Source organism: Ruditapes philippinarum, unplaced genomic scaffold (assembly GCF_026571515.1).
Source record: "Ruditapes philippinarum isolate M1 unplaced genomic scaffold, ASM2657151v2 ctg48_1_1_1_1, whole genome shotgun sequence".
NCBI lineage: Eukaryota > Metazoa > Mollusca > Bivalvia > Venerida > Veneridae > Ruditapes > Ruditapes philippinarum.
The window spans coordinates 5,751-149,929 of NW_026863368.1; the positions used below are offsets into that span (position 1 = coordinate 5,751).

Consider the following 144,179-nt stretch of genomic DNA (forward strand, 5'->3'; position numbering starts at 1 on the left):
TTTAGTGTGTATATTACCCGTCTGGCTCGGTAATATCAATTTCTTTCGGGTGATCAATACCCAATCAAAAAGGCGGAAAAAATCTGGAAGGGTAATAACAACGTATATTTGTTGCAAAGTTCTAAATGCGCAAATTTAGGTTAATTGCAAGAATAATTGTCATTAACATGCATTTATTTAGTATAATCCTATAATGTTATTGTAAAAGCATCAAAACTTGATATGAATCAAAGTCCGTACAATCTTGTGTCGAATGTAGAAATAATCTAAATTGCTTATAAATGAGCAGTTCCATGACAAAACCAACAATGGGTTTGCAACCAGCATGGATTCAGACCAGCCTGCGCATCCGCGCAGTCTGATCAGGATCCATGCTGTTCGCTTACCAACTCAACCCTATTACAAGTAGAGAAACTGATAGCGAACAGCATGGATCCTGATCAGACTGCGCGGATGGGCAGGTTGGTCTGGATCCATGCTAGTCGCAAACGCACTATGTTGGTTTTGTCGTGACGCGGCTAATTTATTGTCAATACATCTAATACTTTTAAGTTGAATTAGCAATGTACTCATTTTAAAATTTGTGAACTAGCATTAATTTTTCAAATTTCATTTTATTTTACTTGACATGACTGGTATATATAAATGTGATACATTTTTAAGAGATACTGCAATCCTGTTTGGACAACGCTAATGATTGGTGTTTATCTAAGCATTGTATCATAGTTTGGGGACCTTTCTGTTGAATAAGTGTCAGAGTTAAATGCGGTAACTGGAGTGCAGGATTCAGTTACCCGCACTCCACATCATGCCCGTTGATTGGCTCATTTTTGCTGGGGTTTACATATTGTGACGGCAGAGAAAGGGAAGGCGGCAGAAATATCATAGTCAGATGCTCGCTCATTGGTAACTTTTTCCCGGGGTTTAAAATTGTGACAACAGGGAACGTGTTTTTATGATACAAAAGAGAAAGAACACCAAAACACTCGGCAATCTGATTTATACTCGGGGGCTACGCCCCCTCGTACAAATCAGATAGCTCGTGTTTCGGTGCACTTTCTATTACTTCGTGCAAGTTTTGCAACTGGACATGAATATAACGTATTTGACATTCACATATTTATTCTAATTCCCTGTCTTCTTGTAATTGTTTAAACTCGTTTACAATATTTCTCCCTTGTAATGCTTTTTTCTTGGTAAGATGTGAACTACTACTTTCTGTCATACGTTGATGTACAACGTTTTCGTACCGTAAATACACTTAATGAGATTGCGTTGTCAACCAGAGGAAATCTAATAAGGTTAAACAGCTTTCCAATTAGCTATTACATTTCAAGTTTCCCTTTAAATATTTGTCTGAACATATGTGTTTTGTGCAAACTCATTGTGTTTTACGGTATTCCAAGTGTTGAAGCAAATGTGCACATGATTTACAGTTCAGACCTTCAATGAGTGTTGACTGAAATGCAAAAAAATCTAAGTGCAAAGGAAATATTGAAGACGTAGTTTGATGTAAATTTGCACAATTTTTAGCCAACAATTACTGCAGATATTGTGTTTATTGAAAACTATCTAATCGATGGTTTTATTATGATATGAAAATAGAAGACAAAAATGGAAATAAAGACAAAAATAAAAAAGACGAAAATAAAAAAAGACGGAAATGAAAATAATAGACTAAAATAAAAAAAACGAAAATGAAAATGACGGAAATGAAAATGACAGCAAAGAGTTAGAAAAAGCTAATGTTCTGTACGTTCATAATATAGTCATTACGTGCATATATAATATTATGACATTTGTAGGATAGAGTCGATAATACACCATCAAGTCTCCTACAGAGCTTTTCTAGACACTATAGAACGCAGTTGGAAAAATATTGCTTTGGCTCATATAAAGGATTGTGTTATGTAAAACACACAAATAATGATATTTATGCTAAAATTTGAATACTGTAATTCCTTCTTCACTTCATCTCAAATAGTTTCCACACAATAAGGTAAGTATTAATCAGTTGTAAGTTCAATATATCTAACCCACACTTTTTGTAAAGAAATTGTGTGTCAAATATTTTGTCAACTGAACAGGATCCTGAAATATTGATCCTTTAACATCGCTTTACACATTTAGATACATAAATAAATATGCCGTTTTCGAAGTTAACAATGAAGTAAATAATAGCAAACAATCACTTACCTTTCGCACAATCTGAGAATATTTTACATAGATCGAGCATGATGTTATGGCCTGTAATAAGGTTACAAATCCCAAATCGTAATTGAACTCAATCCAGAAAATTCAAGGGACAATAATAAATCAGAAATACTTTGTAAATTGGAATGCTATTTATTGTCTTGCGATATCAGTATCGTTTTTTCGAAATGGTTATCCTTGTGTTTCGTTATGTATAATATAAAATATAACTTCTATTGATTGAAATGCAAATATATGGTTCTTAAAAATTTTGATGGAAACATTTAACCAGTAAACCCTAACCTCTTGTTTAGGTATTTCCAGCTTCGGTTTATAGGACACCTGTTTGACATAACCACCATACTATAACAATCTACAACATTGCTTTTGACGGAAACCCATAAACTAAACACTGTTTTAAGTTAGTATAGTTTAAATATATTGCAATAAAACGTCTTCTTTGCGCAACAAGACATTTTTTCTGGATATTAGATTAAAAAATGAACTTTATAATGGTACAAAGAGCCTTAAACTTTGACATCACTGATCCATTTCTTAGATAATTGATATAAGGTATTAGATACCTAACCTTTTTCAAATTATGTATGTTTAATTTTGTTGTTTTGTTGTGTACATTATGTTATATGATTAATGTCACAATATGTTATAAGTGACAGTATACAGTTTAACATGGACAATATGTCTTTTTAAGAATTTCATAATCTGCTTATATATCAAATACAATCTATGTTACACGTCTTTTTTGTTATTACTATGTAACATACATTTACTGTAATATCTATTTTTGCGCTAACCCCGACATATTACTGGTAAAAATCAACCTAAAGATCCTGTATGTTTGAGGTAAAATACCACACTTGAGTGAAATTATATACATATGTATAATTATGCTTGTAAAACAATGTCCAAACATAGAAGAATATGTAAAATACACGGTGCATATCCATATCGGTACCCTCTTTGCGAAATCTGCTGAAACGGTACCCTCTCTGAACATGCACAGGTCATTCTCTGCTAAAAACAAACCAGCGATGGATACCAATCCAGTAAAATTTCACTGTAATAAGGAAAGGAGGTATGTCACGTAGAAAAGATGTATACCACGGAACACTAGGATGTTTTATTTATGTACTGATTTGTCATGTGCCCGATTTTCATGTACTGCAACTTCACAATAAGCTACAAAAAATCGACATATCTTGCTTCGCCAATCACCTCGACATATTTTTCGGGCTGAAATGAACCTGTGGCTTGATTATATATGCTTTATACATATGGGCGCCGTCATGACATTTTGTACCTTCGGACAAGTTTTTCAAACACCGGTTAAAAGTCCGCGAAATTGTTCGCAGTTTATGTCGGCCTTTCAAGCACCTTGTTGTCGCTAGATCATGAATTTTCACCATTTGTAGACGAAATTTAGACACAATGTCAGAGAAGAATGATTTTCAGGTATTTTTGTATCTTTTTATGTCTTTTTTTAAAAAGAAATACAAAGTTTTAATGTGCAAAACTAGAATTTTTATTTTTTAGGAAGTTGCGTCTGCTGTCAAATTTGACAGATGATTAGAGCGCTTCAGTTAAAAAAAAATGAGTTTATCTATGGTGAAATCATGTTTTTGACTTGTCAGTTTGCATCCTGCATGTAATATATAGAACAAAGTATTTGAAGTGTAAGTTTTAGCTACGAATTTTATCGAATAAACCTGGTTTTCAGTGGTTAAACTTCTTAGCAACAGTATATACAAAAGGAATTGTCTCCCTTCATAACATAGTTACAGTGCAAGAGTAGTCGTCCATGATATCGATCGATTTACTGTACTATAGAAATAATAAACCCTCAACATATACATATGCCTCTGTGGTGTAATTGGTAGAGTGAAAGTCTACCGACCGAGCGGTCCGAGGTTCAAAACCTCGTGTTACCTTTTTTTTTTTTATTTATTAAATATATATTTATATTCTGTGGTATATATATATATAAAACTGTTCCAAAGATGTTTTGTTGAGAAAGTGTTTTTTATAGGTAAAATATATTACCTGATTTACTATCTTAACTGATTTTATTATAACTGGGAAAAATATATTGTATTTTTTTTTTGTCCCAGATTTTAACTGGTATAACCTGAATCGATCATACAATATCTATAGATTATTAAAATTTATTTATTGACTTTATTTAAACGCAGGAATTAGATGAGTTATATGAGGAATTTGGCGTAGTTATTGTTAATGAGACTGTAGAGAAGGCGCCACATGTAACAGAGGACGAATTATATGAAGAGTGGGGAAACGATAATGACGACCAACAGGCAGAGTCAATCATAGGACGTGTCGTCGAGTTTGTCAACAATGCTGCAGAGGACATACCGGAAGGATCAGATGAGGAGAGGGGTGAGGGTGGTTCAGAATCAGATTCAGACAATAATGATGTACAATGTAAGTGTAAAATTAATTGTTTGGTGCAGTTTGATGCTGAACATATTCAAAGCCACATATTATCGCTCAGGGAAATGGCAAAAGACCAAAAGGAGATGTTTATTATGGGAAGTCTGTTGAAAATAGGTGCACAGGAAACCAGGAAAGGTAAAAGGAAAAGAATAAGATATAGATATACATTTGATGGCAAAACAGTGTGTAAATCTGTGTTCTGCCACATCAATGATATTGGACAGAGAACAGTTAAGTCGTTATTGCAACATTTAAATTCAAATGGACCGGTGCCGCGAATACATGGGAATACCGGAAGAAAGCCACACCATGCAGTTAAATACGAGGACGTGCGTTTCTGTGTTGATTTCCTGGTATTATATGCAGAAATCAACGGGTTATCAATGCCAGCAGCACCACGCGGAGCAGACGAGGCTGCACCTGTTCTGTTACCATGTAATACTACAAAAGTGGATTTACATTCAAAATACCAACATGCATGTATAGAAGCCGGCGTAAGAGTTCTTGGAGTAACTACATTTAAATGTGTGTGGAAGCAATGCGTTCCACACATTAAGATAATGACGGCAAAAGATGACGTTTGCCATAAGTGCGAAATGATAAGGAAAAGGGTTGCTGATGCTGTACATGAGGTGGAGAAACTAGAGGCAGCAAACGCTCTACGAGAACATATACAGGTAATATTTGTTATATCATGTTACTGACTTTCGTCTGCAGATACGTTTTACTAAAATTTAAAATCCGCTCATCATATATTATGACTAGATTTTAACACAAGTTACGCTTGACTTAATCAAACCAAGTATGCAATATTCATCACGTTCTGTTGTTATTAATGCTTTCAAGGACCACTCTTTTTCCAGATTTTTATTAGTAAGACCGATTTTTCCTTGCAAAGTTCTTGCGGTAATTATTTACTTTTGTAATGGAGCCATAAATTTGAAATTATTGACATATTACTTGAATTATTTTGCTATCAACATTTCAACATGTATTAAGATAATATTTACACTTTTACTCGCATTGCAGGTTTATAGATTAACCTTTTAGATATTCTATAGTAAAGTTAATTTTTATAGAGTTGGAGTGATTTGTTTTATTTATTTTTTTATTAATTTTGTTTGCTTATTATTTACCCAAACTATGTAGGACGCACAGAGAGAGCGACAGGTCTACAGACAGACAATAGAAGAGGCTCGGGAGGAAATGAGGCACACATCAGTCACAGTCAATCGACCTGCCCAGCCATGCACTAGTGATTTGAAAAAAGTGCACTATACATTTGACTATTCTCAAAATGTGACAATACCACACCACAGTCAACAAATGGGCCCTTTGTATTTTGTGACTGGTAGGAAAATACAAATTTTTGGCGTCCGTGTTGATTCTGTGTCACAACAACATAATTACCTAATAGACGAGGATGAATCGATTGGTATGTTAAGAATAAATAAATAAATAAATAAATAATCCCTGGTCACACAAAGTAATTAATGTTTTTAATATATGTTATATTTTATACTCGTATAATGCGAACTTATGTATTTTAGTTTATGACAGTCCTCTACATTACTTCTGGTCTGCACAAAACGAGCATTTGCTATTTTTTTTGTGTTTAAACATGTATGTGCTTGCACACCAGCGGGCATGTTTTATACATGCCATAGAGACAATCTGGCCATTAGATTAAAACTAAAACACTGTCGAACAAATCGATTATACTAGAACAAATCTACTTGCAATTATTTTGTTCCTATAGAAATAAAGAAAAAAATCAACATAAACTATAAATAAGCAGTTTTTGATATAGTTTTATTCGATTTTAGGTGTCTTGTGGACGGAGGATTTGGACATATCAAGAAGCTGTATAGGCGCACGGACTGCGACAGTATTTCGCAGGTGGCATCTGTCGTGAGAAAGTCTGCTTCAAGCAATTTCCCCGTGCTCTTCCGCAAGGAGGATGGATGTCAGAATTGGACTTGGTATTCTATTACAAATATTTGAATTTCTAAAATTTACACCCCATTTAAATAAGTTTGTACAATAAAACAACTAAACAAATTAATAGAGAGCTCAATTCGGCCTCGGCATAAATGCTGTCATATTACTTGTACGTGTATTAATAATTGCTTGTCATTGTAAAATATCAAGTAGTTTATGATTGACATAATATTAACTAGTCAACATATGTTACAGGTATGACTGGAAGACATTTTTGCCGCGTTTCTTCTTACCATTAAGGGGTATACAGCGGTATCACTATTTCCGTATTACGAAGGATGCTGTATACGTGAAAGAGCGCTCAACTGACGTAGAGCAGCAGGTCACAATCCTAAAGAGAAATGCTACAGTACCAGAAGATATTCTCCCTGCAGTTTTGCTACCGGGTGGACTTTCCCGCGCAAGGCAGCAATACCTGTACAAAAATGTACGACCTTTTGTACGTCAGGCGTACCGTGATGTGACGTGCCCACCGTTACGGGAAGAATGACAATTTAGATTTACATGTACAAATGTATACATGCATTATCTTTGTCTGTATGTTTAGTCCATAGATTTGTTATCAATAAACTAGATATTTATTTGATATAAGAATGATCTATATATTTCAAGATATAAAATTTTGTTAATCGTAAATTAACAAATATACTGGGCACATAAGTGCTGATCCGTTTATGTGATTTCTTCCGTTAGCTTTTTATATTCATGATTTTGAAGTTTGTAACTTCATAGGACTGTAAAATAAATTCACTTGGAGTTACTGTCTTTATTGGTTCTTACACAATCCATTCTTAACACAAGGCAATTCGGCAATAAACCACGACGTTCTTTAAAACGTTCAACGTTTAAACAAACGTCGTCGTCGACGTCGGAGCAACACATTGGTCTATGTACATAAAAAGATATATCTTTGACATTTTTCAAGTTATTTTCGTCAAATAAAAAGTAAAATCATCTGTAATAATTGGTTTCTATGAAAATTATGAAACCAAAAATTCGAAGAAAAATGCCCGAAGGGTCATTTTGTCATGACGTCGCCCATATTTAATATGTTCATATACATATCATCTTCGGACAAATGGCAGTATATTGTCAAAAATAAATGTAAAATTCATAAAAACACCCTACTTTCGGTTTTGCAGCGGCACGGGCTACCTCTCTTCATTTGAATTTTTATATCACAGGTAACCTCTCATTATTGAACACATATGTACCCTAAAAGCACGACATATGCTTTTATTTGCGCTAATCGTTAAGTGTGTATGTAATACTTTTTAATTTTATGTAAATATTATATACTTAACGATTAACGTACGCAAATAAAAGCATATGTCGTGCTTTGAGGGTACCTATGTGGTAAAAAATGAGAGGGTACCTGTGATATAAAAATTCAAATGAAGAGAGGTAGCCAGTGGTCCGCGTCCGTCATCCGCGTCCGCTACCGATTCGCTAATCAAAGAATACGTTGAATCTATTCCTTTTGTCCGTTTACCATCCGCTTCCGCGACGGCATCCGCGACGTTTCGCAGGATGAGCGATTTTTTACGGACGCGGACAGTCACTGACATGTCTCATCCCTACAAAATGCCTCGAACGAAATTAAATACTTTATCAATTTCGAAAGAAAATGCTAAAGAGCTCACCAAAATAGTGTAGGAGACCCTATAAGTTTATGATGCAGTAATGACAGATTAAAAATAACAACATCTGGTCTTCGGTTGCTCAAGAGATGTTATTTGAAAACCTAACTGATATTCAATTTTTGTTACATAATTCTTTGATGTTACAACTGTTTTTGGTATTAGAACGAAATTATATCAAATTCTACAAATAATTATCCTCTGTTCGCTATACTTCAATTAAAAGTATATAGAAAATAACGTACCTATGGAATAATACCCACGGACATGCCCGGACACGTATCACTGACGCGGGTCACGGATCACGTACTAATGGAATAGCGGCCTTATCCGGAGAGAAAACTGCTAACACCACCGCCACTTACCCGAGAACTCTTTGGCGAAAAGTTCAAAGATTTAGCGTAGGTGTAAATGACTTGTAGATGACCTCTATTGATTTCGAGGTCATTAGGTCAAAGCTCAAAGTTACCATGACCTTTTCCAAGGAAAGCTTGTACACCTAATAACAAAAAGGCACCCCAAAAAGAGTTATTGGTTCTCTGGCAGTTAAAGCAGTTACACGATATTACATTAGCATATATTTAATGGTATAACCTTATTGGACTGTTGTAAACTAGGCGGAATAAACTAATTAGTCTGTGACATTTTAGAAAAGGTATAAAAATGAAAGAATCTGTAATAAATATATCCGAGACGTAAACCAGTTACATAGCCATACTTTCTATTTCGAATCATGAAGAAAAATGTGACTAGCAACAGCAGCATCTGCACTTATAAAAAGACACACCTTCCATTAAGCAAAACTATATGAATCTACATGTATATAGTTTGAATAGCACTACATATCAGGTAAGACTTTAGTTTGTAAACATGGTACGTCAGATTGGCCTGCAATGCTGATATTGTAACGACATTGGTAGAATGTCATAATACTTATAATGAGCATTACAATATAAAAAAATAAAATATTTTGAATTATTTTTAAGTTTTCGCTTTTTCGCATTTTGAGGCGAAGAAGCGAAAATACGACATGGCGTAAATCATAGTTGTGTATGTCATTAAAATTGAAATAATTCCTCTCGCAACAATATTATCAAACATTAATATTTATTCAATAGATGTAAAAACTTTGGGTTAGAGTGATCAAATGACAATAATAATCATTTTGATGTTAAAACAAAATGAAAAAATACATTCATATAAAACACAAAGTATTCCACCTAAAATTATATTTTGTGATTTGTGAGTAAATTGTGTTTCTCATTTCGCTGAACTGACATTTTTATCTTTATAAATAGAATGAAATCATGGTTTGATGTTAATAAGTAGACAATAAAGTTTCTTTGATTGACAGTTAAGATATATGAACGTAAACAGTCATTTAAAACTTTGTCTAGTCGCCCACCACTTCTTGTGTGCAAATTTCAAATATAATTGAAATTGACGTTTAGATTAAGACATAACTTTTATATTACTGTGTCTTATTATGTATTTTACGACAAAAAGCTAGAATCGAACGATTTGATGATCACGTGCGTTGTCTCAAAAAACGCTTTGTGTCACTGAAAAATGTATGATAGGGTATTTTTATTGTGTCGTCCATTATGAGAAATGATCGTTAATTCAGAATTACTAATGCCTGAGTCAAGTTATGTGTCTGCATTCTTTCCGGCTGGCAATTACGTAATGATTTTATTAATCTGTTATATTTTTATGCTGTTTGTGATAAATTAGAACAAGATACTGAAAACCATATTGTCCAAATAATGTTTCTACTATTTTTAAAGTGACATTATGCTTATAAAAGTGAATGGTACAGTATGAATATACCAAATAATGAAAATGATTTAACGAAACAATTTTATACAGATCATATGTCTGAAAACACTTGCAATTTAGTCACTGTTTATGATATGAAATTTCTTTTGAATGAGTTAAGTCTGCGATTTACCACTTGATTTTCACTGCACTTTATTTCTATAATTTATTACAGTAAGCATTTGCAATGTAAAATCCTTGAACAATAAATATCTTATGTTTCCTTTTCCTTTTCTGAATTCAGCCAATTAAATTAACAACAAATTAACAACTTTAATGTATCAACTTTTGAGAGTACATCAAACAAAGGTGTAAAATAGCAGATAAATTTGGGTTTTATATTATGTTTGTTTTATGTTGTTTTGGCTTATTTTGCAACTTTACGAAACAATCATGGCAAATATTTTCCATTACTTTGATACATTTCATTAACATCTATACTTCGTGTGTTGAATTTTACGTTTAATCTGGGAAGGACATTCATTTTGCGTTGGATTTCATTTTGTAATAACACGCTATTAAATATTTGATGATAATTAAAAAATAAAAAAGAGATTGAATCACTGGAAAATATGCTGTATTATTCTAATGGTTGTCTAGGAAGAGTAAACATTATGCTACTTTATACTACTTATATGGATTGATTCATGGCGTAAAAAGAAAACTAAGGCAATCATTTTATTATTTAAGGATTGAAGACAAAGTTTCCGAAGAATGATATATTGTTTGTATATAAAATAGAACTCATTTAAATATGTGGATTGACATATTGTTAAAAAAGTTTAAACGTGATTTTGACAGTTATGGGCATATTATTGTATATAATGAAAATCCAAATTTAAGGTAATTCACCTGACGTGATCTACTAAAAATTACTGTCATTAAAAACATTTTCCCCGGTTTTGTTCTACATGTATGATACCATCTGGTGCCGTATTTCTCTGAGTGTGGGCGAAATATCAAACACTGAAAGTGAAGAGGTCACTGAGATGATACGATAAGAGTTTAGTTCAGTAGATCACTACAACATAAGATGTATGACAAATTAAATAATTACTAGAGTAAGCATAGGTAATTACAGCTGTATCAAATTGAAATATTACTGAAATAACTTTGAATTTATTCTTTTAATCTTACATTTATACTCCAGTAAACATGTTTTTTTCTTAAAGTTGCGATTACACGAGGATTTAAAAAAGGTAAAACATTCAAATACATTTCTAATATCTTGTAATTTACAATTTTCACGGGAAAGTCAAATGCATATTGAAAAAGATAATTTGCGTTTGTTAGTTTTGGTCGGTAATATGCCTTTTTGATAACAACAATCAACAAATTCGTGTGCAGTAGTGCAGACTGCAAAAAAGGAAAGTATATCATTCAAGAAATCAAGTAAATAACATTTCTACGTAGATGTAATGTTAATACATCAATAATATATATAGTTATTATGACAACGATGGTTCTATTGCAAATCATTATCAAGAACCGCTCCTCATTCAACGTAACTTCCGCTCAGTGGATGACTGTTCAAATTTACTAATTCCTTCGACAACATGTTTTTTAAAAGAAGAAAACATCATCTCTTTATTTTAGATTTACAAATGCGTTTGTTTAAAGTAACTCTATTAGGGTGAAAACGCCTGAAAAATTAAAGATTGAATTTCTTACATAGATATCTCGGGCACTTAAAACAGAAACTATGCAAATGATAGATTAAAAATCAATTTTGATTATTTTTCTTTTGTGCGTGTGTTTGGGTGTGGGGGTCATTTTTTTATAATATGAATAGTATATTCTGGAAAACGAGTTGAGCGAATTATTTGAAAATTTGCAAACAAGTTATTGGTTCAGACTTACACCAATTGGAACTTAAACCTCTAAAAGAATATTTTCCTGTCCCGTTGTGTCAAAACACCTTAGTAGAGTCCCGTTAAAATTCGCATCCTGTAATGAACATAGCATGTAACCTTAAATATAATATAATCGATTTTTTCTTATTGGTCGAATCCGAACATTTATTGTACTAGAAGAAGAACATTAATCGAAGCACAAGGTACAAATGAAAAAACAAATTAATGATCATTCTTTATAATTTTATACTTCCTTATCTATAAAATTCTTCTATAAAGCTATATCTTATGTAATAATTTTATAAAATTAAAAAACGGTAAAATAATGACGCTTTCATCACCTTATTGTCGATTATCGAAAAAGTTGTAATAAATTTATTTGTATTTAACACACATGATAACTGTGATAATCCAGAACAAAATATCATACTGCCAATTGAAGCGGGATTTAACCATTAAGTAATGGTTTCGTGCATGCACAATTCGCTTTAAAACTGAATTGGTTTGAATATATCAACAAAACAAACCAAAAGAGTTGTATGTATATTTAGCATATCGATTCCTTAATGTAAATCTTTTTTATAGAATTTGATATATAAATATATTGATATTGTAGAAAGAATGTTTAAAGACTTTTTATAGCTAAAATGTCTTACGGTTGCCTGCCAGAGTACCCTACCTTTATAGGGATTGTGCTCCGTGGACATTCCTTTCCCTTGTTTTAGCAGAAATAAGTTATTAATAACTGATACCTACAACCAGAGTGATGATTTTTAATCAATGCAGGAGGTCCGTGCTTTTCCTGTTTACGAGACAGTAGAAATCAAATATCCTGTATTACAATGTGAATAGTCTCAAAGTAACTTTTAAGCTATATGTTTTGACAAAATATTTATTTTCTCAATCTCATTTATACATTTATCTAAATGGTTGTTAAGGTTTCCTTTTAGACCATTTTTAGAAATAATTAAATTTGTAATATAGATCACACAAACATTTGCTCAAATCAGATGTGAAAGTCAAAATTAAAGGTAAGCTGATAAAATAATCCTACAAATTCAAACTTTACATACTCGTACATATGAAAGAAGTGACAGCCTTTTCTTTTAAAATTGTAATAAAGTTAAGACTTTTTTCATTAAAACACTGTAACGACTGCAGTTAGAATTATACTTGCAGCGTACTATGCGTTGCCATTATAGAATGAAAGAAATTGTAAATAAACTAAACAGCGAAGATAACAGAAGTATTTAAAAGGACTCCACTGAGTGTTTTTGACATGAAGGGACTGAAAATATTTTTATACTATTAACGCAGGTCTATACGCAAAATAGATAATCAAAATTGGAAATATGTTATTATTTAAAAAAAATTAAAAAAAAACCCATCATAGTCTATACAAATATGATACACCCGGTTTTATTCATATTCATACACTGATTTATCATTATCATTTGTTAGCCTTTTCCGTGTTTTATCGTATTTTTAATTAATAACACTTATCAAACTAGCAATTTCATTCTGAATATATATTTTATTAATATCTTTTTCACACTGCCATTTTTTGCAAAATTTGAGGTCATATGCATAATAACAAAAAGAGAAAATGGAAAGTTTTTTCTGATGGTATATACCAGGGTGTATTTTACGGCTGTAGTATACCACAAAGCTATTTTCAAGCAGGAATAACAAAGCTTCTACACAATGTCTTTTTTTTATATAAAATATGCCACAAATCAATTACAACAAGAATAAGACAACAATTATACAGTACTAAAAATTCGTAAAAAAAATGATTTTGAAATGTTATTTGGACGTGTTGTTTTTAATATCCTAGTCAAGCCACTCTGGTAACTTATGCATGTAACCATTTCTGCTTGGCTATCATGTACATATCTAGAGTCAGAAACAACAATTGATAATAATTTTGACAACTTATCTGAAATTGAGAAAATGAATACGTTTTTGTTAATCAATGTATGACTAATTTTACAACCAAAGCCTTCTTCAATATTTTAGAATATGGACGTCTTCTACTTTATTGTCAGTAACTCTTTTTTCAAGGTATTTTATGTCAGATAGTGTTGTGAATTTTATAGCTGAGAACTTATTTATTGGTCAGGGTTTTTTTTTTTTTTTTTTTTTTTTTTTTTTTTTTTTTTTTTTTTTTTTTTTTTTTTTTTTTTTTTTTTTTTTTTTTTTTTTTTTTTTTTTTTTTTTTTTTTTTTTTTTTTTTTTTTTTTTTTTTTTTTTTTTTTTTTTTTTTTTTTTTTTTTTTTTTTTTTTTTTTTTTTTTTTTTTTTTTTTTTTTTTTTTTTTTTTTTTTTTTTTTTTTTTGTTTTTTTGTATTATTGTATATTAGTATTTTTATTGTTAATTGGTTTAATTTTTTATTGTTTTTAAAGCATTTTTTATAGCGTTCTTGGTAATTTTCATTTCATGTAGAATTGAAATAGCATCATGCCAGTGAATCGCTTTATATAAAGTCTACGATACGAACATAAACTATTTGAAGTGAAGTTGCCAAAATGTTTTAAAACGAATACATGTTTTATATTATTAGTCCTTCATCAATGTAATTGACATAACATATTTAGTAGACGATAAGACAAATTATCCTTTTGCCTTGTTATCAAATAAAATTGGTTTTGAATTTCAAACATTTTATGGGACTTTTTTTTTGTTGGAAACTATTAATTTGAATATTTTGTTATGTAAAAGATTCAGCGATTATGCAGAGGATTGGTTCTTCATCGTGGCTTAAATAATGGACAGAGTCAAGCATGCAGCCTCCATATACATCAGTGCATTTGACATGTCACAATTAAGCATAAAATACTGTAAGTTACATTAACATAACACAAAATACTATTTAAAATAACCTTTCACAAATTCACTCTCTGCTTTTCTTATTTTCTACTTTGATAGATGATTCATTCAATAAAAAAGGAATCAAGTGATTTCCGTAAAACGTAGATAATAAGCATTATCCGTGTTAATGTGATAATGCAGTTTATCTAGACAATTCCTTTATTATAAGGGAGATAAGTCGTAAGGTCTTATTACACGCAGCTCAGATTATGTCTCCCCTTTAGTTGAAAGGTCACAGTTAATGCTAGCGCTTACGTCATCAGTCGTCTACGTCATATATTCCGGACATTAGTTGAAAGGTCACAGTTAATGCTAGCGCTTACGTCATCAGTCGTCTACTTCATATATTCCGGAGCACATGGTCCAGTCTCTTTTTTATGTGAATCGAAGTTGAATCGTATCCAAAAAGGAGGAATATTTACCAAACAACAGCTTTATCAGATAAGTAAATTTGTCACAATTATTAGATAATTAAATTTCATGTACAAAATTGATATTTGATTTATAATATCCGGATAAATATAGTATAGTAAATAAATTATAATCATACCACGAGGTGTGGCCGTGGGAGAAGGTGACATCGGATAGAACAGTAACTGTATAAAGTGAAACAAAGTTCTACTCTTTATATCAGTGAATTTATCATTAAACACTGTATTCACTATTAAATTATATTTCCTAGGATGCCTAAGGAAAAGGCGAAATCTAACAGACAGGGAAACCCCGTTTCGTTTCCACGCCATTCCTCAAGGTAATTGGCAAGAGGTCAATCGGCGCGGCCAAGAAAACAAACTTGCAAAGCAACACCAACAGCTGAACAAAATGTGGCTGTCAATGCGGAAGCACATGTTCCTACTGATACTGAGCATGGTAATGGCAATTTACCCACAGGCTGTCAGGTAGCCGGCAATCCCGGTTTCTCAAAGGCTGTCTCCTTCTGAAACCTCCAATATCCAAGGTGAGTGTGACCCTATTTTGGTAATACCTACTCATGACCTGGATATTCATATTTCAGATGCGTTACAGGAAAAAATATGGAATAATCAGTATGTCGATCTTGCACAATTGTTGCACACAAAATTTCCATATGCCAGTTCACAAGATGACATGCAAATTTCTTTCATAAATAATAAGTTTGTATTAAAATCTAATAAAAAAAACTAAAACAAATTGATAATATTGATTCTTGGACTGATGCTTTTGTAAACTTCATTTTAGTTTACATTAAAAAACACCCATTAAGAGCAGCGGAACTTTTGAAATACATGGCAATTGTTCGAGGTGCTTCCGCATCTAATAAATTCCAGAAGTGTTACCAATATGATATTCAATTTCGCCTTCGCATGTCTATTAACTCTAGTCGTCTGTGGTCCAATATTGATGGTCATTTGTGGCTTACATTGAAGGTTCCATGATAACCGCTGTGTGAACACATCTGCGGATGTTTCTAAATTCAAAATTTTACTATTTCATGTTTAAATGTTGAATTCTGCTTAAGCCGGTGCTAGTGGGCGTGGACGGTAACTTGCACTTTCCAGTACCGTCCATGAACAGGCTCAATCAAACCGAGCCTGCAACATTTTCAATTTTGCCGTGCTGGGCTTTCTTTAGGGATTCTGTATTTATCTATTTTACATGCGGGTTGCTAGGCGATAACCCTTCCACTAGTGACGAGGTAAACAGAAATGCCTCTGCAGGTGCTTGTTATGATTACAATTTCAAAGGCGGATGTTATAAGATGTTTTGTCAGTAAAGGCACACCTGTATTGTATGCAAATTACCTCATCCATCCAATACTTGTGTAAACGCTCAGAAGTCGATGAGATTTAATAGCAGTGCGTCAGGGGCACAATTTGTTCCTCGACCGCGCTTTGTTCCGCTTGGCAGCACAAATGTGCCGCTTAGCGGAACAAATAATGTGTTTCAAACCCGGCATGTAAATACATTCTAAAGGCCTAGGGGTTTTAGACCAATTCCCCCGTCATATTCTCAGTCTGCCTTTCGACCCCAATTTATGGGCCAAAGGTAAAACGCCAATAATAATGGATAAAATTTCACCATTTCTGGAAAAATATACAAACGCAAATGATGCAAAATTTCTAATTCACGGTTTTCAGCATGGTTTCCCTCTTGGTTATGCAGGTCCAAGAATTTATAGGGACAGCAAAAATTTAAAGTCAGTCATTGATAATATTGACATTGCAAAACAAAAAATTTATGACGAGATAGATGCTGGGCGTATGTCGGGCCCCGACGCCACAAGACCTATATCAAATCTTAGATGTTCCCCGATCGGGCTAGTTCCAAAGAAATCCGGCGGATTTAGGTTAATTACACACATGTCACATCCTGCAAGCGATAGTGTTAATGACTATATTGACCCAATGTTAACATCTGTCAAATATTCGGATTTTGATAATGCTGTAAAAATGATAAAAAGGCTAGGTAAAGGTACATTAATGGAAAAAATGGATTTGAAAAGTGCTTTCAGAATTTTACCATGCTATCCTGGAGATTTTGACCTGTTAGGAATCATGCTGGATGGTCAATATTATATTGACAAATGCATGCCAATAGGCTGTTCTATTAGCTGTTCTACTTTCGAAAAAATTTCATCTTTTCTAAATTGCGAAATAAAACGCCGAACTGGTTACAATGATATAGATCATTATCTGATGATGATTTTATTTTCATGTCTGTTACAAATTCTGATAAATGTAAATTGAGCATGTTAAAGTTCGAATCAATGTGTACTGAATTTGGTGTACCAATCGCTTGTGATAAAACTGTCGGCCCCGTGACATGCTTACTTTACCTTGGTTTAGAGCTTGATTCAATTTCAATGGAAATACGCGTACCTCGGGACAAAGTTATGAATTTATTACATCAAATTAATGATGCATTGTTATTACGAAAAATAACGTTGCAACAATTACAATCATTGACTGGGTCATTGGCCTTTTGCGCAAAAGCAATGCCCTCAGCACGTGCATTTATCCGCCGGCTTTACTCAGCTATGTCTCAAGCAAAAAAGCCGTACCACAAAATCCGCTTGTCAAATGGTCTAAAAAGCGATTTAAATATGTGGAAAACTTTCTTGACTAATTATAATGGCACTTCGGTAATGTTAGACACTGAATGGAAATCGAATTCAGACAAACAGTTGTTTACTGACAGCGCAGGGCAGTCAAATTTGGGCTGTGGTATTTATTTTAATGGTCGTTGGGCTTTTATGCAATGGCCTCAACAATGGAAAGATACAGATATTCTTAAAGATATTACCTTTTTGGAAATAATACCAATAGCATTGGCTTGTTTTTTATGGTCCGAACATTTTCGATCTATGCGTATTCAGTTTAGCTGCGACAATATGGCAGTAGTACATATACTTAATTCAAAATCTTCGAAATCTAATAGAGTAATGGCACTTGTTAGACAAATAGTGTTATGGTCTCTGAAATTTGATTTCCAATTAAATGCTGTACATATCAGTGGTGTAAACAATAACATTGTTGACTCAATTTCACGAATGCAGTGGAAGACGTTCCGTATGTTAGCACCGGAAGCGGAAGTTCACCCAACACCAATCCCGAGGGACTTCATGACGTACTTGCCGATGAAATAGCAGTTTTACTCAATTCCTCGGTTTCGGAAAAAACGAAACAAATTTATAACCAAGCTATAAATGCATTCAAGAACTTTCGCTGTTTGCATGAACTACCGGATGTGTGGCCCCCACCGGTGGATCATATGGTTAATTTTATAGGTTATCTCTCACTCAAAAAGTTCGCATTTGCTACAGTTAACTCCTATTTATCCGGCATTTCGTTTTTCTTAAAGATGAATGATATGCCGGATAATACACAATCATTTATAGTAAAAAAGATGTTATGTGGAATGCGACGCATCCGATCAAAAAAGGATTTGCGCGTTCCAATAACGTTACAGGTGCTTCTTCGCATCCCAATGGCTTTACAGAAAGTTGCATATTCAAACTATGAATCAAATTGTATACATAACGGCCTTTGTGCATTTTTTGGTTTTCTGCGGGTAGGCGAAATAGCCGTTGACACAAAGAAATCAGACACCAATAGAGTTGTTCAACTGGGAGACCTTAGATTTTCGGAGAACGAATGTTTTTTAACGATACGATTTTCCAAAACCGATCAGTTTGGGTCGTCGGTAACACTGACATTTTGTATATAACATTACCCTGAGATATGTCCCTATAGACTACTTCGCCATTACATTACTTTACGCCCTCAAATAGACGGTCCTCTATTTTGCCATTTCAGTGGGCAACCAATGACTAAATATCAGTTCCGTTTCATGCTTCGCAAATGTTTAAATTTCATCAACATTGACTCAAATATAAAAAGCCATTCATTTCGTATTGGCGCGGCTACCACAGCTTCTCAATTAAATATCTCTGACGATATTATAATGCAAATGGGTAGGTGGTCTTCGAAATCCAAGGCTTATAAGAGATACATTAGGTTAGATAAGATAATTCCATAATAATTTTATTTTGAGATAACGTTGGCCAGCCTTGTCAAAATATTTGGATCGTAGGGTCTTCAATCATTAAGAGAGCAGAGGCACATGCTTAAACGAGGCCGATGGGACGTCACCTTGGTCTTCAGCGACGCGGTGTTACTGTATTTTGGGCTGGCCATCCGGGCTTACATTATAGGCAACTTTACAATATTATTTACTCAATGTCTTTTTGTTTGCCACCACCAAGTTTTATTGTTTTACACTTTGGTGGCAATGATATAGGTCTAGAACCATGTGGTGTTTTAAGACACCATTTTAAAGAAGTTATTTCTCAGATAATGAGAATTTTGCCTAGGGCCTGTATTGTTTGGTCCTCTATATTATCTCGTTTTGTCTGGAGGTACTCCGAAAATAATAAAGCTATGGATGAAAATCGGAAAAGAATAAATAGAGCATTGATATATTTTCTAGCCCAGCTTGGTCATAAGTGTATAAAACATCCAGATTTTCAAGATAAAATGCCAGCATTATTTTCTGATGATGGTGTACATTTGTCTTATATTGGAAATGATATATTTTTAAACACAATTCAAGGTGCTATCGAAACATTTTTGACTAATAATGCAAACGTATATCCAATTGACGGAATAACTAAAAGCCTGACAGCGGCGAAAAATTAAATTTGGCGTGAGCACTGCGTACTCATTGGCAGAATTTTTCGACGCAGTGTTTTATTAACTAAAAATAATTCAATTTAAGTTAAAGAAAGATATAAAACATTGTGTTAAATACTGTTTGTGATTGAACCCCAACAGTTAGATCTAGCAGTAATCATTAATTCGGCGATTGGTCATTCAATCTCCCATTGGACTTGTTATGTACGAGTCGAACTTGAAATTGATGTGTTGATTTATGTATGATGAACTGAATGATAAACAATGACTTGTGAATGAAAAACAGTGATAAATGATGGTTTAATAATGATTATACAATCAATAACAAAGTGGCTTGGTCTATTCCCCAGCACTATTATTTTCCTTTGCATGTTTCAATTTTTTTTTCATGAATTCGATATCGTCGACTGTCAGGCAATTATTCCACCAATAAATTTTAATGATAATGTATTTTTGTTTTGATTTATTAGAATTTGTCATTGATAAATTACAAAATATCCCTTTTTTTTAATCGAATTGTTAATGCTTGTGACAAAAATAGTTTAATAAGTATGGTTGTAATCATCTTCCTCTTATGACTAAAACATCTTCGATGTTGACAGAAAAAAAAACTATATGATTTTATCCTATTTAACAATGAATCATAAGGCTAATTAACAACGGATCAATATATTACAGGGTTAAAGATTTTATTTTCACAAATGTTCATTGAATTGGATTATAATGGATATTAAGTAAACCAGTAAAATGAAGATATTTAAGTTACAAACAAGTATATGTAGAATGTGTTATGACTTCAAAATAGTTTTTTTTTGCTATTTTGTTATGCATATTCAGCGGAATGAAATGTAAACCGAATGAATTTTTTTATCTTTATGACAATTATTAATATTATAAATTAAATTGATCATAATGATAATTAGGGAAATAATTAGTCTCAAATATCTGAAGCTTATTGGGTACGCTACACGGACTTAAATTACTTGAATAAAAGTCCTCGCTTAATGTAAACACCCTACTTAAAAGCAGTACATGTATAATATTTGACCAATTTATTTATTTTATTCTGTTTGACCTGATATTGAACGCTTAAAGAGCAACAAAACAAGGCAAAGCATAGCGGCCTCGTTATTCCCCTCAATTGGCATTATCCATTTTAATAACTTTTTATTTCACAAACATGACGTTGACCATTTGGTTATTTAGTTACATTGCTTTATATCAAGATAATTTTGATGGGTATGTTGATTTAATAGTTGTCACAATAGTATTATTCTTACCGATTAATTTCGGTCCAAAAAAGATTTTCCACTTGCAACTGTTTATTAAAAAGAACACGGAAACGATTTATTATCATATTGTTTGACAAATATACTTAAAACTTCAATCAGAGCAACAGATAACGTGCGTATTTGCGTATTTATTCAATTAATTTTATAAAATACACAATTGATTTTTTAAGAATGCGTATCAAAACCCATAAAAAAATAAAATACGCAATTGACTTAAAAACCCGTGCGTATTGTCATTTTCATCACCGCAAAATTAATCTGTCGTACGCTCCTAGTTTTGGACAAGTTATATCGATATGCATGCTATCCGAATAATCAATATTCCCGAATAAATGCTTACTAATCAACGGTCTCCGGTCTTCGAGGGTCACGGTCTCCAAAGACCGACTTAGTCATATCAATAAAGCATGACACTGTCGATTTGTCTACTCAGGTCGACAGTCTTTACAGACGGGCAGAGACCGTTGATTTTGCGGAGACCGTTAATAAGTAGGCCCCATCTGTATCAAAGCAATATGGCGTCGTACAAAAAGGTATGATTTGAAACATAACAATCGTAAATAATCAAAAATCAGTCAGAAAACGAACTTGTTAAAAATATTATGAAATATAACATGAGCATTTTATATAAAAAATAAAACAATTGTGAAAAGTTCTAGTAAATTGTTAATCCTATTTTCTTTTTAAAACAGTTTAAATTTTATTGATATTGAAACCATAAAATTCATATCTTCATAATTGAATACCCAATTGATATTGAAATCATAGGGTATCTAGTTTTGGAATACCCAATTAAATGGAGCCAATACCCAATTACAAAGGAAATGATGGAGTAATACCCAATTCACTTTTAAAGCTTATCTGTTGCTCTGTTAAATTAATAGAAAGGGCATCGAATCACGAGGCTTTCTTATTTGTGCGAGAGGGCGTAGAATGCTTGTTGATTAAATGTTTTTTTTCTTGGGTTTTACTTATTGTGACGACAGAGGATAATCACAGAAAAGTCATATTAAGATGCTTGTACATTGGTTACTTTTGTATGGGGTTTCTGAGTGTGACGAAAGAGAACATGTTTTTTTTTTTGCCTATAATTCAAAAGAGAAAAGGCACCAAAACACGAGAAAATGTGATTTATACTCATCGCTCCGTGTTTCGATGCTCATTTCATTGCTAAGAATCAACAGCTAGTCTAAAGTTTTAAGATGGTGTACATACTGTCAAGAAAGCCCAAATGCTTAATCGTACGTTTAATTTGGAATGTAATCTTCATACAAATTGAAACATTTCTTCTTTTTAAAATATATACGATATGAATTAAAATGATGAACGTTTTAAATGAATATTTAGATATTTTTTGATTTCCAACCATATTTTCATATGACATCAGTTAGTTGGAAAGGGACGGTGGCTTAGTTTTCATATGTCTGTCTTCCAATAAGATCCTTACTTTAAATATCGTCTATACAAATAAACAAACACTAGTTTTTGAATTAATAATTAAAATACAGTAATCTTTATTTTGTAACACTTTTGAATGTCTTTGTAATAGATAAAGCAGTAATTTTCTCTGATTGACGTCTAGAACAAGGAAGAAATATATACTCCTTCTAAACTTTTGTCTAGTCGCCCACCATATTGGTTTAATATGTACAGTTTTAGTTTTAATAAGTAAACGAAAGCGGACTTCAAGAATTAAACATGATTAAAATTTTTCTTGATGATCCAACGTTTTTATATTGAGACCATAGACATTTGCATAACTGTTTTGTTTTCATTGCAGAACTGGTTGGATACAACACACTTTACACGAAGATAAAGTTGCGTTATTTGACTTCATAGGATTTGTACAACGAATAAAGTTACATAACTTATATATAATATGATAAACAAGATCAACAAGGATAGGCGACAGTCAATGAACGCAAGTCTTATGTACCACATTTTAGACAGAATAACTGATGTTATTTACATTTGCTTTTGATTGATATAGTTGTAAGTAAAAATCATTCTTTTACAATCTATAATGTTTAGACACATTTGCATTGGTACACTGAAACTTTAAACGTACTAATACTTTTTACTTTTTGTTACTCATTCCTTAAATTCCTTTATTTCTGCATTGACAAATAAGGTATTTAATTGTGGAAAAACTAATGATTGAAATATTATGATATAATTCATGTTTCTACCTGTCATTTCTTTAAATCCCTGAACATATAAATTCGTGTGAAAGATTCACCGACAATGTTATTTTTGTACTGACGGTGGGGGGGATGTATACAACCTTCCAAGACACACCGCTTTCAACACTTCTGCATCATCCCTCTCCCACACCTAGGATTCCGTCGATAAAAACATTTAAAGGATATTGTACTGATGTTTGGATGTTTGAGGGTATAGATTGTTAACATAACAAGTTGTGTTTGATTTTGAATAGTCATCACTAACAGTATCATACACTAATGGCTGCATGTTTTCATCGGTAAGTTTTGACATAATAAGATTAAAAAATCACAATGCGAGTTTTTACTTGCAACATTTGTATATTATAAAAAATGTAAAACTTATATGATTTAAAATATTTCTTTATTCAAATGTCCGAATTGTAACCTAGTAGTTTTGCGGTATATTCTTCATGGTAATTTAAACGGTTTTCAAGAATAAAAACATAAAACTTAAGGAACAAAAATAGGTAAGTTGCGGATTAATCAGATTTGGATACACGCTTCGGAAATTCTAAAATTAAACAACAACAAAGGACGTATTTGAAATCATGCATTTCTAATTAATGTCGTTGTAAATAACTTAAATACAATGAAGAAAAACAATTTGTTTATATGCAAGACAATCCCTAGAAAAAGATAAACAATTAACTTTTCTATCCTTTAAAAGTAAACAATTTAGCAACATTTATTCATAGCAACAGGATGGCAGGAAGACGCTGTGACTCATTGTCAGTGATTATCTATTTTAAATTTCGATGTTCATTCAGATGATTCATTCTTATTTCAACGATCTATCCATGATGCATTTTAGGAAAAATAATTATATCAGTAAATCTTTTCCCTATTATGTTCTCATATACTATACATACTCAAAATGTGATGCTTTTTTGGAGTATAAATTTCATCTTAAATAAACTTGAAAAATCAAAATGTAATTTCAATTAGATGATTTCGTATCAGAATATCCCACTTTAATTTAAGTAAAGACATGCAGGAAGCTGGTTACTAGAAAACTAGACACCTGATAGAGGTACAAAGATGTCTGTATATAGATCTAAGCAGGTATATTATTTTGATGACTTTCTTTTATATAGGGGCGACCTAGGCCGCCGAGTGGTTTAGGTCTCTCACTTCAACCACTTTCTCCTCACCGCTGTGGGTTTGAATTCCGACAAGGACTTTGGACTCTTTCATGTGAGGAAGCTATCCAGCTAGTTTACGGAACGTCGGTGGTTCTACCCAGGTGCCCGTTAGTGCCTGAAATAATGCACGGAACTTTTATATATCCTTGATTACAGGAAAGTCCATTAATTTTGTCAAATATAGTTGCTTGGTAAGTCGCCCTTCATTATTAAAATCAAACAAAAGAAATATTCCTGAAAATGATACATGTATACCTATTTTTGTTCCGTACGTATATGTTCTTTGATAACTTTGAGATAATCACGTCTGTGTATGTTTTTTTTCATTAAGTGGAATGATATCATCAAAATTATGCTTTAAAACGTTTTGTCAAAGAATTATTGTGTTTATTTAGCAACAAAGCAGAATGTATAAATATTAATAATTATTTGTAATATATAACATTATATCAATGATATGTACATGCGATTTTTAAAGTCAGTTAAGATGCATGGCAAATAAAATATGTAAGATTGAAAAAAAATGAAAACGGCCACCACTTTAGAAGATTAAATTTACATTTTGTTTTATTATTTGTTTTCTATTGTACCACTTGAATTGACCTAATAAATACTCATTAGGTGGAATAAGTTATAAATTAAATAGTGACAAGTTGACCTACGATGGGACGAGTTGACTCGTTCACGTCGAAATGATCAAACGTAGAGGACGAGTGAACCAAAAAGGTTATGACTTGACCATAGGACGAGTTGATCTTTTGAACTTCGTTGTAGTATTGTTAGGTCACCTGAGCATATGCTCATGGTGAGCTATTAGGATCACTCTTCGTCCGTCGTACGTCGTCCGTTGTCCGTTCACACTTTAAAAACGACATCTCCGCAGATCATAATGAAACTTCACAGGGATGTTCCTTGTGTGAAGCCTTAACAAAGTTGTTCAAAGAATTCCATTCCATGCAGAACTCTGGTTGCCATGGCAACCAAAAGAAAAAACTTTAAATATCTTCTTCTAAAAAACCAAAAGAGCTAGAGCTTAGATATTTGGCATGAAACATCTTCTAGTGAGTGTCTACCAAGTTTGTTCAAATAAAAGCCCTGGGGTCAAAATTGGCCCCGCCCCAGGGGGTCATTTATTTTCCCTATATGCATATAGTAAAAACTTAAAAAATCTTCTTTTAAAGAACCCAAAAAGCTAGAGCTAAGATATTTAGCATGAAACATCTTCTAATGAGTGTCTACCAAGTTTGTTCAAATAAAAGCCCTGGGGTCAAAATTGGCCCCGTCCCAGGGGGTCATTGATTTTCCCTTTATGCATATAGTAAAAACTTAAAAAAAATTCTTTTAAAGAATGCAAAGAGCTAGAGCTAAGATATTTAGCATGAAACATGTTCTAATGGATGTCTACCAAGTTCGTTCAAATAAGAGCCCTGGGGTCTAAATTGGCCCCGCCCCAGGGGTCATTCATTTTCCTTATATATTTATAACAAAAACTTAAAAGATCTTTTTTGAAAAAAAAACCCCAACAAATAGCTAGAGTTTAGATACTAAGCATGAAACATCTTCTAGTGAGTGTCTTCCAAGTTTGTTCAAATAAAAGCCCTGGGGTCAAAATTGGCCCCGCCCCGGGGGTCATTCATTTTCCTTATATTTGTATGACAAAAACTTACAAAATCTTCTTTGAAAAAACTCAAATAGCTAGAGTTTAGATATTAAGCACGAAGCATCTTCTAGTGAGTGTCTACAAATTTTTTCAAATAAAAGCCCAGGGGTCAAAATTGGCCCCGTCCCAGGGGACATTGATTTTCCTTATATGTGTATAGCAAAAACTTAAAAATCCTCTTTGAAAAAACCTGAATAGCTAGAGTTCAAATATTAAGCATGAAACATTGTCTAGTAAGTGTCTACAAAGATTGTTCAAATAAAAGCCCTTGGGTCAAAACTGGCTCTGCCTCAGGTGTGTCATTGTTTTTAACTATATGTGTAAAGAAAAAAACTTGAAAAAATCTTCTTTTAAAAAACCCAACAAGCTAGACCTTAGATGTTTAGCATGAAACATCTTCTAATGGGTGTCAACCAAGTTTGTTCAAATAAAAGCCCTGGGGTTTAAACTGGCCCCGCTCCGGGGGCCTATATACAGGTGAGCGACTTTAGGGCCATCATGGCCCTATTGTTTTTATAAATATAAACAATTGAATAAATAATGACAATTTGTGCATATTGATATTTTTATTTATTAATTTAACATCTGATTGTAAAATTTCAAAAGGTCGTTACTTGTATATTTGTATTTTTAGAGATTCATGTTAACGATTAAACTTAATATAGCATAATGTATGTAATGAACGCTGGTAGGCGGGTAGACATAATGTAGATGAAATGGATACATTTTATTGTTCTTAATGTCATTCACAATATTGAACTGTCTTGCTATAAATGTGTGACATTTAATCTTATTATTCATTAATATTGCTATCAATGAACAAATTTAAATATCAAGATAGTTAATTGTAGATTTTGGTAAAAAATCATATTAAAAGGTGAGCTCAGAAGTCATTCATAATTTTATATAGGACATCAAAAACTAGAATCATGTTGAAAAATAAAGATATTTTAAGGTATTAAATTTCGGATGTCCCGCATTCTATAAACCTATCTAACCTTGTTGATGTCTTAATGACGTCATAAAACTTTTTTTTCTGTAAGTCATATCCAGAGATAAAAATACCAAATATCTCGTGTTATTAAAAGTCTGAAATTAACATCAAAATATGTAAGTTATACCTCTACCGCTAAATTTATGTAATTTTAAAATACCTCTACCTCTTATTTGTGTAGTTTAATGCTTAATTCATGATATTAAATAATACCTCTACCTCTATTAATATTTATATTATCCTCCTGACAATATTGTGAAACCGGTAGCACGGGGGAGGAAGTGTTACACGAAGGATGGAGTTCTTATGATAACTTGTTCAGGAGTTCTTGTGATAACTGTCACGGAGTTCGTCGGAAAACATCTGTATATACTACAAAAACACTCGTTAAAAATGGTTATTTACATCGTTCAAAAATAAGTTTAGGTGTTAAATTAAACTTTAATGATTAAGCTTGTCTAACATCTTGCATTATGTGTCAAAAACTAATTCACAGGCCATTTTAATCGACTCTTGCTTCAAATCTGGTAGTTTTGAGTAAAATTTCCAAATTACTTGCCAATTCACAAGTATTGACCGGTTTATTTCTGGTCTTCATCCTTGCCATACATAATTACCTAATTATAATGCAAAATTGCCAACATTTAGCCCCGGCTAACAGATTTATACCCGGTTTTTCAAATGTCACGGAGTTCTTGTGATAAATCTAAAGATGTCACAGAGTTCTTATGATAACTTATGTTATTGCCAGTGTGTTTCTTGCGCTAAATCACGGCACGTTTTGACTTTTTTTTATCATTCAATGAGATTGTAAATCATAATGAAATGCAGTACGCTCATCCTTTGCACAAAAATGCGGACAAAACGTTGGTTTTAAGTGTCTGCAAAGGATAAATAGGTGATAGGATATCAGTTACAGTAAAGATTGAACCAGCGGCCACTGATATTCAGCAGTATAATGGCTTACACCACAAAACAAAAATGTCTCAAAACGTACACGTTGTTCTCAGTTCCACATGTTTTAAGCAACCACCTTTCTTCAGCAGACAATATATAGGCATGCTTCCCTTACCTAATGGCTAAGTAATTTGTATCATTTTATACCATAATAAATAAGTATATAACCAGGATAATTTCCACACCTATGTCTTAAAAAAGTACGATACATGATAAAAACTCAACTGCGGCGGGCTCTAACTACCGATCTCTCGAAAAAATTTGAACTGTCCCTCCAGGTTCCAGATTTACCTAGAATGGGATTTCAGTTATTGTGCATGGGCATTCAAACAAGAATTCTCCAGGTGTTGCTTGTAAGTGTCGCAAATTCTCTAATGTAACTTAAAACAACAGACAAAACTTTGAAACATATTAATCGCTGTACTTAGTACTATTATAACTGCTGTTTTACATAGAAAACAAATGTTTCTCTGATTGATGCCGTAATATAGATGCTTAACTGAGAAAAAATAGATTGTAAGTCTGGATGAAAATGATAAAGGGACAGAAAACTGCTAGGGGCCGGAAACTGCTAGGAAACCAGTACATAAATCCTTTTTCCAGTCTACGAAATCTGCGTCAAACAAAAAAATACCATGAAAAAGATACAGGGGTAAGAAATAATATCTCTTGAACTAAAATTCACTCAAAACCAACATTATATATCCTATTGTTTGCGCAAAGGATGAGCGAACTACATTTCATAATGATTTACAATCTCATTGAATAACAAAAAACGCTAAAACGTGTCGTGATTTAGCGCAAGAAACACACTGGCAATAACAAAAGTTATCATAAGAACTCTGTGACATCTTAAGAGTTATCACAAGAACTCCGGAACATTTGAAAAATCGGGTATAAATCTGTTAGCCGGTGCTTTATGTTTGCAATTTTGCATTATAATTAGGTAATTATGTATAGCAAGGATGAAGACCAGAAATAAACAGGTCAATACGTGTGAAATGGCAAGTAATTTGGAAATTTTACTGAAAACTACCAGATTTATAGCAAGATGCGATTAAAAATGGCATGTGAATTAGTTTTTGACACGATGTAAGACAAGCTTAATTATTGAAGTTTAATTTAGCACCTAAAACTCCTTTTGGAAAGATGAAAATAACCATTTTTAACGAGTGTTTTGTAGTATATACAGATGTTTTCCGACGAACTCCGTGACAGTTATCACCAGAACTCCTGAACAAGTTATCATAAGAACTCCATCCTTCGTGTAACACTTCCTCCCCCGTGGGTAGAGGTATTATTACATTACACAAATTAATAAAAATATATATATATATATATACAAAAAATATAATGTCCAGATTATAACTTAATATCTCGAACATAGACTTTGAGCAAACGGGAATAATAGATATATTTAATATTAATAATAATAACTTTAATTATTTCTAGTGATAAAAATATCAAGTAACAAATTGATTGGTTCAAGATCTGGACCAACGCTTTGAATATTTCTACGATTTAATTAAAGGAAGGACATATTTAAACTCACGTATTTTAAATTAGTGGACGAAAACAATTTACTTACGTGCAAGACAATCCTTAGGAAAAAATCCATAGAAAAACACACAATTTCACAAAAACAACAATAGAAAACAATTACCCCTTTTCTCTCCTTAAAAAGGCCAGCGATTAAACAAGATTTATTTTTAGAACTAAAAAGTAAACAATTATCTTTTCTATCTTTGATAGGCCAGCAATTGAATAAAAATTATTCTTTGAACTGAGGTCGGTGATCTTTATAAAAAGGTTTGGCACACCAGGAAGAAACAAACTGCCTGTCACCATTATCACTTTGTGTACAGTGGTGATTTATCCTATGCGTTGCATTCCAATATTAATTCATAAGGTTTAGTAAAAAACAATTTCAGTCTGAGTGGTGTTGATCGGATATATAACACCGGTTTGGAGTTGTGATGCGTATGAATTTATGGCCGTAGACAGACTAACGAGGAGTGTTAGACTAATAATATCTGTCATATGTTGCGGTTCGGACCGAAATATATCAGTCCCGAGGGACCCATTGGAAGGTAACGAGGCTTGCCGTATTCCCTGTCGTCAAAATATTAAACTCCAGATAAAAATAACCAATGTACGAGCATCTGAATATGGCTTTTCTATCGTTATCTTTTTCCCAGTCGTCAGAGTAAGTAAACCCCCAAAATGAGCCAATCAACGAGCATGCTCTAGATAGACATTGAGTTCGGGTAACTTATACCTGAAATGTTCTTCATAATATCAAATTAAGTTGGTAAAGCACGTTCATTTGGCTTGAAATATTAATTAAGTTGCAAGTTTGCCAAATCTTTCCGCAGTTTTCTTACTGATGAAGTTAGTTCCACACCTTTAAATAAGGTAAACCAGAAAGTCTCAATTAGAAATATACAAAGTACTAATTGCAGGAAGAAGACTACATCTAAGGAAACAGTTATAGATTATAGAAACTACATTTACAAAAAACTTAGTGTTGAATCGATGTAGTAAAATTATTTTCGTTCCCTATTGTTGTACGAAAGTACAATGTGTCTCTTGCAACATTATTTTTTAGAATCATAACAATAGATTTATGGTTGTGATTTCTTTTCTTCTATTTTAAATGTCAAAGACAAATATAAAATAATTGTCTGGTCTATCGATGTTATCTATGTGCGGTTATAACTGACTCGTTAGGTATTGAAGCAATAGTGCAAAATACAACATAAATTGAAGCCATAAAGCACTATTAAGTTTTAACAGTAAATTGATTTGATAACGAACGAAATAAAGTATTTCTTCAAAACGTACACAAATGCCCCGATTCGAATTCTTAGATATGTAAACGTTGAGGGAGACTTACATTATTAGTAAGCTAATAAAGTTGCAATATTTATCTGATTATGATCAAATCATTTTCGATGTTTACAGAAAAGATACAACGATATTTAGATTTAAAAAATGCACACAACTAATTTGCTGGTAGGAGGAGTATGTCTGTTTAATCAATATAAAAGATGAATTACTACAAAATCCAAGTTATGGGCATATAAAATATATCTTTGAAGGTACTCGCTGACTAGCTATAGAGAAAAGTCGTTGAGAAAACATCAATAAAAATAAATGGAAATGTGTTAAATATTATGATAACAAGAAACTGTTAATGTTATTGTTATTTTTTTGTCAGCATAGTCATTGTCATACTTACATAAAGTATGATCTACATATTTCAAAATGTAATAGAAATCGTAAAAATGTGCTTTGGTCATATTGTTAATTCAAATAATCGTTTTGTCTTTGTTTGTAATTTGACATGATTTGTACAAAACACTCATCACCAGTTTGCACAGAGATTAAGTAAAAGTTACATTAGAATGTAACACCACTGTACTCTTCAGTATACGCGAAGTTCTTGGCAATTATCAAAACAATATGCAACCTCTTAAGCTTCTATTGTTCTTAATGCTGTAATTAATTTCTTAAAATTACGTCGTCATTGCAAGCATGTCTTCAAAATCAACACAAAAATAATTTTGTTTCAGGGCATATACATTTTGTAGTTCGAGCTAAGTTGTTCATGGTAGCTGTGCTTTTCTGGAGTACTGGCTTTTAAACCATGTAAATCAAATTGATTTCTAAATTTTAAAGTAATCACCAATAGTTGTTTTCCATTAAAACGGCTTGTTATATGTTATAAATGAACGCGCTTTACCATAATTGTCAAAAAATACAACCACTTATAATGGTTGTGCAAGGTAATCTGTAAGCTTAATATATTTATGATGTTTTTGTAGTTAATAAAACTGTGTAAACAAAAGTAGTTAAATTCCTTCATGCTGGTGCTGCATTATTAAATCAAATGTTTGTATTATTCATAGATATATATGCATGTATTAAATACATTTTAATTTCGGGTAAATTATTTTATTGAATATATAGGTCTTAAGACATCTTAGGAGATAGGCGTTCACTTTGGTCTCCGTCCGTTTTACGACATTTGAAGCATATTTCAATAATTTTCAATTAGATTCAACCATCAACTTTGGAACTATTGTTATCAATGATCCAATTAACAGAATTTAAAATTATACATCGATGAAACTTTTTTTTTACAGATACAATATAACACCCCACATTGATCTTAAGAAATACGAAATGATGTCATATTTCATGGAAATTCTTATCATCATTAAAGATATTTATTCAGAACCAATTCAATTTAATGGGTAACAATAATAAATTATAAAACAAAACTCTATTATGTAGTGTTATTATATTTTACTTCGGGATCATTGTGTTCAGCACTTTTAAGTGTTGAGAATTGAGTTCCGCTCAAGCCGGTGCTAGGGCCGTGAGGGATGTTGCGCACTTTTCTTTATCCCTCGTGTACAGACTAATCAATCCGAGTCTGCAATTTTCATGCAATTTTGCTGTTTTTAATGCTTCCGATGGGTTACTTATTTCCAGATATTTCTATATAAAATTACTTTTCATTTTTATTTCATTCTTCTTAATTAGCCCTTTATCGTTTTTAATAGTACTATATTTGCAAGTATTATTGCAACATATAAAGATTCATTTTAAATATCATGCAAACCTTTTTATTAGCCAAAGATGTCGCAAAAATTGACAATTATCATATATTTACAATAAAATTTATAAAATAAAATCAGGCTTTTGTGTTTAATTTGATGCTTTTCTAGTCCAACTAAAATATCTAAAATGAAAACTGAAAGGACGCTGAAGACTCCAAGTTGGCAAAATTACAATTTACTAATGTTGTTTTCTTTGGGTTTTTTATTTACATATTTAAATTGATGAAGTTCAAGAAGTCATTTTGTTTGACAAATATTTAAAATACTTCAACATGAAAGATTTTACACAATTTGAAGTCCTAAATAATATAATTAATTAATTAATGTAATTAAATATTGCATATGTATGCATTTGGTATTGGATGTAAAGACCATCTTTATTGGAGATTTGTGAAATGAAATCAGCGCTTAAGAATACATCAGCATACAAAGGTTTAAACATGTTGTAAATGATAAAATATAATGTAGCCAAAATCTATTTGTATATTTTATAGCAGTAAAGAATTGGAATAAAGAAAAAATGTCCAAAATATTTGAAGACATTGAAACACTTTTTCAAATGGTGAATCAATTGTATTAGAATACATATAGGCTCTCATAAAATAAAGTATAAATACACGGACCAGAAGCTCGCTTTAAAATATTCCTTTTGACGTGTTTAGACTGACGTTTTATTTGGTGGTAGGTTATTTTAATGAATCGATTATTATCGGATGAATGACTTCAAATGACCGTTGATTAGCCGACGAATGTAGTTTATATTAGTCTGTGACATTTACTGTAGAGACAAATGGTGAGCATATATTTCCCCGATGTAAATCACAATTAACGCTTGTCAATTCTCAAGTTACTTTCAGATCCTGCGACGGTGTTAACGTTTGTATGTATTTATGAGATTGGAATTGCAGTACCATTACTAACAACTTTTCTCTTAAATAAAATTTATTTCGAATAAGAAATAATATATACTAAACATGATTTTATTGCTCAATAAAATTACTGTTTTGAGTTCGGATGCGAGTAATTATACCACGAAGCGTAGCCCGAGTGATATTATAATGCGCAACCAAACGACAAACAGTGATTTTATCAAGCGATAAAATCGCCGATTTGGATATATTATTTCGATTCTAACACGACATCAACAAATAAATGCTGCTGTACTGATATTTGTTTCCGCACTTATTTTCAGTGTGTCGCATTTAAGTTTGTCACGTGTATAATGATTTCATTAAATGTCTAAATATAGAACGTCAAACAGTGATTTTATTGCACAATAACACACACTTTCGGTCCTTCTATGTGCAATAGGCGAAAAAATTACCTTTAAAACGCGCTACCGATTGTATTATTTTAATTGTGTTCATGTCCAAACATTTCCTTTCTCTTTAAAATGCAAAAATAACGATAATTAATTGTAATTTATCTCTGAAGTATATGCATTCAGATACTGGCAAATTCTCCAAAACAATGTTGTTGAAATTTTGCAAGGTACTATGTTTTAAATATATTTTCTTATATAAATCAAACAACTTTGAATTAATCATTAAAATACTGCAAAGGGAAAGCAGTTATTTATCTTGATTGACATTTACAACAAAAAAGGATAAATACACCTTTTTAATGTTTGTCTAGACGCCCACCTTGTCTCGTTTAATATGTACAGTTTACAATTATTCAATAAAGCGGACTCTAAGAGTTAAAATATCTAAAATATATCTTGATTCCATTACATTTTTGAAATACGAACGTGGGCATTTTTTATTATATAATTGAAATAAAATTACTGGGTACCGGAAAGAAAACATTTTATTCAACGAATTTAACCAAACTACATAAAAAATATCCACTGATCAAAATTGTGATATTGAGATCATGCCAGCTGCATGACTGTTCTTAATGAAGTAGCTTACTTTTCTTAATTGTTTAAATTTCTTGACTTTTCATAGAATCAATATTTCTTCAAAGCAAACTGACTTTTTATATGTTATATTCACATGTTTCACAGACTGAAATATTTTTTATAAATGCACATAAAAAATATGTGCATCAAAATGTTTCTTTCATAATATCGATGACAATTGTTTTGCAAAACGAAAGGTCAGTTAATGATTTGTGTACAATCTCTTAAAAGTAATATATTTCCTTCTCTGAAATATGTTTCATAACGGTGATAAAAAGGGCATCTTTTGGCATGAAATCATTCAGCAGGAAGTCCTTGGTAACCTGACCGCACTAAGTAGTCTATATATCATATCATATTTCTACAGCTTTGACCTTTAAAATTCCAGGAGCTACATGATAACGGTTATATTGTGTAGAAACATAGTTTTCTAACTAAATTAGATGAACGCGTTTGACGGTTCTGTTATTAACATTCTTTCAATTTTGATATTGGTTTAATTCAAACGTTATTACTATTATTATGCATTTATATGTATTTTATAGTAAAAATTGTTCAATATATTCGAAGTTTGAAAGATAGCAAAAGGGAGTTACAATGAGATACAAGAGTGGCTAAACTGCTGTACATGAAATGCAACTGAGAACACCTGTACGTGTAGATAATAGCCATTGAAATGACGTTGCAAACACTCACTTTTTAATGTTTATATTAAGCTATTATTATTCATCATTAATATAAATTTTAATTATTCTGTCTTAAGCACAACGATAGCATTAAAACTTCACGTGTTTACTCTTAATTGTAACTTTCAATTTGTTCTTTTATACCAGTAATGTTTAAATGATTCGCTTTAAATTTTTACATCTTTGCCTATACCATCCGATCTCTGCATTTAATACATGAATAAAATATTTGCAATAAAAATGCACATAAGCATGATTATAAACTTTCGTACAATTATATCTTTTGTTGTTATTTATTTTTCTATTTTTTTTTTCAAGCAAGGCAATGGTACTTATTGCATATAAATTGCTTTACATATTCAAAATGAACTTCTTATTTAACTGATTCTGATGTAGTTTTTTGGTAATGCCAATTATCTATAATCAATAAATTGACTGGTGGTAACAAGGTGGAAATAATTTAAATACTCTTTTACATTATAAACAAAAGAACTAGGGATATTTGTAGTTTTCTTCACAGATATAGTTACAAGTACAAATCATTCTATTAGAAACAATAATGTTAAGACACATTTGTATTGGTACAGTAAGCAAGGAAAACGTTTTTTCTGTTATGTAGAAAATGCATTACGTAACGCGGCGAGAATCAGGACAAAAGACTTCAAAACATTGAAAAGCATGAATTATATAGAAAGTGTTTGTTTCGCATGTTAGAAAAAATTTCAATCATGAACACAAGCTGTTATATTTTACTCGTTGTCAAACAAAGAGAAATGTGTATCATTTAAAGAGCAATATGCACAACTTTTGACGTATTTTTTTGTTAAAGCCCTACCCTTTTTGGAAAGGCATAGATTTGGTCAAGAAAATTTTTAATATAATTTTATTTTACTGAGATCATTATCATTATTATCATTGGCCAACCAAGGCTGACCGGTGCGCAGGTGCATTGTCATGAAGTAATTTGATCCTGCACACCGGAAGATTGGGTTTTACATTATAAACAAGCAACACGGCAACACGGACCACTATTCCATCGTTGTGAAAAAATATAGCATACATACAATTGAACTCTTTAAACGCTCCTGCATAACCGTCTCCGTGGTCGAGGGGTTAGAGTCGATGACTTCTAATTCAGTTACCTCTCTGGCGTGGGTTCGATCCCCGGGAGATGCTTTGGTAGTTTAGCGCGGAGGAAGGTAGTCTAGTACTGGTGTAACTCTCCAGGAACGATGGTTAGGAAACTACCCGCCTATATGACTGAAATACTGTTGAAAAAGGCGTAAAATGGAACAAACAAACAAACAAACAAACTAAACGCTCCTGCTCCGTCGACTAGCAACTGGGCGATCACAGTTTTCACCTACCCACATTTTGTAACTGAGTTTATTGTCGGGCTAAAAATATTTATTTCCTGTGACAATTTCTCTATGGCTTCTAAGGTCTCGATCTTTGAACCTAGTCAATAGGGCCGAGGCTTTTTCTTGGCAGAAGTTAGCAAATGCGGGATCCAACTTTGACTTTTCCTTTAAGATGGAATACACAAATGACGCACTAAGGCCCGATATGTCACTTTCACGGTATATCTTGAATCTTCATCAACTATGGCTTTGACAGTTCTGATGTCTTTTAGCGCAAAACTTGGCTGTCCAGGGCGGGGATCATCCTTAATATTATATCTACCTTCCCTTAACATTGACACCTACCTGGCAATCGTCCAATATGGAAGGACATTTTCTCCATAAATTAAATGTGGATTCGTTTTTATATCTGACGCATATTTACCAAACAACCAGTTTACAAAAGCCCGTGCATTTAAATAACCTGCAAATATTTAATTGCACGTGCAAATCGTGGGAAAATACATGTAAACTGTTGTTCAGAGAAATCAATAATCTTTCGAACGGTATAGTATAACTGTACTTTCACGTGAAAATCATAGCTTAATTGAGTTGTTGCCACTAATTAAAATATGTCACTCGTATGATAATTTTTAAACTCCATATAAGTAAACATTATTAGTTATAATGTTTTTTTCTCCAGGTTAAATAGCTCTATATTGCGGCATGGGTTATATTACAAATAAACGTTTAATTATGGTCATATAACCTGTAAACGAATTTATAACAAAGCAAATTTATTTATTATAAATAAGCAATACAGAAAAATAAACTATTTCATAAAATGGCAGCAGCCGTGCGTAAAGTTTATATCAACTTCGAGAATATTCAATGAAAAACTACGTATTTAAAAATATATGATCAACTTTTGAACTTAGTTGTAGGTTTTTCAATATGTATGTAAAAGTAGGGGGAAATAATTCCGATTTAGTTATATGTTATTTGTCCTCACAGGAGATTGTTAATATCTAAGATTATATGGGAGAAGATTGATATTTGTTTTTCAGAGATTCATGTTAACGACCAAAGTTAATAAAGCATGTTGTTTGTAATGAACGCTGGTGGGCGGTTAGACATGATGTAGATTAAATGCATACATTTTGTTTCATAATATTGAACTGCCTTGATACGATCATGAGGCATTTTGCCTTATTGTTCATTAATATTGTCTATCTCAAACTGAACAAATTCAAATATCAAGATAGGTTAATTGTAGATTTTGGTATAAAATAATATTAAAAGATGACCTAAAGAAGTCATTCATAATTTTATATACATGTATGTAAAACACTGGTTTGATTGCATTGCTTAAATAGCTTTCTCGGGAAATTCGGATTATATACCGTGGTCATCAGATTGATATGGAAGATATAAGTAAATATGAATTCTAGTCAGATTGATGAAATAGGTTATATGAATAAAGTTTTGATTTTCTGTAACATTTTAATTTGATCACTGATCTGATCTGATAATTAATTTATTCATATACCTTGATTATAAAAAAAAGTTGTTCTATTATATTCCTTCCCAAAACAACAGAAACAGTCCAGAACATTAATAAAAACTGATTGTTATTTAGTACTATGATAGATAAGATCTATTATGTAATCATTAACGTGCAATACATCAAATCCTAAAAAGGAAAGAAAACGTTTACAGCGTAATGACATTTGGAAGCCGTTTAAAAACAGTAATTTAAATGACATCAATGCCTTAAAAATCAGTAAAAATATTGAGTTTGAATTCAATATTTCTGTTACTAATGCAGTTGGTGTCAAAATAATCGACACTCTCACGTTTCAATTTATGTACAATTTACATGTAGCTGTGTATTACCATAAATAGATTTGACTTTTATTATCGAATTCCAGACATAACTTGTAATGGCTCTTCAATTTTGATATAAAATGCAGTAATGTGTCAATGCAGACGATAATTATTTTTATTCATACAAAATATTTTTTTCCTGGCAGAAAAGATTAAATCAATGACAGACATGCAGGAATAAATTCATAACTTTAAACTAATCATTTTCATGAACGTTATTTTGATCTTCTGAAAGACAAAGTGTGCTCATAATGTCAATGGTCTCCTAAATACGTTCTTTTAGGAGATGTTAACTTTAATATGATTTTATCATTGACAATATAATCACTTATCAATTTATATATGTGTATATTGTTATTCATACGAAACAGTAAATATATAATTTAATTTATATAACTAGAAAGAATGATTAATTATTAAGGTATTTAAGGACCTTTTAGATATTTTAGATTTTTGTATAACATCTTTTATGAATAGATGAAAAAGATAAATGTAATGACGCAAAGTCTATAAAAGATATTGTTAGTTCATTTTAAAAGCTTCCTTGCTAATTTTAATGACTTATAATAATTTACGTTTCCAAATAAAACCCCTTTTCAATTTTCTTAAATAGATCAAGAAATGTAATGATACGCTATTTTAAAAGGAAGCCGTTTGAAAATTCTCTGAGCATTTATCAAATTAAAATCAATAATTTGAAAATCCGTAAAAATGTTTCGAGTGTTAAATAAATATTCGTTATCCTAAAGCAGTTTGTGGCAAAATTACCAATATCCTCACCATTAAGTTATATGTAACTTCATTCCCTATAATCGTACTTAATTAATTTAATTTTGAGGCTTTTTTAATATAAGGAGTACATTAGATGAAATAAAACATCAAGAGGTTTAAACATTTAACATATATTCCATTCATGTCATTGCAATTCCGATGGGTTTCAATTCTGCAGCTTTAATGACTAAAGAAGACCTCAAGTGCCCTTTCTTGCCTAACTTCAGTCCGGTGTAGAACAACCGTTGTTCCATAAGCTTGTTTGATAGTAAATAAATCTGGTCAAATGAAAAGCACCCCTTTCCGATAAAAATGACAGGCTTGCCATGTATATGTTTGTAACATGAAAGTATTTTTTCAAATTTTAAACGAAACGGTTATGTATATATTAGAGGTGTAAAAAATGTTGCACATTCTATTATCTTTCCTTGAACCAACTCAATATAACTGGGTCTGGAATTTTCAAATAAGTGAATTCATTTCGATTGTAATTATTTACTTTTAGCTGGAAACAAATACATACACGGCTAAATGTGTTATATAAAATCATGGTATAGATTAATGTAGATTAAAACTTTACCTTAAAAGCAATTATTAATCGCCTTAAACTGTTATAAATGATATATTCTTTTTATTTATCACAAGTTTCGGGGCTGGGGGAATATACTTATCATTTCATGTACGTCATTATTTTAGAAGACTATGATTTTAGTTAGTTAAACATTTTGCAAAATGTTTCATAAGTGTTTCTGGTATTTCATTATGTAACATTATAGTGCCCGCGATAAACATCCAACCCAAAATTTCATGGGTTTAAATGCAGATACGTCAGGCACTGCACTTCGCTTTCCGTCGTTTAACACTCTAAAAGGTATTACAGCATTAGAGATGACCATTATAATTATAATATAGGTTAAATGCCCGTTTACATTTACAAGAACCAATGAAGTATATTCGACAAAATTTAGGAAGTTAATTCAAGTACAATACATGTGTATAACCTATATTTACATCTGATAATGGTTACAATGATATGAGTCATTCAGTTACGCATACATCCTTTAAAAGTGTTTTGTGGTTGCCAAAGTAAATGAACCTCTGTTGGTAATGTCACTTGAATAAAATACTTCACTGATGTTTTCATTTACATCAACCAAAATCCATTCTAACAGAGGACAAAAATGTGTAAAATGTCCAATAAATTAAGGGCTATTATGCGCGGAAGCAAACTGTGAAAGGTTAAAACAGCTGCCAATTAGATTAAGACTAAAGGCTCATTATATTCATTTTAAAATACGTATACTATAAACTTGATATGGATTTTATCAACAAATGGCGATGATTTATAAAATAGACCAATCTGCACGTGTTGTCCGTAAGAGTGTCCAAGTCAATTGTTTCGTTTTGTTTCACGGCGCATCAACATAATCGGGAAATATGGCGTCGAAACAGGTAAGAGGTGCAAGAGTTTATTCAGTATAAACATAAGAAGACTAAGAATGGCTAACTTAGGGTGTTATCAAGCCACACCAGGGATCATAACCACCTGATCTGCTGGAGCTAATAGGTGCATAGGATCTAGTAATATGAACCCATTCAGACGCCTCTTACAACCACACATGGATAAAAGGTGACTTCAAATTTGATGCCGCAACCTTTGAAAGCACAAGGGGAAGTTGATTTATTTTAACAAATTAACTTTAATTACACGCACGCATTCTAAATGCCTAGCCCTTGTTTGTTTAAAAATAATGAACGTTCCTTTCCCTCTAAATTGGGATATATTTGGCTTGTTCAAAGAGTAATGTAGTAACAAACATAATTGTTTCGTTTAACGGTATTAAACTATACTTTAACCACAGAATCACCTGTTGTTACCTCACTGTAAGGGGCGTCCGTGGCCGAGTGGTTAAGGTCGTTGACTTCAAACCACTTGCCCCTCACCGCTGTGGGTTCGAATCCCGACAGGGACTTTCGATTCTTTCATGTGAGGAAGCTATCCAGCTAGCTTACGGAACGTCGGTGGTTCTACTCAGGTGCCCGTTTGTGATTGAAATAATGCACGGAAGGGCCTCACTGTAAATAGCTCCATAGCATGATAAAATTGAATGAGGTGAAATGACCACACACCACAATGTAGTATTTTATTATTGACAGGTAAAACAATATATAATTGTTGTAGTAGTTGACCATGGTGGTTGACCGGATGATACTGAAAGGTTAATTGTTGATTTAAGATGATTGAACTGGTGAACTGCTATACAAAGGCTCTTGAAACTCAAACTGCCACACGATATACAGCAGGTGTACACTCCATCAAATACTGGTTATTTAAAAAGTCCCGGCTAATTGTTATGATTCTATATAATTTAACTTAGATTTGCTCAAGACACACTTTTTGGAAAGAAATTAAATATAACAAGCGTTGTTTATGAATTATAGTATTCTTTCTTCAAGTATAATCACTTACATAGCGATGGATAACTTAATACATTCATTCACACTAAGATTGTATTATAAAATTAATTAACCTGGTGATATAGCAGTTGAATACATGTAGTTCTATTCTATTTCGTCTTATAAAATCAAGTAAATTAAATGACAAAGACAATTACATGTATTGCTATGTTTTTCATTTTACAGTATATATCGGAAATTTCCTTATAATTATATTACCATATACAATGACGGTTGATTAGAGTCATGCCATTTTTATCTAAAAGATTTATGGTATCTCTAATCGTATTAAATTACAAACAAACTCTTTTTGATACAACCCTCGGTCTTTCCATGATATCACATAATGTTTGACACTTTATTTTATATACTAACTTGAAGGCACGTATTGCTTAAGACAAGATTAAACTATTGTTTCTTCAAAAAGTTTTGATACGTCCAAATAATGTTTTTAGAGCATATAAATGCTTTTATCCCATAAACGTAGGACTGAAAATATTTGTCATACAAGTAGCAAAATGTTAACAAAGTAGTATTTTGACATTCATACAAAATACTCAATCACTATAGCCAAACTAAAACAACAACAGAAGTAAATGATTGTTCAGGTAATTGGCAAACAAGTAACGTTTTGAAAACTTAAGCAGGACTTCAAAAATAAAAATCTTTTGCAAAATAACAATAAAAGCATTTATGGAGCATAATGTGCCTTTAAGGAATGAATAATGTTTTCGTGAGTGGAAGAAAGAATAATAAAGCAAAATAGGTCAAAAGTTAGCACGTAAGTTAATCAGTTGTAATCACATGTTTGCTATGTATATGAAGAAAATGTCCCAACACTTGTATATACAAATATATACATTTTTTTATAATGTCCAGCAATTTTTCTTTTTCCACCGATTTAACTGTAGGTTAACAATGTCACTTTTTATTATTAAAACTATTGTTTAAAACATCTTTTAAAGTTGTTGTGACAAAATTTAAGAACAACGTAAACTCAACGGATTAAATAAAATTTCATTCACCTCTAAACTATCATATTTCACAATAAAACATTTTTACTGTTATTCTGTACACTACCGATAGGACCTTGGAGATAACGCTTAATGGAAGCAATTCTTAATATGTCCCTTTTGTCCTATACAATATTCTTAATCACATGTGTTCAATATCGTGAACTTTATGAAAGTACAACATGCTTGTGCAGCATGAGGACATTACACTTATGCTATATGTTTTGCAACATTACTGAAAACATTGTTTCCGCGAATTCTCTCTTATAGGATTTTGAAAACACGCGTATCTAGATAAAAAGACTACTATATTGTATTTAATAAAAAAGAAGAAACACTTTCTGAAACGTGCTAATGATTATTTCTTATAAGTATGGTTATTTTCATTTGCACATCTTTACGAGAATTACCATTACTGCGTTACATCAATTCATGATGGTTTGTATCACTTATCCTATTTACATAAAACATGAATAAATGCTATAACATGCATTTCATAACATTTTTATTATAAATGAAAAAAAAACAATGTCCATACGTTATCAATTAATTGCAGTTTTTTTTACATTTTAAAATGAACATAATAAAAATAAAAAAAATATGTAGCGACTATTGGCTGTAAAGAATAGTTATACTTTTCAACATGAAAGAATCCGGCCTATCACTTGTGACTTTTGTCTTATCATCATTTCTGCCCAGGATGTCTTCAGATCCTCTGATGTTACAACTAAGATATGAAAAAGATTAAATTATATGAGAAGAGATAAACTATGACAGGTACGCTATTCTTAATAACCCACACAACCTACATGTCATATGCCTTTTCTGTATTATTGTTATTTACATCAGAACTGAATTTACTGAAATTCATCGTATATCATTAATTAATAATGTCTTACTCCATAAAGTTCTATATATTTCAATAAGTTTTTCAATAAGAATGGCACGGAAGTGTCACATTGAAGGTTCCATGATAACCGCCATATGAACACATCTGCGGATGTTTCTAAATTCAAAATTTTACTATTTCACGTTTAAATGTTGAATTCTGCTTAAGCCGGTGCTAGAGGGCGTGGGCGGTAACTTGCACTTTCCAGGACCGTCTATGAACAGGCTCAATCAAACCGAGCCTGCAACATTTTCAATTTTGCCGTGTTGGGCTTTCTTTAGGGATTCTGTATTTATCTATTTTATGATCACATCCGTGTTATTTGTGCCGTGTGGCGGCTGTAAAAAGTCTCCCCGTACAATTAATCAATGGTGTTATATTTTCGATCCTTGAAGATCGTTCAGCACGACATTATTGTTGTGCTTGTGGTATTTTTAGTTTTAACTTTTCGGCATTTTCTAGTTGGGTGGTTCCAATATTCCTACTTGAATGATGTTGAATCACCCTTAGGATATGTTGCCTGCTTTTTAAATTTGTCTTTTGACGTCTTTTCTGTGATACGCAGGTATCATAACCTCTGATCCCCTTTCAAAATTTATTTTATTTAGTTCCGCCCATTGTTTTCTCGTTTAGGGCACACGCTTTTTATTACTTGGGGACCATACGCCGCTTTTCATGGAATGGCACGGAAGTGTCACATTGAAGGTTCCATGATAACCGCCGTATGAACACATCTGCGGATGTTTCTAAATTCAAAATTTTACTATTTCACGTTTAAATGTTGAATTCTGCTTAAGCCGGTGCTAGGGGGCGTGGACGGTAACTTGCACTTTCCAGTACCGACCATGAACAGGCTCAATCAAACCGAGCCTGCAACATTTTCAATTTTGCCGTGTTGGGCTTTCTTTAGGGATTCTGTATTTATCTATTTTTAACATATTTAATAGATTTCATATATGTTATCCGCATACATCTTCCAAAGACCCTACCCTATTTGTGTTTTTGAATTTGATCTTTCTCTTTTGTACATGTATTTTACTTATATTTTCTTCCCGTTCTTTGAATGCTTCTCTTTTTCTTTAGTAACGCATAACATATTAAGACAATCTTATTCAGACAAATTATCCGACATATACTGCGGTGGACGTTCTTTGGGGAATATATTTCTCTCTTATTTCATTATATCTTAGAATTGAAACATAAGCTAAGTTGACATTAATTAATTGAACGCCCCCCTAAACGTACCAGATACAAGATGATATGTCTACTTCATATTTCATGTACGTAAAACATGTCCTTTTCATAATACAAATGCGGAGAAACGAAACAATTAATTTTTCAATTAAATTGATGGTATCAAATTGTAAAAGATTCGTTTGATGCATCGTGTTTTATTAATTTAAAGATATTAGTATGATATAAATGAGTCTGTTATGATAATGGCGGATGCAATTACCACTCTATCCCTGCCCCTACACCGACCTCAACCCGTTAGCACAGGTTTTAGCCGTATAAGATCGAAAACGTTAATTGTTGCTTGATTCTGCAGGACCCACAATAGCACAGTATTTTTAATTAAAATTTCATTTTAAACTGTTTTCTAGGTAAGAAAAAATTATAAAACAGTGTTGTTCTCTACTATAAGAATCTTACACTGGCTGCAGGTACAGACCAGAATATCTAGCTAGAGGGTACCTGTTTACCCGGTAACGAGGCGCTGCCGAGTTTACACTAAACTGTTATCCGAGAGCTAGATATTCCCGTGTGTACCGACAGCCAGTGTTTGATTCTTTTTTCTTGCATATTACATATCAATTATTTCCAGAACAGAAATTATTAAAACTGATATTCTCATTACGCACTTTTTTCTTATAGTACCTTATGAAATTACAACTTCATTCATAACGGTAAGATGACGTCATCCTAAGCACGCAATTCATTCATAAAGGGCGCGCGGCAATGACGTCATTAAAAGCACGCGACTTGTCTTACATGGGGGTGAAAGACAGAGTTTTCTAGCACCGGTGTAAACGGTAGATAATCCTATCTGATATGCAAGAAATTATGTGTATTCTGTAAAACAAAAAAGGGGAAATGGATGTCATAGATGGAATAGAGGAAAATAAACTTTATATTCTAAACTAATTGAACGTTTTTTTGTTGTCAAACAATAAGGGCGCAATATTCTGAAAAAGAGACTTTAGACTGTTCGACAGAAAACCTATTGTCAACGATGTAATTTCACAGACAAGCTATGGAATACGTCATAATTTGTTCAACCACAAAGACCGCCCTAACAGTTTGTGGATTTCTAAGAAATATCTTAATTTCTGTCAGAACACGTGTTGAAATTATTGGATTATGAATAATTTATATTTTTACTTATGAAAAGAATGTCATAGTCACTTGGCGTGGGAGATATTCTATATTTTCTCGCGATGAAACAGCATCAATGCAATCATAAATATGTCAACTTTTGTACAGAAATGGGATAATGGTATAATATAAAAGCTATTTTTGTTGGAGTAGCATGTTAATGTCTTCATGCGACGTGAATCTATAGTAATTTTGTCATATAAAATTGATATTTTCAAACGTCTATATATTAAAGTGGATTTGTCCAAAATTGGCACGTATTTCAAATATTGATAAAAACGACATAAATGTATCATTTTGATATTCTTCTGTTCTTAAATAAAATATATTTTGAAAAGAACAAACAAACAAAAAACGTTTATTTTATTATAGGCTAAGGTTGTCAGAGATATATGTTTGCTATATATATGTAAGATAAATATGAGTAATGATATTTATCCTTACAGATTTTCTAGTGAAAACAAAATTTGAATAATACAAATTGCGTCACTGAATTAAAAAAACCACTAAAAAACTAAAACGTATTAACATTTTCTCCTTGTTATCGCTTTAATGCCTCAAGGAAAATCCTGTCAGTCGTGACTTTACGTTTGCCAAACGAAAATAGACGAAATCAATGAATTTTGTTTTAATACCAAATTCATTTAAATGACGTTTTTGTTTAGACTAAAATAAGTTAAAACATTTCTGGAAATAAGTTTTTTTTATTTATATCCGTTTAGTTCTCGGACAGTTAATTTTTGATGATTTCATTGTTTGACTACCTTTAAGGTTCCACTTTACTTAATTCTCAACTTAAGACTTCTTTGTAATTTTAATTTCATTAAGTTTAACACATTGTTATCACTTTAAAAATAAATCCTTTTTCTATTTTCAGGTATATACGCCGGATATCATAGAATGACTCGGAAGGGTCTCATTTAAACGCATTAAGTGTTTATTTTATATTTTGTTTTTCTGACATCGAAGAGATTAAATAACTAGCTCATAAGATGGCTAGAATATGTGAATATTTCTTTGATCATTATATGGAACTTATCTTTATTCTCATATTTTACGAATTAACGGATTTATATATATAATATATATATAATCCGTAATGTTTCCCAATAAAAATTCTAGAAATGTCTTTTTTATAACTTTTAATATGATGTACTGATAAAATTTCTAACATCAATGCAGGTTTAAACGTTTCAAATATAACCAAAGTTTTCATATTAATATTTCTTAATGTTAATATTTCTTTTAAAAGTGTTTTATTTGTCTGTTAGTCCTATTTAACTATAACAATAAAGTAGATGATCATCAATTAAATGCATTGATGAAATGTCTCAAAGCAACCGCCAAAATAATACGTCATTAGGACAGACATATAGAAAATATCTGCCTAATTTCAGATTCTTGAACAAATCTATTGTCGTAATAGCGTGTCGGAAAAAGACAGCTTGCATTTTATTATACACATATTTAAATGATCCGGTTGTTATGCAAGAAAGTAAAGTATACAACTTACCAACAAGACATTGTAATTCATTAATTTGTTGAATCAGTTTATGGTTAACTAAACCATTGTAATACAATCTAAGATATCATAGTTATCTTTATTTTGATGCCTCATTAAGTTTGTTTGTAATTAATGTTGAGGGAATTTGATAGGGCCGTCTGATACAAATGTCATTTTTTCCTGGTAAAGTTTCAGACGGCATCATTATGTAAGACTAATTAAAAGATCAGCGAAAAATGTGTTTGATCAAACAGATATACACTGTTGTAAACAGTCAGGCTATTTGTTAACATAATATAATCTTATAAAATCTTATAATGAGGGGCCGATGTAATGCATGAAAATTTTTAATCTTATTGTAAGTAGTTTCCAGTAAGATTCCAAGCAATTACCCCTTTCAGGATGCAGAGAAGAAGTTTCATTTTTGTAAATTAGCATTCGGTTTAATACTGATTCATAACTTTATATTCGATATTAAAAAACGAATTTTATAGATAACTGACTTACTTTATTTACGGATATTTTAGGACAAACAGTGTTGAAATATTAATGAAAACCTAAAGTGAAATTTATCATATCATATAAGATTATACGGGCATATTATTTTATCGTATACTTCACCTAGTTTCATGACCGAGATCTTTTTAACAGTCTTTGACTGCATTTCACATCTTTCTACTAGCCAATGTTATATCATAAAACTTCAGGAAATTTAGCTCAATTGAAACTTTAAATAGCGTTCAGTCAATACATTCGTCTATGAACAAGAGCTTTGGAATAATTTGTGTAAAGGTATAAAATATACGAAATTCAATTTGTTTCTTTTATTGAAGATTAATATCTGGTTAATGATATAATTATCAATGGTAAATCAAGTAAATCATCACTACCAATTACCTCCCACATCATTTGAAGTGATAAAACTGGTCAATGCAAAAAGCCTATAAATTATGGTGATGTTATAAACATAAAAACAATTTAAAAAGAAATTGTATTTTGATGACTGAAAAAATCAAAGATACGGACTGATGTAATTAAACCAGCCACAGCATAAATATATATTTTATATTTTGCTACTTACTTGTCAAAATTGACTATCAAAATGAAAAGATTTGTGTCAAAATCAGCTATTCTCTATCAGCAAAGTTTTGCCAAACTTAAAGTACACATGATAGAATGCATGTATTTTGTACGAATGGACTAATGACATTTTGAATATCCTTTATAACTGATTAATTTTAATCGTATGAAAGTTGTCATTTTATTGCACAATTTGATAATTGGAGTTCTCTTCGCTTTTTTGATTAATTAATTGAATAAAAATTATATACAAGCTATGTTGTGTGTTGACTGATCCGCTGTTCTACTGTCAATAAATAATTTTCAAAAGTAATCCTAAATTATACAAGTGTAATGCTCCTTGTGTCTTATTGAAACCATTTATAAAGTTTCCGGTTTCTCTTATTTTTATTAAATGATATTATAGTTCGTTCTTTAAGATTTAAGTGAAAATTACCTTAATCAAATTGATTAAATGTTTGTACTGTTTAAAAAACAAGAAACCTACATCAAAGTTTTGTGTTATAATTTAGCGGACAAGTTTTGGAAACGTTGGTAAACTTTGTTTCTATCCCTGGCTAGAATGGTTATTTACAAAAGTTTTGTTTAGCAAATAGATATGTTACTACTTTAAGATCACAATTGAATAAAAAAAAACTAAATATATTTTAAGAGCTTAATGGCGTTCCAGGTCATTCAAGCAAGTGCATTTAAATAGATTTAACTCTTTCATTGTCATTGACGTCATAAGGTAATAAAGGAATATTATCTCTACACTTTTCTAAACACTCCGTGTGGCCTTCTGTTTGTTTATAATAGATTTGTAGACAGAATGTGACTGAAAACTACATCTTTAATGAAAAATGAATTCATGTAATTACATAACACTAAAATTACAAACCGTTTTGGCTAATAATTTAAACCTACTTTCAAAATTTCGGCTGGCTCTTATGTGAAACGCTAAGAATTTATTGTTAATGAGACTGGACTTTGGTATATTTACAATATAATATCATTTTTTATCCTAACGACTACAAAATACTGCAATAGATCTATAATATGTCTTGATTGAATTCAAATCTTATTAAGAATAATCCCGGAGAACTATTTCATATATCACCTCTGGGCACATGCATATCACCCTCATTAAGTATATTCAAAGTTTGTTATTCGTACGTATAATAAAATATGTAATACGTATCGAGAGTATTCTAACTAATAACACTAATATTACTTATTCATGACATTGTTCTTGAAGGGTTGGGTTTATGGCTGAGGGATACGAATGACAGGCACCGTTTATCCCTGTATGATCGTAAGAGGCGACTTAATGGGTTCGAATAACTCGAGTTTATGAATCTCTTAGCTCCAGCAGGTGAGATGGTTTTGACCGCTGGTATTTTGCATTGGAGTCTGAAACATCCTAAGTTAGTCAACATCATCGTTCCTGTGTCAGCGAAATATGACCTATACTGTGTTGTTGCGCCGTGAAACCAAACAAACAAGTGACATTATACCAATTCATGCATTTATCACCATGACTTCATCAAATCATTTTTTTAAATCAAATTTAATAAAGTATCTAGTCGATGCAAACTTGTGATTTCCCAAAAATCTCTTTTAGACATTAGACTTTGTCAAGGTAAATTTGGTACTAAAGTCACGTGAAATATAATAATATAAAATATAACTTTGGCCGATTTTTTAATGTTAATTTTTTAATTAACTTTTGGACGAAGTATAAATGTTACATGTATAAATAATAAAAATCCACAAACAATTTATCACTGATAATATCTTGAAAATCATGAATTTTATTAAAGATTGGAATGTCTGCCGAATTTCCAACATGTATACGGATATCTGATCTGAACCGTAAACAAAAGTAAGCATATTTTCGTGCATAATCTATCATATTGAATAAGATTCTTTGAAATTAATGTCAATAAATACGTCACATATTTATTAGAATTGACTATAAATTTACATGTTCAGTCATAACGGCAAAATGACGTCATCTTAGGCACACGCGACTGCCCCTCCCTTAACACACACATGCCAGATGATTTCCAACAATGGTAAAAGTAACGGAAGCAACAGTCTGATATACAAGAATATCTAGTCATCTAGAACATCCTTCCCTTTGGGACCTTTAATATGTACAGTTTTCAATTATTAAATAAAGCGGACTCCAAGATTAAAAAATATCTAACATATATATTGATTCCATTACATTTTGAAATACGAACTTGGATATTTTTAATATATAATTGAAATAAAAGTACTCAGTACCGGAAAGAAAACATTTTATTCAATGAATTTAACAAAAATACATAAAAAATATCCGCTGATAAAAATTATTATATTGAGATTATGCCAGCTGCATGGCTGTTCTTAATGCAGTATAATTGTTTCACTTTCCTGACGTTTCATAAAATCAATATTTCTTCAAAGCAAACTGACTTTCTTGTTATATTCACACGTTTCAAAGACTGAAAAATTTTGTGAATGCACATGATGAAATATGCATCAAAGATGATTCTTTTATAGTATCAATGACATTTGTCCTGCAAAACCAAAGGTCAGTTTATGATTTGTGTACAATCTCTGTAAAGTATTCTTTTTTCTATCGCTGAAATATTTCTCCTAACGGTGATAAAATGAGCATCATTTGGCAAGAAATCATTTGACAGGAAGTCCTTGGTAACCTGACCGCACCAAGTAGTCTATATATCATATCATATTTCTACAGCTTTGACCTTTTCAATTCCGGGAGCTAGATGATAACAGTTATAGTGTATAAAAACATAGTTTTCTAACTAAATTTGATTAACGCGTTTGACGCCTATGTTATTAACATTCTTTCAATTTTGAAATTGCTTGATATTATGATAATGCATTTATATGTATTGTACTGTAAAGATTGTTTCATATATTCGAAGTTTGAAAGATAGCTAAAGGGAGTCACATGATAAGCAAGAGTGGCTAAACTGCTGTGCATGAAATGCGATTGAGAACCCTGGCACGTGTAGATAAAAGCCATTGAAATGACGTTGCAAACAATCACTTTTTTAATGTTTATATTCAGCTATTATTATTCATCATTATTATAACTATTGATTGTTCTGTCTTAAACACAAAGATAGCATTAAAACTTCACGTTTTTCCAATTAAATGTTTACTTTTAATTTTTATTTTCAATTTGTTATTGTATACAAGTAATGTTTAAATGATACACTTTATTTTTTTTTATCTATTACGTGTATATTTGCCTATACCATCCATTCTATGCATTTAATACATGAATTAAATGTTTTGCAATAAAAATGCACATAAGCATGATTATAATCTTTCGAACAATTATTTCTGTTGTTGTTATTTAATTTTCTTTTATTTTTTTCAAGCAAGGCAATCGTACCTATTGCATATACATTGCTTTATATATTCAAAATGCCCTACTTATTTAACTGATTCTAATGTAGTTCTTTGATAATGCCAATTATCTATAATCAATTAATTGTCTTGTGGTAACAAAGTGGAAAAAATGTAAATAAGTCTGTGACATTAAAGACAAAAAACTAGGTATATTTGTAGTTTTTCCTCACAGATATAGTTACAGATCATTCTTTTAGAAGCAATAATGTTATGACACATTTGTATTGGTACAAACGTCCTTTTTCTGTTTCACTTTTTTTCTTTCCTTAAAATTAAGCTTCAGCATATTATGGTGCATTAAAAAAGCTAAAGATTAAATTGTGGAAAAAAACTAACGATTTAAAGTTACCTCCGTTCACACCGTAGGACTTTGTGTACACATAAATTAAAAGCACAATGCCCTCCTGTTAAGAGTTTTAATGACATGTTTTGACTTGACTTTAATATTGTATTTAAGTGACATAATACAGTCAATGTCTATGGAATTTGACACAGTAACATTGACATTTTTATAGAAAATATATTTACGTGAACCTTTAGCAATATAGAACTAACAGGTATATATCAATACCATAGAAAATACTTAATATAAAGTAACATACCGGTATAAAGTTTATTACTTTTTAATCCTTATGTGACACCAGAGGTAAATGATTTGTATATTGTACATCTCATTTCATTGCCTGTTTACTCGCGTCGATCTTAAAAGGGACGTATATAACCAGGTCGGCCTAAACAAATATGTAAGAAAATTGCTGGTGCTAATTATCTACAGTGACATATCATCTTAATTTTCAGTTTGACGTCATGATTTGAGGGCGTCATGAAGAAAATGCATGACGTTAAGAGGCGAGAAACAGTATAGATGCTTCGCTGAGCAACAATTGGGCGATTCCTATCCACATTTTTATACTTTTATCATTGTCGGGATCAAAATTATAAAGCCACGTTCGCTTCATCCCCTGTGACAATTTCTCTCAGGCGTCTATGGTCTCGATCTTCGAACCTGGTAAATAATGTCGAGGCTTTTACAACCCTTTTCCTTTTCTGGTCAGAAATTAGCAAATGCGGATGGAAAACCCATATGACGCACTTAGACCCGATATGTCACATATCTCAAAAACGCTATATCTTGCCTCTTCATTAAGTGCTGATGTCTTTTTCAGAGGTAGCAGAAATTGGCTGCCAAGGGTGGGAATCATCCTTAACATTAGTTCTACCTTCCCTAAATATTGACAGCAACCTTGCAATCGTCAGATATGGACGAGCATTGTCTCCATAAATTGGAGAAAACTATAATAATATTCAATGAAAAGCGACGTTACACACGCGCAGTATCATTGTTTTATTTGATCAACTTTTAAACTTTGTTATAGTTTTTTTCATGTGTATGTAAAAAATAGGGGGAAATAATTACGTTTTAGTTATATTGTATTTGTCTTCATTGGAGATGTAAATATTCAAGATTATATGGCATAAGATTGATATTTGTTTTTGATGGATTTATATTAAGGACCAAAGTTAATAAAGCATGTTGTATGTAATGAACGCTGATGGGCGGGTAGACATGATGTAGATGAAATTGATACATTTTATTGTTCTTAATGTCATCAGCAATATTGAACTGTCTTACTATTAGCATGTGGCATATTATCCTATTGTTCATTAATATTGTCTTCATCTCAAACTGAACGAATTCAAATATCAAGATAGATTATTTGTAGATTTTGGAATAAAATCATGTTAAAAGATAAGCTTAAGAAATCATACATAATTTTATATAAAAAACCGGCTTGATTGCATGGCTTATATTTTCTCGGGACATCCGAATTATAAAGAAGGCGAAACAGTAACCGTGGTCATCAGATTTTCATGGAAGATGTAAAAGTCAGTAAATCTAAACTTTAGTCAGATTAATGAAATAGATTATACGAATAAATGTAGCATTTTTATTTGATCACTGATCTGATCTGATTATTTTGATTCATGTATCTTGATTACAAATAAAAGTTATTGTATTTCATTCCTTCACAAAAAAAACAGAAACAGTCTAGAATTTTCATAAAAATGATTGTTAATTTAGTTCTATGAAAGAGAAAGTCCATTATGTTATCATTAACGAGTAATACATCAAATCCTAGAAAGAAATAAAAAAATTAACAACGCCATTGCATTCGGAAGCTGTTTAAAAACCGTTATTTAAATGAAATGAATGCCTTAAAATATCAGTAAAAATATTGAGTGTGAAATAAATTTTTCTGTTACTAATGCAATTTGTGTCAAAATAATCGACACTTTCACGTTTCAACTCATGTCCAATTTAACTTTGTGTTACCATACATAGATTTGACTTTTATCATCCTGTCCGTTGTAATGGCTCTTCAGTTTTGAAATAAAATGCAATGATGTGTAAATACGATGATTATTTTTTTATTCATACAAAACCATTAAGAGAAATATGTAAAAGATTAAATCAATGTCAGACATGCAGGAATAAATTTATAACTTTAAACTAAACATTTTCATAAATGTTATCTTTATCTTTTGAAAGACAAAGTATGATCATAATGTCAATGGTCTCCTAAATACATTGTTTTTGGAGATGGTTACTTTAATATGATTTTATCATTGGCAATATAATCACTAGTTCCTTTTAAATGTGTATATTGTTATTCATACGAAACAGTAAATATATAATTGAATTTATATAACTAGAAAGAATGAATAATAATTAAAGTATTACAGGACCTTTTTCGATATTTTAGATTTTTTTTATTATACAGTTATTTCATACGTGATTTGGGAACAGTCAAACTGTTGGCCCGAGGTGGAGGGGATAGTGTTTTGAACTGTTGCGCAAGGCCGTAGGCAACAGTTCAAAACAATTTCCCCGACACAGAGGCAAAACTGGTTGACTGTTCCCAAATCACGTATGCAATAACTGTTTTATAACCTGATAAATTACTGTTTAACAGTACTTGCAGAAGAAAAAAGGAACGAGAAAATACTTTTTCAAATATGTTAATAATAAAACTTTCCGAATTTAACAATCTTTTAACTCTGTCACGTCACGTCTGGTTTATGACGCTCCAAGGGGAATCATCTACATGACGTCAGAGAAGGCGAGGGAAACAGTCAAAACTATTGACCGGTCAACAGCTCGCGAACGTGGACGTTTAAGAATTTCAGAAAACAGTAAAAAAAAACAAATGACATTTATATAAGGCATCAGGTAATAGAATAATATATTTAACTAATAAATGAAAAATACAGTTAAATGTAATGACGTGAAGTCTATAAATGATGTTGCTAGTTCATTTTAAAAGCTTCATTGCTAATTTTAATGACTCATAATAATTTGCATTTCCAAATAAAACCCTTTTCAATTTTCTTAAATAGATCATTTAATGAAATGGTACTTTATTTTAATAGGAAGCTGTTTGAAATCCTTTGAGCAGTTATCAAATTTTTATGAATGCTTAAAAAAATCCGTAATTTAAAACGGTTCGAGTGTGAAATAAATATTACTTGTCCTAAAGTAGTTTGTGTCAAAATTACCAACACCCACACCATTCAGTTATGTGCAACTTAATTCGGCATTATCGTAAACAATAATTTCGATTTTTTTAATGAGTACATTAACGACTCTTTAAAAGGTAAAATTACAGATTACATTACCGACTCTTCAAGCGGTGAAATAAAACATCATAAGGTTTCAACATTTAACATATATATTCCATTAAAGTCATTACAATTTCGATGCGATTCAATCGACACTATACTTATCATGTGGCGATTCTCCACTTTTGATGATTAAAGAACACCTCAAAAGCCCTTCAGTCCTGAGGAGAACAGCTTGTTTTATAGTAAATGAATCTGGCCAAATGAAAACCCCCATCCCCCCATAAAATAAAACGCTTGCATAAATGTTTGTTACATGAAACTAAGTTTTTTCAAGATGGACAGTAATGTTTCATATTTTGAAAATGTAATGTTTGTTTGTTTCATTTTACGCCTTTTTCCAAAAGTATTTCAGTCATATAGGCGGGTAGTTTCCTAACCATCGTTCCTGGAGAGTTACACCAGTACTAGACTACCTTCCTCCGCGCTAAACTACCAAAGCATCTCCCGGGGATCGAACCCACGCAAGAGAGGTAACTGGATTAGAAGTCATCGACTCTAACCCCTCGACCACGGAGGCGGTAAAATGAAATGGATATTAATTTTTTATTTATATCTGGAGGAATATACTTAACATTTCATGTAAGTCCCTATTTAAGAAAAATACAAAGCATATCTTGATGTTCATATAATTGAATGAATGAGTGAATGAATGAATGAATGAATGAATAAATATATGAACGAACGAACGAATGATGCAATATACGTATATGTTTAAACAAATTGTTGAGTGTCTGTCGAAAGTATATGAGTTGTATTATTCTAAAAATTACATATTATACATTCATTTTTCTACCTATGCATATCCTGTTGTTGTTGCTGTTGTTTTCTATTTCAGAAGGCCACATTGGAAATAAGATATATATGATTGTTATTGTATGTTCTTAATGTGTAACCTTCTTTAAATAAAGATATTATTATTATTATTATTATTATTATTATAAGAAGACTATAATTTAGGTAGTTAAACATCTTGCAAACTTTTTAGAAATTATTTTTGGTATTATATGATGTGACATTATGGTGGTCTCAGTACAGCTCGGACCCAAATTCCCTGGGCTGAAATGCATAAACGTCAAGCCCTACACACCGCTTTCTGTCGTTTTACACTCTTGAATGTAGTACTGTATTAGAGTTGACCATTATACATGGATTAAATACTCGTTTGCATTTACAAGAAGCAATAAAGTAACTATATTCGAGAAAGTTTAGGAAGTTAATTAAAGTACAATACATGTGTATAACCTATATTTACATCTGATAATGGTAACAATGATATGAGTCATTCAGTTACGTTAACATCCTTTAGAATTGTTTTGTGGTTGCCAGAGTAGATGGACCTCTGTTAATGATGTCACTTGAATAAATACTTTACTGATGTTTTCATTTACAATCAACCCAAATCCATTGTAACCGAGGATAAAAATGTGTAAAATGTCCCATTTATTGAGGGCTATTATGCGCGGAAGCGAATTGTAGAAGGTTAAAACAGCTGCCAATAAGATTAAGTGCTCATTATATTCATTTTAAAATACGAATACTAAAAACTTGATATGAATTTAAGTGACAAAAGGCGGTGATTCATATGTTTAGAGACCAATATGCACGTGTTGTTCGTTAAGAGTTGCCGAGTTGATTTTATGTTTGGTGTCACGGCGCATCAACATATTTTGGGTCATATCGCGCCGAAACAGGAACGATGATAATGTCTAGCCTCGGGTGTTTTAAAGCAACATCGAGGGTCAAAACCACCTGACTGCTGGAGCTAAGAAGTGCATAGACTCTAGTAATAGGAATCAATGAACTCCTCTCTTACGATCACACAGGGATATACGGTGGCTGCAATTCTAATGCCTTAACCTTTAAAGGCAATCCCTAAGCTACAAGGGAAAGTTGATTTTTTGAAAATAACTTTAATTACACTCACGCATTTTAAATGCCAACCCCCTATGTTTTAAGCAAATAAACATGCCTTTTTCTGTAAATTGTCACAAGTAATGAAAAAGGGTATTACTTGTTCAAGAGAAATGTAGAACAAACATGATAGTTTCGTTTACGAAATGATAAAAGCAGACTTTCACAAAACGAGGCAAAATTGTCTGTCGTTGAAATGTCTCAATAAATCAAGATATATACTCGTGATGCACTCTTTGTTATCAGTTTTAATATTATTGCCTTTTATGATTTTATATTTTTCTTGAATTAATAACATAGAAATGATTGCATTAAAACATACGTGCGCCACAGAATCACCTGTTGTTATCTCATTGTAAATAGCTCCATAGAAAGATAATTTTGAATGAAGTGAAATGACCAAGCATGAATCATAACAAAACAATTCAGAACTACTTAAAGATTGGTCGGTATAACAATACATAGTTATTGTAGTATTTGACCATAGTGGTTGACCGGATGATACTGAAAGGTATATTGTTGATATAAGATAATTGAACTGGTATACTGTTATACAAAAGCTCTTGAAACTCAAACTGCCACATGATACAACAGGTGTACACTACATCAAGTACTGGCTATTTAAAAAGTCCCGACTAATTATTATAATTCTATATCATTTAACTTAGATTTCCTCAGGACAAACTTTTTTGAAAGAAATTAAATATAACAAGCGTTGTTTATGAATTATGGTATTTTTTCTTCAAGAATAATCACTTACACAGCGATGGACAACTTAATAAATTCATTAAATTCATTTAAACTAGATTTAGATTGTATTATACCGGTAAAATTAATTAACCTGATGATATACATGTAGCTGTTGAATAGTTCTATTCTATTTTGTCTAATGAAATCAAGTAAATTAAATCACAAAGACAATTATTGCTTTTTCATTTTACAGTATATTTCGGCATTTTCTTATAATAATACTGTATACAATGACCGTTGATTAGATTCATGTCATTTTTATGTATCTTTAATCGTATTAAAATTACAAACAATCTCTTTTCGATACAAGCCTCGGTCTTTTCATGATATCACATGTTTGACACTTTATAATTAACAGACGTACTTGAAGGCACATTCTGCTCCGGAAAAGATTAAACTATTGTATCTTCAAAAAGTTTTGTAACGTCCAAATAATGTTTTTTAGAGCATGTAAATGCTTTTTATCCCATAAACGTAGGACTGAAAGTATTTGTCAAACAAGTAGCAAAATGTTAACAAAGTAGTATTTTGACATTCATACAAAATACTCAATCACTATAACCAAACTAAAATAACAACAGAAGTAAATGATTGTCCAGGTATTTGGCAAACAAGTAACGTTTTGGAAACTTTAGCAGGACTTTAAAAATAACAAGAGCTGTCGGTAGGACAGCAACGCTCGACTATTCTTAGTGCTTGACAGTAAAAAAGCCTTGATAATGTAAAATTTTCTAAGTAAAGAAAAGGGTAAAAATTTTCTTTAAATCCATATTACAGATATATGCCTTGGAGTGAGTCCTATTAAGCTCTCGAATAAAACTATTAAATTTCAACTTATTTCAAAGCTATATGTCAATGGACTTTGAAAATATTTGAGGTATTACTAAAACTTTAACGTAAATTCTAAGTCGAAAAAGTGGCATAATTCTGTCAAAATGCTTGATACAGTTACCTCCTCCTGTCTACAGATTGGGGTCATGATGGTGAACAATTGTGCAAAGTTTCAAAGCCATATGTCAATGAAAATATTTGAGGTATTACAAAAACTTTAACATAAGTGGTTACGCTGACGCGCACAATAGCTCTACTTATTCTTATCGAAAAGTCGAACTAAAAATCGTTTTGCAAAATTAAAATAAATGCATTTATGGGGCATAATGTGTCTTTAAGGAATGTGTTATGTTTTCGTGAGTGGAACGAAGAATAATAAAGCAAAAGATGACAAAAGTTAGCTCGTAAGTTAATCAGTTGTAATCACATGGTTGCTATGTATATGTAGAAAATGTCCCAACACTTGTATATTCAAAAATATACATTTTTATTATGTCCAGCAATTTTTCTTTTTAACTGTAGATTAACAATGTCACTTATTATTATTATTATTATTATTATTATTATAACTATTGTTTAAAATATCTTTTAAAGTTGTTGTGACAAAATTTAAGAACAACGTAAACTCAACGGATTAAATAAAATTGCATTCACCTCTTAACTATTATATTTCAAAATAATTTTTATCATGTTAAATATTTTACTGTTATTCTGTACAGTACCGATTGATAGAAGTGCATACATATAACAAGGCATGTTAAATAGTACCTTGGGGATAACGCTTAATAGAAGCAATTCTTAATATGTCCCTTTTGTCCTATGCAAGGATTCTTGATCACATGTCTGCAATATCGTGAACTTTATGAAAGTACAACATGCTTGTGCATAATGAGGACATTACACTTATGCTATATGTTTTGCAACATTACTGAAAAGATTGTTTCCGCGAATTCTCTATTGAAATCTTCCTCTCTTATAGGATTTTGAAAACACGCGTATCTAGATAAAACGACTTCTATATTGTATTTTATAAAATATAAAAGGTGAAACACTTTCTAGAACTTTCTAGAACGTGCTAATGAATATTTCTTATAAGTATGGTTATTTTCATTTGCACATCTTTACGAGAATTACCATTACTGCTTTACATCAATTCATATCACTTATCCTATTTACATAAATCATGATTAAATGCTATAAGATGCATTTCATGACATTTATTATTATGAATGAAAAAAGAATGTCGATATGTCATCAATCAATTGCAGTTCCTTACATTTTAAATTGAACATAATAAAAATAAAATAATATGTAGGGACTATTGGCTGTAAAGAATAACATGAAAGAATCCGGCCTATCACTTGTGACTTTTGTCTTATCATCATTTCTGCCCAGGATGTCTTCAGATCATCTGATGATATGAAAAAGATTAAATTATATGAGAACAGATAATCTACGACAGATGCGCTAGTCTTAATAACCCACAAAAGCTACATGTCATATGCCTTTTCTGTATTATTGTTATTTACATCAGTACTGAATTAACTGAAATTCATCGTATATCAACAATTAATAATGTCTTACTCCATAAAGTTCATTATATTTCAATAAGGTTTTTATTTTAACATATTTAATATTCTTCATATACGTTATCCGCCGACATCTTCCAAAGACCCTACTCTATTTGTGTTTTTGAATTTGATCTTTCTCTTTTGTATATGTATTTTACTTATATTTTCTTCCCGTTCATCGAATGTTTCTCTTTTCTTTAGTACCGCATAACATATTAAGATAGAACAATCTTATTCAGTACAGATAGATGAGACAAATTATCCGACATATGCTGCGGTGGACGTTCTTTGGGGAATATATTACTCTCTTATTTTATAATATTTGAAAATTGAAACATAAGCTAAAATGACGTTAATTAATTGGACGCCCCCCTATACGTACCAGATACAAGATAATATGTCTACTTCATATTTCACGTACGTAAATCATGTCCTTTTCATAATACAAATGCGGAAAAACGAAACAATTAATTTCTCAATTGAATTGATGGTATCAAATTGTAAAAGATTTGATGCATCGTGTTTCATTAATTTAAAGATATTAGTATGATATAAATGAGTCTGTTATGATAATGGCGGATGCAATAACAATGTACCACTCTATCCCCCCTACACCGACACCAACCCGTTAGCACAGGTTTTAGCCGTATAAGATCGAAAACGTTAATTGTTGATTGAATCAATGATTCAATGTTACACTATTTTTAATTGAAATTTCATTTTAAAGAAAGAAGTATAAAACAGTGTTGTTCTCTACATTATAAGTATTCTGCAAAACAAAAAAGGGGAAATGAATGTTATGTAAAAGAAATAAAATGTAATAGAGGAAAATAAACATAATATTCTTAACTAATTAAACGGTTTGTTTTTGTCAAACAATAAGGGTGCAATTTTCTGAAACAGACACTTCAAACTGTTTTCAAATTAAATAGAATTCAAGGACAGAAAACCTATTGTAAACAATTTAAGTTCATAGACAATTAATGGCATACGTCATAATGTGTCCAACCGCCTAACAGTTTGTGGATTTCTAAGAAATGCCCGATTTTCTGTCAGAACAACGTGTTGAAGATATTGAATTATGAATAATTTATATTTTTACTTATGAAAAGAATGTCATAGTCACTTGGCGTGGGAGATATTATATATTTTCTCGAGATGAAACAGCATCATTGTGATCATAAATATGTCAACTTTTGTACAGAAATAGGATGACACAAAGCTGTGTTTTGTTGGTGTAGCATGGAAACTTCTTCATCCGTCGTGATTCTAGATCAAAGTTGTCATATAAAATTGATATTTTTTAAACGTCTATATATCAAAGTAGATTGGTCAAAAATTGGCAAGTATTTCAAATATTAATAAAATCGGCATAAATGTATTATTGTAATACTCTTCTGTTCTGAAATATATTTTGAAAAAAAAGCAAACAAGCAAAAAAACCGTTTATTTATAATAGGAAAACATAATTTGAATACAAATTGTGTCACTGAATTTTCAAAAAACAAAACCACTAAAAAGTTGTATTATTTTCTCCTTCTTATCGCTTAAATGCCTCAAAGAAAATTCTGTCATTCGTGGTTTTAGTTTGCCAAACGAAAATTGACGAAATCAATGCATTTTGTTTTAATACCAATTTTATTTCAAGAACGTTGTTTGGTGTTGATTAAAATAAGCTGGAAACCTTTCCGGAAATGAAACAGTTGATTTATGTTTGTCCACGTCATCAGAATGTTACTTTTGAATGAATTTATGTGAACATTGTCAGTACACTCTTAAGTTAAAAAGTCATATTTCATAGTATCAATTGACACATGACTTTGTACTTTTGGGGAATGTTGAACGTTGTGTATTCCGTTGCCGTCAATAGAAGGTCCCAAACAAACCAAAAATGACAAGTTTTTAATACTGCCGTGTTTGGCGACTTTTAAGGTTTCCCACTTTAACTACTTCTTAACTTTAGACCTCTTTGTAATTTTTATTTTATTAAGTTTGACAAATTGTTATCACTTTTAGAAGAAATACGTTGTTTATTTTAGGCTATATACACCGAATATCTTAAATCATTAAATGTAACGAATAGTTGCTCTCCTGTGTCTATCTTTATTCTCATATTGTACTAATTTACTGATTTATATAGATATATATTTTTATGTTAGCCAATAAAATTTCTAGGAATGTTTTTTTTTATAATTTATTATATATTGTATTACTAAAATTCTAACGATGAGAAATATTCATTTTTTACATAAATGCAGGTTAGAACGTTTTAAATATAGCCAAAGTTTTCATAAATGTTACACTTATTTAACTATAACAATAAGCTAGATGATCATCAGTAAAATACAATGATTTAAGGTCTAAAATCAGCCGTCAAAATAATACGTCATTAAGACAGTCATAAAGAAAATGTCTGCCAAATTTCAGATCCTTGAACAAATCTATTTTCGGAAAAAGACAATTTGCATTATATCATACACATATCTAAATGCTCGAATCATTATGCAAATTGAAAGGTAAAGTATTCAACATACCAACAAGACATCGCAATTAACTACTTTGTCGAATTATTTTATGATAAACTTAACCATTGTTATACAATCTAAGATATCATAATCATTTTTATTTTTACGTTTCATAAAGTTTGTTTGTGACTGATGTTACAAGGGAATTTAAAAGTTCATTTTGATACAAACGTCATTTTCTTCCTGGTAAAGTTTCTGACGGCATCGTTATGTAAGACTAATTAAAAGATCAGTGATCTGAAAAATGTGTTTGATTGATCAGAAATATATACAGTGTAGTAAATATTAATATTATCTTATAAAACCTAATTAATGGTATCATTGACCCATGTAGCAAACCGATAAAAAGTTATTACCCGCTCAGTAAAATGCTTGAAATTTTTTAATCTTCTCAGAAGTTTACAGTCATATTCAGTCAAGACATTCGTCTATGAACACGAGTTTTTTGTAATAATTTGTGTAAATGTATTAAATATATGAAACTCGATTTGTTTCTTTTATTGAAGATCATTTCTGGTTAATAATACAATAATCAATGGTAAATGAGATAAATCATTATGTCAATATTACCACCCATATCATTTAAAGTGATAAAACTGGTCAATGTCAACGCAAAAAAGCCTATAAACTATGATGATGATATAAACATAAAAGCATCGCAATTAAAAAAATATTTGGATGACTGAAAAAAATTAAGATACGGACACATGTAATTTTGGCATCCACAGCTTGAACATGTTCGTGTTTTTACAGAATTTAATTAATTTGTTACTTGAATTGTTAAATGAAAATTATTTGTGTCAAAATCAGTTATTCTTTACACCCAGCAAACGTTTGCCTAACTTAAAGTTCACCACCAATGACTTTATGATAGTACACATGATTTTATACCAATAGACGAGTGACAATTTGATTATCCTTTATAACTGATTAATTTCAATCGTATGATAGTTGTCATTTTATTGAACGATTTTGGTAATTTGACTTCATTTTCTCCCCTCATTTTTGTAGAATTCATTGAATAAAAATTATATAAAATCTGTGTTGTTACAGTTTTAACAAATAATTTTCAAAAGTTATCCAGGTGTTATTTATCATACAATTGCCGACCACGTGTAATGTTCCTTGTGTCTTATTGAAACATTTTTTTAATTTATCCGGTTCCACTTATCTTTATTAAATGATATGATATGTTGTTCTTTAAGCTTTAAGTGAAAATTACATTGAGAGAATAGATTAAATCTTTGTCCTGTTTAAAACAAGAAAGCTCCTACGTCAAAGGCTGATACAAATTGCAAATATTGTTTTGTGCTATATTTCGGCGTGCAAGTTTCGGAAAAAAAGTAAACAAAAATCATTTCTATCCTTGACTGGAATGGTAATTTACAGAAGTTTAGTTTAGTAAATAGATATATTACTCCTTTTAGATCACAATTGAATAAAAAAAACTAAAAATATTTTAAGAGCTTAATGGCGTTCCAGTTCATTCAAGCAAGTACATTTAAGGTATGAGCCCTCTAATGGGCACTATAAGGAACTATAAAATTGACAACATTCAATTTGGTCAGTTATATACCTTAAAAGACACAAGAATGCAAAATTTAAACAAAGTTAACCGTATGGTTTACGAGTTATGAAGATTTTTCTAAAGTAAAACTTGGCTATTAGAAGGGCTCTTTTTCAGTAATGAGAAACTCTAATTATTCTATTACATAATAATTATGAAATAATGTTTTCCTATAAAATATATTTTCGAAACAAAAAATAGCATTCAGCTAACAAATGACCCAGCAAAATTATTGTTTCTACTCAAAATGTTTGAAATATGTATATAAATGTTACCCTACCCCACCCATTTTAAGTAGTTGTTTGATCATTTTTCTACTTGGAGGGCCTTATTCAAAATATCCCTAAAATTTACTCAAATAAGGGGCTGTTTTCAAAGTTTGCATAAATTTTCTTTAAAGTATATATTTGATGCGCTTGTCAAATATAAAATACTTTTACCGTCTAGTTTTTATTTTATTAGACTTTGAAAATATCAGGTACCATATTTGATAATAAATTTGGCACAATTTAGCCAAAATATATCAATAATAATTTCATAATTAAAATGAAACACTTTTTTCTTATCAAGAGTGATCTGAGAGACACAAATAATGTTCAAAGGAAAAAAATGAAAGAAAAAAAAGTTGCCTCTTCTGTGGCTTGATCCCGCGCCCCTCAGTTTCAATGCCGTTGACAGTAGTTCTAGTCTATTTGAGTACTCTTCAAAGTGGAGGTAATGCATTAGGTGGGTCATACCTTAAATAGATTTAACTCTTTTATTGTCATTGACGTCATACGGTAATAAAGGAATATTATCTCTACACTTTTCTAAACTCTTAGTGTAGCCTTCTGTTTGTTTATAATAGATTTGTAGACAGAATGTGACTGGAAACTACATCATTGTAAAAAATGAATGTAAATACATTACACTTATATAACCAACTTTTTTTTGTCTAACAATTTAAAACTACTTTAAATATTTCGGATGGCTCTTTTGTGGGACGCATAGCTTTTACTGTTAACGAGACTGGAAGATACTTTGGTATACATACAAAATATTGTTTTATTATCATTAAAACTACAAAATACTCGTGAATAAAATACTGCAATAGATCTATAATATGCCTCGATAGAATTCAACCCTCATTAAGAGCAATTCCGGAGAACTATTTCTTATATTATCTCTGGGCACATGAATATCCCCTTCATTCAGTATACTTACAGTTTGTCCGTTTAACAAAACCTGTAATACGTTCTTTTCTGGAAGAAGATATTACCAATATTCTAACTTGTGCTAATATTACTAATTCATGACAATTTTGGCTGAGGGGTTGCCTTTAATGGTTGAGGCATAAGTAATGCAGCCACCATTCATCACTATTTGATCGTAACAGGCGAGTTAATGGGTTAAAAAAAACTTGAGTCTATGAATCTCTTATCTCCACCAAGTGAGGTGGTTTTGATCCCTTGTGTTTTGTATTGAAGTTTGAAACACCATAGGTTAGCAAAATCATCTTTCCTGTTTCGGCGCCATATGACATATTCTGTTGGTGAGTTGTAAACCCAAGCAAACAAACAAACACAAATACAAATTCCTGCATTTATCATCATTGTATTAAGTTTCTTTTATATGGAGTAAAGGGTCTATCGAAGTCGTGTCATTACATTAATTCTAAAGCCCTTCATATAAAAAAGTTGACAAGATTCTAAAAATAAGCAAGTTATCAAAAAGTACGGAAGTGCTTGAAAACTAAGATAACACCATTTAATGGTGACAAAAATAAATGATTCAGCAAATAATCTAACGCCTTATATTATGTTCAGGAATGATTGAAATTGTTATTAAAACAATGCGGTTAACAACGCTTATAGTAATTAATTCTTTATGAGATGAATGTAATTGAACACACAGTATACGTTTGTTTTCAAATATAAATATACACGTTGATTTACACTACGATCAGGGTATCATAAACGAAATACAAGTACTTGATTGGTTATCGCTTTTGAAGACAGTTATCAATTTTTTCTAAATGAGTTTGGCTTGATTTTTGATCGGTACCAAACATTTACAAATTTGTAACTGAAACCTATGTCGTAAAAGTATTTTTTTGATAAGATATGAAGCTGTTGAGAATAAAGTATATTAAGAGAATTTAGAGTAGAAGAAGAGCATCAGGAGAAACATAAGAATAAGAAAGGTGTTATTTGATATATTAAATACATATTTCATGAATAATTATTATGGCATAATTCTTATATTCTAGAAAATTCTGGAAACAAAGTGATCCCTCGGAAGCATAAACAAAATAACATAAGAATTGCAGACTCGGTTTGATTGAGTCTGTACATGAGGGATAATGAATAGGTGCAACAAAAGACTCTTTTCAACATTGTACAATGTCAAAATTGGTGTCAGAATTTCGAAGGTCATCAAAGTATTCACGGTTGCATTCGTTATGTACGACACGTTAAGGTAGTGATTGGCCGTAACCGTTTTACCCCATTAATAAAGAGGTGTAGGTAATAATGTGTACAGAAAAAGTGTACATTATTGGATTAAACTTTACTAAATTAGCTTTGAAAGTAGCCAAGCCACATAACAATTTGTATTAAGTTTCTTTTATATGGAGTAAAGGGTCTATCGAAGTCGTGTCATTACATTAATTCTAAAGCCCTTCATATAAAAAAGTTGACAAGATTCTAAAAATAAGCAAGTTATCAAAAAGTACGGAAGTGCTTGAAAACTAAGATAACACCATTTAATGGTGACAAAAATAAATGATTCAGCAAATAATCTAACGCCTTATATTATGTTCAGGAATGATTGAAATTGTTATTAAAACAATGCGGTTAACAACGCTTATAGTAATTAATTCTTTATGAGATGAATGTAATTGAACACACAGTATACGTTTGTTTTCAAATATAAATATACACGTTGATTTACACTACGATCAGGGTATCATAAACGAAATACAAGTACTTGATTGGTTATCGCTTTTGAAGACAGTTATCAATTTTTTCTAAATGAGTTTGGCTTGATTTTTGATCGGTACCAAACATTTACAAATTTGTAACTGAAACCTATGTCGTAAAAGTATTTTTTTGATAAGATATGAAGCTGTTGAGAATAAAGTATATTAAGAGAATTTAGAGTAGAAGAAGAGCATCAGGAGAAACATAAGAATAAGAAAGGTGTTATTTGATATATTAAATACATATTTCATGAATAATTATTATGGCATAATTCTTATATTCTAGAAAATTCTGGAAACAAAGTGATCCCTCGGAAGCATAAACAAAATAACATAAGAATTGCAGACTCGGTTTGATTGAGTCTGTACATGAGGGATAATGAATAGGTGCAACAAAAGACTCTTTTCAACATTGTACAATGTCAAAATTGGTGTCAGAATTTCGAAAGTCATCAAAGTATTCACGGTTGCATTCGTTATGTACGACACGTTAAGGTAGTGATTGGCCGTAACCGTTTTACCCCATTAATAAAGAGGTGTAGGTAATAATGTGTACAGAAAAAGTGTACATTATTGGATTAAACTTTACTAAATTAGCTTTATGAAATGACAACTATCAGTCGATTAAGGACATATAATACAACCATTTATTTTAGGAAAGAAAACATGCCAATAGCCCCTCGAAAAGTTATCAACTTTATCTAAACATTTTAACCTAGATATTATCACATTGTGAACTTTTAAGTTTTCACAATTCATCATAAAGTAATAGATTATATGAACAACTAAAACCGGAAAAATGTCACATTTATTACATTAAATATATAACTGTTCAAATTATCGACTTTAATGTGATATAAATATGTAACCAAGCTATTTGTACATAGTTTTGAATATTAATCATTCATATTCGAACAGTGTCTACGAAATATGATGTTATTAAGTGGCAGAACGTTTAAAGATTTATAATCATAAATTGAAATGCAACTTTCATAATGTACATGTGTACCTGGAATGTCATCTGAAATACGTACGTGTTCTACAACAATAATGCATGCAATTCCACTTACATCAGATTTAAAACAAGCAAATGTACACACCTCTCTCCGTTTGAAAAGGAAAATAATCAGTCAAGATATCTACTAAAAACAACTATTATAAAGACATATGTGTCGAAACTTTTAAATGAGACATGAAAACTGTAATAAAATAAAAAAGTAGCATTAATTAAACAAATGCCAACGAACATTGACTTGCTAAATTTATTACTTTTCAATAATAACAGTTTTTAAAGGCTATGCAGATAATTCTCTTTCGCGAGCAATTGTTGTGTTAGATATATTTTATAACCTTTAAGAATATTTAATTAATATTAATTACATACATACCAGCGAAGTAATATAACAATAATAATGAAGGAAATGGTGCTGTGCTAAATTATCAATCATGTGTAACTTTTCAAACAGTAACCTGAAAAATACAAAAGTCCAAAAGTTCTAAGTTTATATTTTGACAATAGTTAATGTTGAATAATACGTTCGCCCGTGCTGGAATTGAAGACGTTCGCATGAATTAACATTTTGATAGTGTTCAAACTCACGTTGTGTTAATGAACAATACATTAAAAACACGGTAGTCAGGTCATCATTCTGAAAAATGATCTTAAAATTTGTGTAAACACTATCTTGTGGAGATATTTAATGAGGTTTAAAAGGGTAAAATCTTAGCAGCCGTATACGCTAGATTATTTCTTTCAATTTGATAAACTATGAAATAAATTGGTTAATTTAATTACCGCAGTGCTGGGTTCGACCTTATGTTTAAGCGATTCTGAGTTACTATTGTACTATACATGCGCTATATTCACTTTTCTGAGTAACTGGATATACTTGGGGTTAATAAGGCCACAAAGGAAAAACAAGCAAATGTTGTCCTCTTCTCTGGACTTGAATTACTTAACACATGTTTCTCTTTTGAATAACTGAAATATATGTTTGGGTGCACACTTGCTTAGCTACATTAACATATGTTTTGCCTTTAAATCTTTTTCTTTGTTTTCTTTTTATGGAAAAATACGTGAGATCAAAATTGATAATGTTCTGATGACCTTGATCACTTTAAACAGTCCAAATCATTGGGACAACACATTCCCAAAGAAATATTTTCTTTCGTCATAGAAAGGCCTTTAAGGTGACCTTAAAGGCATATGGACCATGACTTATAATGATTTGATTTTAATACTTTATGGAATTTGAAGGTTATGACATTGATAGAGATAACGGTGTATCACCTAATATATATGTAAACAAATAATATTGTACCTAAAGACCTTGTTAAGATAAGTATGTTAGTATGAAGAAAACAAGGTAACTTCTGTCTGGTATTACTGCCGATATTTACAGCAATTGATAAAATATTTGTCACAAAGTGGACAAAAGCAGGCGACAGCTAAACATTGTTTGCCATTTTTATTTTAAGAATTAATTAAAAAAATTCATTCATTCGTTAACATCAGTTTAATTGTAATTATGCATACGAATATCCAATATCTTCACGTTTTAATAGTTTATAACCCTTTCAAAATTACTGAAAAAATACTTAAAGCTTCTTAAACAAAGATCAACTATTCCATATTTGAACACCTGTCGTGAATAATAATTCATTTATGTATTACTTTTGTACATTTATTTTTAAATGGTTATAATTTATTGTTGTTTTTTGTTGTTTTTTTTTTCGTAAAAAAGTAAAAATTAAATTATGCTTTTATAAACAATAAACTAGAAATGTGTCCATAGAACACAGGAACCCCTACTCTCTACTGTATACTGATGTACAGCAGGTCACAGTATGACTGAGGGACATATAAAGGAAATTCTACATGATTTCACATACCCCTAAGTGGTTGGGGGCATCAAAACGACATGAAGTTTTTTCAATGTTGACATCTTGAATGTTTCCAAAAGCAGATGCATAACACATGCTTTCCAAAAGTCCTTTTAACTTTCATGACTCCAAATAAGATATTTTTGAGGTACTCATCAAGCAATTCAAATATTGCAAATTTATACTAAATCAAGGGCAAGAAGTCTATATAAACTGAATTAATCCACACACAAAACCCTGTGTGCTTAACTTTACATGCTGATCAACTACCCGTAAAGGTTGTTGACGCTAGCTCAAGCACTTTTAGAGACACAAATGACACAACAATTTGGAACAGCTTTTATTAAGTCAAGGGCACTAACTCTACAATTTCTTATTAAAGATAAAAAACGCAAAGTCCCAATTGCACAACTACACATGCTGACCAACATTTCTGTGAAGTTTCATGACTCAAGGTCAAATACGTTTTTTGCTTCGTGTGACACAAGTTGAAAATTGCAAATGTTTACTAACTGAAGGATAATTACTCTGACAAAACTAAACTGATTCACATGCGAAATCCCATATGCCCAACTTCATATGCCGATCAGTATTTCTGATGACTCTAAGATTCATGACTGTAGGTCAAATACATTTTTGGCTACGCGCGGCACAAGATAAAAATTCAAAATGTTAACTAAGTCAAGAGCAATAACTCTTTAAATACTGAATAAATGTACCAGTAAACACCAAATTGCACAACCTCACTTGCTGATCAACATTTCCGTAAAGTGCCATGATTCTAGATTAAATACTTTTTGGACTTCACGCGACGCAAGTTGAAAATTGCAATTTATAATAAAGTGAACAGCAATAAATACTGAGTACATTCTAACGCGAAACCCCAGGTGCACAACTTTTTTATATACTGATTAACATTTCCATAAAGTTTCATGACTCTATGTCAAATACCTTTTGGGCGACTACGCACGACACAAGTTGAAAAATGCAAATTTTACTAAGTCATGGGCAAAAACTTTGACAAAACTAAATAAAAACACAACCCAAACCACAAATACACAACTTCACATATTGTTCAACACTTCTGTTAAGTTTGTTGACTCTAGCCCATGAGAACAGAGGACGCGCGCACGCACGGGCGGACGGACGGAAAAGGGCAAAATCTAAATGCCTCAAGTAAGTGGGGGACACAAATATGAATTGTATACGATATGGCCTTTATAATTTTGTTGTTCTACTTTTGTTAATCAAATATTATCTGACATATATTCTGTCAACAAATTTTCCCATTTGGAATGTTGATATCTTTTAATTCACCTGTTAACCTTATGAAAATGATCTCATGGAAATTTACATTTGATTTTTACTGGTGATATGAATAAGATGTAAATAAACATACTGTCCCTAGCCTTGACCGCTTTAAACGAGAAATACCTTTTAAACAAACGAAATGTCATAAAAACGTCACATGTGGTAGTTTAATTGAAATAACTTACATTTTACCAGTAATTTATCATCATTTGGTATAAATTCGAGACACGTTGGATTGTTAAATTACTTATTCGACACAGGTAGCACAGATTTTCACCTTAAATTGGTTATCATATAGCAATGTACCGAGAGACTTTAGGTAATTTGGTAGTACAAATAAAACACGACATGCTGTTAAGCTTAACCCGTTTGGTTGAGGTTTAAATAATAAAATGATTGCACACTTACTACATTGTTGACAAAGAAAACAAAAAGATAATGCCTTTATATTCTCAGCTTTGAGCAAGCGTTAAATACTTAGGTTGACCGATAGGTAAAACGGATGCGCATAAATGTTATGCATTTATTTCACGGCGTTTTTACTGACCGATCTATCAAAATTTGGTAAAAATAGAAATCAAATGTGGACGATTCTGAATTTGCAATTACGCTATAATATATATCGCAACAAACTAAACAAAAACGCAACATTATTTGATCATTTAGAGATACAAATAGATAAGTGTTAACACGTTTTATACTTCAAGGAAGCTTTTTGTATATTTCAGGAATTGGTGCAAACATAGAAATCAAAAGTGAAGTATGCTATAAATATTTCCAATAAAGTAAGAAATTTCGCATGCTGTGTCGGTCGACATAACGGTTGTATTCAACAATTTACTCTTGTAGTTAGTATATGTTTTTGGTGAGTGTGAACATAATTGAATAAGGTTTGATTAGTATATGTTTTTGGTGAGTGTGAACATAATTGAATAAGGTTTGATTATACTATTTATTAGAATGTATAGCTCAGGTGAACTGTGGGTGCTTATTGATCAAAGTCAAACTTTTCAACTTGTTACGACGAGAAGAAATGATTGAATTGTTTAAATGTGAAATTCTCACTAAGCTTGTGTTGAGGGTTAGTGGCAGGTGGCCGGGAGGGCGGAGGCATGATTGAATTTATTGCATTTACCATAACTGCCTATCAAACCGACATTGTAGTCTTTATAATATTGCCGTTTTGGCGTTCTTTCTAGTTTCTTTTATGTTTCACGAATGATACTAAGTATCATTGCTGCATTTTGTTTTTTAATTTTGAAATAAAAAACATTTCCATCTTTTACATTTGATTTCTGTTTTAACCTGTTCCAGGGACCGTAGACTTAGCTTGCACGTAACTCTATCATAAATAAAACGAAACCGGATTTTCTTTTAATTTGCCGTATTGTGCAGCCTCAAAGATTTCTATTTTATTATTTTTATTAAATTATCTCCTGTTCATGATAATTGCATTTAATTTCTTTCATATCATGTGAAGCGGGGAAGTTCAAATGATTGAAATATCATTTCACAACTCTTGGTTCAATAAATGGAAACGTAGTTAGACAGATAAATAGCTGGCCATGATACATTAACAAGGTGCTTCAAAATAAAAACATTGCCATGAATGACAAAAATATAATTTTTTGCTAATATTCTTGACTTTAATTCACAATGTCATGAAAACTTCTTAATGCGAATACCACTTCAGCCGAAAGTTGGAACATATAAAAGTAACTTTTATTGTTATTACATTTGATTTGTGAAGGTCGTGCGATTTAATATTCATTTGATCAGTGTTTAATCTCAAGTGCTGTGTGGCAGCTGTAAAAGATGCCCCGCACTTCACTTTAGTGTTGTTATATTTTTCTGGTCCTTTGGGATAATTGTGTCCTGTAGTTTTAAGTGTTGAGAATTAAGTATTGCTCAAGTCGGTGCTAGGGGTTTGGATGATGTTGCACTTTCATTATGACTCATGTACAGACTCAATGAGCCGAATCTGCAATTTTTGTATAATTTTGCTGTTTTTAATGTTGTTTTTTATATATGTATACTGTAATATGTATTTCTCATTGTATTGGGAAAAAAAACCTTTTAAGTAACAGCACTCTTTAAGTGCAATACATGTACTAGTATTCAGTTCAACGTAAAACAAGAAATATTTCACCACCGATTTTCGCTGTAATATGTTGTGTTTGTTTCATAAATATCAAATCTTTATCAATATGCCTTGCTCAATATTAATAACTGAATGATTTATTGCCTACTAATGTTTCCCTTTATTGTTAAAAAACTTATTTGTTTATTGGCTGAAATTCATAAGAAACTATGGAGGAGGGCTTTGATTATTAGCTGTCTATCATTGCAGTTGATACAATATTATGAAAGACGTGCAAATCATATGTTGCTGTAATATGATAAAGGCAATGAGATAATATCCGCATTATTTGAATTGTTCGATTGATGGTCTACTCTTTAATAAAATCTGTTGATGTTGCTTTAGCTGCTGTTCATTCATTTGTTCATTGACATGCCATTTCCTTATAGTACAAAAACAATTAATCAAAATATTTAATTGTATATACATACATAATGATATCATATAATATTGAATATTTTATTTTATACAATATACGAAGACAAATCAAATGATAACCAAAATCATTCAAGATCTTTTTTATCATGTCACTTTACTAAATGCATTGATGAAGATAAAGATCAATGTTTAAATATATATAATGTTCGTTACCAAATCTTAAAAGAACTAAGAAATATCTTAAATTAAATGTATAATGTAACTTTTTAGATTATATACCTGATGATAATTTGTTTCATATTTTTGGTACTGTTGATTATGATGGTAGTTATTTTAACACTCCACGTCGCAGTAAAGATAGTATACGAGGAAATAACTATGGCAAGTTTTTAGTTAATCTATGTTGTTTATTTGATATTCATATATTGAATGGAAGGTTTGAAGGTGATATTGATGGCAATTTTACCTGCTTTTCTAATGATGGTGCTAGTTTGGTAGACTACATGATAGCCTCCTCAAATTTATTTTCTTACATTAGAAATTTCTGTGTCTTAGATAGAGATGATTCGGATCATTTCCCCCTATCATGTGAATTAGCATTGATTAAAAAGCCTGTGCTTAATATGCGTGGTAATGACGTTGAACCTTTAACTCCCATTAAAAGGTATAAATGGAATCAGTCTCACATGCTAAGTTTTATTGATAATTTTAAAAGTACTTTGCAAAATATATCTCATTCTTTGAGTAATACGGTTTGTAATGATGTTAACACAGGTGTTAAGGCAATTACTTCATTATACCACGAAGCTGGTCAGTGTATGTTAGTCAAAAATATGAGCGGACGTTTCTCTTCACAACCTCCATGGTGGAATTCTACTTGCGACAATCTTAAATATATTAAATATCGAGCGCTAAGGAAATTTAGAGAATCTAATTCACTGCTGGATCTCAGAATATTTAAAGATAAGCGCAATGAATTTAAGAACTATTGTCGGATTATGCTTTTGCAATACCAATTTTCAAATAGAAACATGTTACTTGCTAGTAGTAATGATCCAAGTTCTTTTTGGAAAATTCTTAAGAGAGGTAAAACTTCAAGAGCTCTAGATATTAGTATCTCCCCATCTGAGTGGTATCAATACTTTGCAGGACTTCTTTATGATGAAAATGCTGTTGCTATTGATCAACCTTCTGATAATTATATTGACCCTTCTGCAAGTGTTCTTAATGAACCATTTACTTTAGATGAGATACTCAGATCTATAGCAAACTTGTCTGTTGGTAAATGTAGTGGCATCGATGGTATTCCGGCTGAATTTTTTAAGACTACTATGGATGATATAGCTCCAATATTTTTAGCATTGTTTAATCATATATTTTTAACTGGTAATATTCCATTATCTTGGAGGTCGTCTGCTATAACTCCTGTTTACAAGTCTGGACCAAGTAACATTCCTGGAAATTACAGAGGCATATCTATTACAAATACTATGTATAAAATATTTTCGGGTGTCATTAATAAACGGTTATATGATTGGGCTGAAGAAAATAATAAGATTGATGAATCCCAGGCAGGCTTTCGGAAGGGTTATTCAGCTGTTGATAACATTTTCCGTTTACAATCAATGGTTCAGAAGTATCTATCTAAAAAGTGTGGTCGTTTTTATTGTATCTACGTCGATTTCCGCAAAGCTTTTGATAAAATTAACCATAATAGACTATTTGTTTCTTTAGAGAAGAAGGGAATTCACGGTCAATTTATGAATACTCTCAAGTCTCTTTATACCGATTTAAAATCATGTGTCAAACTCAATAACAATGTCACTGATTTCTTCTCGTGTAATATCGGCACCCGCCAAGGGGACAAAACAAGTTCGACAATTTTTGATCTCTTTATAGATGAGTTGTCTGTCCTTTTACGTGAAAATTGTGATAGTGGTATTTTTATCACAAATGATATTCCAGATATTTTTTGTTTGATGTTTGCAGATGATGTAGCAGGGTGTGCCGAAACTGCATTTAAGCTTTAGCAGCAAATAAATATTATTGACAACTTTTGTTGTGATACTGGGATGGAAATAAATATGGATAAGACTGAAATTACGGTTTTTCGAAATGGTGGTCCTCTTCGTCGATATGAGCACTGGTCGAATCGTGGGACACAAATCGATATTACCTCTCAGTATAAGTACATGGGTATCTTACTTTCATCAAGTTTGTCATGGTCAGCCGCTCATTCTAAGTTAGTATCTCAGGCGCAAAGAGCTCTCTTTGCCATAAATGCTTATCAAAGACCTTTTGGTTATTTTTCTGTTGTTGATTCTTTTAAGATTTTTGATTCCATGGTCAAACCGATACTTTGTTATGCATCTCAAATTTGGGGCTATGGATATGTAGATACAATAGAATCTATTCATAATAAATTTTGTAAACGTATTTTATATGTACGTAGAACTACTAATACATGTATGGTTCTTGGTGAATGTGGTAGATTGCCTTTATGTACTACATATTATATAAATTGTATTCGATATTGGTGTAATTTGTTAACCATGCCATCACATAGATATCCAAAGCAATGTTATAACATGTTGAAATCTCTAGATGATGCCGGTAGAAACTGCTGGGCAACCAAAGTTAGAACACTTTTGTATAAATATGGATTCAGTTTTATATGGATAAGTCAAGATGTTGGCGATGTCAATGCCTTTATTACCATGTTTAAACAAAGAGTTGTTAACTATTGTACACTAGACTGGCAAACAGCTCTTGAATCCTCTAGTAGATGTGATCATTATAATAACTTTAAAAGCCTACTTACTGTTGAAAAATATTTAACTATGGATATTCAGTTAAAATATAGAATTGCTATGTCAAAGTTTCGCCTTTCAAATCACAGGCTGAATATTGAATTAGGTAGATATAATAATGTTATAAAAGAAAATCGTATATGTAACTTTTGCCAACAGTTTAATAATGCTAATGTAATTGATTGTGAATACCATGCCTTTTTTAAATGTGTTAAATATGATACTATTAGACAAATGTATTTATTTAGCTGGTATATACATGGAACAGAACTTCAAGATTTCTATGCTCTTCTGTCTTCTCAAAACCCTGACATTGTTAAAAATATATCTATTTACATCTATCAACTTATGAATATAATTAATGATACTTAAGTTTCACAATATACAACTACTTGACATTTTATTATATGTTATACCTTATGATGTATTTTGGACCGGAGGCCTTTATTTACAAATAAATGATTTGAGTTGAGTTGAGTTTTAGTTGTAATAAATTATCAGTCTGAACTAAGAATATAATTCCGGAAATGCTGTTGAAAAATAATCTTCTAAATACAGTATGAACATTTAAAACATAAAATAAGCATATCAATAATTTAAATACGTTTTCAAATTCATTTTTATTTGTAAATACATGATCATATTCTGTTCAATATGACCTATTGTATTTGTTAAGCTTATGTTTCAGATTCTTAGAATTTAGATTTAATTAAAATATAAACGAAACTCTAAACATGTGCCGTAACAAAACAACTAGTATTTTGAGACGTCAAATCAAGGCCACATACATGTATAGTCTTATATTGTGTTATGTTCATGCAGAATGTATTTATCTTTTTTATCAGTTTACATACATGTTAATTATTAAGATGTGTGAAGTTGGCGGCCTAGCGGCCTAGCGGCCTGGCGGCGTGAAGTTGGCGGCCTAGCGGCCTAGCGGCCTGGCGGCGTGAAGTTGGCGGCCTAGCGGCCTGGCGGCCCAGCGGCGTGAAGTTGGCGGCCCAGCGGCCTGGCGGCCTAGCGGCGTGAAGTTGGCGGCCTAGCGGCCAAAAATTTTAATGTTGTAAAAATGTTTTTTTAACAATAAAACGGCATTTAATGAAGTTTTAAAGATAATTATTGTTATTTAAATGATATATGTAAAGAAAAAATCACTTTCAGAGATTTTTTTAATTTTGCCATTTTTGTGAAGTTGGCGGCCCAGCGGCCTAGCGGCCCAAAATTTTAATGTTGTAAAAATGTTTTTTTAACAATAAAACGGCATTTAATGAAGTTTTAAAGATAATTATTGTTATTTAAACGATATATCTAAAGAAAAAATCACTTTCAGAAATTATTTTAATTTTGTCATTTTTGTGAAGTTGGCGGCCCAGCGGCCTAGCGGCCCAAAATTTTTATGTTGTAAAAATGTTTTTTTTTTAACAATAAAACGGCATTTAATGAAGTTTTAAAGATAATTATTGTTATTTAAACGATATATCTAAAGAAAAAATCACTTTCAGAGATTTTTTTAATTTTGTCATTTTTGTGAAGTTGGCGGCCCAGCGGCCTAGCGGCCTAGCGGCCCAAAATTTTAATGTTGTAAAAATGTTTTTTTTAACAATAAAACGGCATTTAATGAAGTTTTAAAGATAATTATTGTTATTTAAACGATATATCTAAAGAAAAAATCACTTTCAGAAATTATTTTAATTTTGTCATTTTTGTGAAGTTGGCGGCCCAGCGGCCTGGCGGCCTAGCGGCCCAAAATTTTTATGTTGTAAAAATGTTTTTTTTTAACAATAAAACGGCATTTAATGAAGTTTTAAAGATAATTATTGTTATTTAAACGATATATCTAAAGAAAAAATCACTTTCAGAAATTATTTTAATTTGTCATTTTTGTGAAGTTGGCGGCCCAGCGGCCTGGCGGCCTAGCGGCCCAAAATTTAAATGTTGTAAAAATGTTTTTTTTTTACAATAAAACGGCATTTAATGAAGTTTTAAAGATAATTATTGTTATTTAAACGATATATCTAAAGAAAAAATCACTTTCAGAGATTTTTTTAATTTTGTCATTTTTGTGAAGTTGGCGGCCCAGCGGCCTAGCGGCCCAAAATTTTTATGTTGTAAAAATGTTTTTTTTTAACAATAAAACGGCATTTAATGAAGTTTTAAAGATAATTATTGTTATTTAAACGATATATCTAAAGAAAAAATCACTTTCAGAGATTTTTTTAATTTTGTCATTTTTGTGAAGTTGGCGGCCCAGCGGCCTAGCGGCCTAGCGGCCCAAAATTTTAATGTTGTAAAAATGTTTTTTTTAACAATAAAACGGCATTTAATGAAGTTTTAAAGATAATTATTGTTATTTAAACGATATATCTAAAGAAAAAATCAATTTCAGAGATTTTTTTAATTTTGTCATTTTTGTGAAGTTGGCGGCCCAGCGGCCTAGCGGCCCAAAATTTTAATGTTGTAAAAATGTTTTTTTTAACAATAAAACGGCATTTAATGAAGTTTTAAAGATAATTATTGTTATTTAAACGATATATCTAAAGAAAAAATCACTTTCAGAAATTATTTTAATTTTGTCATTTATGTGAAGTTGGCGGCCCAGCAGCCTGGTGGCCTAGAGGCCAAAAATTTTAATGTTGTAAAAATGTTTTTTTTAACAATAAAACGGCATTTAATGAAGTTTTAAAGATAATTATTGTTATTTAAACGATATATCTAAAGAAAAAATCACTTTCAGAAATTATTTTAATTTGTCATTTTTGTGAAGTTGGCGGCCCAGCGGCCTGGCGGCCTAGCGGCCAAAAATTTTAATGTTGTAAAAATGTTTTTTTTAACAATAAAACGCATTTAATGAAGTTTTAAAGATAATTATTGTTATTTAAACGATATATCTAAAGAAAAAATCACTTTCAGAGATTTTTTTAACTTTGTCATTTTTGTGAAGTTGGAGGCCCAGCGGCCTAGCGGCCTAGCGGCCCAAAATTTTAATGTTGTAAAAATGTTTTTTTTTAACAATAAAACGCATTTAATGAAGTTTTAAAGATAATTATTGTTATTTAAACGATATATCTAAAGAAAAAATCACTTTCAGAGATTTTTTTAATTTTGTCATTTTTGTGAAGTTGGCGGCCCAGCGGCCTAGCGGCCCAAAATTTTTATGTTGTAAAAATGTTTTTTTAACAATAAAACGGCATTTAATGAAGTTTTAAAGATAATTATTGTTATTTAAACGATATATCTAAAGAAAAAATCACTTTCAGAAATTTTTTTGATTTTGTCATTTTTGTGAAGTTGGCGGCCCAGCGTCCCGGCGGCCTGGTGGCCAAAAATGATTTTTTAACAATAAAACACATACGCGTTATTTCATACTTGTTCGTGTTTTTGATAATATCGATCAGCCGAACAGGACATAAGAGTGACAGACTGGATCGCAGGCTAATATATGGTGTACAATTTCTGTAACAAATATGAATTGTCCTTTATGAAGTTTTAAAACATTTTTTCTGGTCCCATCCAATTTATTATCCCCGTTCAATCCATGAGTATAAGTCATCCTTTACTGACTTTACAAAATAACTTTTGCTTACACATTTATTAACAATAACTCATGATTACAGATAGGGCTATGGTCATACCCTAAATGATTGCCTCCTTGTTATTGGATGTAACTGAAAAGTTGAATGGTTGGGATTCTGATTGCTAGCACAAGTTATTCGGGTGAAAAATGTATTGAATGTTTCCATGTTGTCATTTTAACGCTATTTTTTGTTTAAATTTTAAACCGTTAACTTTTAATTTTTAAACATTGATTTGTTTTAACATTTGTATATGTTGTATGTTGCTTGTAAAAGTATGTAGTTGTTTACATTATTATCATGAATCACATGTTTGTCAATATATCGTTTTGTTATTGCTGTACTTTAACACTTCATTCCTATGGTGTTGTATATATGGATATTACCAGAATAAATGTACAGTACCTTTGCTTTGTAAGGTTTTGCTCCCATTTTCCATCTGCATCGCATAATTGTTATACCTCAACACCGCATAAATTATGGTAAAAAATACATTTTGTTACAATGGTGCCAATATTTGGAATAGAATCTTATTTTATAACGGTTATATTATTCTTTAAAATCTTTTGAAAGTAAAAATAAAAACATAACTTGTACACGAAATAAATATCTTTATAACCATATCATTATGTTATAATACTAAATTATGCATGTATATAATAAATAAAGTATTGTTATTGCGAGTGGTTAGCGCGTCTAAATAGTCAACTATGTATCGCTCACCGTGTGGGCACAAACCAAGATAGGGGCAAGCCGTTATTTCTTGAGCAAGAATCTAAACACTAAATGAACAAAGGCTACCAGGTCACGAAACAACGGAACTACTATGGCGAGAGGTCGAAAGTACGATGACGATGATACGAGATTATGCAGAGTTTTCAACATCGTGGTTTCATTTGTTTTTGTTGTTGTTTTTTTTTTCTCTTTTTTTTCTTCTTTATTTGTTCGACTTTTAACCATCATAAATTCGTTTTAACGCTGTTTCGCGTTATATGTGTGTCGTGATGGCTGTAATGGGACATCGTGGAGATCCCTTAAGAGCAATATTCCAAAGCAAATATATATAGTTGACACTAGCAGTCTCTATTTTCTTTGGAGTCTATTATTGAGAGATAATAAATTATATTATACCTCATTTGCATACGGTCTTCTATATTCAATATGACGTCATCCGGTCCAAAAACCGCATACAGACCGGGGGCGGTCCATAATTCTTACAAGTAAAATGGTTTCCGGCGGGGAACATTTTAAATGATATAAGATATTTCATTTAACTATTTTCAACATTGTTTGGGGACAACATATAGTCGATCAATATAGAAGAAGGTCATTGGAAACTGGTGACCGTTGATGACCGGTGAAGGTCGAACATAAAACAATTATTTCTTTTTAAGAAAATGATTCAATAGGCCTACCATTTTATGAATAATTCCGAACAAAAAAATAAGTAAACACACAAGTTTACGCAGACAATATCTCTATTTATTATGGCATATGCCACTACGATCGAATATTTCAATTAGTATGTATCTCAAATTTTACAGACAATAAATTGTTTATATTAAAGAAACATTGATAATTTTCAAACACATTATTCAAGTTTTTCAACCTTAAACGGTAAAATATTTAAACAAAATTACAAATATCACGTAACAGTTATTTTGTTCTAATTAGATGTAATTCTGCCTAATTCCCCAGAGGTAAATCCGTCACGAACCGGCAAACGGTATTTAGCCAGGTTTTTGAAAGTTCAATTAACCAATCATGTAAGGTTTACATATCCCGTGCTCCTCCATGTACCGAAAACAGGTGACGTGCTCCTCCATGCCTCAAAAGTTAAACGCGTAACAATACCCTGCGGTCTCCAGACCGCAGGTTAAACGTAGCTTTCACGACGTGCGAATTTCACGACGACACAAACAGACGATAACTGTCAAAATGGATAGGCGATTTGTCTCTTTATCTGAGACATAAATGTACTACATGTTGATCAAAAGTCATGATTTTTCTTTAATTTAGTTAAAATATTTATTTATACTGTTCCTGAAATTCTTAAAGTCCGAGTTATTTTGCCTAGTAACATTAAATTAATATTAAATTTCATTAACAAAAATGGAATCACAACTCCTAAATCATCGGTAATCGGAATATTAAAAGAAGAGCATACACAAAATCCGTTTAGGGTTTGAGATATTTCACACACTGAACAAGTAAAATTATTATTTGAAAGCAAATAATAGTAAAAATGACAGCACAAAACAAGGGGATGAAAGGATTTAGATTCTGTATAATAGAACAAATAAAACATGGCCTTTCGTGGAAAATGCAAGTTTAGGGACTAGTTGTTCAGACTTCGGAAGGTATATGGACCTCAGATGCGCTTCGGGCCAGACCAACCAGTCCGTAAGCTTGCATTTTCCCCGAAAGGCCATTTTTTATTTCTTAAATAAACCCCATATATCATTTCCGATATAAGGCCTTTTCTGTTCTAATATGTTTGAAACCGGTTGTACCGTCCTCAAAACTGGATCCCGCGATAACGCAAAAAGTACTGAAAATATTTTTATGAAACTTGATATATGGATAGATGGCAGTATGGAGATTATGCACGTCTTTTTCTTTTCTTCCGATGTTGAAAGTTCTGGTTGCTATGGCAACAAATATTCTGAAAATATGGCAAATTTAATAAAAGTCAGATATCTATCTGTGATAACGTTTGTGTAGATGAGCTACGCAATTCGCTGGTCAGTGATTTCCAGCAAATATTACAAAAATTTTCAAACAACATTTTTTAATTATAATTAATTAGTAACATAATGGTCAAGTCTACTATAACGGTGTAAAACAGATATCATATTGTATTTATCATCTTTCAACTATGTAAATAAAAAAACTACTAATTTGCCAACTGTCAACTTAACGCAGTAGGTAAGACTGTCAGTTAAATTTTTATTTGAATATCAATGCAAGGCATGTTCGATTCGCAAAAATTATTTCTGTATGAAGAATATTTTTATTGTGTTGTGTTATTTTTTTTATTTACTTCTCATTTCACTTTTTCTTTTGTTTTCAATGTATACAAGAAAAAAAAATTATTATCTGTATATTAAAATTATTAGATATTGTAACAAAACTACCTTGATATCCCAATTCATTTGCATATATCATAAAATTGATAAAATAAGGAAAGAAAAATGTTAGACAATTTCTTAGGCTCGAACTCGTGGTAAAATTTTAAGTCGTATCGTATACCAACAACTTTACCAAATTTGCCATAAAGTTGTTTTAAATGGTACTTCTTATCTTGTATTATATTCTCTTCTTCAAAAAAGCTGTTTTACCTATTATCCCGAGGTGATAATTTGGTTCTAACGGTACTTGGGAAAGTCCATTAAAGGGTAAGTCTGCATATCATCGGAGATTGAAAGTGTCAACGACTATTATAGTATAATTTCTAGTATAATTTCTAATAAAAATGTGTACCATCGTAGTGGTTAAATTGGTAAATCAGGGTCACTGTAACCTCTTATGAAATGCACTCACAGGTTCGAAACCGACGCTCATACATGACATAGTGATGATGTTATTTTTCTTTCTTTTTCTTTTGTCTGTCTTTTGTATGATCGTTTGAAAATACTTTGTTCTTCCCAATTTCTTTTTCTATTTTTTTTGTTATTTGTTTCTTGTTCCCCTCGTTTTAAAGGACTCTGCTACATGTCAAGTGATTAATTAATTAATTAAATTTAGCAATTTAAAAATCAAACTATTTTAAACGCACTACGATTACGAAATATTTATATCTTGAATATATGGATCAATATATAACATACTTAACTTCATTATATTTTTACATTTATGATGATGTCTAACTGTACACAAGTGCATATCAAGCCGTGTCCAAAAAAACAACAACATTGAAGCATCAATGATGGAATTCGGTAGTTTCATATAATATAACCTGTTTATTTGTTATAAGTCGATATTACTAGTAATACATGTATCATACAAATACTGTACATCTTTTATGAATATGTCAACATAAATCGTTTACCATTTAAGTAGTAATTTTATATGATACCAGATCTTCAATATATGGATCCAAGTAAGTCATGTATGGAAACAGATGCTATTATATGAAACCGAGTTATCAATATATTAAATCAATTTTACAATATATGAAACCAGTTTATCAATATATGTAACCGAAGTAGCAATATAAAAGTTGATTTTCACATTATATGATACCAGTTCTTCAATATATGATACCAAAGTAGCAATATATTGAACCAAAATGTCATTATATTGACGGGACTTTTTTACAGGCTGTATTCTATCCTTGCACCGGTATTACAGTCCTTGTTTAAAGGACATCGTGCTTCACTAAATGCATACTGACTGCATACTATAATGTGACAATCAACTTATATATTGATACTTCGGCTCCATACATTGATAAAATCGTTCCATATATTGTTACTTTGGTTCCATATATTGAATAATTTGTATCATATATTGTAATAACCAACTCATACATTGATACTTTGGTTCCATACATTGATAAAATGGTTTCATATATTGTCCATACATTGATAAAATGAAAAATGAATAAATATATTGATAATTTGGTTTCATATAAGAACACCTTGTTCCATACGTTGTTACTTTGGTTCCACATATTGAATTATTGGAATCATATATTGTAATAACCAACTCATATATTGCTACTTTGGTTCCATACATTGATAAAATGGTTTCATATATTGTAAAAATGATTTACTATATTGATAATTTGGTTTCATAGAAGGACACCTGGTTTCATACATTGCTACTTTGGTTCCATATATTGAATAATTTTGTATAACCAACTCATATATTGCTACTTTGGTTCCATACATTGATAAAATGGTTTCATATTTTGTAAAAAATGAATTAAAAATATTGATAATTCGGTTTCATATCAGGACATCTGGTTCCATAACATGGCTACTATGGTTACATATATTGAAGAATTGGATCACATATTGAGAAAAACAACTTATATATTGCTAACTCGGTTTCATACACTGACAGTATGGTTTCATATATTGTTACTGTGGATTAATATAATGGATTCCGGTTAAAAAAGAAGGTGTTTTCAATTCATATATAGTCGAAGTGAACTCATATATTATCCAAATGGTTACATAAATTGAAAAAGAATAATATCAGACAGCCATGGGTTTCCATAAAATCTGCTTTTAAATTGATATTTATCGGCTGCTTTTAAATTGGTCAGATGTCACTGGGTCATTAAAGATGTTATCGCATGGTTTGGAATTTTTCATTTCTTCTCACTTACCCATTATCAATGAGCATTTGAAAACTGTATTGATGTATAACAGTACAATTTTACATTGCTTCAGATAGGAAAAAATCTCGAATGATATATAACAGTTGATTTTTTTTTGCGCACCGGTCTGTTATATAACAATGAATTTTCTTTTACAGAGGCTCCAATTGGGCAATGGTACCGAACATTCCCAGTGGCAAAAATAAAATAAAATAAATTAAAAAAGGTACATTCGCTGAAATAATTATTTCCACTGAAAAAAAAGCTCTTTAACACATTACTTCATGAGCATTTTGTGAAAGGGATACGGACAAAAGCACCCCGGACGAAAGCCTCTACCCCGTCTAAAAATGACAATGTGAACAAAAGCCCCCACCCCTTCACCCCCATGAAATTAACACATAGGACAAAAGCCCCCATAAAAAAAGTAAGGTAGGACAAAAGCCCCCCCCCATGGTCAATCAAATTTACATATAGTGTATTAAAGTTGTGTTTTTATGTGTTTAAAAGGAATGTCAGACATAATCCCCTTCGGACAAAATCCCCTTCACCTACCCGGACAAAATCCCCTTCATGGGTGGACATAATCCCCTTTATTTTTTACAAGGCTGGACAAAATCCCCTTCACTACCCGGAAAAAATCCCCTTGTTTCATAGGTTTCTAATGTATTATTATGCTCCAAAAAAATTGATGAATAATTTATATTATACTCCCTAAAAATTGATAAATAATGAACTTTTGTTTTTTTATTTAGGAAATAGATATCAATTCTGAGTGCATTGTTGTAGAATAATGCACGGTTTGAGTTCAAATGCGTAGTAATATAATCACGAAGGCCGATAGGCCTGAGTGATTAATTACAAAGCATTTGAACGAAAAACGTGCATTATTATACAATAATGCACGAAGAATTGATTTCTATTTCCATTCTAATACGTCAAGAAAAAATATAATTTTTATTATAACGTTGGACTTTATGTTTGGTGGTTGAATTTGTTTTCGCCTCAGAGTTTCCAATAGAAACGTTCTTTAGAGGCCGTTCCAGTGGGTTGAAAAAAAACTGTTAAATCTACCGTTTGTAGAAACATTTTGAAAATAACGAATTTTGAAAACGTTGATACAACTTTGTTTGTTTATTTATTTCAGTTTATAATTTTCCAAGCGAAATACAAATTATTAAAAGTGAAATAAATGTAAAACTAAACTCGTTTGCGACATTAAATAGCGAACTTGATTTGATTGTTTTGCACGTGCTGTTTGGCGCTACATTGTGACGTCACGTAAACAACACTTTAAACGTCTGTACAGCGTTAACGACTGAATTGAAGATATTGGTGTTCGGATTAATTTTCTTAGTTAGACCATTTTCTTTCATTCTAGATAGTTTTCACAACAAAATTCGAAAGTTGTTTTTTAATTTATCAGATTTTTTAAACAAAATGGCGCCTTCAATGTGAAAATACACAGGGAGATAATAAGAACGGCGAGTGCATTGTTGTAGAATAATGCACGCTTCCGGCCTTCTTTGTCTATATAGAAAAAATTCCGATAGTGTTAGAATTATAATTATGTATCAATAGTTACCTTTATTTAGTTTAGAAGTTTTCATTAAAATTATGGTATATTATCAACTGCATAACACGGAAGACGGACAAAACCAGTTAAAACCCCACCACTCAAAATTTTATAGAGTGGACAAAACCCCACCACTAAATTTTATAGAGTGGACAAAACCCCACCACTAAATTTTATAGAGTGGACAAAACCCCACCACTTACCAATTATTGGGCAAGATTTGATGAATTAAAATATATATAATATACAGTACACATCTTCACATTTTATTTTTTAATTTCAATTTTAAGAGATTATACAAATAATTTACAAACTGTTAAATCAACATCAAAGAGCAGTCATTTATTTGAGACTGTGCCACATTTATGACCTTGAATTATCCATTATTTTTAGTTTCTTCAAATTCATTTCTTCAATTTATTTATATAGAAAATAAACTACTTAATAATCAAGAATGAAGCACATTTTCATCAATTAATGATTAAAAAATAGCACATTTTTATAGCACTTTTTTTAATTTATTCAGTTCAGTCAATTTTCCTTCATTGTACTTCATTGTACTTAGTTTAAGTGGATACTGTGGCTGATAGCCTATAGAAACTCGGGTACGGTCATCTCCTTACTTATGAGTTGTTCACACATTCTTTTGAGTTTTGCTGATGCACAATTGTTAGTTTTTTAACATGTTTACAAGAAAGTTTTGTCCACTCTATAAAACTGAAGTGGTGGGGTTTTGTCCACTCTATAAAATTTATGTCCGGATATACAAAAATACATGATGGGGATTTTGTCCGAAGGGGATTATACCCGTACTCCGTTTAAAAGATATGTATGGACATCACATGTAGGTGGCATAAAGCAAAGGATATTAATTTGATCCCTTTACAAATTTACAAAAGTGATTAAACATTACTACTCTTCTGAACCTTGTTGTGTATATGAATAGCTATGAATTCAGTATGCATGAATTATTTCATCTGTTATCAAATACTTTGTTATCACTTCAACAAATATAAATAAACATTAAAACAAACTCTTTTCATTTTTATTTAAAAGTTTATGTGTAACGGCGTCGACATTTTTTTTAGCAGAAACATCCCTTGATGTCGCCCCAGCCAGTACTAACGAGTTTCATGTACTTACAGTATGTGTTACTGCATCGTGTCACCCCCTGTGGTGTGACTTTGGGGGTTATAACCGGTTATAAATAATTTAACGGATAACGTAGGGGTCTGAGAGAGAACAGCCGAATTATGACACTGTTTGATGCGCGTCAGACTAACTTAATTTGAGTCGGCATAACTTTCTTGATAAACAAGCATTTTACATGCAGTTTAAAGCACATGAAAGGAATTCAATTACGCTCAATCAGCGACTCAATAATCTTTAATTACGTTATATGCATGGTGAAAAAAGTCGCATAAGTTGTTCAACAAGACGTCGACAGTAATTTGTTTTTAGAAAAGATAAAAAAAATCTGAAACTGTGTCCACCAGATATTATAATTATGTTTATATTCCAAGAGTTTGAAAACAAAAAATAAAAAATGACTTTGATATAACGATTTAACATTATATATTTTTTTTTATCAAAATCAATAATTTACAAAGACATTTCCTTTGAAATACGATATTTTTATGAAGATCAAAGACATTTAATGCACAAAATTTAAATATTAAATTAAAGATTACAAAGGGGTGGCAGGAAAAGAACTATATACAAAAACACATTACATGGAAACAGGTCATTGAATATCATCGGGCCTGATAGTGTAGTGGTTATGTTACTTGTCTTGCATACGGAAGGTTTTGAGTTCAAATCCAACAAAGGGGTAATACTTTTTTTAGGCCCTTTGTATTTTTTTTAATTTCTTTTTTCAATTTATAATTTTTAAACATGTATATATAATTCTGGATACGGACAAAAGCCCCCTCACGCCCGTCTAAAAATGACAAGGTGGACAAGAGTCCCCCCCCCCCATGAATTTTCCACATAGGACAAAAGCCCCCTATAAAAATGTAAAAGTAGGACAAAAGCCCCCCATTCATAAAAAGTAAAGGTAGGACAAAAGACCAGTCAGTTTAAGTTTATTTATACTCGGCGCCGGTATAACCATCTGTCCGAGAATATAGCATCCTTGCCGGTCCACTAAGGTAGCCACATCGGGGACGTCTTTGTCAAGCTGAATCTTCCTGTAGCCTATTCTTCGTTCGTTGGTGGTAGAGGAGTACGACAATACTGGCCAGGCATCAAGTTCCATACTGACGAAAACAAAAGTACTTTCATAAGTTTTAGCCATTTTGATTGTGATGTATATGTTGTACACGTGATTAAACGAAAATGAACTATTTGAATTGAATTAACGAAGCTGTTCATTGTCACTAGAGGTTAAGTATCTGACAGACCTGCGATCAAATGAAAATAATGCAAAAGGAATGGGTATTTTCAATAATTATTTGTTATCTAATTTCATATAAATTGCCATAACTTATGTTTAGATAAATATTATAAACACTTAAAATCTAAAAGTGGTTACCAGGCTTCTGTATGGGGCTAAAATATAATGTGAATTGTATATCATAAAACATGTTGTTGTAACTTGTAATAGAATGGACATTTTTCGCGAAGAAAACTTTGTATAATTTATTTGGCAAAGATGTTGTTTCAGAAATATTATTAAGTGATAACGAAACGCAGTTTTAAAAACTTATAGGCAGACGCCTGTTTTATCATAACAAAACAGGAATGTTCATAAACATTTTTTAAGAATAGCAATCGCTTATGTTTACTATTGCATTAAAGACGATGACTTTGCTTTAAAAGTACCATGTTAAATATGCTTTGTCATAATTATGTTTTCTAGAAAGAAAATACGATACTGGCATCAGTGATAGCTGTATAAGCATCTTAAGTATATCACAAAAAATTTGTATAATGAAAATGTAAATACTTATGTACTCGTATAATCTATATCTATTTGAATGATAATTATTATTTTTAGTTTCCAAGTTTCCAAGTTTATTTGATTATCTCAATATGCATACAAATAGGGTTAACCCTAACCCTAACCCTTTTTACAACATTAAAATTTTTGGCCGCTAGGCCGGCAGGCCGCTGGGCCGCCAACTTCACAAAAATGACAAATTAAAATAATTTCTGAAAGTGATTTTTTCTTTAGATATATCGTTTAAATAACAATAATTATCTTTAAAACTTCATTAAATGCCGTTTTATTGTTAAAAAAAAACATTTTTACAACATTAAAATTTTTGGCCGCTAGGCCGCCAGGCCGCTGGGCCGCCAACTTCACAAAAATGACAAAATTAAAATAATTTCTGAAAGTGATTTTTTCTTTAGATATATCGTTTAAATAACAATAATTATCTTTAAAACTTCATTAAATGCCGTTTTATTGTTAAAAAAAACATTTTTAGAAGATTAAAATTTTAGGCCGCTAGGCCGTTAGGCCGCTGGGCCGCCAACTTCACAAAAATGTCAAAATTAAAAAAATCTCTGAAAGTGATTTTTTCTTTAGATATATCGTTTAAATAACAATAATTATCTTTAAAACTTCATTAAATGCCGTTTTATTGTTAAAAAAAACATTTTTACAACATAAAAATTTTGGGCCGCTAGGCTGCCAGGCCGCTGGGCCGCTAACTTCACAAAAATGACAAAATTAAAATAATTTCTGAAAGTGATTTTTTCTTTAGATATATCGTTTAAATAACAATAATTATCTTTAAAACTTCATTAAATGCCGTTTTATTGTAAAAAAAAACAACATTTTTACAACATTAAAATTTTGGGCCGCTAGGCCGCTAGGCCGCTGGGCCGCCAACTTCACAAAAATGACAAAATTAAAAAAATCTCTGAAAATGATTTTTTCTTTAGATATATCGTTTAAATAACAATAATTATCTTTAAAACTTCATTAAATGCCGTTTTATTGTAAAAAAAAACATTTTTACAACATAAAATTTTTGGGCCGCTAGGCCGCTGGGCCGCCAACTTCACAAAAATGACAAAATTAAAATAATTTCTGAAAGTGATTTTTTCTTTAGATATATCGTTTAAATAACAATAATTATCTTTAAAACTTCATTAAATGCCGTTTTATTGTTAAAAAAAACATTTTTACAACATTAAAATTTTGGGCCGCTAGGCCGCTAGGCCGCTGGGCCGCCAACTTCACAAAAATGACAAAATTAAAAAAATCTCTGAAAATGATTTTTTCTTTAGATATATCGTTTAAATAACAATAATTATCTTTAAAACTTCATTAAATGCCGTTTTATTGTTAAAAAAAAACATATTTACAACATAAAAATTTTGGGCCGCTAGGCCGCTAGGCCGCTGGGCCGCCAACTTCACAAAAATGACAAAATTAAAAAAATCTCTGAAAATGATTTTTTCTTTAGATATATCGTTTAAATAACAATAATTATCTTTAAAACTTCATTAAATGCCGTTTTATTGTAAAAAAAAAACATTTTTACAACATAAAATTTTTGGGCCGCTAGGCCGCTGGGCCGCCAACTTCACAAAAATGACAAAATTAAAATAATTTCTGAAAGTGATTTTTTCTTTAGATATATCGTTTAAATAACAATAATTATCTTTAAAACTTCATTAAATGCCGTTTTATTGTTAAAAAAAACATTTTTACAACATTAAAATTTTGGGCCGCTAGGCCGCTAGGCCGCTGGGCCGCCAACTTCACAAAAATGACAAAATTAAAAAAATCTCTGAAAATGATTTTTTCTTTAGATATATCGTTTAAATAACAATAATTATCTTTAAAACTTCATTAAATGCCGTTTTATTGTTAAAAAAAAACATATTTACAACATAAAAATTTTGGGCCGCTAGGCCGCTAGGCCGCTAGGCCGCTGGGCCGCCAACTTCACAAAAATGACAAAATTAAAAAAATCTCTGAAAATGATTTTTTCTTTAGATATATCGTTTAAATAACAATAATTATCTTTAAAACTTCATTAAATGCCGTTTTATTGTTAAAAAAAACATATTTACAACATAAAAATTTTGGGCCGCTAGGCCGCTAGGCCGCTGGGCGGCCAACTTCACAAAAATGACAAAATTAAAATAATTTCTGAAAGTGATTTTTTCTTTAGATATATCGTTTAAATAACAATAATTATCTTTAAAACTTCATTAAATGCCGTTTTATTGTTAAAAAAACATTTTTACAACATTAAAATTTTTGGCCGCTAGGCCGCCAACTTCACGCCGCTAGGCCGCCAACTTCACGCCGCTGGGCCGCCAGGCCGCTAGGCCGCCAACTTCACGCCGCCAGGCCGCTAGGCCGCTAGGCCGCCAACTTCACGCCGCCAGGCCGCCAGGCCGCTAGGCCGCCAACTTCACACATCTATGTTATTAAAGGTTCGCAATGCTTTATAGAGGGTGTCACTATGGTAATAAGAAACTTCCTTAACGATCAAATATCGTTATAGTCTCCTTATCAGTGAATTATCTTAGTTTGATTCCTTTTTATTAAAGCGTAAGTGTTATTGCTTTTATGCCTTTAAATCGAATTACCAACAATACAACGAAAAACTATTTTACTGCAAGCAGCTTCTATGTTAAGGCTCATATTACAGGGATTTTAAACCGCCTCCGTGGTCAAGGTGTTAGAGTCGATGACTTCTAATCCAGTAACCTCTCTGGCGAGGGTTCGATCCCCGGGAGATGCTTTGGTAGTTTAGCGCGGATGAAGGTAGTCTAGTACTGGTGTAACTCTCCAGGAACAATGGTTAGGAAACTACCTACCTATATGACTGAAATACTGTTTGGAAAAGGCGTAAAATGAAACAAACAAACAAACAAACAGGGATTTTATGTCAAAAAAAAACAAAAAAGAGAGGAATGGTTCAAATACTATAACTTTTTGTCCACTATTGGGGCGGGGGATGGCATTTAGATTTTCCTTGTCCGTTCGTCCGTCTCTCCGTCATGTTGTGTCACATGTAGCCCAAAAAGTGCTTGGGCTAGAGTTTAAAAAGATTACAGGCATGTTGATCAGCGTGTCGCGCGTAGCCCAAACAAATTGACCTACAGTCATGAAACTTTAGAAAAATGTTGGTCAGCATGTGAAGTTGTGTACCTAGGGATTTTCTTATAGATTTATTCGGTAATTGTAGAGTTATTGCCCTTGACTTAGAAAAATATGCAGTTTTCAACTTGTGTCGCGCGAAGCCAAAAAAGAGTTATACTTCGAGTCATGAAACTTTACAGAAATGTTGATCAGCATGTGAAGTTGAGCACCTGGGGGTTAGCTTGTGGAATTATTCATGAGCTGTAGATTTATTGCCCTTTATTTATCTAACATTTGCAATTTTCAACTTGTGTCGCGCGTACCCAAAACATATTTGACATAGAGTTATGACACTTTACAGAAATGTTTGTGTAGTGCATGAGTAGTTGTGCACCTGAGTTTTTGCTGGTATATTTATTCAGAACTTTAGAGTAATTGCCCTCTACTTAGTAAAAACCGTTGCAAAATGTTCTGTAATTTTTTCCTCTAAATGTGCTTAAGTTAGAATCTACAAACTTACAGGGGAATTAATCAACATGTGAAGCAGTGGACCCTGGGCTTTACTTTTAGATATTTTCAGTTTTGTTAGAGGTATTGCATTTGACTTAATATAAAATTGCAATTTTCAACTTGTTGGTGCGTAGCTTACAAAGTATTTCACCTGGAGTCCGGGAAGTTTTCAGGAATGTTGGTCAGCATGTATAGTTATGTACCTGCTCGTCAATATGTTAAAGAACGTTTTATTGATACCAGTTATTCCATATATCAAACAATTAGTAAATTCATAACACTGGTAAATGCTGATCTTTCCTTTCTTATTTAAGATGAAGTATAGGCATATGTAACTGATATAACGCTAATCTTACAACATATTGTGTATAATTATAAGTCAATGTTTAATTTGCTCTTGACCGAGTTTATGGCATTCACGTCTTATAAAAGAGAAGAAATAAACCAGATGAGTGAATGATTAATGTGCCACTGTTTAGAAACGTCATTGTTTTATCATCAAACGTGTGTTACATTTTCCTAACTGTCTAAAAATCAACATTCACCGCGTTGTACTTTAAATTATTTTGGATGAATTACCGCTTTACATAAAATTCACGGTATATTTGATTTTTCAAGAGTAAATCAAGTTATGCTCTTTTCCAAGCTTACACTGTGCCGTATTTTGAGGAGAGTGTGCATGTGTATAGGTCTAGACCTATATCAAATGGAACATTAAGGTATGACCCACCTAATTGGCACTATAAGAAACTGTAAAATTGACAACATAGGTCAGTTATATACCTTTGAGGACACCAGTATGCAATATTTAAACAAAGTTTACCGTATGATTTACGAGTAATGGAGATTTCTCTGACATAAAACTTGGCTATTAGAAGGGTTCTTTTACAGAAATGAGAAACTCTAAATAATCTTTTAAATCATCATTATGAAAAAATCATTTAAAAAAAAAACGAAGAAAAAAAACATTCAGCAAACAAATCACACAAGCAAAATCATTGTTTCTACTCAAAATGTTTGAAATGTATAAAAATGTTACCCTACCCCACCCATTTCAAATATGTTTTACCATTTTCCTATTTACTCGACCTCATTCAAAATACCACTAAAATTTGCTAAAATGAGGGGCTGCTTTTAAAGTTTGCTTAAATTTATTAATAATTATATTGGTTGATATTGTCAAATATCAAATACTTTTACCGTGAAGTTTTTATTTTATTAGACTTTGAAAATATCAGATATCGTATTTGATATTAAAGTTGGCATTATTTAGCCAATAAATACTGATTATAATTATTGCATTAAAATCAAACATCTTTTACTTTCCAAGAGTGATCCGAAAGACACATAAATAATGTTAAAAGAAAAAAAGTTGCCTCTTCTGGGGTTTGAACCCGCACCTTTCAATGCAGTTGACATGTGTTCTAGCAGGAGTTCTAGCCTATTTAATACTGGTAATGCATTAGGAGGCTCATACCTTAATCTCAAAAAAATATTTTTCAAATAAGTTTTCAGTCCCGTCATGTAAAATAACGTCAGTGAAGTACCTTTAAAGTCTGGTTGTTATCTTTTAAAATGCTGAGTGTAAATGAATATGTACGTCAAGTGAATATACTTGATGTTCGGACATATTTTATATACGTATATCATACATTGTTTTTATGCATTGGTATTTGAGAATAGCTATTTAAAGAATAGCTTATGACGCAAAATACAATTAACAAATAAAATACAAAAGTTCATTCAATTTACACTTGCTTAGGTTTAATTTACGTCTAAATATGCAGACTGGCGAAATATTTCTTTTAAATTATCTTTATACTTCTATTTGTTTTTTAAAGTATCAACTTGGATTCTGACAAACATAAAATGTACAACTAGATCTTATCAGAATGATATATTGATGTTCAAAAATAATAAGTTTTAAAAAGTGTTTGTTATGTGTTAATTATTTCCTCACAGTTTTAAAACAATTGTAATTCAATTTCAATAGATCTACTTTTTATCGTTTTTGGTTGGGAAAACATATCGTATATGTTCATTGTATGAATAATTTTCATTTAGCTGAATTATGTCATCAATTACACAGGTGAATGTGATCAGTCAGATAATAAATACAGATTAGTATTAGTAAATTAGTTTAGCATGATTATAACAGAAAAAAGACATGTTATACGTGTTTACTATGGCAACCTGCAATAGTTATGACATCAAAATATATAATAATTTTTATATATTACACCAATAATTATAAGTCATTGAACATGTTAGTCGAAAAAGTCTTTCAGTGTTACAGTGAAGGTATAAAACAACAAGCAAATAATAGCTTATTATTTACATGTAATGTGAAATTATAATTTTTAGATTCATTGTCTTACCGTTATCTTTATACTAATATAGTTTACGTACCGGTTACTTTTATATCTTTTTATTGACAGTTAATACTTGATACTATAGTAACTAATGTTTATATAATAAATTATTATTATATTTTTTTCAATAAAAAGAACTTAAAAATAAAGATAATAATGTAAAAAATAGTAACTGCAAAATAGTTAAATATTGAGAAAGGAAATGTGAAAATTCTTTTTTCCTATTATATAGTGCGTTACAACTTGCATAAAGTGATGCATAAAATAGCATTTTGGTCAATGTATTATTGAAGCCCCTAATTTTTTTCACAACACTTCTGTGGTATTTATTATAACTTGTTGATTTCGTTGAAAAAAACTCGATTGATCGTCTTACGCCCTAATAAACAGAACAGAACAGAACTAATAAAACGTGTTTAAACTCTGAAGCTTCATTGTCTCCAGACAGTTTAAAGTGAGAATGATCATGCCTTTGATGTCTCAAAACGAGAAGAAGCACTAATAACCGTAATTTGAAGCCTGAACCTTGGACCCTTATTCTACAAGACTTCCTCTCGTAACCCATCGCTATTGCAGTTTTTGCGATGATTACGTTTACTAAACTTAATTCATAAAAATGACAAAATTGTGAGTTATTAAAAATAATTGTCAAATTGATTTTTTTTCCAATACAAATGGGGACTTGAGAATTAAAAAGACGAATGTTTTATTTAATAATTCACTTCTCGCTTGAATTAATGACATTTTGGATGTTATTGTAAGCTATATTTCAAAGGTACCTATTATAACTTTGTATTGATGATATTAAGATGATATGTCCCCAACTTTACCACCAACAAGAAACCAATACTAACTTTTTATCATTTACCTACCGACATGAGCTAAAACAAGCATCAAGTTACAATTTCTTTATCTTTCTCATGCAAATTATCAGATTCCCATATATACATACTTTCAATGATTTATTAAGCAATACGTATAAACCATGCAAAGTGATAAGGACAACAGAAATATCACTGACTTTCATGTATACTAATGTGTTGCACATGTTAGTTCAGTTAAGGGTGACAGGTATTTATGTTTTCCTTTATTCCTTAAAAGATGTAAATGTCAGTGAAGCAGGGTGTCTTTCTTTCCGAGAATGTTTTTGAAAAAAATATAAGAAATCTTATACTTACGCTAATGTGTTTATTGTGGTTTGTTAGACAACAAAATACTTCACCAGTTGTTTTCAATAAGGTGATAAAATTTTGAGGATGTTGCTAAGATTTTCGTTTGCTCGTGTTTCATACATACATGTACTTCATGATATTGTGTAAGTTCGCGTTATGTATGTCACATGTTGCCAAGCATGATTCAATATTTGGCTTAAATGTTTCTTAGATGTTTAGATAATGTTCATACACACAGATCAAACAGCTCAAATGGACTAAGGTAATTTTGTGTTACCACTTATGTTTTCTTTAAACATGTTCTTGTCTTGCTTTTGTATTGAAAGGGATGCATTCAAATAATATTTAGAATTTGAATTTATTGTCTCATAAAGAAATTACTATTTTTCTTTTATTGGTTTCTGCACGAAATATCGTAAAAAAGATGTTGAAAATATCGTTCCCTTCAGTCAAATGATAAACATACATGTAGTATGTCAATGAGTTTTCATTTTATGGAAATATTCTCCACTAACAACATAACCATGCAGCAAGATCTGTAAAATAATACAGAAGAGATATTTGCATGTCTATCTATAATTGAACATACTTTTGCGCGAGTGGTCATGTTGAAACCATGATAAAAAGAGGATTATTGGATATGTAAGCGAAAGAACTAGTTTATGTTACGGCAGTATATGTTAAAGATATTACAATACTTTTTTATGTATGTTTTGAAGATTGAAAACAACAACTAACATTAATTTTTATCTAATTTATCAATATTTTTTTACCCTCTGACACACTGGCCACTAACGGAATTGTTACTTGCAACCTGGTTTCAATCTTTGAATATTCTTTTGTTCATCAACGATAATTATCTTCATCAAAGTTTGATAAATACGTCATTTCCTGTTACGCACTTGTCTAACAGCATACCAACATTAGTTGTAACAACAAAGGAATAAGGATAACCGAGTATCAAGGTCATTTAATGACTCAATGGAAATGATGAGCCATTGACCTTGAAAGTTTTGCAATTGAATAATAAATGATTCAGAGCTAATCATTGATGTGTTTAATCATAGGTTTATACTAAACTGTACGGATGAAAATAACAATTAACAAGTCGTACATACATGTATATATATTTGAAGGAAATTGTTTTGTTCGTGTCATTATAATGTTTTCGCTAATATATTTTGGTGACGTCATGTGCTGTTGAATCATGCAAACATGGAACAAAGTGAATAATGTATATCAGTACAAAATAATGTATTAATAACAAAAATAAAAATAACACGAAGGAAATAAAACATAAGACGTTTATTTAAACAAAAATGCTAAACGGAAAATTCGAGTCCTAAAAGGTGTCGTCTCTGTCTATATTTTTTCGTGTTTGCTGACCTTTAACATTCTTAATTTTGAATACATTGTTGTTTAAAAGACGGAAAAGGTGAACTATTAAAATTTAGTTTCATGCTTGACAAATCATGCGCACATTTCCGGATGCATACACATTATACAGCGGATAATACTTTTAAAAATGAGATATTTATATTCTTTATATATAATCAGCCATAACATAAACATTTATTCATATCAAAGAGGTTTTACAGTGTATTGACACTGCTAAATGTAAACAATATCTTTTTTTCTTTATCCTGTCTCTAAAATTAAGTTACTTGGCCTAATTTTCAGATTTAATCTTTGTTTCAATGCTAAAATCTATGATAAATAATTTGCTGTGGTTGACATATTGTTGCGTAAGACAAACATGCGTCACAAAAGACGGCTTTTTCATCTATTCAGTTTCAAAGAGAAACACGTACAAAGTTAAAACCAGACACATAGACGCAACTTATCAAGAGTTCGTTTATTATCTGAACGTGTTTGGATAAAACTGCTCGTATTGATATAATTTATATTTCAAAATTTTCAAGGTTGATTCTGTTTTGCTGAATGTAAATAGAAAATGACGTCTAGCAAATATACTTGTTTATTATGCACTGATAATTATAGAAAACAATAAGAACTTATGACGTAAACCGCAGATACACAATAGAAGCAAAAGGTCATTCAATTTAAACTTGCATTTAGTCTAATTTCCATTTAAATGCACAGAGTGAACTTTTGTTTTCTTTTCTTTTTGTACATCATCTGTTTATGTTTCAAGTGAGAAAGTTTTTTGCGGTTTAACATCAGAAATAGAACATCTAGAATAATATCAATCAATTGAAAAGTTATGTTTAAAAAATGAATTTAAAAATGTGTTATGAACTGAAATCTATGGTCAGACGCAAAATATTACACGTGTTTACAATCAGTATAGATATAAACAATTGTATTGATATTAAACTCATAACGATAAATTAGTGTCGGTTTCATGCCCCTTTAAATAAGAAGTTGCAGAGAATAGAAGCCACAATTTTAATTAATTATGCGAATGAATAAAAATCAACAAAATAACTTAGTTTCATGATTCATTTAGATTTTCTTCGCTCAATAACTTTAAACATATGCAAATGCACAAATGGTAAAAGGTTTAAAGAAAGCAAAGTAATGATCTTTCATTTTCTGTGAAATTCGGTCTTGCAAAATAGCAGTTTTGTAAATGTATGACATAAGCCAATATTTGTCGGATTGTGGCCTTTATTAAATGATCACATCAATAAGTCTATTTTAAAATAAAATGTGGCTAAAATGTGTATTACAATCGTCTCTTGACAGCTTAATGTGAGTATGATACATTTCTTTGATGTATCCTTACAAGCGTCATCTGGTTTATTTCATCTACTTTAGTAGCAGTAATAACCATAATTTGAAGAAAGAGCCGTGAAATAACCCTCATTCAATAAGACTCCCCCGCTTAACCTATAGCTTACAGCGGATTTTGAGATGTTAACCAACTTACTGGAAGACATCGGTTGATTAATGAAATAATTGTCAATTTGCTTATTTCTTGCAACAATTCAAAACGAGGGCCTAGATTGGATAAACGCATAGTAGTTTCGGTAGATATTGAATGTAAAAAATAATCCAAAGGAACTTGTTTGTAACTTGTTAATGTGTATGATGATATAGCAAAATCGTCTTTAAAAGGTATGTGTCCTGCATTACTTGCAACAATAACCCAATACTAACTTTTGAATGTCTACCTACCGATATATAATTAAACAAAAATCAATTTATGTGTTTACCGTTTTTATGCTTAACCATTAGTTCTATCTTAATCAATTTTTAGACTATTATTTTCTGTAATAATATTTTAAAATGTCGTAAGTTAAACTACAAATTTGTACTAATGATTTTGATGTTAGCTTATGTGTTGAATATGTAACTTGAGTAAATGACATATGTGCTGTTTAATTACGATGACAATTATTACACTATTACTGACTAGTGAGCCTTTGAATATGATGTGATATTTACCGGCAAAATGTCATATTGACCGATGCAATATCAAATCATATAAAATGGCTAAGAAGTCGATAATTGTATTGTGATATAGCATACCAAAGTATAACAAGAATAACCAAAAGTAAAGCCTTATAAGGAAAAACAACAGCGTTAAACGCTTACGCAAACGATGCGCCGACAAAAGTTATTCGTGAATACGTAATCGAGAATGTATGTCAATATTGCAAGGTGAAACTATAAAACGATGTAATTATATTTGAATCGAAACATATGCAATAAGCATCAAAATGCAACAATTAATTTTATCCGCAAGCGTACTTATTAGTCAATGTTGTATGGTCATTGAATATAAGTTTAATTCTACATTTAGATTGGGAAAACCCAAACCAGCAAGTGAATGTGTAAGATCACACAGTGACTTTGATTAACAACTTAATCTGTTAACTACTGTTTAAACCAATTAGATTGCTGTTAATTCAAAATCATATAATAATTTTTGTTATACTTTTACCTTAAATAATGCAAATGCGAATGGCAGAATACATGTAATTCTCTGAGAAAATCGTCTTTTTTACATTTGACGAAATCTAATATCAATGATTCTTTTTACAAAAATGTGGTTTGTATCACGTTTTAATTACAAAAATTTCAATAACGTGATCAATATCCTAGTAATCCTTCTTGTTTCACTATCAATACCTTATGTTATTTTATAAAATAGCTCTTGTTTGGGTTATGAAAGTCACATGTTGCTTAGCATGATATAATTAAAACATTTGTTTCTTTTGCTAAAATATTTTCTTCGAGTTTAAAATAATGTAGAAATAAATATAAAACATCTTAAATGACGAAAGCTTATTTGTATGGTATATATTATAATGTCCGAACATGTTTGTGTTTTTTATAAATCTTAAAAGATGCCTTCAAATGGCATTTAGAATGTTTAACCTCATAAAGGGAATATTATTATTACATTTCTCGTTTATTTGACCCTGTATAGTATAAAGTAACATAGAGATGTCAAAAATATCATTCAAAGTAAAATATCGTGCATAATATGCTGATATAAATAATATTATATTTTATGGAAATAATCTCCGCGAACATGATAATTATGTAGCATGATCTGTATGATAATAATTATTAAAGAGGCAATTCCATGTGCATCTATAACTAAACATACTAGTGCGTGAGCTGATCATATTAAAATCATTTTAAAAACAGGAGTATTGGTCTTGGAAGCGGAAGAACAAGTTTATGTGACAGTGTATAGTAAAGCAATAATAAGATATTTTTGTAAATAAGGTTTGAAAATAACGACCGATTACCATTACAAATTATTTGATTTATCAATGACACATTGGCCACTAACAGAATTGTTGCCTGCTATGTTGATTTACATCTTTTGATAAACTTTTGTTTGTCAACGGAAAATCATTTTGTTCAGGGGTATATAAATACGTCACTTCCTGTTAAACACGTGCTTATCAGCATATCATCACGAATTGAAACAACAAAGGAATACGAAGAACTGAGTGTTTAATGATTCAAATAATATTACGTAATGGAAAGGACGTAATTGAGTAATAAATGATTCAGAGCTAATCATAGACGACTATAATCATTTATATAAATTTACATTGAACTGTATGGATTAAAATGAAAATAAAGTTTCCTTTTAAAAGGAAATGCTTGCACAGTTGCGCCTTCATTCCAACACTTAAAAATTGTTGTTGTTTTTTTTGTTTAAATTTATTATCACAATTTTTTTTTTTGAATTACGGTATTTGTATATCATAAAGGGTATATTTAGTTGTTGTTTTTTTTTGTGTAAAAACGAATATTTTTTTTGTCAAAACGATTTGTAATCTATTCTCTATTGTATAAAACTAATAAAGAAAAAATCAATCGTAAAAATACTAACGTGGATATCTATCTCTCATACCGAAGGGAAACAAGTGTGCACATTTCATTTCGTTTTTTTTTTTTCGGAGAGAAATCATTCGTTTTGGCAGTTGCTAATTTCATTTATATAGCATCTTTATGGACAAGTAAATGCACTAAAATACTTCGTTACGTGGTAGGCCTACCAATTAATAAGCACGAATCAACTATGTTACACGACGCTATTCGTGGTAAGGTTAATGATATGCATAGGCTATTTTTAGATTACCTCACCAAGACATTAAATTGCATTCATTAGATCTAAATATAACTCGATCATGCACTAATATTCTGTGTGATTTGGTAAGCAGGACCACCCTTTGGAGACGGAATACTACTACAGTAACCATTCTCTCTTGTATAAAACTAATACATACAAAAACAATTATAAAAGAAACTAACTTTTGCGTCTTGAAAAAGTCAAGTAAAAATAGAAATCCTATTTATATAAACAAACTGGGATTACCAAAGTAACTAAAATAGCTTAGATTTCCGTAATATTACTTCGTCTGATACCGCAGTATGACGGAATCGCCCGAATTGTCACGATTGCAATCGGAACTACCTCGGCTATTATGATTAATCCAAAGAGTGACGGAAAGGGCCGAAAAGTTGCGATTGGCACGATTGCAGCTGGTTTCCCGTTCAATCATGCACTATCAAATGTAAGCAGGAAACCACCTAACCGGAACAACTTTTCCAAAACAAAGGCTTGCAGCCGTGGCTGCAAGCCAATAAACAAGATTCGAACGTTCTTTTTTACTTTTGAAGGAAAATGTTTTGATGACGTCATTTGCTGTTGTATCACGCAAACATTAAATAAAGTGAATAACATATCAGTACAAAATAATGTTTTAATAACTATACGTATACATATATGCATATGTAAGCAATAATTTAAAAGAAGAGAACAAAATTTCTATGATATTTAATAGAATTAACAAATGAAATTACCGAATCATTTTTAAAGTCTTTAATCTATAACCATTGCTAGAAAACTGGTAATAAATCATCAGAATTTCTCCAAATCTAAAATTTAACAAGAACAATGATACAGCAGGAATGAAAATGTACAAATTTAGTTATAATAATTGAAATAGAAATGTATATAGAATTAACATTATTTTAGCATAACTTGAGATATGTCCTATAACTATAGTATACTTTTTTTTGTTTGTTTGTTTGGGTTTTACGGTAACACTGACACATATCTTTTCATACCGCGCCAAACAATATAATAAAAAATAAGTTTGTACAAGTGAGTTACTTAAACCTTAGAATATAAATTTACTTCCTTTAAGTAATCGATCAGGGTGTAAGATGTAACCGAGGGAATCCCTTCTCTAAGCGAATTGACTCGATAAAATTTGTCAAGAACATGTGCAAGATCATAACATTCAAGAAGGAAATGTTTGACAGTAAAATAATTCATTACATGCTATACAAAAAGAAGTATCGTTAAAAGGTAAGAATGTGTAACTCTAGTATGTCCGATTCAACAACTTGCAACTGTCTTTTGATATCAATTTTATCAGGCGAGGATGATATGGGCTAGAAAGGGGCGAGGCTTTGACGTCACCACATTAAGTTGGCTTTTATCTATTCTTTATCTAATCTATTCCGAATTCGTAATTGAAATCGAAATCGAACTAATAAATACATAAATATCGCATCTTGATTCAAGACTTGTATGAGATAAAATTCTAGGATTCACATGCTGATAGAAATGAGAATATTAGCAATGGAAAAAACGTCCGTTAAATTAGGCGGAGCTTATTTTATATATCAGGTTACTGACCTGATATCAAAAATATTTTTAGGCAAGTGTTATCGGGCAGTTACCATAACAGTTGCATGATAAATCAAGACAATGGGTTGATGTCATGAAGTTGGTTGAATATAGCTTTGTCCCAATTTTATTTCCATCTAAATAAAATATAATTAGTAAGGGTTTAAAATCACTATTTATTAACAATAAATCTACTGGTTGAAAATTCAAATTACTTTACTTTTTTATTTCTTCGTATTCTCTTATTCCTACGTGTCTTGAGCCCAACATTTTTTTGATTGACTTAGCTTTCAAAATATCACGAAATCACAATTTTTTTTTAAAAACGAGTTTCTTAATCAAAATAAGATTCTTAACTGATAATCTTTTTTAAAGTCTATAATCTATAATGATTGCTAGGAAACTGGAAGTAAGTCATCAGAATTTCTCCAAATCTAAAATTTAACAAGAATAATGCTACAGCAAGAATGAAAATGTACAAATTTAATTATAATAATTGAAATTGAAATGTATATAGAAATAACATTATTTTAGGTTAACTTGAGATAAGTCCTATAAGTATACTTTTCTTTGTTTGTTCGTTTGGGTTTTACGGTAAAACTGACACATATCTTGTCATACCGCGCCAAACACTATAATAGAAAGCCTAAAATGAGTTTGTACAAGTGAGTTTGTTAAATCTTGTAATATCAATTTACTTCCGTTAAGCAATCGATCAGGGTGTAAGATGTAACTGAGGGAACCATTTCTCTAAGCGAATTGACTCGATAAAATCTGTCATGAACATGTGCAAGATCATGACATTCAAAAGGAAATGTTTGACAGTAAAATAATTCATTACATGTTATACAAAATGAAGTATCGTTAAAAGGTAAGAATGTGTAACTCTAGTATGTCCGATTCTACAAGTTGATCATAACGGTTAAAAAGAGAGATATATATATATATATATATCATAGTGATTTATCAAGACAATGGGTTGATGTCATGAAGTTGGTTAAATACAGCTTTGTTTGAATTTGTTTTCCATTTAAATGAAATATAATTAGTGAGGTGAGGGTTTCAAATCACTATTTAGTAACAATAAATATACCGGTTGAAAATTCAAATTATTTTACTTTTTATTATTTCGTATTATCGTATTCCTACGTGTCTTGGGTTCAACATAATTTTATTGACTGAGCTTTTAAAATATCATGAATACACAATTTTTTAAAGGAGTTTCTTAATAAGAATGTTTCAGACTTTCGAATCTTAACTGATAATGATACGGAGACTGAATCTGACAAAAAAACATTATGGACAATGCTTGATCAATGGCTTTCATTTCTGCGTTAAGCATAACTGCACACCAAAGTTGTCTTTCTCCGTATTTAAAATGATGTTCAAAGACCGGCTGCACCTACTTTGTAACCATCCTTTGAGCGTTCATGTTTATTTGGATTTAAGCTTCTTCTTTGAACTTTGAAAAATTTCTGGAGAATAGTATGACTTTTTACAATTGTAAAATTAAGGTTAACTACTGGCGATTTGTAAGTACACGGAAGAATGTCTTCTTCGACATTTTGAAGACAATATTTTGGGTTTATTTTAAAGTTCTTTACTATGTTTTCACATGAAGTCTTATGGTTAAATTTTCTTGGGTTTGTTTAAAAAATATCGCTTAAATTTAGTTTGAAGATAACTTTTCTAGCGAGATTTTTACAATTTGATAATACATGTAACTATACTCTAGCCGCATATATTGAAGTGAAAATCTTTTACGACGAAGATTAAATGAGGGTTCTCCTGCTTCAGCATTAAGACATTTTACTGTCGATGTCCGAAATGCGCCTAATGCCACACAAAGGCTTTGATGGTGTAAAGTATAGACGAACAGTAAACTATAGACCCATAATCTAATTTTGATCTGATGAGACTTTTACTAGTCTACAATTTAAATAAAATACAGGAATTAGATCACCAGTCCGTACAAGACAAAACCTGTAAATGTTTTAAAGTTTTGTTTAAATACTTATTGTTTAGCCTTTTTATATGTGGGATAATGGCGAGGTTGTTTTAATCAAACACAAGTCAAACAAAATTTGCTTAATAAACAACAGGAATTATGGAACCGAATATCTTAAATTCAGTGTTATTTTGATGTTTTAGTAATCTCCGTTATAGAAGAGTTTTTGACTTAGAAATTTAAAACAGTTTTCTGTTGCCTATTTGTATTTCATTTAAATTTTGTTGAACCTGACGTTCGTTTCATAAAATAGAAAGTTGAAATACAAATCGTCCCGAGGTATAAAAGGGTTCCCTTATTGTTTATGTATTAAGTTTCATTTTATACCTTAATTATTTTGGCTTGAACGTTATATGAAACGATTTATCTAAATAACAAATGCAACGTTTAGAGAAGCTAAAGGCCGCTTTAAGATATACGTTTAAAGCGTTGTACATAATTAGATTACTACATATAGTTAGTATTCATAAATCGGTATGGTATGATTTGCAGCCTACTATATATGTCAAGGAAACATAAGATGCTTGTTGAAACACTTGATAATACATGTAATAGGTTGCTTTTTCTCGTTAATTTGCCCAAAACATTAAATCTTTATCACGAAAGCAATTTGCTGTCTGACTATTATTTCCGCAAAGGTATAACAAAGTTATGTTATATATAGGAAATTCCTTGTATAAAATAACTGTCATGGAATTATAAATGATGATATTTATAGACATTTTATAACGAAATATTCATATGCAAGAATGCTTGATTTAACAATTGTTGTCGAGGACCTGTCGTTATTATTTATAGAAAGTTAGTAGAATAAAGTTTAATATGTTGGAATATTTGGGGGAGGTGATATAATTAAATTAAGGGAAACTACCATTCTTGGATGTTGTAATAAAGAATAAATGTCAGTGGTGATGTGAGAAAGTTATTGAAACTATCCGCATAGTCCATGCGTAGGTAGAATCATAGTCTGGGCCGCAGACTATTCATACTTTTTATTTTTTGTACTTCGATGTTGATTTGATAGAAACAAGGAAAAAACAATGTCACTCAAAATACATATTTCGAATCTAAAATTGACATTATGCTCAAAAGGCAAATAACAAAATAAACATATCGCAAATTCGTTTCAACTCATTGAAAGAAAATGAGCATGATGTCATGTTAACATGGCAATAACAAGAAAGTGAAATAAACATAGCCGTACTCATTGACACTTTTCTTATAAATATTACTGTTTATAGAGCTTGGTCCAAAATATCTCTCTCAATATCATGATAATGCAGGAGTATTTTTTCATTGAATTTTATTTTCACTGAATACTGAACAATACAATTAATTACCATTCAAAATCTATATTTTTAAGTATTGGTAAGAGATATTTTTTCTATCCTTTCAAAAAAGGATAAAATCTTCATCGGCCTTCTCTAAAAAAAAACAGATTTATAAAAGTTGAAGTTCAGTTTCCAGTATATATAAAATCATCCTGATATCAAGACGAGAAATGAGATATATCATGCATTTTGTGAATATTTTTATACCCGGTAGAATTCGACTCAATCATCTGTTACGAAGATTTATTGACATACAATGATACAAAATGTTTTATGAAGGACGTTGAAAAATTAGAATGTTTTCATTTTATTTTTCAGACATTACCAGCTAATTATTATCTCATTTATTACATCCTTTATGTTTTTTTGCTTGTGTTTCATAACTGACATGAAAAGGCACCTGTGATAAGAAAGACGTCATATGATTACATCATTCACAAAAATCTGAGTTAACGACATTAATCAGCTGCACTTAACACTTTTCAAAACGAAAATGGTCCTTAAATAAGAATTTTTAGGAATTAAGATGTCTGTTTATAGTGACAGTACTTCAGGGCGGTTAAAAAAAACCAATTGATATGTTTTGCTTTTAAAAATGTTACATTTCCGACCCTTGAAAATCGTTCAGTACGATAGTAATGTTGTGTGTGCAGGTTAGTGGTGATTTAAGTTCCTATTGTTTGATCTTTTTCTGGTTGGTTGGTTCCAGTATTACTACTTGAATTTTTTTTCTCTCCAAGAATTTGTTTCTGCTTTTTACATTTGGTTTTGGACGCTTTGTCTCTTAAACGCGGGCTTTATAACCTCTGCTCCCCTTTTAAAAATACATTTTATTTAGTTCTGCCCATTATTTTCACACTAAGGGTACACGCATTCTGTTACTTGGGAACTATACTCAGCTTTTCATTTAATGGCGCGAACGCGCCACATTGAAGGTTTCATGATAAACGTCGTATGATCACATCTTAGGATATTTTTTAATTCAAAATTTCACCTTTTTTCATGATTAAATGTTGTTTTCTGCGGAAGCCGGTGCCAGGGGCATTGATGGTATCTTGCATGTACTACTATAGCCCTGCATCATTTACAATTTTCCGTTTGAGCGTTCTTTAGGGACTCTATTTCATTATGGAACATTATGGTTAATTAATTTACAGATTATAACAGGAAATGAAATACTGAATGATAAACAAATGCGACACTACAGATCATTAGCAAGTAACAAGTCGGATTGCAACACAGACAAATGATGTCAAGTATGTCAATTGGAGCCTATAAAGAGTATATTAAATGATAAGCAATACTGGACAATCAATGTGTTTTTAAAACAACAAAAAATTAAACGCTGTTTCATTTTTATGTCATTTTGCACAAGAAAAAAATGATTGTTTTGGAAAAAAGGATTGAATTAATGATCAGATATTTTGTACACGATTTATTCATAAACCTCAAAATCGAACAAAAGTCTCAAAAATATATTTCCTCTCCTTTTTATGAACAAACTCAGTAATAGTTATGAACATATGATTAGCGTTATTTTGGCGCGATTCGCTCAAGTTGAAATACCTAAAAATCACAGAAATGTGTAACAAATAATAAAACTGTTTCAGTAGAATTATAAGTAATATTAAACGCATTTCATTTTACTGTATTCTTTTATAAATAAATAAGGTTAATTATGGATATTTATGAAATCGAAACAAACCATTTTGAAAATTAACAATAATTTTAATTTCAGACATAAGCAGTTATTAAGGTTTTTTTATTTTTGTTAGAAATGTGCATGCTTTACTAGATCTTTAACTATTGCTATAATGTGACACTACAAATGATAGTATCCCGGTACAACCAAACTTCGTCCACTTTACCACACTTCCGGTTTTAGGTTTTTAATTAAGAAAAATATATCTAATTTTAATGCATAATCTACAAAACATATTCAAACCTGTATTAACTGAAAAAGTATAGAATTCCTACCTGCACTGATGTTTACATTTCAAATAAAATAGAAGCTCCCTCACATGTGTTACTCGGACTTCATCCAACCGAACTTCGACCACTTCGACCTTGACCTTTTACTTGGTGTAATAGTATACTTCAGGAAAAAAGTTTGTGTCCCTATTAACTGTCATTTTAAAAACTTCATAAAAACTTTTTAAACAAACTGTTTTGAATTATAATTAACTGTCAACAAAACGTATTTACATAGTTATAGTTAGTCTACAGTTACATTTCACTACAGGAGGGACACAAAAAGTTGTCTCCCCGCCTGATGGCCTTGACAGAATGACAAAATGACAGGTGAATCCAACCTGAACATTTCTCACACTGTCCCCAATTAACAATTATCACATATGGCCGTTTACTTATGTCTGGGCTGAAATGTTTGTATACAATACACTTCTCATTTTCTTCAACATTTTCTTCATCTGAGCTTTCACAACAATTTTCAATAGGAGGATTTACTTTTCTTTTCTTTTTAACTGAAACTCCAGATGTTCCAGGTTTTGGTGATTTCTGATTTGAACTTTTAGCTTTGTTTTTGGTAATTTGTTTGCTTTTTTGCTTTGGGTCATATTTCTCATTATGGGCTAAGATTTGTTCAACAATGTTATCTTCAGTTATTGGTTATCCACCAACAATTTTACTGAGTATATTTCTCTTTGGTTTGGCCTTCTGCACATTTTCAAGAATGTTTCCTCCTCGTTTCTCCAGGAAATGCTCAGCATCAGACATATTACTAGACCTAACATTGCCACTTTCATCTTGACCAGATTGATCCCTATCAAATGTAGATGACGGTGCCAATTGTAAATCTGATACAGCATTTCTTTTAAATGGGAAAACACCACATCGCTTAAATGCTGATTGTATATTGCTTGGTGTCAAAGTAGATGCATAGATTTTACAAGCAAGACGGGCAACTTCATACCTGGTAACAATACTTCCACCAGATTCTCTCCTGTGACGATGACAGGCGGCATTCCATGCTATTTCACAAGGCCCAAAGCAGCTGACATCAAGAGGTTGAAGGAGGTGGCTGCAATGGGGAGGTAACACAAACAAGATGATATTTTCTGCCTTAGCTCACTGAATCAAATCTAAAGCAACATGGCTCTTATGTCCATCATATAATACTAGAACTGGTTCTTCAGGAGATCTTGGTGGTAAGTATTTCAACAGATGGTCTTTCATATATGTAGAGAATACTTCTGTATTTGACCAGCCAGACTGTGTAACAGTTGCACTAGACCCAGGTGTTGCCCCTTCCATTAGAGAATCTATCATTCATGCCCCAGGAAAGACAAAATAAGGTGATACCTGTTGCCCTACAGCATTAACACATCCTATTACTGTAACCGTTTTAGACCTGCCTGATGTTACTGCCTGAACTTTGTGGTGTTTTCCAGACACAATCTTTGGTGGCTTATGCTCTGAGTTCAGTCCCTTCTCATCCACATTATACATTAAATGCGGTTTAGCCACTAGATGGTACTTCACCATTATGTTGTTAAGTGCATCAAAATAACTGTCAATAGCTTCCCTTGTTGCACTTCTGGCTCTAGCCATGTCTAAACTCCTTGGCTTCTTCAGGCCACCTACGAATAAACTGATATAGCCACCTATCAGTTAAAGGATGATTTCTGTCCCTTAAGCTGACAGCAAAGTCAGATGCCAAATAAATTGTCTCTTGTCTGCTGTAGCCATAGCCTACCTCAGCCATAGTCTTTACATGCCTTGCTAACATTGCCTCTTGTTCTTGAGAAAATAATATTGGAGCCACTGTGGTTACACAGTCAACATGAACCTTACCACTTAGCCTGTCAATTAATGTAGTTTTGGGCGCACCATAAAGAACACTTGCTTTTCTTATGCTCATTGCATTTTCCTTGACAGCAATATATGCATCAGTTGACCTTTCAACATCATAGGACCTGTATTGACCCCTGACATCCACTTTGGGCTAAATAAAGAAAAATAAAAAGGGTCTGTATACATGAGTTTATGTATCAATTAAATTCTAATTAGCAAATTACAAAACATTGGTGTAAGGACAGTGATGCAATTTGTCACGCTATAAATTATTGGCAGTATACTACACACACGGTATGGAGGTGGTGTTTGGGCCCTGGTACAAGCATAATTTAGCAGACGCAAGTAGTATAAAGTTGTAGATAGAAATTTTATATGAAAATCTTATTTTTTTAATCGTTAATTTTGGGAATAGGTGAAAAACGATAAAATCTTCATATTTTAAACAAATTGGATAAAACAAACCTTTCTTATCTCCATATCGGCTGATTTTACATTGTAGACATTTCTGCTGTTACCGTAAACAAATATGTGCGCTGACTACCGGAAGCGATACGTAACTTCCTTGTTTTAATTATTTTCCGGGGCCGGTCGAACTTATGTTGTGGACGTAGTTCGGTTGTGGGAGGATATATTCATCTTTTTTTTTATCTGAGACACCTATGGCTTAACTTTAATATTATAATCATCACACGAAGAGGTGTTCCATTTAAACTTGACCCGAATCATAACAAAAGAATAACGCAGTTATAATTTCATGTGGGGAATATTTAAACCGTCTTTATAATTTGTTAGTTTTGAAGTTTGAAACTTCTTCTTTTTGATGACTATTTAAATATACAGATCTGATATAGTCAAAGGCATTCAAATAGGCGTGATTGGCCGTAAATGTAACCAAGTAGTCTATCAAACCTCTTTGTAATTTAAGTTGTTTATTTCAAAAGTACTGAAAATTGACCATTTATTGTCGTGAAATGTCTAACATTGGAGTTAACAAATTATATGTGATATAAAGATCTGATTTTTCTTCATTTATTTGAGATTACAGATTATTTGCGGATAGTATGTAAAACTTTCATTTTCGTTAATCACTTGTATCATCTTATGATATTTTTCTTCATTTGTTGGAGATTACAGGTTATACGCAGATGATATGAATATGCTAAAACTTTGCCCACAGTTCCAATAAACACAATAAACTTGTATCATCTTAACCATCTTTAAATGTCGCTCCGATTAATGCGGGGGAGTAAAACTAAATCAAGGCCGTTGCACACATCTTGATTCAATTCACAGTAATCGTTTAGCACAATGTGAATGTAATAAACCAGATATTGCTCGTTATATCACATTGAGGAAATGCCTGAAATAAATATTGAAGTGTCCCAGAGACGAAATAAAAATGAATGGGATCATTAAGTTGACCTGTCCCTACGTTTAATAACGATCTATTGAATTGAATTCATCCAAATACTGTAAAAACGAATACAATTGTCATACGGTGAGAAAAATATGCAGCCTGACCGGGACTCGAACCCGAGACCCTCGGAATACCGTACCGCGGCTCTACAGACTGAGCTATCCGGACGCTTACACATCGTCTCCCCTTAATAGTGAACAGTTCTGAACCGTGACATACTCCTCTGCTATATTGAAATTCGTCCTCGAATTCCACAGAGTTACAAAACTCTGAGCTATATGCAGCCATGGTCCCCCGTTGGGCGCCAAATGTCACAGGGTGAGAAAAATGTGCAGCCTGGCCGGGACTCGAATCCGGGACCCTCGGAATACCGTACCGCGGCTCTACCGATTGAGCTATCCGGACGCTTACACATCTTCTCCCCTAAATAGTGAACAGTTCTGAACCGTGACACAATGATCATCCTATATTTAGGAAGTGAGATGTTAAAAGTATACGTATTTATGCTTAAAGTACCAGTGAGCTTAGGATTCAATAAAGACATTTATACATATGCAACAAACTTAATCTAAAGCCCAAGGACCCGCAGGTTACGACAAATGTAGACTATGAACACGAGCTTTGTAATAATTTGTGTAAATGTATCAAATATATGAAACTCGATTTGTTCTGTCACAGGGTGAGAAAAATGTGCAGCCTGACCGTGACTCGAACCCGGGATCCTCGGAATACCGTTCCGCGGCTCTATCGACAGAGCTATCCGGCCGCTTACACATTTTCTCCCGTCATTAGTGAACAGTTCTGAACCGTGACATACTCCTCTGCTATATTAACATTCGTCCTTGAATTTCACAGAGTTACAGAGCACTGTAAATAAAACTCTATAGCTATATCAGTCACGGTCCCCCTTTGGGCGCCAAATGTCACAGGGTGAGAAAAATGTGCAGCCTGACCGGGACTCGAACTTGGGACCCACGAAATACCGTTCTGCGGCTTTACTGACTGACTGAGCTATCCGGACGCTTACACATCGTCTCCCATAATTAGTGAACATTTCTGAACCGTGACAGTTTCTTTCATTGAAGTTAATATCTGGTTTAATACAAAAATCAATGGTAAATGAGATAAATTAACACTTCAATATTACCACCCACATCATTTAAAGCGATAAAACTGGTCAATGTCAACGCAAAAAAGCCTATAAACTATGATGCTGTTATAAACATAAAAGCATCGCACTGAAAAAAAAATGGATGACTGGAAAAAATCAAAGATACGGACACATGTAATTTTGGCATCCACAGCTTGAGCATATTCGTTTTTATTACAAAATTGAATTTGTTTCTTTCATTGTTAAGTGAAAATTATTGTGTCAAACTCAGCAATGACTTCATGATAGTATACATGATATACGAATAGACGAGTGACAATTTGAATATCCTTTTTAACTGATTAATTTCAATCGTTTTTAGTTTTCATTTAATATAATTTTGGTTATATGAGTTTATTATTTTCACTTTTTTATTGAACTAATTGAATAAAAAATCTGTGTTGTGTATTTACTGATCCGCTGTTCAACTGTCAATAAATAATTTTCAAAATTTATCCAGGTGTTCTGAATTATACAAGTGTAATGCTGCTTGTGTCTTATTGAAACAATTTATAAAATTTCCCGGTTTTCCTTATTTTCATTAAATGATATAAGAATTTGTTTTTTGCTTTAAGTGAAAATTACCTTGATTAAATTGATTAAATGTGTGTCAGGTTTAAAATAAGAAAGCTCCTTCGTCAAAGGCTGATACAAATGGCAAATATTGTTTTGTGTTAACATTTTGGAAAAAGTTGGTAAAATTCGTTTCTGTCTTTGGCCAGAATGGTAATTTACAGAAGTTTAGTTTAGCAAATAGATATGTTACTACTTTTAGATTACAATTGAATAAAAAAACTAAATATATTTTAAGAGCTTAATGGCGTTCCAGGTCATTCAAACAAGTGCATTTAAATAGATTTAACTCTTACATTGTCATTGACGTCATTCAGTAATAAAGTAATATTATCTCTACACTTTACTTAACACTTAGTGTTGCCTTCTGTTTGTTTATAATAGATTTGTAGACAGAATGTGACTGGAAACTACATCTTTATTAAAAATGAATATAATTACATTACACTTATATAACCTACCTTTTTGGCAAACAATTTATAACTACTTAAGATAGTTCGGATTGATCTTTTGTGAGACGCTTAGCGTTCACTGTTAACGAGACTGGAAGATACCTTGGCATATATACAATATATTTTTTTATTTTCCTTAAAATATGATAAACAAGATCGAAAAGGAAAGGCGGCGTTCAATGAACGCAGCCCCCACCCGACCCAGCAACAAGCGCCAGCGGCAAGGAGCCCAGGAGGACCCCAAAAGACTACAAAATACCCATTAATGAAATACTGCAATAGATCTATTATATGCCTTGATAAAATTCAGCTTCATTAAGAGTATTTCCGGAGAACTATTTTTATCTCTGGCACATGAATATCTCCCTCATTATCTCTGTTTGATCGTAAGAAGCGACGTAATGGGTTCGAATAACTTGAGTCTATGAATCTCTTAGCTCCAGCAAGTGAGATGGTTTTGATCCCTGGTGTTTTGTATTTAAGTCTGAAACACTATAGGTTAGAAAAATCATCTTTCCTGTTTCTGCGCAATATGACCTATTCTGTTGGTGAGTCGTAAACCCAAACAAATAAACAAAAATAAAAATTCCTGCATTTATTATCATGACGACATAAAATCATGACGACACATTGTTCATGTGATTTTGTAAAATGTGCATAATAAAATATATTAATAACTTTAATATGAAATTTCCGTGGCTCATTTTTTAATCAAATTTGATAAAGTGTTTATTTGATGTCCCAAATATCTGTTTCAGACACATGTCAAGGTAAATGTGTAACAAATATTGTGTCAAAAAGCTATATGTCAATGAAGGCGCGCATATATTCTTACTTCAACTTGCAGACATCGTCTTCCTGCAGGTATGAATCTGTTTTTGAATATAGAATATTCAAGTTAAAGTCACTGACCAAGTAAAAGGCAGACCATGGCTTGATTCAGTTTTTAAATGTTTTTATTTAGTTCCTCCTATTGTTTATCCTTTTCTCCTGCAACACATTATTTTACTTTGGGACCATTCGCCGCTTTTTGTGGAATGGCACTAACATATTATATTGAAGGTTCCATTAAAACTGCAGTATAAACACATTTGTGGATGTTTCAAAATTCAAAATCTTATCATGGACATGTTATAAATTAAATGTTGAATTCTGCTTAAACTAGTGCTAAGGAGCATTGACGTTTTAGTACGTCCATGAAACCGAGCCAGCAACATTTTTTATTTTGCCGTTTAAGACGTTCTTTTCTCTATTTGCCTTCATAAAACATGCTTTAGTATTAAATCAAAAATATAATCTTTACGAAGTATTGCCGTATCAATCAACATTGTTCATCTTACTGATTTTAACGACATTAAAAATAGGAATGCAAATAGAATTTCTGTGTTATCCTATCCTCTACATTATATAATTATTTTCAAAGAAGCCAAGCCACTTAACAATTTGTATTAAATTTCTTTTATATGGAGTAAAGGGTCTATCAAAGTCGTGTCATAACATTTATTCTATAGCCCTTCATATAAAAAAGTTGACAAGGTTCTAAAAATAAGCAAGTTATCAAACAGTACGGAAGTGCTTGAAAACAAAGATAACACCATTTAATGGTGACAAAAATAAATGATTCAGCAAATAAATTAACGCCTTATATAATGTTCAGGAATGATTGAAATTAAAACAATTCGGTTAACAATGCTTACAGTAATTAATTCTTTATGAGATGATGTAATTGAACCCACATTTTACGTTTGTTTTCAAATAAAAATATACACGTTGATTTACACTACGATCAGGGTATCATATAAACGATATAGAAGTACTTGATAGGTTATCGCTTTTGAAGACAGTTATCAATATTTTCTAAATGAGTTTGGCTTGATGTACCAAAAATTTATAAATTTGTTACTGAAATTTATGTCGTAAAAGTATTTTTTAGATTAGATATGAAGCTGTTGAGAATAAAGTATCTTAAAGGAATTAAGAGTAGAAGAAGAGCATAAGAAGAAACATAAAAATGTGAAAGGTGTTATTTGAGATATAAATTATATATTTCATGACATATTATGGCATAATTCTTTTATTCTAGAAAGGACTCTTTTCAACATTGGCGTCAGAATTTCGAAAGTCATCAAAATATTTAGCGTTGCATTCGTTATGTACGACACGTTAAGGTAGTGATTGGCCGTAACCGTTTTGCCTCATTAACAAAGAGGTGTAGGTAATAATGTATACAGAAAAAGTGTAATATTATTAGATTAAACTTTACTAAATTAGCTTTATGACATGACAACTATCAGTCGATTAAGGACATATAATACAACCATTCATTTTAAGAAAGAAATCATCTCAATAGCCCCTCGAAAAGTAATAAACTTTATCTAAACGGTTAAACCTAGATAGTATCACATTATGAACTTTTAAGTTTTCACAATTCATCATTTAGTAATAGATTATATGAACAACTTAAACCGGAAAAATGTCACATTTATAACATTAAATATATAACTGTTCAAATTATCGACTTTAATGTGATCTAAATATTTAACCAAGCTATTTGTAACCTAGTTTTGAATATTAATCATTCATATTCGAACAGTGTCTACGAAATATGATGGTATTCAATGGCAGTACGTTTAAAGCTTTTTATCATGAATTGAAATGCAACTTTCAATTTTGCCGTGTTGGGCTTTCTTTAGGGATTCTGTAGTTATCTATTTTGTGTATCTGGAATGTCATCTGATAATTATATGTACTCATACTACAACAATAATGCATGCAATTCGTCTTACATCAGATTTAAAACAAGCAAATGTACACTCCTCTCTCCGTTTGAAAAGGAAAAAAATCAGTCAAGAGATCTACTCAAAACAACTATTGTAAAGACATATGTGGTGAAACTTTTGAATGAGACAGGTAAACTGTTATAAAATAAAAAATAGCATTAATAAAACAAATGCCAACGACCATTGACTTGCTAAGTTTATTACTTTCCATTAATAACAGTTTTTAAAGGCTATGCAGATAATTCTCTTTCGCGAGCAATTGTTGTGTTAGATATATTTTATAACCTTTAAGAATATTTAATTAATATTTATTACATACACACCAGCGACATACCAGCAAAGTATTGTAACTCTAAAAACGAAGGAAATGGTGCTGTGAAGAAGAACGCTTTGTAAATGCCAGTGAACGTCAGTAAGTTTTAACATGCACAGCGTTCTTCAAAGTTTAAATTTCAAACGCTGAAGATCGTTTAGGAACGTTCATGGAACGTTCTACTATCTTTCGCCGAGCGTTGTACACGTTCGGCTACTGTTGTTCAGTCGTTACTCAATCGCTTCTTGGTTGTTACTAATCTTTTGCTTTGCAGTGAACGACTCACTGGCGACTATCTAGCGACCAGTCAAATGGCCTGAACGGTCTTCAAGCGCACAAAACGTGAAACTTGGTAATAAAACCAACGTCCTTTTTGCGTCCATTGAGCGTTATTTTTGCGTCATTCGACCGTTTCATGAAAGACTTTGCATATGTAAAAAGTACGGTTCATTTGATTTTTGGCTATCGGAGAAAGCATCTATTATTGAAGATTCTGAAAGATTTAGTAGGCTATATATGTTTGATATAGCCAAGCATCAAGTGATATACTAACTTAAACATAGCTAGTGCTGAACATATCGAGGGAATTCATCCGCAAAGCAGACCCCGACATTCATCCACAGAGAAGAAGACCCCGACGAAGACGAGAGTGTTTGACTAAATCATGAATATAAAAACGTCAAGGATTTGGAAAAACAAAATGTAGCTAGTAAAAGAAGCCCTCATCCCAATATTTTTTTCTCTTGGCGTGATGATGCCGACTATTCAAACACACAAGAACAATTGAATTAAGTAAGAAATTTCCAGCGTTCTGTAACCTCTTAGCCGTAAAAATAACACGCCATAATGACGCTATTCTGTCCTTATTCACGCGTTTGTCACACGCTCACAACGCTCGTCAGGCGTTGAAAAATAGTTCGGCCCGCGCCAGTGTCACGTAAGCAGACGCTTACGGGTTTCAGACGTATCTTACTTTGTTGCTGTTGCACGCTTCTCGTGCGTTATACACACGTCAGTTTTACGTTAGACGCACGTTATCCACACGCTAGATGTGTCAACCTCATTCTAGAAAGATCAAAGATTGAACGATTGAAACGTTGACCAAAACGTCATGGTGTGACGGACCCTTAAGAAACATGGTAGTCCGGTCATCATTCTCAAAAATAATCTTAAAATTTAAGTAAACACTATCTTGTGGAGATTTTTTAATGCGGTTTAAAAGGATAAAATCTAAGCAGCAGTATACGCTGAATTATTTCTTTCAATTTGATAAACCTTGAAATAAATTGGTTAATTTACTTACCGCGGTGGTGAGTTCGGCCTTATGTTTAGGCGATTATGTGTTACCGTTGCACTATACTTGCGTTAAAGTCACTTTTCTGTGAATATACTTGAGGTTAATAAGGCCGCAAAGGAAGAAAGGAAAAAGCAAATGATGTCTACTTCTTGTGACTTTAATTACTTTACGCGTGTTTTTCTTTTGCACAACTGAAATATATGTTTGCGTGCACATTTGCTTAGCTACATTAACATATGTTTTGCCTTTAAATCTTTGACTTTGTTTTCTTTTTTATGGAAAAATACGTGAGAGCAAAATTGATAATGTTCTGATGACCTTGATCACTATAAACAGTCCTTGGGACAACACATTCCCAAAGAAATATTTTCTTTCGTCATAGAAAGGCGTTTATGGTGGTCTTAAAGGCGGATGGACTACGACTTATGATGATTTGATTTTAATACTTTATGGAATGTGAAGGTATTTCATTGATTGAGATAACGGGCTGTCATCTAATATATATGTTAACAAATAATATTGTACCTAAAGACCTAGTTAAGGTAAGTATGTTAGTATGAACAAAACAAGATAACTTCTGTCTGGTATTACTTCAGATATTCACTATTAGTCACAAACTATATTCTCTGCTTCTCAAACCAAGAAAAATTGATCATATTTTCAAAAAGTTTTCTAAAGAAAGAAGTTTAATGATAAAAACATAGACAAAAGCAGACAACAGCTAAGCATTATATGCCATTCACAAGCAACATTTTTGAAATTTACAATAGTATTTAAGACACAAAAGACTTATGCCCAACACAGTGAAATTGAACAACTGTTTATAGATGGAATTGGTAGATTCAAGTCATTGTATACGCCCAAGTACTGACTGAAAAAGAATGAATCTTGATATGCAAATGGTAAAATTTATTGATTCATATATTAATTAAGTTATTTGTTTATTTATTTTAAGAAATAATTACAGAATAACTAACTTCATTCGTTGACATCAGTTTAAATGTAATTATGGGAATATCTTACCGTTTTGATATTTTATAATCTTTTCAGTTTTATTGAAAAAATGATAAAAGCTTGCTAGAAATTTGCTTTTATTACAGTTAAATAATATGCCGATTTTTTTACGCAAAGTTGTTTGTTATAAAGATACAAATGTATTAAATCCTGTTGCATGATCCTTTTTGAAAGCGAAAACTGGTTCTAAGGGGCAAAAAAGTCATAACTCTGTTCTGTTTTCTACCCAGAACAAACATAAATTATTCCATATTTGAACACCTCTCGTGAGGAATAATTTATTTACTCATGTATTACTTTTCAAGTTTTGTACATTTTTTGAAATTGATCTAATTTCTTATCGTAATAAAATAAAAATTAGATTATACTTTTATAAAGCGCAGATAAAAACAATTAACTAGAAATGTGTCCATAGGACACAGGTGCCCCCACTCTCCACTGTTTACTGATGTACAGCAGGCGATATGACAGAGGAACAGATAAAGGAAATTCTACATACCTGCCCATACCACTAAGTGGTAGGGGGCATTAAAACGACATCTATTTTTTTCAATGTTGACATCATTAATTTTCTCAATTGCAGATGCGTAACTACACATGCTGACCAAAAGTCCTTTGAACTTTCATGACTCCAGATCAGAAATATTTAGCTATTCATCACGCAAAGTGAAAATTGCAAATTTATACTAGGCCAAAGGCAAGAGGTCTATAAAAACTGAATTAATCCGAACTCAAAAAGCAACGCGCACAACTTAATATTCTGATCAACATTCCTGTAAAGGTTGTTGATTCTAACTCAAGCACTTTTACAGACACACATGACATTTTGGAGAAGTCATTACTAAGTCAAAACTCATGGGTACTAACTTTACTATTTCTGATTAAATATACAAAAAGCAAAGTCCCAATTGCACAACTACGCATGCTGACCAACATTTCTGTGAACTTTCATGACTCAAGGTCAAATACGTTTTTGGCTTCGTGTGACACAAGTTGAAAAATGTAAATGTTTACTAAGTGGAGGGTAATAACTCTGACAAAACTATACTGATCCACATACGAAACCCCATATGCCTAACTTCATATGCCGATAAGTATTTCTGATGACTCTAAGAGTCATGACTCTAGGTGAAATACATTTTGGGCTACGCGCGGCACAATATAAATATTCCTAATGTTAACTAAATCAAGAGGAATAACTCTTTAAATACTGAATAAATGTACCAGTTAACACCTAATTGCACAACCTCAAATGAATCTAGATTAAATACTTTTTTGACATCACGCGACACAAATTGAAAATTGCAATTGATAACAAAGTGAAGAGCAATAACTCAAGAGCAAAAAATACTGAGTTCATTCTAACGCGAAGCCCCAGGTGCACAACTTTACATACTGATTAACATTTTCTTATAGTTTCATGACTCTATGTCAAATACCTTTTGAGCTACGCACGACACAAGTTGAAAAAATGCAAATTTCACAAGTCAAGGGCAACAATTTTGACAAAACTAAATAAAACCACGCCCGAAACCCCAGATGCACAACTTCACATATTTCTCAACACTTCTGTAAAGTTTGTTGACTCTAGCCTAAGCACAACATGAGAACGGAAGACGCGCGCACGGACGGACGGACGGAAAAGGTCAAAATCTAAATGCCTCTAGTAAGTTAGGGCACAAATATGAATTGTATACGATATTGGCCTTTATAATTTGTTGTTCTACTTTTGTTTATCAACTATATCTGACATATATTATGTCAGCAAATTTTCCCAATTTGAAATGTTGATATCTTTTTATTCACCTGTTAACCTTATGAAAGATGTAAATAAACAAATTGTCCCTATCCTTGACCGCTTTTAACGAAAATTTTACCTTTTAAAAAATGAAATCTTATAGAAACGTCACATGTGGTAGTTTAATTGAAATAACTTACATTTTACCAGTAATTTATCATCATTTGGTATAAATTCGAGACACGTTGGATTGTTAAATTACTTATTCGACACAGGTAGCACAGATTTTCATCTTATATTGGTTATCATATAACAATGAACCGAGAGACTTAAGGTTATTTGGTAGTACAAATAAAACACGACATGCTGTTAAGCTTAACCTGTTTGGTTGAGGTTTAAATAATAAAATGATTGCACACTTACCACATTGCTGACAAAATAAACAAAAGATAATGCCTTTTATATACTCAGCTTTGGGCAATCGTTAAATACTTTAGATTGACCGATATATAAAATGGATGCGCATAAATGTTATGCATTTCTTTCAGAGCGTTTTTATTGACCTATATATCAAAATTTGGTAAAAATATGAAATCAAATGTGGACGATCCTGAATTTGCAATTGCGCTATGATATTTATCGCAACAAACTAAACAAAAACGCAACATTATTTGATCAGTAGAGATACAAATAGATAAGTGTTAACAAGTTTTATACTTCAAGGAAGCTTTATTTTATATTTCAGGAATTGATGCAAACATAGAAATCAAAAGTGAAGTATGCTATAAATATTACCAATAAAGTAAGAAATTTCGCGACATAACGGTTGTATTCAACTATTTACTCTTGCAGTTAGTATATCTTTTTAGTTAGTGTGAACATAATTGAATAAGTTTTATGCAAGTAATATGATTATACTATATATTAGAACGTATAGCTCAGGTAAACTGTGGGTGCTTATTAATCAAAGTCAAAACTTTTCAACTTGTTTCGACGAAAAGAAATTCTTGATGTTTAAATGTGAAATTCTCCCTAAGCCAGTGTTGAGGGTAAGTGGTAGGTAGCCGGGAGGGCGGAGGCATGATTTTACCATAACTGCCTATCAAACCGACATTGTAATCTTTATAATCTTGCCGTTTAGGCGTTCTTTTACATTTCAGGAATGGTACTAAGTATCATCACTGCATTCTGTTTTTGAATTCTGAAATAAAAACAATTTCCATCTATTACATTTGATTTCTGTTTAAACCTGTTCCAAGGACCGTAGACTTAGCTTGCACGTAACTCTATCAGTAATAAAACAAAACCGGATTTTCTTTTAATTTGCCGTATTGTGCAGCCTCAAAGATTTCTATTTTATCATTTTTATTAAATTATCTCCTGTTCATAATAATTGCATTTAATATCTTTCATTTCATGTGAAGTGGGGGAGTTTAAATGATTGAAATATCATTTCACAGCTCTTGGTTCAATAAAAGGAAGCGTAGTTTGTCAGATAAATAGAGAATAACAGGTTACTGTCTTTTGAGAAAGGGTTTCTCAGACGAGGTTAGATATGGCCCTGGAAGGGGCGAGGCTTGCCTCTATTATGATTTTGCATCTTATTACTTTTAATTCGGGGCGCTAATTTCTGAAAGTACGGTAACCACAAGAGGGTTATACGCCAAAAAAGTAGTCCGAGGGTTTTTACCAATAATTTTATAACACAACACAATTTTTGGTACAATTTGCTTTAACAATTTATTTACTGTGTATTATCATAAATATTCAGCAAAGTCAATTTAACAATACCAACAATAAACATCATCAGTGCTGATCTGGCGTAGGAACATAGTGTTCTCAAGTCACTGACTGAGAAAGGTTGCTGTTCTCAGACAGGCTTTATCAGGCAGTTGTCATAGTAATGGCATGATAAATAGCTGGACATGATACATTAACAAAGTGCTTCAAAATCGAAACATTGCCATGAATGACAAAAATATAATGTTTTGCTAATATTCTCGACTTCAATTCAAATTGTCATGAAAACTTCTTAATGTGAATACCACTTCAGCTGAAACCTATAAAAGTAACGTTTTTTGTTATTACATTTGATTTGTGAAGGTCGTGCGATTTAATATTCATTTAATCAGTGTTTGATCTCAAGTGCTCTGTGGCAGCCGTAAAAGTTGCGCCGCACTTCACTTTAGTGTTGTTATACTTTTCTGGTCCTTTGGGATCATTGTGTCCTGTAGTTTTAAGTGTTGAGAATTATGTATCGCTCAAGTCTGTGCTAGGGGTTTGGAGGATGTTGCACTTTCATTATCCCTCATGTACAGGCTCAATGAAACCGAATCTGCAATTTTTGTATAATTTTTGCTGTTTTTAATGGGTTTTTTATATTTGTATAATGTAATATGTATTTCTCATTGTTTTGGAAAAAAAATTGTTTGCCTTGTTAGTAACAGCAAGTTTAAAGTGCGATACTAGTATTCAGTTCAACGTAAAACAAGAAATAGTTCACCACCGATTTTCGCTGTAATATGTTCTGTTTATTTCAAAAATAACAAATCTTTGTCAATATGCCTTGCTCATTATTGATTACTGAATGATTTATTGCCTACTAATGTTTCCCTTTATTGTTAAAAAACTTATTTGTTTTTTGGCTGAAATTCATAAGAAACTATGGAGGAGGGCTTTTATTATTAGCTGTCTATCATTTTAGCTAATACAATATTATGAAAGACGTGCAAATCATATGTTGCAGAAATATGAAAAAGGCATTTAGATCATATCTGCATTATTTGAATTATTCGATTGATGGTCTACTCTTATATCACTTCAATAAAATCTGTTGATGTTGCTTTAGCTGCTGTTCATTCAATTGTTTTCTGGATGTATCATTGACATGCCATTTTCTTTCAGTAGAAAACAATTAATCAAAATATTCAATTATATATACTTATATACACAATGATATCATTAAATATTGGATACTTTATTTCATACAATATATGAAGACAAATCAAATGATCACAAAAATCATTCTTCAAGATCTTTTTATCATGTCAGTTTACTAAATGCATTTATAGATTATATAGATCAATTTTTAAATATTAATATTTTTCGTTACCAAAGAAACAACTAGGAAATATCTTAAAGTAAATGTATACTGTAAAAAATTATCAGTCTGATCTAAGAATATAATTCCGGAAATGCTGTTGAAAAAATAATCTTTTAAATAAAGTATGAACATTTAAAACATAAAATAAGCATATCAATAATTTAAATACGTTTTCAAATTCATTTTTATTTGTAAATGCATGATCATATTCTGTTCAATATGACCTATGACATATTTTATTAGTTAAGCTTATGTTTCAGATTCTTAGAATTTAGATTTAATTATAATATAAACGAAACTCTAAACATGTGCTGTAACAAAACAAATAGTATTTTGGGACGTCAAATCAAGGCCACATACATGTATGGTCGTATATTGTGTTATGTTCATGCAGAATGTATTTATCTTTTTATCAGTTTACATACATGTTATTAAAGGTTCGCAATGCTTTACAGAGGGTGTCACTATGGTAATAAGAAACTTCCTTAACGATCAAATATCGTTATAGTCTCCTTATCAATGACTTATCTTAGTTTGATTCCTTGTTATTACAGCGTAAGTGTTATTGCTTTAATGTCTTTAAATCGAATTACAACGAAAAACTATTTTACAGAACGCAGCTTCTATGTTAAGGCTCATATTACAGGGATTTTATGTCATCTGCTTTGGTCAGAAAACGAAAAAGAGAGGAATGGTTCAAATAGAAAATCATTCCATCATTTTTTGCCCACTATAGGGGCGGGGGATGGCATTTAAATTTTTTCTTGTCCGTTCGTCCGTCTCTCCGTCAGGTTGTGTATCATGTAGCCCAAAAAGAGCTTGGGCTAGAATTTAAAAAAGATTACAGGCATGTTGATCAGCATGTGAAGTTGTGCACCTGGGGTTTAGGGCTTGCGGATTAATTCTGTATTTGTATTGCACTTGACCTAGTGAACATTTGTATTTTTCATCTTGTTTCGCGCGTAGGTATTTGATCAGAAGTCATGAAACTTTACAGAAATGTTGATCAGCAAAGTGAAGTTGTGCGCATGGGGAATTATTTATTATTTATTCATTATTTGTAGAGTAATTACCATTGACTTGTTAACATGTGCGTTTTTCAACGTGTCGCGCGTAGCCCAAACAAATTGACCTACAGTCATGAAACTTTAGAGAAATGTTGGTCAGCATGTGAAGTTGTGTACCTAGAGATTTTCCTATAGATTTATTCGGTAATTGTGGAGTTATTGCCCTTGACTTAGAAAAAATATGCAGTTTTCAACTTGTGTCGGGCGAAGCTCAAAAAGAATTATACTTCGAGTCATGAAACTTTTCAGAAATGTGAAGTTGAGCACCTTGGGGTTTGCTTGTGGAATTCTTCATGAGCTGTAGATTTATTGCCCTTTATTTATCTAACATTTGCAATTTTCAACTTGTGTCAGGCGTACCCAAAACCTATTTGACATAGAGTTATGACTCTTTACAGAAATGTGTGTGTTGTGCATGAGTAGTTGGGCACCTTGGTTTTTGCTGGTAAATGTATTCAGAACTTTAGAGTTGTTGCCCTCTACTTAGTAAAATATAGTTATGTACCTGCTCATCAGTATGTTAAAGAACGTATTATTGAAACCAGTTATTCCATATATCAAACAATTAGTAAATTCATAACAGTGATAAATGTTGATCTTTCCTTTCTAATTTAAAATGAAGTATAGGCATATGTTACTGATATAACGCTAATCTTACAATATATTGTGTACAAATATAAGTCATTGTTAAATTTTCTCTTGACCGAGTTTATGGCATTCACGTCTTATAAAAGAGAAGAAATAAACCAGATGAGTGAATGATTGATGTGCCACTGTTAAGAAACGTCATTATTTTATCATCAAACATGTGTTGTCTTTTCCTAACTGTCTAAAAATCAACATTCACCGCGTTGTACTTTAAATTATTTTGGATGAATTACCGCTTTACATACAATTCACGGTATATTTGATTTCTCTAAGACTTAATAAAAAGTTATGCTATTTGCCAAGCATAAAACGTGCCGTATTATCAAATGAAACATTATGGTATGACCCACCTAATGGGCACTATAAGGAACTGTAAAATTGACAACATAGGTCAGTTATATACCTTAAAGGATAACAGTATGCAAAATTTAAACAAAGTATACCGTATGGTTTACGAGTAATTGAGATTTCTCTTACTTAAAACCTGGCTATTTGAAGGGTGAAACACTTTAAATAATCTATTATATCATCGTAATGAAAACAATCTTTTCAAATTGATCATTATAAAAAAAATAGCATTCAGCAAACAAATCACACAAGCAAAATGATTGTTTCTACTCAAAATGTTTGAAATATGTATAAAAATAGTACCCTACCCCACTAATTTCAAACATGTTTTGACCATTTTCCTTTTAGCGGGCCTCATTCAAAATATCACTATAATTTGCTAAAATGAGGGGCTGCTTTCAAAGTTTGCTTTTTTTTTTTATTATTATATCGGTTGATCTTGTCAAATATGTAATACTTTTACCGTGTGTGTTTTATTTTATTAGACTTTGAAATTATCAGATATTGTATTTGATATTAAATTTGGCATTATTTTGCCAAATACATACATCATATATTGTTTTCTATGCATTGGTATTAAAAGAATAGCTATTTAAAGAATAGCTGATCGAGTCAAGAATTAGAATTTATGACGCAAAATACAATTTACAAATAAAGTACAAAGGTTCATTCAATTTACACCTGCTTAGGTTTAATTTCCGTTTAAATGTGCAGACTTGCGAATTATTTCTTTTATTTTTCTTTGCACTTCTATTTGTTCTTCAAAGAATCAACTTGGAACATAAAATGTACAACTAGATTTTATCAGAATATATCAGAAGGATATATTTATGTTCAAAAAATCATATTAAAAGTGTTTGTTATGTGTTAATTATTTCCTCACAGTTTTAAAACAATTGTAATTCAATTTCAACAGATCTACTTTTTATCGTTTTATCGTCTTTGGTTCGGAAAACATATCGTATATTTTCATTGTATGAAAGGGGACTTTATAAAGGGGACTTTAGGTTTACCATCCGTCTGTATGTCTGTCTGTCTGTCTGTCAGTCAGTCCGTCAGTCCGTCCGTCCACAAAATTGGATCCCGCGATAACGCAAAAAGTACTGAAAATATTTTCATGAAACTTGATATATGGATAAATGGCAGTATGGAGATTATGCACGTCTTTTTCTTTTCTTCCTATGTAGAAATTCTGGTTGCAAAACAAATAAACTGAAAATATGGCAAATTTTACACATAAACTGGATCCATTGAAAACTCAAAACGTACTGAAACTATTTTTATGAAACTTGAAATATGGTTAGATGACAGTCTTGAAATTATATACATTGTTTTTTTTTCTTCCTATGTTGAAAATTCTGGTTGCTATGGCAACAAATAGACTGAATTTCAAGATTTCTGATTTGAATTTTTACACTTTTTCACTATAAGTTCTTTATTTCATAAGGTGTACACTACAAACTTTAAATATAAGTTTCTGGTCATCAACCACATCATATGTGACAAGGTTTACAACTCTAGTACAAAAATTATCAGAATTGCCTCCCTTGAACTTAGAATTTTTATGAAAAAAATGCTTCTTATTATCACTCAACATTTGTGAGACGGTTAAATACTCTAGCAAGGTTTATAAATCTAGATCCATATTTCCAGAATTATCTCCTCCTTAAACTTTGATTTTTTCTTATTCATTCTTTAACTTTCTTATTTCTTCATGGATTTTCTTCAAATTCAAAATAAACATTCATTATCAACACCTACATTATATTTTTGTTTTTAATTTTCATCTTTGTTACTTACTATACATTATAGTTAATGCTTTATTTGAAAATTGTTATTTTTTTACTTATCTTCTTTGTGACTATAAATGGTATCTTTCAACTTAAAGTAAAACTCACATCAATGTTCATAAGTCTAGCATCGTTTTTTCAAGAATTATCTCCTCTTTAAGAATTTTGTATTAAAATATGTTATATTTTGGTAACATGGATGATAAAACTACCCTAAAGAGTCTCCTTCAGTCTGTCTGTCTGTCTGTCTGTCTGTTCATAAAAACTGTTTTCTGAGATCACTTTTAAAGATTTTTTTCAATAAAATTTACTTAAAATAATGAAAAGTTGAAACATTAGTTATACTTATTCATCCTGAGAAAATTGGATCTTTTGATGATCTGTTGTATAAACATAATTTCCTTACTAGGCAGGGAAACTTTACTATGATATAGACAAACTTAAAACTCAAAAGATTTAAGTTCATTTATGTTATTCATTCACTGGTAAAATTGAATGGCCAATGTCCCATCAGATAGTTGCTGGGGTTCTAACCGGTAGGGGACTTATGGGTTGCTTGCAATACTGTGATAATTGCTTGTTTTAATTTAATATCTGGCCCCTCTCTCATAGGCAGTGAATACGATAAGTATGATTATGCAAATTTAAATAGGGGGCGCGTGAGGGATGTTGCACGTATTCATTATCCCTCATGTACAGACTCAATCAAACCGAGTCTGCAATTCTCTTGTAATTTTGTTGTGATTAATACATCCGAGGGATCACTTTGTTACCAGATTTTTAAATGATTTACAAAACATCCGGAATACTGTAAAATAGAACTTAATCTAAACAGAAAACAACATGTGCGTATGAATGATTTAGTAAGGTATCTGTAATGAGCGCATTTTTTATTGCGCGGAGCTTCTTAATAGCTGCACACTGCAGCAACATTTATACTTGTTGACAGTTGATACTTCATAACGTATCGTAACTAATGTATATAGAATAATCAATTATGAAATCTATATAAAGAAACAAAAAATGATTTTTTTAAAATTTTTAATTATTTTTTCTTTTATTTTTCTTTTATTTTTTTTATTTTTTTGTTGCTAAAAAAGAACTTAGAAAATAAAGATGACTATGCAGAAATAGTAAATGCAAAATTATAGTTAAATGTTGAAAAAAAAGAAAATGTGAATATTTTCCTAGTACATTGTATATAGCCTTAAAACTTCCTTAAAATAACATATATACGTCAGTAGTTTCTATTATTTCTTGTTTGATTTCGTTAAAAACTCGATTTATTCTCTAACGTCATAACAAAACGTGACAAGACTCTGTAGCTCAATTGTCTCCAGACAGTTAAAAGCGAGAATGACCATGCCTTTAATGTGTCTTAACGAGAAGAAACACTTATAACCATAATTTGAAGCTAGAGCCTTGGAACCCAAATTCAACAAGACTTCCTCGCGTAACCCATCGCTATTGCAGTTTTTGAGATGATTACGTTTAATCAACTTTATTCATAAAAATGACAAAATTGTGAGTAATTAAAAATAATTTTCAAACTGATTTTTTTCAATACAAATGGGGACTTGAGAATTGAACAGACGAATGTTTATTTAATAATTCACTTTTCGCTCGAATAATGAATTTTGGTTGTTATTGTTAGCTATATTCCAAAGGAACTTGTTTATAACTTTATATTACGATGATATGTCCCCAGCGTTACCACCAACAAGAAACCAATACTAACTTTTTATCATCTACCTACCGACATGAACTTAATCAAGCATCAAGTAACAAATTCTTTATCTTTCTCATGCAAATTATCAGTTTTCCCCTTTATTTATACTTTCAATTATATGTTAAGCAATATTTATAAACCAACGTGTTAAGGTCATCAGAAATATCACTGACTTTCATGTATACTAATGTGTTCCACATATAAGTTCAGTTAAGAATCTACATCTACTAGGGTGACAGGTATTTATGTTTTCCTTTAATCCTTAAAAGATGTAAATGTCAGTGAAGCAGGGTGACTTTCTTTCCGAGAATGTTTTTGAAAAAGATAAAACAATTTATACTTACACTAATGTGTATTATGTGGTTTGTTAGACAACAAAATACTTCACCAGCTTTTTTCAATAAGGTGATCAAATTTTCAGGATGTTGCTAAGATTTTCGTTTGCTCGTGTTTCATACATACTACATGATAGTGTGTAAGATCGCGTTATGTATGTCACATATTGCCAAGCATAATTCAATATTTGGCTAAAATGTTTCTTAGATGTTTAGATAATGTGTACATACACATAGATAAAACAGCTAAAATGGACTAAAGTAATTTGTGTTACCACTTATGTTTTCTTTAAACATGTATGTTCTTGTCTTGCTTTTTATTATAAACTTGTATTAAAAGAGATGCATTCAAATAACATTAAGAATTAGAATTTATTGTCTCATAAAGAAATTAACATTTAGAATTTGAATTTATTGTCTCATAAAGAAATTACTATTTCTCTTTTATTGATTTCTGCACGAAATATCGATAGATGTTGAAAATATCGTTCCAGTCAGACAAATGATAAACATGTATGTAGTATGTCAATGACTTTTCATTTTATGGAAATATTCTGCACTAACATCATAACCCTGCAGCAAGATCTGTAAAATACTACAGTAGAGATATTTTCATGTGTATGTTTAATTGCACATACTTTTGCGTGAGCTGGTCATATTAAATCTATGATAAAAACGGAATTATTGTATAAGTAAGAGAAAGAACTGGTTTAGTGACGGCAGTTTATGTTAAAGATATAACAAGACTGTTTTTATATGAATGGTTTGAAGATTGAAAACAACAATTAACATTAATTTATTTCTAATTTATCAATAAATTTATAACCCTCTCTGACACACTGGCCACTAACGGGATTGTTACTTGCAACCTGGTTTTCATCTTTGAATATTCTTTTGTTCATCAACGATAATTATTCTCATCAAAGTTTGATAAATACGTCATTTCCTGTTACACACTTGTCTAACAGCATATAGCATTAGTTGTAACAACAAAGGAATAAGGAGAACTGAGTATCAAGGTCATTTAATGACTCAATGGAAATAATGAGCCATTGACGTTGAAATTTTGCAATTGAATAATTTGTGATTCAGAGCTAATCATAGATGTATTTAATCATATAATTGCATTAAACTGTACAGATAAAAATGACAATTAACAAATCGTACATATATCTATTTGAAGGAAATAGTTTTGTTCGTGTCGTTATAATGTTTTCGCTCGTATATTTCGGTGACGTCATGTGCTGTTGAATCATGCAAACAAGGAATAAAGCGAATAATATATATCAGTACAAAATAATGTATTAATAACAAAAATAAAAATAAAACGAAGGAAATAAAACAAAAATTTACATAAGATGTTTATTAAAAATGCTAAACGCAAAGTTCGAGTCCTAAAATGAGTCGTCTCTGTGTATATTTTGTCGTGCTTGCTGACAATTAGTAAAAGGTTTAGAGAAAGCAAAGTAATGATCTTTCATTTTCTGTGAAATTCGGTCTTGCAAAATAGCAGTTTTGTAAATGTATGACATCAGCCATTATTTGTCGGACTGTGGCCTCTACTAAAAGATACCATCAAAAATCTATTTTAAAAGAAAATGTGGCTAAAAAGTGTATTACAATCGTCTCTAGACAGTTTTAAGTGAGTATGATACGTTCCTTTGATGTATCCTAAAAAGCGTCATCTGGTTTATTTCATCTACTTTAGTAGCAGTAATAACCATAATTTGAAGAAAGAGCCGTGAAATAACCCTAATCCAATAAGACTCCCTCGCTTAACCTATTGCTAACAGCGGATTTTGAGAGGTTAACCAACTTACTGGAAGACATCGGTTGATTAATAAAATAATTGTCAATTTGCTTATTTCTTGCAACAATTCAAAACGAGAGCCTTGAAAGGATGAACGCATGGTAGTTTTGGTAGTTATTTGATGTAAAAAAATAAATCGTCTTTAAAAGAAGTGTGACCTGCATTATTTGCAACAAGAACCCAATACTAACTTTTTGAATGTCTAACAACCAACGTATAATTAAACAAACATAAAGTAATTTGTTCACCATTTTCATGCTATTAGCTTTATCTTAATCAATACTTTTTATGTTAATAATATTGAAAAATGTCATTTGTTAAACTACAAATTTATACTACTTACTTTCATGTTAGCTCAGGTGTTGAATATGTAGCTTGATTTAATAAAATAAATATGTGCTGTTCTATGACGGTGACGATCAATATACAATTATTAACATGTGAGCCAGTGAATATGATATGATATTTACTGTACCGACTTAAAGTCATATTGACCGAGGCAATTTTAAATCATATAAAATGGCTAAGAAGTCGATAATTGTATTTTGATATGACCATGCCAAAGTATAATAAAAATCACAAAAAATAAAGCCTAATAAGGAAAAACAAAACATCAATTTTCGACTGTTTCACTTAACCGCGGGGAAAAGTTGCACGTAAAACTTGATGTCAGGCGTTAAACGGTTACGCGAACGATGCCAGAAGACAAAAGTAACTCGTTAATGTAGGTAACTCGACAATATATGTCAACATTGCGGGGTTAAACTATGAAAAACAAGTTATTTTATTTGAATCGAAAAATATACCATAAGCAACAAAATGCAACAATTAATTTTCATGCCCACGCGTAGTTTTTAGTCTATGCTGTATGGCCATTGAATAATAGTCTAATTCTACATTTAGATTGGGAAAATCCAAACAAGCAAGTGAGTATGTAAGATCACCTAGTGAATATAATTAACAACTTTATCTGTTAACTATTGTTTGAACCAATGAGATTGCAATTATTTTTAGATCTTATAATAATTTTTGTTATACATTTACCTTAAATAATGTAAATGCGAACGAAGAAGGCAGAATACATGTAATTTTCTGACAAAATCGTCTTTTTTAAACATTTGACGAAATCTTACATCACCAAATGTGGTTTGTATAACGTTTTAATTACAAAAATTATTCATCAGTTGATTTCAATAACGTGATCAATATCCTAGTATTTCTTCTTGTTTCACTATCAATACTTTATGATACTTTATAAAATAGCTCTGGTTTGGGTTATGAAAGACACATGTTGCTTAGCATGATATAATTATAACATTGGTTTCTTTTGCTAAAATGTTTCTTCGAGTTTAAAATAAAGTAGAAATAAATATAAAACATCTTAAATGACAAAAGCTTATATTATTTGTATGGAATATATTATAATGTCCGAACATGTTTGTGTTTTTTATGAATCTTAAAAGATGCCTTCAAATGGCATTTATAATTTTTAACCTCATTAAGGGAATATTATTATTACATTTTTCGTTTAATGGACCCTGTATAGTATATATTAACATAGAGATGTCAAAAATATCAGTCAAAGTAAAATATTGTGCATAATATGCTGATATAAATGATATTATATTTTATGGAAACAATCTCCTCTAACATGATAATTATGTAGCATAATCTGTATAATAATGTTAAAGAGGCATTTCCATGTGCATCTATAACTAAACATACTAGTGCGTGAGCTGGTCATATTAAAATCATTTAAAAACAGGATTATTGGTCTAGGAAGCAGAAGAACAAGTTTATGTGACAGTGTAGGGTAAAGCAATAATAAGATTTGTTTGTAAATAAGGTTTGAAAATAACGACCAATTACTATAACTAATTATTTGATTTATCAATGACACACTGGCTACTAACAAAATTGTTGCCTGCGATGTTGATTTTCATCTTGTATAAACTTTTGTTTGTTAACAGAAAGTCATTTTGTTAAAAGGTATATAAATACGTCACTTCCTGATAAACACGTGCTTATCAGCATATCACAACGAGTTGAAACAACAAAGGAATACGGAGAACTGAGAATCAAGTTCGTTAGTTTAATGATTCAAAGAATATTACGTAATGGAAAGGACGTAATTGAGTAATAAATGATTCAGAGCTAATCATAGATGACTTTAATCATTTATATAAATTTACATTGAACTGTACGGATTAAAATAAAAATAAACAAGAGTCGAACGTTCTTTTTACTTTTGAAGGAAAATGTTTTGTGCCATTAAAATGTGTTCGTCTGAAATATTTTGATGACGTCATTTGCTGTTGTATCACGCAAACATAAAATAAAGTGAATAACATATCAGTACAAAATAATGTTTTAATAACTATACATATACATATATGCATATGTAAGCAATAATTTAATAAAAGATAACAAAATTTTCATGATATTTAATAGAATTAACAAATGAAAGTACCGAATCATTTTTAAAGTCTTAAATCTATAACGATTGCTAGAAAAGTGGTAATAAATCATCAGAATTCCTCCAAATCTAAAACTTAACAACAACAATGCTACAGCAAGAATGAAAATGTACAAATGTAATTATAATAATTGAAATTGAAATATATAAATAACATTATTTTGCCATAACTTGAGATATGTCCTATTACTATAAGTACACTTTTCTTTGCTTGTTTGTTTGGGTTTGGGTATGGGTTCTTGTCATACCACGCCAAACACTATAATAGAAAGCCTAAAATAAGTACAAATGTACAAATGAGTTAGCTAAATCTTAGAATATCAATTAACTTCCTTTAAGTAATCGATCAGGGTGTAAGATGTAACTGAGGGAACCATTTCTCTAAGCGAAATGACTTGATAAAATCTGTCAAGAACATGTGCAAGATCATGACATTCAAGAAGGAAATGTTTGAGAGTAGAAGTATTCATTACATGCTAAACAAAAAGAAGTATCGTTCAAAGGTAAGAATGTGTAACTCTAGTATGTCCGATTCTACAACTTGATCCTAACGGTTAAAAAGAGAGATATATATCATAGTGATTTATCAAGACAATGGGTTGATGTCATGAAGTTGGTTGAATAAAGATTTGTTTGAATTTGATTTCCATTTAAATGAAATATAATAAGTGAGGGTTTAAAATCACTATTTAGGAACAATAAATCTACCGATTGAAAATTCAAATTATATTACTTTTTATTTCTTCGTATTATCGTATTCCTACGTGTCTTGGGTCCAACATAATTTTATTGACTGAGCTTTTAAAATATCATGAAATCACAATTTTTTAAAGGAGTTTTTTAACAAAAATGTTTTCAGACTTTCGGTTCTTAATTGATAATCATACGGAGACTGAATCTCACAAAAAATCATTATGGACATCAATGGCTTTCACTTCTGCGTTAAGCATAACTGCATAACAAGGTAGTCTGGCTCCGTATTTAAAATAATTTTCAAAGACGGCTTCAGCCACTTTGCAACCATCCTTTGAGCGTTCATGTTAATTTGGATTATAGCTTCATTTTCTTCTTTGAATTTTGAAAAATCTGATGAGACTTTAACTAGTCTATAATTTTAATAAAACACAGGAATTTGATCCCCAGTCCGTACTAGACAAAACCTGTTATTAAGTTAAAGTTTTTTTTAAATACTTATTGTTTAGCCTTTTTATATGTAGAATAATGTCGAGTTTGTTTTAATCAAGTACAAATCAAAGAAAATTTGCTTAATCAACAACAGAAATTTTGGTACCGAATATCTTAAATTCTGTGTTATTTTGATGTATTCGTAATTTCCGCTAAAGAAAAGTTTTTTAATTAAAAATTTAAAACCGTTTTCTGTTGCCTATTTGTATTTCATTAAAATTTTGTTGAAGCTGACGTTCGTTTCATTAAATAGAAATTTGAAATACAAATCGTCCCGAGGTATAAAAGGGTTCCCTTATTGTTTATGTATTAAGTTTCATTTTATACCTTAATTATTTTGGCTTGAACATTATATGAAACGATTTATCTAAAATAACATATGCAACGTTTAGAGAAGCTGAAGGCCGCTTTAAGATATACACTTACGGTGTTGTACATAATTAGATTACTACATATAGTTAGTATTCATAAATCGGTATGGTATGATTTGCAGCCTACTATATATGACAATGAAACATTAGATGATTGTTGAAACACTTGATAATACATGTAATAGGTTGCTTTTTCTCGTAAATTTGCCCAAAACATTAAGATAAAACGTTTGTACATTTTTTCCAAAACATCTCTCCCATTTGGTAGTAAAAAATATGTGAGATTTTATTCATTTACGCATAATATTATGCATTAAGATATGTACACAATGCAATGAACTATATAACATTTCTTTGAATTAATTAAGAATATATTTATATTGACATTTTAATTATCTTATTTTATCTCCCCGACATATCTTGAAACAACCAACAGAGAGGAAGGCAGTGACGACAAAAATAAAAAATATGCTTTTTTGTATTCTAATTTGTCTTGCTGAAAATTTTATCCTGGATGAGACGTTGCATAAATGTGTTATAATTCGCTATGTCTTGTTTATTACCTTCACATTGCATTAAGTTGCTCACACCAGTTAAATCAACATGTGTGAAATGGATTTGATTCAATTATTCTCCCTCTTGTTATTGAACGACGGAGTGATAAACCAGTTACAATTGTTTATGTTCATAGGTTAAAACACCGAAAATGGAATCAGATTTCATTTTAATATAAATAATCGTCACCTGTCAAGTTAATAAAAACAGTATAGCTTTTATGGTGCTAGTGGGCGTGGACGATAGCTTGCATTTATCGCTGTCATCCATAAACATTTGTATTGTATCAGGCGACCTTTAAGAGACTCATTCTTCTCTTTCGTATATCTCGTGGGTTTATAAATGTCGTTCTTTTATGGCATCACTGCCTGTCTTAAACCAGTGATTCATAGAAGAAAATATCACCGAATAATTCTCTCTTTGGATACATTACACATGTAATGTCCTAAAGGGTATATTGCCTTCTTGTATATACTAGTACTATATGAAAAACATGATCAGCAAGGAAGAGCGATATTCACGCAACCCCCAACACAGGACCACAGACAAGGAGCCCATCAGGCCACCAAACAGGAAAGGACAAATGGGCATCAGTTCATATGAACTTAAGGTACCATTTTGTATGAAAATTGATTTCAAGACTAGAATTATATTTAAAACGAAAGATGGAATTCACATTCAACATTACCCAAAATATACGATTATATAATGAATTGTGATAATATTAATTTGTCATGGTGCTGCAAGAATGGGCGCATGCTGTTAAACACAAGGACATTTTCTCAATAATTTGATAACATGTAGTGCTGATGAAAAATTCATATTTAGCAGTCAACTTTCTTCACCATATGACATTGGGATTGCTCTCATACACATAGAAAGTATTGTTGTGTTGCCGACACTAGTTTCATTTACTTTGTAACATGCTTTTACTTATCTGTTTCATTTGGCTGGCGTTCTTTTGAGTTTTTATGCGTCACTTCTTTAATGCGTTTAAATAGAAGTGAACTGTCTTTCGTTTTAAAAACAAATAAAACGTTCATATCAATTTAAGAATAATGTTAGCTTTTATTGTTTGTCTTATATAGATTTTTGCAATTTTCAACGAAACAAAGTTTGTAAATAACGATGTTTATATATCTGACAAAGCCTTTGCAATGACTAGACCTATAAAGGTAAAATCTATTGAAGCTAATTTTCGTGTTTCATGTGTAACGGCTACAAATTCGTTTTGTTTCATTAAATCCTGCAAACCCTTAAATGAAAATACCATTTAAGGACAACTTTCGAATATACAACATAATTCCTCCTAACTAAATTATTGTATATTATCAACTTGCTTGATACAAATCTCCACAACTAGAATCTATTTCTTAAACCTTTTCATATATTAATTTATGGTTTCCTGTTTTTATTTTCCTTTCCTATACTACGTATTTCGAAACCAAAATAATCATACATTTACGTAGATATTAAAGCAGTATATTTAGAAACAGACAAAATCTATTATGAAATAACATAACACCTGAAAGGTTATTCATATTATGGTGCAGAGGGTTTATCTCTCTAACACATGCTCTATCTTGTTAATTTCTTTAAAGAACTGCAAACGAAATGTTAAGGACCCATTATGCTCCAGAAATTATTTTATTTTTCATTTCTTAAAAGCTTTTTATTTTTATTATTACCTAAATTATATTTATATTATTACCTAAACCATCTTGCTTCTGTAACCTTTGGCGTTATAAAGAACAAATACAGGGCATTTTAGCGTTGTGTTTGGAAGTAAAATACTTTGTTTACATTTTGCTATATCTATGACAAATAAGTTCATATTTAGCGCTATTTTCTTCTTTCGTCTGATAAAAAACATCTACATTTAGCGTTGTGTTTTTCTTTCTTCATGTAATAAGCATCTAACATGTTCTAAAATCATTATTTCAACGATACAAAACTCATGTTTGCTCTTTTTAGAGAAAGAAAAAAGTATTAGATGTCGAGTTGTAATGTGTTTTTGACTCGTAGTACGATTGCAAAGACGAAGATTTGCAACTAGCAAGAAGTCGGTACATTGGCAAATGGTAGATGTTAATGAAACTTCAGTACGTTCAGTTTTAGGAGACGAGTGTTGCTTTGAGTTTTCATTTTTACCAATTGGGAATCCATAAAGTTACAACTGTGAAGTTCAAACCGTGAATATCTAAAGTTAACTTCATTAAGTTGAAATTACGAATTCGCACATATAAATTAAACTGAAAAACAAAAATTGTTGAAACTAAGAGTTCATGTAAGAGCTGAATTGATGAAATCATGAAGTTGAAATGTCTTAACTCTCTGTTGTATATGACTAAACCATCAAAAGATTCCAAAATATTACGCCTGTAAATTTCAAGTTATAGAAAAACATCCTTTTATATTGAAGCATACACATAAAGATGTCACATCAAAGTTAAAAGTCATCATTAAAATAACTGTTGTTGAGCATAAAAAAGTATCCGTGTCTTATTTCATCATGAACGGGGATATGAGTAGAACCATCTACGTTCCATAAGCTAGCTGAATATCTTTCTCACATATAATAGTCCAACTTATCTGGAGAGATTCGAACTTACAGCGATGAGGGTTATGTGGTTTTTCCGAAGCTGTCACTTGTAACTGCCTCAAAATAATTCATGAATTTGGGGAACAGGTCCACATCTGCCTAGTTGTATCTTAGGTCAGTTAGACAGTTAGTCAATAGCAATAAATTGTCCTTACTTGCGTAATTATACAAGAATACCAACCAAATTGATAATACTAGTATACCTGTAACAATAAAAAGTAAATTGTAGACTTCAGTTATCACTGCAACAATCATTAAAAATTACATAAAACGTCTCGGAAATAAATTTAATTTTCGAAAATTGATAAGATTTAACATAAATGTACTAACGAACCTAACATTTTTATCTCTATTAGACATGCAGAGAACCTTGACATTCGTGTTTTAGAAATTTCTTTGGACATTTGGATATAAAGTGTAAATATCAAGGTTTGTTAGAGTTTCTTGAAGAAATTATCTGCATATTTAGGAGAATTATTTCTTAATTTTTATCTCAAAAGCAATTTGCAGTCTGAATATTATTTCTGCAAAGGTATACTAAAGTTATGTCTATATATATAGCAAAGTATCCGTCCTTTCTAGAAAATAACTATCACGGAATTATAAATGATGATATTTATAGACATTTTATAACGAAATATTCATATGCAAGTATGCTTGATTAACAATTGTTGTCGAGGAGCTGTCTTTAATATTTATAGAAAGTTGGTAGAATAAAGTTTATTATGTTGGAAGATATGGGGGAGGTGATATAATTAAGGGAATCTACCATTCTTGGATGCTGTAATGAAGGATAAATATAAGTGGTGATGTGAGAAAGTTATTAAATGTGTCCGCATAGTCCATACGTAAGTAGAATCATAGCCTAGGCAGATTATTCATACTTTTTATTTTCGTATTTCGATGTTGATTTAATAGATACAAGGATAAAACAATGTCACTCAAAATTTAAAATTGACATTATACTCAAAAGGCAAATTCAAAATACCTTTATATTTTGTCATACCTGTACATATGTCCAAATAATAGTCAGTTTTTTAAACATAAAGAAATTCGATTCAACTCATTGAAAAAAAATGCGCATGATGTCATGTTTATAAGGCAAAGGAGCAAAATGAAATAAACATAGCCGTACTCATTGTCACTCTTCTTATAAATATTACTGTTTAGAGAGCTTGGTCCCACATATTTCTCTCAAGATCATGATAATGCAGAAGTATTTTATTTACGGCTATTTCATTGAATATGTTTTTCATTGAATACTGAAAAACACAATTAATTACCATTCAAAATCTATATTTTTAAGTATTGGTAAGAGATATTTTTATCATTTTGATGTTTCAATAACAATATATTCTTTATATTTCAGTTAGATGGATCTTGGTCTTACATATATTTATGCTGTTTTATAAACGAAATGTCAAAAAGGACAAACTCTTCATCGGACTTCTCTTAAAAACAGATTCATTATAGTTGAAGTTCAGTTTCCAGTATATATGAAACCGTCCTGATATCTAGACGAGAAATGAGATATATCATGCATTTTGTGAATATTTTTTCATACCCAGTAGAATTGGACTCAGTCATCTCTTACGATGATTTATTGACATTCAATGATGCAAAATGTTTTATTAAGGACGTTGGAAAATAAGAATGCTATCATTGTATACAGATATTACCAGCAATTTTTTATCTCCTCTATAACATTCTTTATTATTAGTTTCTAGTGTTTCATAACTAACTGACATGATAAGGCACCTGTGATAAGAAAGACGTCATATGCAAACATGATACACAAAAATCTGAGCTAACGACATTAATAAGCTGCACTTTACACTTTTAAAAACGAAAAGGGTCCTTGAATAAGAATTGTCAGGAATTAAAATGTCTGTTTATAGTAACAGTACTTCAAGGCGTCTTAAAGAAATATTTATAAGCATTGCCTTTAAAGATGATACATTTTCGATCCTTGAAAATCGGTCAGCACGGTAACATTGTTGTGTGCGCAGGTTAGTGAAGATTTCAGTTCCTTAATTTGAAATTTTTCTGTTTGGGTGGTTCCAGTATTCCATTTTTATTTTTGTTAAATCAATCTTTAACACAAATTTGAAATATCTTAAAAGCACAGAAAGTTCCGATAAATAACAAAACTATTTCAGTACAATTATGAGTAATAGTACATACATATCATGACTTCGGTTTATATATAAAACATGCACACATGTACTCGTCGTGTGATTTTGAGTGATTTCCGGAAATCGATGTGATTTACGAAATCGAAACAAAAATCAAAAGGTATAAATATAACTTTTTTGTTAAAATATAAGTCTAAATTATATGGAAGTAACAGTACAAAAATTATATGGAAGTAAAAATACAATTATCAACAGGTTTCATGCAATAATATATGGATCAAATGTTTCGGGGACATCTGTGCTTTAACTTAAATATTACAAACATCACGCGCAGAGGTGTTCCATTTAAACTTGACCCGAATCATAAAAGAATAATGGTTTGATATAAACGCCGTTATAATTTCGTGTAGGGATTATTTATAACGACTTTATAATTTATTAGTTGTGAACTTTGAAACTACTTATGTGACGAATATCTAAATAAATATACAGTTTTAAATACATTCAAAGGCATTCAAATGTGTGTGATTGGCCGTAATAGAAACCGAGTAGTCAATCAAATCTCTATATAATTTAAGTTATTTATCTTAAAAGTACTGAAAATTGACCATTTATTGTCGTAATTTTTTTAAAATTAGAGTCAATAGATTATAGTGTGATATAAAGATCTGAATTTTCTTGATTATATGATTTACAGATTATACTCTGATAATATGAATATGTTAAAACTTTCTTTTGTTTGCAGTCAGAGTTCCGATAAACACAATACACTTATATCATCTTGACTATCTTAAATCTCGCTCCGATTATTGCGGGGAGTAAAATTGAATCTAGGCCATTGCACAGATCTTGATTCAGTTC

At 31.3% G+C, this 144,179-nt stretch overlaps 2 protein-coding genes across 2 annotated transcripts; both read left to right on the forward strand.

The window, feature by feature from the left end:
- The first annotated feature begins 3,642 nt into the window (after nucleotides 1–3,642).
- Nucleotides 3,643–6,123, forward strand: LOC132721931 (uncharacterized). Its single transcript, XM_060706315.1, has 3 exons — nucleotides 3,643–3,666; nucleotides 4,404–5,342; nucleotides 5,815–6,123. Exons 1-3 carry the CDS (start codon nucleotides 3,643–3,645, stop codon nucleotides 6,121–6,123), a joined length of 1,272 nt encoding a protein of 423 aa, XP_060562298.1.
- Nucleotides 6,124–16,890: 10,767 nt separating this feature from the next.
- LOC132721934 (uncharacterized) lies at nucleotides 16,891–76,777 on the forward strand. Its single transcript, XM_060706318.1, has 2 exons — nucleotides 16,891–17,392; nucleotides 75,018–76,777. Exons 1-2 carry the CDS (start codon nucleotides 16,891–16,893, stop codon nucleotides 76,775–76,777), a joined length of 2,262 nt encoding a protein of 753 aa, XP_060562301.1.
- The last annotated feature ends 67,402 nt before the right edge of the window (nucleotides 76,778–144,179 follow it).

What these genes read in the sequence shown, in the direction of transcription:
- LOC132721931 (XM_060706315.1), top strand. Translation starts at nt 3,643, where the DNA reads ATGTCAGAGAAGAATGATTTTCAG. An exon ending in CAGAGAAGAATGATTTTCAG is followed by an intron (nt 3,667 to 4,403) that starts GTATTTTTGTAT and finishes ATTTAAACGCAG; the next exon opens with GAATTAGATGAGTTATATGA. An exon ending in CTCTACGAGAACATATACAG is followed by an intron (nt 5,343 to 5,814) that starts GTAATATTTGTT and finishes CAAACTATGTAG; the next exon opens with GACGCACAGAGAGAGCGACA.
- LOC132721934 (XM_060706318.1), top strand. Translation starts at nt 16,891, where the DNA reads ATGGATAAAATTTCACCATTTCTGGAAAAATATACAAACGCAAATGAT. An exon ending in GTTAGGAATCATGCTGGATG is followed by an intron (nt 17,393 to 75,017) that starts GTCAATATTATA and finishes GTAACTTTTTAG; the next exon opens with ATTATATACCTGATGATAAT.